At 39.9% G+C, this 144179-nt stretch overlaps 1 protein-coding gene and 1 long non-coding RNA gene across 9 annotated transcripts in view; one reads left to right on the top strand and one right to left on the bottom strand.

Moving 5' to 3' along the window:
• Positions 1 to 2736, bottom strand: part of LOC140690564 (uncharacterized) — a 3901-nt gene extending 1165 nt beyond the window's left edge. For both annotated transcript variants that reach the window (XR_012065867.1, XR_012065866.1), the window contains exon 1: positions 2466 to 2736. This is a non-coding gene — a long non-coding RNA (uncharacterized lncRNA). The remainder of the gene's footprint in view (positions 1 to 2465) is intronic.
• A 38000-nt stretch (positions 2737 to 40736) lies between these two features.
• LOC140685440 (junction-mediating and -regulatory protein-like) lies at positions 40737 to 110061 on the top strand. Of its 7 annotated transcripts, none has more exons than XR_012066034.1 (6): positions 40737 to 41505; positions 42858 to 42992; positions 45607 to 45850; positions 65956 to 66031; positions 78558 to 78639; positions 78725 to 79011. XR_012066034.1 is itself a non-coding variant. In XM_072952653.1 (6 exons), the coding sequence occupies exons 1-3, from the start codon at positions 41470 to 41472 to the stop codon at positions 45706 to 45708; spliced, it is 273 nt and encodes a 90-aa protein (XP_072808754.1). In that variant the 5' UTR covers positions 40738 to 41469; the 3' UTR covers positions 45709 to 45850; positions 65956 to 66031; positions 107306 to 107600; positions 107695 to 110061. The 7 variants fall into 7 exon arrangements, 5 of the variants coding, with proteins under 5 accessions (XP_072808756.1, XP_072808754.1, XP_072808755.1 ...); XM_072952653.1 differs by lacking the exons at positions 78558 to 78639; positions 78725 to 79011 and adding exons at positions 107306 to 107600; positions 107695 to 110061 and having other exon boundaries at positions 40738 to 41505; XR_012066033.1 differs by having other exon boundaries at positions 78558 to 79011.
• The last annotated feature ends 34118 nt before the right edge of the window (positions 110062 to 144179 follow it).

Genomic DNA, 144179 nt, shown 5'->3' on the forward strand with positions numbered 1-144179 from the left:
AGTGTTAGAGTGTCTCCGGTTTTCTTTAGTGCATTATCCAGGAAGGAGGTTAGGTCCCTCAAGGTTGTTTCATGGTAGGCAAATCCTCCCCAAGGGGCAGCATCACCTACCGTCCCTATAATTTCCGCTAGTACCAGACCAAAGGCCCTTTTTTGTCTCACATGGGTCACATTGAGGACAGTTATTTGGGCTGGAGCCAGGGTTCCCAAGCTGCAGTCCCCATAGTGAAGTGTATTGTCTAGATGTGAGAGAGCAATGGCTTTGGTCACTGTGAGGTAGTTATCTGAGGTTCCACATAGCCATAATAATCCAGGTGGTGCTGGTCAAACTGTGAGATTGGTTTGGTTATATAGCTGGAGAAAAGTTTCGGGAGGTGGGAGACAGTTATGGAGGGGTCCATCTGTATTTTGAATTTTGTTTTTGGTTTGGAGTATCCAGGAGGGGGTTCATAGACAGGGAGTCTCATAGTAAGGGGATAGCTGATATAACTAGAGCAAGAAATTTTGTTGGCATTAGTTTGTGAATTGTAATAGCATAAATGTGTGTGGTTAGGAGTGCAGGATGATGTGTAAAGAGGCTGGCCCACTATATCACTCCAATTTATAGGCTTAAAGATATTTAGGGGTAGGCTTATGTTTTGTTAGAGAGAGCCTCACGGGCTGAAAAGGGGTCTATGTTTCCTCTGTGAGTATCATTGTAACAAGGGGTACATCCTAGAACTTGATTACAGATAAGGGAGGTTTTGGTGATATTTATAGCCTTTGAGTAGGGAGGTGTGATGTGGTAACACAGAGGAGGGGGCCTCTCCCATGTAACGATTAAAGAGAAATCTTGTCTAGAGTAATCAAAAGTAGACTGATTAAAAGCAGAGAATACAGTGTGGTTGTTGACTGGGTAGTCCTTGAGAATAGTGCTTATGTCTCCTGGGGTGATGGGTTGTGTATGGCAAATCCAGCAGAGATTTTCTCCCTTAGCGATAATCCGAGAGTTATTGACTATTGTGTTATCTTTCCATGTTAACTCTTGAGACCAAAGAGATTGGATAAATGAGACAAGAACAAGTAAGGGTAGAGTTAGGGTTCCTAGCACTTGGGGGGTGAGGGGGGAAGAGAAAAAGAAAAAAAGGCAGAGAAAAAAAGAAACTGTGGGGTGTCTTTTAGAATTGGAGCGGGTTTTACTAAACCCAGTACTGACAGAGCATTTTTTTTCAAGTGTGGGTGTGGTGTTAAAGCGGCACTCATAAGATTGTGAGAGCTAGCAGGAGAAAGAGGACAATAAGTATGCAAATCCACCAAAGCATATTTGTCAGTGTGGGCGGATGAGGGTAACAGCAGGCACAAGGGGAGATAATGGTACTTAGCCTGGAATCTGTGTCCTGTGAAGACTCATGGGGAGGGGTAGGTTTAATTCTAGAAAGATGTACCGAATTAGTGGTCCCCTGTAACTTTACTGCAGTAGGAGTGCTGAGAAGGACCTGTATAGTGTTTTGGTCTGAAGCTTCCTTTGAGGGGCTGCAGATAAGGAGGTCATCTATGTATTGTAATAATGCCCCGTCTCTAATTTGAGTTCCCTTAGTTCCTTTGCTAAGGCATTGCCAAACAGGTGTGGGCTATCCTGGAATCCCTGAGGAAGGACAGTCCAGGTATATTGTAGCGTTTCATTAGTGTTTGGATCAGTCCACTCAAAAGCAAAAAGGTATTGGGAATCAGGGTGAATGGGTATGCAAAAGAAGGCATCTTTAAGATCTAGGACTGTAAACCAGGCGGTGTCCTCAGGGATCTGAGTGAGGATTGTGTATGGGTAGGGAACAATAGGATGGAGAGGAATTACAGCTTCATTTATGATTCGAAGTTCTTGGACCATTCTGTATTCCCCATTTGGTTTGAGGACAGGTAGGATTGGAGTATTACAGGGGATTGGCATGCCACCAAAAGCCCATATTTAATGAATTTTGGGATTAGGGGTTGGAGGCCTCATCGAGGCTCTGGTTTTATATGATATTGGCACTGGAAGTGAAGTTACTAGTTTCCTTTGAAGTTATTTTTACAGGAGTGACAAACTTTGCCTTTCCTGGGATTCTCTGATCCCAGACCTGTGGATCTACAAGTTTTTTTTTTTTTTATTTCTGGGGGAATATTTTTGGCTGGACTGTTTGTATCTTTTATAATATATATTCCAGACAAAAATAAGCCCTGTTTTTGGTTTTCAGGGAGCATAAGAGTTACCTCCAAGGCCGAGAGAAAAATCTTTTCCGAATAATGGGCTGGGGCATTTAGGCATGACAAGAAATTTATGAGTTATAAGGGTATTTCCCCAGGCGCAAGTTAGAGGGGTGGTGAAATGTTTTAGCTTTGCCCTTCCTTCTACCCCAACAATAGAGCAGGTTTCAGGGGAAAGTGGCCCAGCGTGAGAAGTCAGGACAGATTTAGTGGCTCCTGTTTCCACTAGAAATTGGACAAGCTTACCTGCCACGTCAATGGTCACCAGTTGTTCCTCTTGAGTGATGATGACTGTCTTCTCAGGAGCATTGGGAGGTCCCGGGTCCCATCAATCAACCACTGCCTTGACTGGTGTGGGGGAATTTCCTCCCTCCCTTCGGAGCTGAGGGCATTCCCTCTTCCAGTGGCCCATCTTTTTACAGAGTGGGCATGGCATCTTGGGTGGAGGCTGAGACCGGCTTCCTGGGCATTCCTTGCTCCAGTGTTCAGGGCTCCCACAGCCAAAACAGACTCCTCTTTCTGGTGGGGGTCTTCTGGGAGTACTTTTGGGGTGGCCAGGAGGTGGGTTAGGTTTTATCATGACAGCTGTCAGAAGCTTGGCTTGCCGTCGCTCCCGTCTTACGTCACGCTGGTCCTAACTTTCCTCCTCAGCCAGGTCTCTATAATTAAAGACACTGCAGGCCGTGCCAATAAGATGGTTAAGAGGGGTTTGGGGCCCCATGGCAAGCTTTTGAAGCTTTCTACGTATATCAGGGGCTGATTGGCTAATAAAGTGGGTTGCAAATACAGTATGTCCCTCAAAAGTGTTTGGGTCTACATTAGTATACTTTTTGAGGGTATCTACCAACCGAGCCTGAAATAGGGCTGGATTTTCATCTCGGCCCTGGGTGATCTCTTTAACCTTATCATAGTTAACAGGTTTAATTATGCACCATTTCATTCCCTCAATATGGCAAAGGAACATGCGGTCCCTTCTAGTGATGCCAGGCTGGCCTGGATGATAATCCCAATTGGGATCAATTAGAGGCACTGCTGTCAAGCCCACAGGGTATTGCTGAGGCTGGGTAATGTGTAATCCATCAGCATATGTTTGAGCCTATGCCCAGATACGGGTCTTTTCCTCAGTGGTGCAGCAGTGGGAAAGGACAATATTTAGGTCTTTCCATGTAAGATCAAAGCAGAGAGTCAGTGTCTGGAATCTTCAGTGAACCGACTGGGGTCTTCTGAGAATCGGCCCAACAGTGTGCGACACTGGTTGAGGTTAAAGAAAATGGAGTGTGGACTCTGGTAATTCCCTGAGGCCCACCTGCTACTTCCTGGAGGGGGCAAAGAAAGTTTGGCTGCACTTTCGGTACGGAAGGGTAAAGAGGCTTATAGCGTGGGGGAGGGGTTGAAGATGGTGAAAGAGCATCTGGGCTTGGGTCTTCTGTCTGGGGCGTGTGTTCCTCCAGAGTTGCTATTATAGGGGCTTCTGTGTAGCTTGAATGGGTCCCAGCCGACAAGGTTCCCTTACATAGGACTTGCAAAGCTCTGGGTTTTCTCTTAAGGCCATAAAGGCCTGAACATAAGGAACTTCTGTCCATTTTCCCTGTCTTTTACAAAAAAGTCTAACTGTAGGATAGTATTATAGTTGAGGCTTCCATTTTCTGGCCAGGCCTCATTGTCCCTGAGTTTATATTGGGGTCAGGCTGTGTTACAAAAGAAAATGAATTTTTTCTGTTTTAAAGAATCTAGAGAAAATTGGTTCCAGTGACTCAGAACGCACCCAAGAGGTGAGTCCTTGGGGATGGAGGAAGTGTTTCCCATGGATCCTTCAGGGAGAGAATGCTCCTGTAACAGAGAAGGAACATTAACGTTAGGAGGTTCCCTGGGGACTTCGTAAGACAGGACTGGTTCCAGGCGTCCCTGTCCACCTAGTCCTGCCGAACCTGGCCGATGTAGGGGTAGCGACCCCCCACATGGCAAACTGCCTTGATGGTCTCAGTGTCCTGGGAGCTCACCTTGTCCCATCCTGGGTCTGCAGAACCCGAGATGGCGACCTTCCTGAAGGCCCAGTGGGATAACCTCTTTCTTTTGTGGGTGATGCCCCAGATCTTAGCGTTCCATCCCCCTTCTCCCTCCCACATGCACTCCATCCAGCGGGCTGCGCACGGGGAAAGGTGTATGGTGACGCGAGGTGGAGGCATCATGCCTGTACTGAGGGGGAACTGAGGGCCTGGGTGGAAAACGCCAAGTGCAGTATCAGCGGGGCGCAGCCAAGAGCATGGCCCTATTGCCCAGATCCTGTCCCACCTTAAGAGAGGCGGGGTTGGAGTAGGTGTAGACCCCGTATACATAGTGTACCATGAGGGCGTCTTTTAGACGCCAGGACCTTGTGCCGTGGTAGGAAGCAAATGATAGCCTGAACCCTATCGCGCGGTGAGGGATTGTCCCCCCACCATCATCAGGGACATGGTCCCCCAGTAAGCACCTGTGGCTGGAGGGAGCTCCCATAGGGACTGCAGCCTCAGCCGCTGTCTATGCTCTCTTGTAGTTTATTTAAAGCTGTATTTATTTTTGAAACCCAGAGGGCAAATATCCTATAAGTTGTTTGGGTCCTTAGCTTCCTGTGAAAGTTGTTGGGAACTTTCCCTAACAAGCCCTGTGCATATGTAACAATGAGAAATAGAAAACAAACCTGGCAGCAAGGTTTGGGAAGTGCTCGGTAAATTCCTCCTTCCCCCCTTCCATTTGCAGAGAAAGACCAGAAAGTAGCGAGGTGGAGGCAGGGAGAGGAGACAAGGATAGCCTCGGGGAGGGGGTAGTATTAAGCTCTTAACTGTGTGCCTATAGAATGCAGCATAGAAAATTGTTTTGCGGTAGGCAAAGAACTGAACTATCAGAACAGAACTATCGTCTCTTTCGTCCATGATCCCCTCACTGGTTTTAGTGGCGAGCGCCCTAGAAGTGACAGATGATAAGAGAGTAATTGAGTCTCTCAAGCGCAAGGGAGGCGAGAGGCCTTGGCTTACCAGATCTGCAATCTCCTGGCTGCAGCTTGCCAAACATGTCGCCGATAGGTGCAACTGGTGTACCAGATTCTTGTCCCGTCCCAGAAAACATTCAGACAAGACTTAGAGGTTAAAAAGTTAAAGTGAGGATTTATTAAAGGATGGATAGTACACTCTCAGGGGAGAGCGGGCAGGCTCAGGTGAGCAGCTGCCCTTAGTTTCTTTGGCAAGTTAGTTACATAGGGTGTAAAAATGAATGGGCGGAATATTCATTGGGGAGGGAAGGGTTTGGGTCGTATTCCCTGATTATCATCCCAACTCCACCTTCCCAAAGGGAGGAGGGATTTTTGTCCTTATTCAGTCTGGATGGGAAGCCTCATGGCGTCGGTGCATGATGGGTACTTCTGATCTGCAAGGCTAATTTTATTGAAATGAGGGCATAATGAGTAAAAGGTTACATTCGGGCACTGGAAATTCCTGCCTTTTCTGACCTTTCTTTGTTGGTCTCCAAGCCAAAAGTTGTGGTCCCTTATCAACCCAAAGATTCCAGCTTTTCTTTCTCTGCCCAAGGATCCCTGCTGCTCACATGACGTGTGGTTTCCTGCATTTGTCCTGTGCCCCTCTTTTCTGCCTAATTCCTGCCATTTGGTCTGTGTCCCCCTTTCTCTGCTCATATCTAGCTATCTGCCTGCTCTAACAATTTGAGTAGATATTTCTGAAATAATCATTCCTAAAGAGTTTACCGAAAAGCTCTTTCTCATCTGTATTTAAGTTACTTACAAGAATATTATACCGAGTTGTTTTTCTTGCTAACAAATTTTAACAAATATGACAAGATCTTATGTATTTCTATTAAACCTAAGTACAGTAGAGGTTTTATTCTTAACATTAATGAATCTCGAGACATGTCTATATTTATCAAACCAATTTGCTTAAGCTAACTTCAATGACCAGGTATTAATTCAGTACTGAATATTTTTTAGATCACATAAACCCAATTTTCATTCTGGCCAGTTTCTTTTATATTCCTGAGTATTTATATAAGCATTTAATTTCCTTTAAGCCAATTGGATAGAGCTCTTTAATGAATTAATTTTGGCCATGCCACATATATACAGCACACATATAGGTACGTACAATCACAAACACAGAGACCTCATAATTCCCATTTTAAATCTTTAGCCATAAATTAGGTACAACGATGTAAGACTCAGAAGAGGTTGGATAGAAATTGAATTTTTGGCAGGTGGAACAAATCAAAGCTGCCTGACTAGATAGCTAAACATTTTTACTGACTTCTATAGAAGACATTTAAGATTTCTTTTTGTTTCCAAATTACTTGCTCCCTTTCTCAAAATTTGCATTCCACAGGTCGTAACAGCAGTTGAGTCATTGGTACTGGGACAGAAGTTTCTGCCATTATCCACTAGAAAGTCCGCTAGTTGAGACCCCACTGTCAGCTGTACCCAAGGCTCTTGGGTGGCAATTGTTACAGGGGACCTTTAACATAGCTAAGAGCCCCGGGCCCCGTCAGTCCTTAACTTCCTCGTCTATGATACCTTGGGCGACCATGACATTGGAAGTTGCTTGTTCTTGCTGTTTTCTTTCTTCCCTCACTTGTCTGGTAACCTTTCTCTGTTCATTTTTATATTCCTTCTCTGCTTGTATTTGAACCAGCAATCTAGTACCTGGCTTCCTTCCTTCCTCATTATAGACTTTCATAAAGACTTGTATATATGGTACTTCTTCCCATTTACCTTTTCTCTGGCAAAACAGTTCTAACTGGAGAATGATATAGTAATTTAATAACCCATTTTCAGACCAGTGTTCCCCAGAACCTAAGACATACATTACTCAAGCAGTATTACAGTAAAATACCATCTTTTTCTTAGTCATAGGTGGCTAACTATAATTAGACCATCCATTCAAAACCTTGCCCAATGGGCTATTGGGTGGAACAGACGGCGCGGCCCCATAGCAACTTACAGTCGCTGCAGAAGCTGCAGCAGTAGTGACGGCGGCAGAGATGATGAATGTTATGGGCCATCCAATAAAGCATTTAGGTCTCCATTTAGAGATAGTTTGTGCTAGTTTATTAAAGCCGCTAGCCCCTTCCCAGGGACGTGTGAGACTGACTGGAAACAGACCTATGGCTGTCCCTTCAGGACAATCACATGTGAGAGACCTAAATATGTAATATTCGTTGTGCTAATATGGAGGTATACCAGACAGACGTATGAACTTGAAGTAAATAAAATCTCTTTTGAAGAGTAATATTGATTTTTTGGTAAGACATAGTAAAAATACAAGGATGTGGAGTACAAGAAAGAATGTGATCAGAAACATGAGAAGTAAGGTTAACTTTAAATAGGCCATCTTTTAGTGTGTAATTCCCATGAGATATGTTATGAGGCACAAAGTGCAGAGCCACATGGCGTAGATTACTGTGCTGGGGCTGTGTCTGTGAGCACTGGGAATGCTTAGAATAGGGCCAGAAAAGCCTCATAACTCCAGGAGATGCTAGAATTACTGGTTTCATTAAAAGACAGTGGACAAATGTTCAGATGATAAATAACTTTGTGGCCCCAAACAAAAAGGGAGAAATTAGCAAAAAGAGTTTTCATGGTAGCTTAATGAGAGGGACATGGGTTCCAGAAACAGTTTTGACTTTCTGGGGTCCATGCTTCTGTCATATGACAGCATTCCAACCGTGGAGGGCAATTTTGATCAGGGAGACTTCCAGCATCAATGGTTGCAGTAAATATGAAAGTCAAATTCATCTTATGAAATCCGTCTTTAGGAGTGCAATGTAAGTAAGCATGAGGCTTGATATAAGACAATCAGGTGTGGTTATGTTAGCAAAACAGGCTGGTGGAAAGGGGAGACAAAGGAGATGGATTCATTTAAGTTGAGCCAGTCTCATTGATCTAGTAGAGGTCCTTGAGTTGGGAGCCAGGTTCTTCCAGTCCACGGGGTGTCACCACTGCTGAGAGGAGGATTGGCACCCAACCAGGAGATAGGTCCTAAAAGAGGGGGATCTACAATATGAGCCCAGTATAGGAGCGCTTCTGTGACAGAGAGGCAGAGAAGCAAAAGCAGGAGAGGTATTACCTTAGCTGAGTTTTGAGAAACAACAACCAGTCTTGATAAAAACCTGTTTTCTGGATTGGAGGGACTCCAACACATTGCATAAATTCATTGGTCTGTTGACTGAGTTTCTTAAATTGTCCCAAGGTCACACCTGGTGCCTTAAGGATGTTTGGGCAGGTCTCTGGTTGGGGGTCTAATAGGGAGAGGCTGGCCATCTGAGGGACAGGATTGTCCTCCTGAAGGTTGGGGTCATAAGGTATGTTCTTCCAGTCTGCGGTGAAGTTTGACATGAGGGAGGTAGACAAACTGGTCCTGGGGGTAAAAGAACACAAGCATATCCTCGCCCCCAGGTGACTAATTTAAAGGGCCCTTCCCATGAATCATTTTCCTGTGTAATATTTTTTCTAGAATTTCTGCTCTAACAGAGCTGTTTTAGTAAAATGGTGAGCTGCTGCTGTGAGACCTTGAGCAACACAGTTTAAAAAATTTAGTTTATACAGCTCTGTGTAACCTATCTGTGAAGATCATACTGCGTGTATCCTCCCCCCACCTTTTTGTTTTTAAATCATAGAGTTTAATGTGGAATGTGTACCTTCTATAATGGCTTGTCCAGAGGGATTAAGAGGAATTCCTGTAACTTGTTGTAATTCGCAGTTTTGACAAGAGTTTAAATTTAGCAGAGGTATAGCTGCGTCCATTGCCAGTTTTTATTTGTTATGGCTTGCCCAGGTGTGCAAAGGCATGAAGAAGGTGACTAATAACGTGTTTTGTTTTTTCACCAATGTGTGTGGAAGCAGAGATAGATTTAGAAAAGGCATTGATGGAAACGTGGACATACTTTTAGGGACCAAATGAAGGATAGTGAGTCATGTCTGTTTCCCATATTTGATTGGGCTCTAAGCCCCAAGGATTGGCACCCCAAGATTTCTGTCCTCCAGCCAATAACTGTCGAACAGGACAAGCTGAAATAATGTTTTGCTTGACGGTTTGTTGGGTGAAACTGTTTAACCAGAGACTTACAGTTTTGATGAAAGAATTTATGCGATTGTTGTGCTGTTTTGAAAGCCAAGCTGCAACCAACAAAGTGATCTGCCATAGCATTGCTGGCTGTCAAGGGTAGATTGGTATGGGACCCTACGTGTATGTCAAAAAGGGGATGTTTACATTTATCTATTAGAGATTGCAAAGTAAGAAACAGCGAAAAGAGAGAGGAGTCTGTTAATTTCTTAATTGATGACTGTTTTATATTTTGTATAAATAAACCATGTATTGTGAAACATCAAATTAACAGGGTGTTGCAATGCCATAATGGCAGCTTTAAGTTCTGCTCTTTGTGTTGAGGTTGCCCTGCAGAAAACAATCTATGCCCTTGCTTGTCCAGGAAATGCAGACTTAGTTGTTTTTCCAGAGCCATCAATAAAGACAATGACAGCTTTGTGAATAGGAGTGGTCACAATCTTGTGAGGCAAAATGACATTGATAAGGGCTAGCTGTTGCAACAACTTCTCAGAGGGTAGAGAATAAACAAATTGCCCCGTAAAGTCAGCTATGGCAGATTAGAAATCAAGAGACTAATTGTTGGAAACCTTAAGGATATTTTTGGGTAAATCATGTCTGGATCATAGCCAGTCAATTGCTGACAGCGATATCGGCCCATATATAACAAATTTATAAGCTGTTGTGCATAGGAGAGAAGTTTTTTGTTTGTTTGTATTAAGAAATGAGAAAGTAGTATCTCTTTTATACATTGAATTTTGCTAATAAGCTGTCTCAATAATCCTGTAAGGTTCCAAAAGGTGGGGAATAAGAACAAATCAATTGGGTGGTCCAATTGTCTCCTACCTAATTGTCTGTTTTGGATGCCCTTTTAATGAGTGCTATTTCCTCTTTAGCTTCTGGAGTTCATTTTCAGGGGGGCTCTAAGGGTGAATCTCCCTTAAGGTTGTTGAATAAACTAGAAAGTTGTCCCACAGTGATGCCTAAAATGGGTCAAATATAATTTATATCTCCCCCAAATTTCTGAAAATCATTTAAAGTAGGAAGGCGAGTAGTATCTAGATTCCTGATTGAGATGGATTAGTTCATCTAAAAAAGATGTAACCTTGATAATCCCAAGGTCTTTGAAGCTGAAGTTTTTCATGTGCTATTTGGAGTGCGTATTTGGAAAGGGGATCCATCATAAATCGATAGTTAGTTAGAAGCTGGGATTGTGTAGGGGCTGCAGGTAAAACATCATCCACATAATGATAAACCAGGCAGGAGGGAAAAGCAGAGCGCTCAGGCAGCAGGGCCTGGTGAACACAGAGCTGGCAAGTAGCGGGGCTGTTAGTCATTCCCTGAGGCAGAACTCGCCACTGACAGTGAGACAAAGGGGCCTGATTGTCAGGTGAAGGTAAAGAGAAAGCAAAACGCTCTCGGTCTGATTTTACCAACTTACTAGTGAAAGAGCAATCTTTAAGATCAACAACCACGACAGGCCAATCTGCAGGAGTAATAGCAGGGCTGGGGGGCCTGGCTGCCGGGCTCCCAGGGGTGGGATTATAGCACTTACAGCCCTGAGGTAATGCAACCCGCTTGCCTGGCCTTTTTGGGATAGTAAAGATAGAAGTGTTCCAGGGACGAGCAGGTGGCTCAGTGTGTCCAGCCCCTGCTGGACTAAATGCTTAGCTTGATTAAGTTTCCCCCCTTTAAAGGGCTACTGTTTGACCCAAAAAGGAGTGGAAGATTTCCAGACTAATGGACGGGGAGGTATGTTAACAGTGGCTTGGTCCCAAAAGTTTGAATTGTGACTTTCCACTGTTGTAACAGGTCTCCGCCCCACAGAGAGACTGGAATAGGGAGAATAAATGGCTGAATACGCCCAGCTTGTCCTTCTGGGCCAATACATTTTAGAGTTTTTTTTACTTTGCATCAGCGTGTGAGTGCATCCTTCTCCTGTCACAGCCATATGACTAGTCACTTGTACCCATTGTTCAGGCCACTGATGTAGGGCTATTACAGAAATATCTGCTCCTGTGTCTACAAGGCCATGCAATAATTTTTTTTAATGGAAACAGTCAATAAGGGTTTTTGTGAATTTATAATTTGTGTCCAGTAAAGGGCAGCCTTGTGTCACCTTAAAGAAGTTTTGTCAGCATCATCCTTGGAATAACTTTCTGAGTTAGTGCTATTTGGATTCCAGATGGAATCATGTATAATCCTGAGGCCTTTAGCAAGACATACATTTATCCATTATGATCACAATTGAGAATTTGTGGGAATACATTTCCCTTCCTCGTGGAATTAAATTTTCCTATGCTGACTGAAATAAATGTGCAGCCTAAACATTGAGTTACGTTTTATTTGGTGGGAGGACTGGAGCCCAGATGACAGCCTCTCACTCTGAGGGGCTGTTCTGAAGAGGTAGGGGATGAGCTAGAATACATAGGAGGTTTACAACAAAGATCAGTTATTTGGAACAATAAAAGATTACTTTTTATCTAAAGAGAATCAGGAATCTCAAGTTAAAGAATTTAGTGCTTTTCTATGTACGGGAGGAAGCAAATATTTGGGTTCATTGAATTCATTCCTTTGACAAGCATCTAGCTATGTAGGGCCAGTATCCTGTCCTTTATTATTCTGAGTCCCCTCAGAGTACCCCATTGTGAGTGGCTGCAGAGGCTGGGCTGCAGGCTTTTCTTCAGTGGAGGGTGGCGGCAGCCACTGATGACTTGTTGGCTTCAGCATTCTTTGTTTACTGATATGGTTTGCAGTATTTTCATTCACAGTGCTCAACCTGGGTCCTAAATTCAACCAATATTTTGGGAGACATTTCATGACCAATTTTGTCCCATGGTGTTAGGAAGGCTTATTCCTAGGTCATGTGGAAGATAGTGTTGACATGTAACTCAGGTGTTAATTTTTGGATCTGGCCCTGTTTATACTCAAAAATTCTCTGTATCATCTGACTTACTAGTCTATTATGGTCCAGAAAATTGTTACCCCTCATTGTAAGAGCAATTATCAAAGAAATTGATAAACATACCTAGAATTACACTATTAAAATTATTCTATGCAGAGTTATAAATTTTATCTATTTATTCAAGATGTTTAGCCATCATCAGTCTTGTTGGAGGCCTAGTTAACATTTGGTAATGCAGAAACAATTTTGTAAAACAGACAAAATACAAATAATGTATTTAGCAGTGTTACTAAAGTCATAAGTAAGAATTTAATTGAAAAACTTCCATTAGATGCAGCTCAGTATATCCTCAGGTCATCTGACTTAGTCTGTTTTGTGCCAATCCTTATCTTTAGGGAAGATGTTATACAGGCACTGTTCATAAGTCTCTCAGCCAAATTCCATAGTGTTATTAGGTTGATTATCTTTAGTACAGTTTAATTTTTCCAACATAAGAGAGCCTTTAAACTTTAATGTCCATATCCTGGTGTTAACTATATAAGTTCTTTTCATAATTGAAGAAGGTTATATTCTTTGGTGGAAATCTTGCTTGTTGTCTTGATTGAGCTTGAGTGATCTTATAAGAAATTTCATATTTATGGTCAGGCTCAGAGCAGGTATTATTATTTGCCCAGGTGAGGTCTCCCAAATTGTAATGTCAATAGTGGCCTAAATAGAATTACAATTTCTCTTTTAAAATAAACTTCTGAGGGCTATCTAGTTAGAACCTTGGAGTAGGGAAACCCACCAAGATAACACAGAAGTACAAGATATAGTTAATTGACCATAAACCTAACAATTGGATTAGTTCATAATCAAAGGTAAGAGCAATTATCAAAGTAATTGATAAACAGGCCTGGTCCAGGTTCTCGGATCAGGTGTCTACCTCAGATGTCTCTTCTTCTCATCCTGGCCTGGTAGCTTCTTTTCCATTTGAGCATTGATTTAAGGTGAGCACTAATCTATAGGCCAGTCCAATGCAAGGGATATTTCTGATTGAAAATTTATCCAAAAGTCAATTTCCTTTAGCTTCAACTGTGCATGGTCTAGTTAAGAGTACCTGATAAAGTGTCCTTCCATTCAGGTTGGAGACAGTTCTATAAGTTATGTCTGTTCCTGTATGTGTAATCCCCTGGTTGCAGGTCATGTGACATCGGATATTCAGCGAAGGATAGATTACTGAGCTTCAGAAACAAACCTAGAGTGCCCTTTTAATAATTCAATTAAACATTGCAGCATTGTAACATAACAACAAAGAATGATCTGGGAAGTGAGCCTTAGTAAAATATAGACCTCAGTCAACAAAACTAGAATTTAATACTCACTAAAATATAGTCTTTTTCTCTCTAAAGTTACCCTCATTTTGTAAAATATAGCCAAATCAAGATTAATTTGTTTATAAGTTAAGTCTGATTATTTGATCATGTAGGCTCTTTTAAATTGGCTGTGTTGGAAATTTTAATAAGGACTTTCAGGTTAGAATTTTAATAAGGTTTTCTAAGGCCAGGAAAGCCACATCAAGGGCTTGTCATATATTTTTGCCTTACAGATTTAAGTGAATTCTCTTCTCTTTAAGGTCCTCAAAATGCCTTGAGGTTCCTTTACCTGTTAGGAGGTGATTTTCTTGATTTATCTTATAGAGCCACTGGGGATCTAAGAGTTTCTAGTCTCTGGAGGGATCAGATAGAGGGAAAAGATAACTGTTCCAAGTCTGCTTACATAGGTATAATTTACCAAATTGCTGAGTCATAATTAGCTTAAGGAGAAAGTTTGTTTATATCTGGGGAACACAGATTAAAAGCCAGTAATATTTCAGACAAAACCAAAAATTATAACCATATTCATCAATTTACTTAGTCCCATGTAACTAATCATTTTTTATTAACATTTTTATGAAATCAGAGTTTTCATCAGATCTTTAAAATTTCTTATCCAGTTTAGATCAGTGCTATAGTTTGAAATTTATTAGAAACCAGTAAATATCCTTGAAGAGAAAGCATTTTGCAAAAGCATCAGAATAAAACCATAACTGTGTATAAACGACATGGTTAAACACCTAGTTACTCTGCAGTCAATAAAGAGATCGGGTCACAATGACCAGAATTATGACTAGTAACATTTCAGGCATACCAGATTTTTAGGGATTCCATATAATTTCTAGACTATCTATATTAATCATATTTGCTCATACAGTATAACCTAGGAAGGTTTATTATTCATTGGGCAATATTTCCCACGTTATTTAACATACCATATGAAACTTACCAGTTTAAAATCTCTCTTTGGGATGTTTCAGGGGCCCTCTGAAGCATTCCAGATTTAGTTGGAAGTCAAAAGAATTCTGATTAAAATTTGATATTTGGGAAGCTTGTTAAGTTTCAAAACACTTGGTCAGATGAAATTATAGGTCACTATGAAAATCTCTCTTTGGGATGTTTTGGGGCCCTATGTAGCATACTAGATTTAGCTGGAGGTCAAAAGAATTCTGCACCAACCATTTGTTAATATATCTAAACACCTTTAGTTTCTCTGTAAGAGGAAGTGAGTGTTAAGTAATTAATATTTCAATCTTATTTTACCTCAAAATGGCATAGCTATTTAATAAACTCCCATTATTTAACTTAATTTAGCACAACTCTAGAATTTTAAGATAGCAAATATTTACAGAGATTATCTTAAGCATACATTTCTAAAAATATATTTAAAAGTACTTACCCGAAAGCGCTTATCTCATCTGCATTTAATTTACTTGGAATTTTATCACACCAAATTTCTATTTTTTTTTTTTTTGACAAATGTGCAACAGATACAGCAAGATCGTATTTGAGTTTCATTAAGCCTAGGTACAGTAAAGGTATTATACTTAATATTGGTGACTCTAAAGACAACTATACTAAATAAAACAAACTTAAACTGAACTTAATACCAGGTTTTAACTTAATATTGAGTATTTTCCAGTTCATGTAAACCTGAAAGTCAGTTTGTTCAGTTTTTATTTTAGAAACATTTAATTTGTAAGCACATTAGGTTACACTGCTGGAATTAAACAGACCTCTTTTATAAATTTAATTTTGGAAATTTTTTAGCAGTAGAGATCTCATATCTATAATGTGTACACAGACTTATGAACAGACAAATCTAGATATCTTATAGCTTCACTTTAAAACTTAGTTATGAGTTAGGTATTTATAAATTTATTGCTTATAAATAACAGTTGGGATAAATTGAATTTGCTCAAATCAGTAAAGCTTACTATTTATGAAAAAGACTTTTAAGATTCCTATTCGTCTTTGACAAAGTCTGAAGGACCCATCAGAGTTCTGAGTTCAAAAATGCCAAAAATTTCTTTCGCCATAAATTCTACCTTATTGAGCTAATTAGGCTCAGTCTCAGGTCATTGTCTGCTGTATTTATATTTCTGATCTGCAAGACAAAGACAGTTGCTTCCAGTTCCCCAAAGAACTGGTCTGTCACCTGGGTCCAGTTGTATGTTTCTCCTTAATTTGCTTTTCTGCATCAGTGAGAAGACCTCCAAACAAAGTGTTCCATGTTAAAACAAATGCCTAAGGCATATTTAGTAAGATCTCTTTTCCTTGAGATATAAGTTTAACCCAGGGTAAATCTCTTATTTATTTGTTTGTTTATTTATTTATTTACTTATTTATTTACTTTTATTATCCCCTGAATATCAGTTTTTAGTTTTACTTTATATTGGATGGCTCAGGTTAACTATTGGTTTCTTTTAGTTTGTTAAATTAATATTTTCTGAGGCACAGATATGTGCCAAGCCTTATAATACCAAGAAGAGAAGCGTTTTTCCATTGAAACATATCTATCCCACAATGTAATTAAGCAAAAGAGGTTTATATAAAGCCAATTTAAATATACCAATTTTACAAATTTTATCTTAATTTTGTTAACTCTTATAACTTGAATTTTAATATTCATTAGGTTTAATCAATAATTTTAATTTTAGAAGGAGTGCCAGAAGACTTTTTCTTTTATTTTTTGTCCACTTTATCTAATTTTATATAAAAGTCTCAGGGAACCCCATGTTTGAGCCAAAAGATTTAGGCCTTTATCAATTTTTAATTTGATTAATATGTCTGTTTCCCCAATCATTAATCTAATATCTCAGTCTATATATAGTTTCCCACCCCTATAAGTGTATATATTTTACACTGGGGTAAATAAAGCATTCTTGTTTGAACTTTAATGCTGGGGACCAGTAGGTGATCCCCTTGGCCTTATATTAACTTTACATAGCATAGTATCAAAACCTTGTATCTAAATCCAAAAATGTCCATTTTATTTATCCCTTTCAAAATGACCATTTCAAAACATTTATTCATTTGGGATAAGTCCCTTATTTATTTTTTTTCTTTTCTTGTTAAGAAAAAAATTTCGACATTTTTACATTCCTTTTTTCAGTTACTCAACCTAATTAACATGAATTATTCTAATATTTTTATTAGCATCTCTAAAACCCATTGAAGGGAAAGGGAAAACACAAATGTAGCTTTATAAACCTTTTTTTTTTTTAAACTATGTTCTTAGTTTAACCATTAGATATATTTTTCCACCTTTAAACTTGATTGATTTTAATAGATACCAATAAAACAGATGTTTATAATGAGAACTCCCTTAACTTTCACCAATTTAGAAGTTTTTATAAATTAAAGGATCCATCATATAGCCATCAATTAATATAGTGATTTTAACCCAATAAGATGAAGAGGCTTTTCGACATAAGGGTGGGGGTGTTGCCTAAATAAAATTCAGAAGTTTACTCCCCAAAAGGTAAAAGCCTTTGTGGTCCAGGCCGATGCAACAAAGGTTAAGTTGGCAAAATGCCTGAGAATTGGTAAAAAGGATTGTTGACGAACCCAATTTATTTGCTTGGCCGCCATGTGTACACAATACTTGAACCTTTGCATGGCAGAGTACAAGTTTTCCTTAAAAAAAAAAAGGAAACATATATACATACATACACACCCATAAAACACCCAGAGAAAGATAAAACATTTACGTTTCAAGGACACAGGAAGAGAAATCCAAGTTCCCTCTAAAGGGGATTTTATTTTCATAAGGTCAGAATTTCAAAATAAAATGTTTTTATCAGGCCTGGCTAGTTATTTTCAGAGTGAGTTTTTTTTTTTTTTAATTCTCAATTAATGTTGTAAGTTTTGTACCTACATAAACCTGGCTGGGGTATTAGTTGGAGGCTGGCAATCTGTCATTTCTTTTTCTTTTGTTTTGAAAGTTTTATTTCCCATTCTAAGGTCGGGTTGTCAGAATAAAATCGCTAGTAGGTTTTCCTGCAGGGACAACTGCACGGCATGAGGTCTTTGCCTCTACCACTCCTGCAAGTTTCTCAGTCACCTGAGAAAGCTGTTGCCAGCAAGAAGGAGGGTCCCATTTATGGAGTTGAAATGTTCCTCATAAGATTTTACTTTTATCCTGACAAATTCAATGGAGGTAGCCAAATTGAGGAAAGCGTTAGACCAGCCTCTTACCTAACCACTCAGTCCAGACCCCAGGATCTTTCAACCGGGCCCCACCCAGGACATCTCCACTGGGTGGGTATATCCCCCAGTATCTTTCAACTGGAGGGCCAGGTACCTGGATACCCTGCCAAATAAAACTCAGGATCAACAAATATGGGAGATCTGAAAACCAGGAGAGACTCAACCAAATTCGTCTGGACTCCCCGAGGAGGCGGGTGGGCACAAAGTGCCACTGCTGGTACCAAGGCTCCAGCTCCTCATAGAGCTCAGGCAAAGGAGAAGTCTGCTCTGCGTCCCTTTGTGGTCACCAAAACTGTCGACTGAAATAAATGCACAGCCTAAAAGTTAAGAGTTATATTTTATTTGGCGGGAGGACTCGAGCCGGGATGACAGCCTCTCAGATCGCTCTGAGGGACTGCTCCGAAGAGGTTGGGGAGGAGCTAGGATATATAGGAGCTTTACAAGAAAGACCAGGTAGTAGGAACAATAGAAAATTACTTGTTATCTAAAGAAAGCCAGGCATCTCAAGTTAAAGAATTTAGTGTCTTTCTATGTATGGGAAGAAGCAAATATTTGGGCTCACTGAATTCATTCCTTTGACAAGCACCTAGCTATCCAGGGCCAGTGTCCCGTCCTTTGTTATTCTGAGTCCGCTCAGAGGGCAACATTGTGAGTGGCTGCAGAGGCTGGGCTGCAGGCCCGCTCCCACTAGGGGGTGGCGGCAGCCACTGATGACCTGGTTTCAGCATTCTTTGTTTACTGATATGGTTGTAGTATTTTCACTCACATGGCAGTATTTTCATTCACACCCTATTACCCCAGTGATGCCCTTAGTACAGGGCACTGTAGCCCGTTCCCTTCGATGCTGTGCTGCAGTTCTTTGAAAACATGAAAAAGGAGAGCATCGTGTCTTGGGGGGTTGGCCCTTGCACAGGGGTGACAGGGACAGCATGTGGCTCTCCAAGGGCTAAGCCTTCTCTAAGACACTGCTGTATGACAGAGGGCTTTTTTGGGCCCACACAATTCTGGACGTTCTCAGGCGCCGGCGGAAAGGCAGGCTCGCCGTCTGTAAAAGGCAGGCCGAGGGGGCAGACGCGGCAGGGGGCATCGTCTTGTTCCCTAAAGTTGTTTGGCGAGGGCGCCACATACAAAGGGCACAATGCGGCTCGGACTGAGCTCCAGGTGACCAGAACAAATGCCGGCACCCTTTCTCCTTGTTCATATCTTCTTTTTAAGTTTTTCCCTACTTGCTCCCATAATTCTAAATCGATTGTTCCCTGGGCAGGAAACAAGGACAGAAATCCCGTATGACTTGCAGTAGCTTAACTAATTGTTCCTCAGGAACGGAACACTGGGCCGCTTTTAAGAGTTGCTGTAATGTCCCGAGGTAAAGAAGTTGTTCTTTAGTCATTTGTTGGTCCATCTTAAAAGAGGAAGTGAGAAAAGAAAGAGAAAGACAGCTCGCACTGAATGCTGGCCAAGGTGGTAGCTGCTCCAGGCGGGGGCTGCTGTCCCTTACCGGGAGGCAGTTTTCAGCCCCAAGTGCTTTCCCCTCCCTCAGTGTGTCGGTTCTGCTGCTCAAGACTGTCACATCGGTGTCACCGCTTGTGGGCTTTGTCCGGGAAAGACTCACTGCAGAAGAATGAATTACTCAACACTTCAGCAAGTCAAGAGTGAGAGGGAGCCAGATATCAACTCCAACTCCCAGGGCCCCTCTGCAGCTCTCTATTTATTGAGAATAGTCTAACAAAGAATTAAGACAAAACATGGCACAGGGATGGGCAAGAGGCAGGGCGCGTGCAGAAATGCAGGTCAGCAGTTTTGTGAAAAATAGAAACACTAGTGTTAATCTGTATTTCTAGGGAGAAGTTTACAAGGTTCAGGGAGTATACAATTGATAACGGAAACCAGGCAGGCACAAAGACCCCATAAATTTCAAGATCTAACTAGATAAGTGAAGAATGCCCTGCTGTTTTCAGCAAGGGAAAGATGCGATGGTTTCCCAAGAAGCAGAAGCAGCCCTATAGCTAACAAGCTACACCGAAGATAAGCAAGGCTGGTCTCGCTGTTTTCAGCAAGACACAGAGCAGCAGTTTTTTGCATCGCAGCCCTACGATCTATTAACCCCTGAGTGTGCCCCCACATACTATCATAATACTCTGCCATGAGGAGCTGAAAGCCTTTTTGCTAAAATCTGGAACAAGACAAGGATACCAACTCTCATCACTTCTATTCAATATAGTATTAGCATCCAATATAGTATATAGCAATCAGACAACAAAAAGAAATAAAGGGGATCCAAATTAGAAGAGAAGAGGTAAAATTGTCATTATATGTAGATGACATGATACTACATATAGAGAACCCTAAAGGCGCCACACAAAAACTACTAGAGCTAATAAAAGAATTCAGCAAAGTAGCAGGATACATCAACATACAGAAATCAGTGGCATTTCTTTACATGAAACTAATAATCCCTTTTAAAATTGCATCCAAACAATAAAATAATTAGGAATAAATCTGACCAAGAAAGCAAAAGACTTATATGGAGAACTACAAAACACTGACTAAGGAAATTAGAGAGGACTTAAAGAAATGGAAAGATATCCCAAGTTCTTGGACTGGAAGAATTAATATTATTAAAATGGCCATACTACCCAAAGCAATCAACAGATTTAATGCAAAACCTGTCAAATCACCGAGGATTTTTTTTTCACAAAACTACAAAAAACAATCCTAAAATTTATATGGAATCACAAAAGACCCAGAATTACCAAAGGATTACTGAAGAAAAAGTACAAAGCTGGAGGAGTAACCCTCCCAGATTTCAGACAATACTACAGAGCTACAGTCATCCAAGGTATTGGTACAAAACCAGACATATGGATCAGTGGAACAGAATAGGGAGCTCAGAAATAAACTCACAAATTTTTGGTCAGTTAATCTTTGACAAAGGAGGCAAGAACATACAATGGAGAAAAGACAGTCTCTTCAGCAAATGATATAGCAAAGACTGGACAGCTGCATGTAAATCAATGAAGTTAGACTTCTTCCTCACATCATACACAAAAATAAATTCAAAATGACTTAAAGACTTAAATATAAGACAAAACACTATAAACCTCTTAGAAGAAAACATAGACAAAATGTTATCTGACATATACCTCATAAATATTCTCCTAGGGCAGTCTACCCAAGCAATAGAAATAAAAGCAAAAATAAACAAATGGGACCCAAATGAACTTATAAGCTTTTGCACAGCAAAGGAAACCATAAGCAAAACAAAAAGACAACCTATGAAATGAGAAAAATATTTGCAAAAGATGAGACTGAAAAGGGCTTCATTTCCAGAATAAACAGCTCATAAAACTGAATTAAAAAAAAATCAATCCAATCCAAAAATGGGTAGAACTAAACAAGCAATTCTCTAATGAAGTCATGCAAATGGCCAATAGCCATATGAAAAAATGCTCAATATCATTAATTATCTAAGAAATGCAAATCAAACTACAATGAGGTCTCATCTCACACCAATCAGAATGGCCATCATGCAAAAGTCCACAAATGACAAATGCTGGAGTGGCTGTGGAGAAAAGGAACCCTCCTACAGTGCAGGTGGGAAAGTAGTTGGGTGCAGCCAGTGTGGAAAACAGTATGGAGATTCCTCAAAAGACTAAAACTAGACTTGTCAAAGGCTTTTGATCTCAGAACAGGCTGACAAGCTCCCAAAGACCTGGGCCTCGCCCATTATTCCGCCCCAGGTGGCCTGTGCCTTGAAGGGTTGGGGGCAGCCACCACTCATCAGGCAGGCCCACCTGCGCCGGGGGACCCTAGCCTGAGGGTCAGTCGGAGGTGCTCTGGGCCCGGCCGGCGCCCTCCCACCTCCTGGGGCTGCGCCCGCTTTCCCAAACCAGCGTATGAGTGGCGGTGAAGGTGCGGGGTTCAGTGGCTACTAATTTGGGGGGGCACAACGAAACATGGCGGCGGCCCCGGACCGGCCTCGGGGTCCTAACGAGCCACGCGGCCCCGGCCTCACCTCCGCACTCCCACATGTGTGCCTCTCCCGCCGGCTCCCCGACCTGCGTGCCCCCACCAGCATCCCTTCACCTACCCAGAGGGGCCAGCGAAGGGGACAGCAGGCGGCTGCCCAGATCCAAGGCCGTTTTCCTCCTCGGGGGGGCTGGTCCAGGAGCGCCTGGCTCCCGCACAACTTCCGCGAGCTCTGGGCGGGCACTGGCGTCCGGGCGGCCTGCGCGCAACCTCCCCTGCCCGCCCGCAGCGCCGGTGCTTGGGCAGCGGCTCCTGCAGCACAGCGAGTGGCGAGCTGGGCTGGACGAGGCCCATTCCCAACGCCCCACCCCGCCACAGACCGGGTCCTGGCGCCCAAACAAACCACCAACACCTGCCCTGGGCCAGGCCACACCCCCAGCCACACTCCTGCTTGTCCAAACCCCTGTCACTGGCCCCTCACCCCAGGCTAGGCCAGGTCCCTGACAGGACCCCCAAGATGAAACACCTTCTTATACTGAGGTCCCCGCCGCCACATTCTGCCCCACTATGTCCTAATCTAAGGGGCCTGCACCCCAAGATGACCCCTCATACCTCACCCCAGGCCCCTCATTCCAAGATTTTCCCCTCATCCCAAGATTGCAGCCTTAACCCTCAGCCAGGTCATTTCCATTCTGAGGGGCCCAACCCTCAGCATGTTTCCGCCACTGCAGGATACCCCCCTCACTCTGAGTGCACCCCTGAGGCAGGAAAACAGATGTGGGGCGTGAGGAAGGCAAAGTCCAGGTCTCAGTTGAGCCCCTGGGACATGCCCCGCCAAGTGTGGGTCCTTGGCTTCATGCAGGAAAGCATTCAAGAGAGAGTCACAGTTGAGTGAAGGTAGTTTATTCAGAGAGATACACTGAAATGCAAGAGAAAGGCCAGAGAATGTTCACGAGGTGTGGGGGTTGGGTGCTCAGATTAAAAGTAGGGACACGTTCCATAGACAGAATGTAGGCTGTCCCCAAAGAGAGAGAGAGGGGCGACCGTGAGATGCCATGTTGTTGATTTTTATGAGCTTGGTGGCTTCATATGTTAATAAGTGGAAGGACTAGTCTAAGTAGCCAGGGGAAGGTGCTGTGATACCCAGGAATTTGGCCATTTCCCACTCTTTGACCTTTTGTGGCCAGCCTTTGGACTTCCATGGTGCCTGTGGGCGTGTTATTTACCATGTTAATTTATTCCACTGAGAGTATAATGAAGCTCAAGATCTACTTGAAGTTAAATCTCTCATTATCCTGAGCCTCATGGCCTACTGGGGGTTGACTCTTTCACCATCTTAATGTTAATTGCTGTAGCATTCCTTGAATGACTGCGCCTGCCCCTTTCCATCCTGTCTCACCCCTACCCCAAGCTGACCCCCTCACCCTTCACCCCATGTGTGCTGGGGCGGTTCACTCTCCAGTCACCATGGTGACAGCCACCAGTCAGAGATCTGGTGCAGTGTGTGGACAAACAGCCCTGTGTCCAGGCTCTGGGGGTTGGCAGGCAAGGCTGGAGGCAGGTCAAATTCCCGCCCAGGGGCACTTCCCCCTGTGCCCTGTACCTCCTCTGAGCCAGAGGCTTTGGTGTCCCAGGCTATGCCCCAGGGTGGTCCCAGGCTGATGGCATGTATTGTGATCCAGGCCCCAAGGGCAGAGGTGCTGGGTACATGGACCTGCCAAGGGGAGGATGTGGCCAAGCCTGGGGATGGGCAGCAGGCATTTGGCTGTGTGTATTGCCTGGGCTCAGCCCAGGTGGGTTCAGGGACTGTGTTCATTCATCTAGGGGCAGAGGGAAGGGGGAACGGGAGCTTTGAACATGTCCTTCTTAGGAGCTCAAGTCTCAAGAGGAAAGTTCTTGCATTCTTTCACACAATTGTCGGTGATTTTTTCTTTGATGCTACACGATAGATGTGAGAGCATTTGAGAGGGTCAATTGAGTTGGTCTCTGATTCCTTCTCACTCTATTGACTTTCCACAGAGTCTTGAGTTATACATTCCATCTCATTGGCACTACTGCTGGATAGAACCCACACTTTCTAGTATAAAAGGAGACTGAATTCTGACTGGGGAATATGGTTTCCCAGGATATTAGTATGCCATCTTGTCAATTGGCCGACTTTCCAAATAAAGTCACTATTCCTTGCTCCAACACCTTGTCTCCCCTTTTATTGGTCTGTCATGTGGTGAGCAGGACATATTTAGACTCAGTAACAGCACCTCACACCTTCCCAGTACTTTTATTTCCTGTCTCAGAAAAGAGCCAAACAATAACATAGTAAAAGATACTCAACTCTATTATAATCAGAGAAATATAATCAAATGTGAAAAGCTATTTTCCCACCTATCAAACTGTTAAACACTTGCAAACACGTTCCCATTGTTGGAAAACCTGTTGGGAAGCCTTCAAAGGCTGCCGGTGGTGGTGGCCTGTAAATGGTATGACATCTTTGGAAAGCATCCATTTGTTAGTATCTATCAAAATTTTTATGTGCAAACCCTCCAACCAGAAAACTAAGGTCTACAGAGAAAGTTTTACTCCATATATTTCAGTATTGCTTATGTTTTCACACAAAATACGTATTACCTGAAGAATTTAAAAATACATTTTATAAAAAGAATTCTGAAATTTAGGCTTCTGTAAACATTTTCTTGAGCTTTATAACTTTACTATTCTGAAAAAAATTAAATGTACTTTTTTTTTCCAGAAGTTATTAGCAGCAAAACTTGAATATGTAGAGACTCTGAGTTTGTCTTTGGGAGAGGCCTGCAAGAGCCCCAAGGAGAGACTCAGTGGCTGCAGGGTTAGGGTTAGGGCCTGGGAAGGGCCGAGGAGCTGAATGGGATAAGATAAATTTTAAATGTCGGGTGGAAAGCAAGAGTTTGGCAAGAAGATCTGAAGTCCCCACCTTCCATTCTCAATGAGTCATGATGAAGGGGGAATAATCAAATGGTCACACTTATGTTAACAGACTGCTTATTCTGATGCTTGCCCTTAGAATGGTTAATGAACCTGACCGACCAGTTGCTACCCACAGCTCCAGGCCCAGTGTTAAAACTAAAGCCATTGATCTTACTGTTCCTATTTTATTCCAGTAATCAAAAGTCATAATCATGCTTGGTCTCTGAGTTCTTCTCCAGGGAGAAAGTCACGGGACTGTAACCTTACAAAATAGCCCAAATTACCAAGAGCACATCTTAAGTGCTTACAATATAAAGAGATGTAACCACTAGCCTCTATAGAATTGGTCACCTGGAGGCATTATGACGCCATTCTAAGTCTTCTGATGAAAAAATGATCCTGTTGGTTGTTATCAATGCTTCATTGTTTAAGCTATGGCTAATCACCCTGCCCCATCCCCAAGATGGCTTCATAATTTTGAAGGCACTAGCCTGCTGTGGGTCCGCTTTGCCTGGCAAAATAATAAAGCTTGCTCTTTTCTTCTAAACTCTAAGAACTTGTCTCTGTTATTTGGCTTGTCAGGGACAGGGGCTACTCTTTCTGAAACAATAAGGCTTATGAGATAAACACACAGACAATCACCAGGACCTCTGGATCCACCAGACATCAATATTAAATCTGATGTAAAACCACAGAACACCAACTAAGGAGCAATCTAACGGTTGTACAGTGGGGCATGGGGTTGCATGAAGCAGCGTGGCAGGACACACTCACGTTGTGCAGGCACGCAGGGCCACTGCAAAAGAAAAAAATATGAAGAAAAAAGAACATTCTACCTAGTAGAAATTAAAGTCCTCCTTCTTAACGGGGATACTGAAGAATGTTAAAAATGTATATATGCACACCTTTTCAAAGCAGGTCAAATAAGCTCAGACTTCTGGACTGGGGAGGCTTCAGGAATGGAAATCCTGAGTGTCCACATGGCAATGGCTGGGGCAGGTACTGCCAACACAGGATGAGCCTGTACCCCAGGGACCAGAATAATAATAATAAACCCACTGCAAGTACAAACATTGATGAGTCAAAAACCATAAAGTTGAGGTTACAAAACAAAGCCAGGATCTAAACACAGCCCCTTCAATATCACTACAAACAAAACGAGGGAAACCAACTCAGAACACTTCAACAAATAATGTGGATCCCTTGATTCTCCCAAACACGGCACAGGGGGCCTGTGCCCAGACCACTGGCTTCCTTTAGGTCTGCATATCCACATTCCTGTGCTTTGAACATCTCCCTTGTAAATTAAACTGTAACCCTTTGCATATCCAGGCCATCTTATCTGGAACAAGGCCAGGCTGACTAAATCAAAAAGCTAAATTCCAGAATACTTAAACAACATGTTGCATTATTTCTAGAACACAGCAGGGAAGGCCACCCACCCAAAGCACAATTCCTGATGCAAGGGGTGGGGGCAGGTGACTGTCCCAGAGCTTCAGGCATTCTGAAATTCTGAGCAGTTGTCAGGAGTTCTAGGAATGTGACCTTAGTCACTCACTCATTTATGAGTTTTATAAAATTAACTCATGCTTTTATTAAAGTCCATAAGAGGTGCACCTTTCACAACACAGTGTCACAGAATTACAACCCTTACACCTAAGAGCCCATCTCTGCATCTAGAAGCACATGGTTAAAGAAACTTCCGTGTACAGAGCCCTCTTTGGAGGAAGCCACTAACATTAGCCTGAATGGCCTTTATTGGATGAGAATCCTGAAAATTTGCTGGCGTAAATTCTGTGTTATCAAAGATCAAGTGTGCCATCCCTGTCTGAAGGCTCAGCTTAGTGAGATTTTACTCTGGCCAAGTTAAATTTAAAGGCCACCACATGGAAATTTCTAGCAATCAGAGCTGTCTGAGCTGCCTCAGGAGACAGTTCTTCATCCTCAGTGGGCTGGTGTAGAGTTTGATATGAACAGGGAGGGCAGCCAGACTTGAAATCATATATTTCTGGAAAGGTGGGCCACAAAGCTCGGTGTATCTGTGTGCTGCTGATTACACACACTACAGCAAAGACCCACACATAAATTGCCACACTCCTACAACCTGTCTTTATCAAAATCAAGGGAGGGGCAATGGTAATATTTGGAGAATGAAGGCAATCTGTAAACTTTAAGATCAATATGGCCTTGAAGATCTAATTTATAACCTGATATATTACAATGGTCTCTGTGCCACACTTAACTGTAGGTATATATTAAAATGAAAATGACATTGCATAGCCTTTGTCACTCAAACCCTCTCAGATACCTTCTGTACTTACTGTGGTGCTGAGAACAACGTGTGCACCAAGTATTCACTAACTGAGCAGCTAATTCCACTTAGCAGCATTGATAGAAATGAAACAGGATGACAGCTAATCCTGAGTCTTGCTACAAACCAGGCATTCCTTCTATTTTATGTGCATTATCTCATTTCATGGAAAGAACACGGAATTTGGAGCATATTGACCTGGAATATAATTTTAGCTCTACTTAAAAAAACAAAAACAAAAACATAAAACAAACCCAATAGGATTTGCAGCAAACTTCAAAACTGGTTACATGTAGGAATTAAGCCCAAGGAACAGCGTGAGAAATCTCCACGTCGGTCTATGCAGTTATGTACATGAATATTGACACATAGACATTGCAGTATGTATAAATCATACATAGTATATACCTTGTGTGTATGCAGGTGTTCAAAAAGTATTTGCTGTTTTGAATTTTTAGGAAATTTGCTACTCTATAAAATATAAACAATTTACACATTGCAACAGAGAGGGAATTTGCAACACTTTCACAATGTGATTTAATTTACATTTAAATTAAATGATTTCTTCTAATTTATTTATGTTATTTTTCATGTTAAAATCCTACAATGACCTCAGTGAGTATATCATAATGTATGCATAATGATGGCGAATATACACAAGCTCACGTTCCGGCAGTTAAACATAAGGAACAACACAAACATTACTAAGAGTGACATGCCTATTTATGGGAAACTTGTTTTCCGTTTTTGTACTTTTCTGTATTGTTCAAATTAACAAGGTCCTTGGCAAACATTAAGAGTTCTGCTCTTTGACCTGCTGACCGTGGGGAGTCTTTTGAGTGTGTTGGGCTAGGACTCTCGAGGCAGCAGTAGAGGGAACACCTCACAGGGGAGATGAGGATGGGGGACTTGTCTTCAGTATAAAGAAGAAATACACATTCACTGTGAAGCCTTGGAAGAGTTACTTGCCCTCTCTGAGCCTTGGATTTCCAGGTCTCTAACCTTAGTTTGATTTCTTATCCACTTGCAAAGGCCCCACCAGTGCAGCCTCTAACTCACAGTCTCAGGGCACCTCTGGATACATGCAGTGTGTGAAGCACCTGCTTCCAGGGTCTGAGTCTGAGAGCACTACCCCCTGGACATACAAATCCTCCATGAGGCACATGACCCTTCCTTGACCAAATCTTGGCTTCTCCAGACTAGACCTCCATCATCTGACCTTCAGCATCATCCTGCTGGGCCCATGTCACCCAGGCAAGTCCCCTGCCGAGTCAGCTTAGCCAGGGGTGGGATTTGACCACCCAAGGGAATCTGACCACCTGGACTGCCTGCAGCAGGAACCACTTAAGGGCCAGCCAGAGCCCAGACCAGGGATGTTTCCTCTCAGTGAGTCTTCATCCATGACCCCACCCTGTTCCTGGGCCGTAACCCCCACTGGACTAGGCCGAAGGTGGACTTGGGCCTGGTTCCGCCTAGTCATGTCATCCCTTGGAGAGTCCCTCCTGAATATAGTGTTCCATCTTTAGCACCTGTCGAGTAACTTTCCCTAGTAGTGCTGTGGCTGCCCATGGATCAGGGCACTGTCTTCATTGCGCCCAATTTCTGAAATGATGGACACACAAAAATGGAAACCATCCCATTTGCCACCCAGGCTCCCCTTCCAGGAGGGCCCCCCTCAGACATCTCCACCCAAGATGCTCAATTTCCCAGGGCTTGAGGTCACCTCAGTCTCCAGTCACCAGCCACCCTCTGTGTCACCAGACAAAAGACCTGTGGCTTTCCACTAATCCCATTTCCTCCAATGAAAGAATTAGGTAAATACAATAAAATACTAAGAGAAGCAATGAATACACCCCCCACGTCTCCACTGCCACAGCACCTTTGTTTTAAAGCACTTTACCTTCTGCTGTCTCATTTGAAACATTCCTTATATCTTAATTAACAAGGTAGTATGTATTCTTTTTATTCTATTGTTATTGAAGTATAGCTGATTTACAATATTGTGTTAGTTTCAGGTGTACAGCATAATGACTTGGTGCTTTTGCAGATTATACTCCGTTATACATTATTACAAGATATTGGGTCTAATTCTCCATGATGCACAGTAAATCCTGGTTGTTTATCTATTTTATATACAATAGTTTGTATATCCCCTTTTAAATTTATAATCATGTTGAATTTATACTGTATTTAATAATTATTTTAGATGTAAAAATGTGGAAACTGAAACTCACAAACACATGTACATTTAAATACTAGACGCTGTGATCACAGAGGAAATAGAAAAGTTAAAACCCTGATGTTTGGAATGCAGGCTCCTCCAGCTGCCAGCTCTGTGACTCTGGGTAAATAGGGTCACCTCTCCCAGTGATTTCCCGACTGCAGGGCTGGAGTAAGGAGCCGTCTCCCTCCTGGGGCACGGACTGTTGCTGGGCGGCGCTCCGTGAGCTGGAGCCCACGGGGTTGGGACTAGAGGCTGGCCAGGATGCCCAGGAAAGGGGGGTGATGCACTGAGGGGCAGGACTGATGGGGCAGAGCAGATGAAGCTGCAGGGGGTGGCCCTATGGCCTCCTTTCCCTCCAGCCCAACCCAGACAGACCCCCTTTACCCCGGTCCACATGAACTGGGCTAGAATCTTTGGCTCAGCCTCTCTGAGTATCCTCATGACTGTCCCACAGGCCTTCACTTGGGGTGGCCGCTTCTTTCCAGGAGCCTGGAAATGATGGGAGCTCCCTCATAGGGAGGTGTCTTGGGTACCAAAGCTGGGATCCAAACATCAGGTGCCACCCTGGGTCTGTCTGTGTCCAATCCTCAAGTGACACAGGCCAAGGGCCACCTGACCCATGGGGGTCCAAGGCTCTGTGCCAGGGGTCTCCACATATGGGGGCATGTGTTTTACCTGTGCTCCTCCAGAGGAAGCAGGGACTTGGCCCTTCACTTCTGCAAGGGTCACCCTGCAGTCTCAGGCTGCTGGGTGCTACACAAACACACACACAGCACACACCACATACACACCCTACATAAACACACATACCACATACACACACACAACACATACACCCCCCACACAAACATACACATGCAGACACACATCACACACACATAGGGCACATGCCCGTGTCTCCCCCTTCCCTGGGGCCATGCGGGGAGCCCAGCAGACTGACCAGCGGCAACCACAAGGCTTCACTGACACACAGTAAATTCCATCTCATCATTAAATTTGTCATATATTTTAAGGTGTCAAGTGGGAAAAACTTTTAAGAAGAAACTCAGCAGGACAATTACCTCACGGCCTCACAGAAGCAGAGCCTGAGGAGAAGACCCGGACCTGGGAGATGTGGGTGAGCCAGCAGCGGGGCTTCTGCTCAGGTCAGGATGCAGCCCTCGTCCTGCCCTCCTTCCCCTCCTCCTTTCTTTCTTCCTTTCTAATAACTGTATTTGGAAAAGTTTCTTCTGCTACAGTTTGCCTGTTCCTTTTCGTTCCATTTAATAGCAACAGATTTCTTATATTGGTGTGAACACCATCAGTATCTTTTGAAGTGCACCGTGCTTTTCCCGCTTAGGAGGGTGGGGCACATTCACACAAAGGAACCAGAGATTATCCAATCTGCAGCAACTCTGTAATCAAACCGAGATGCTTGGCCCTCATCGAAGGCAGGGGAACATCAGCCCTCCTCAGGGCTCTGCGGGGAAGACAGTTTTGTGGCTCTGGGCTGCCCCTCCAGTGACACAATCACCACCGGATGGGGCAGCCGAGGCCTGAGCTGACAAAACCTGCCTCGGTCTTCAGGAACTTTCTCACTTACCAAACATCAGCCTCTTCCCCTGCTTTCTTGTCCTTCCATGGACCAGAGAGGACCGGTGGCAGGGCTGGGCCATCAAAATACCATGAGGGGCGCCCATTCTTTCTCCCAGAAATGACCTCCTGGAGCCTGCCCAGCTCTTATCTAGCTGCTTTCTAGTGTTTCTGGTCCATCTGACCCCTGTAAATTCCATGCGGACGCCCTCCAGGCCTTGAGAAACCCCCAACCCCCGCCTGTGTCCACCGCTGACCAAAGGGTGCACCTGAGACCGCAGACTGTTTTTTTGGGAATATATATATATATATCCCAGAGATTTCAAACTTTAAAGACTAGAGGGCTTTTCAAAATACAAAAGAAACCAAAAATAAAATAGCCTTTTGTTCTTGAAGAGTTGCCAGAACTCAAAATGTAAAATCCAGTTTCGCAGTATATTCTAGTTATATGATCCAGACTTTAGAAGACTGTTGGAACAGCCCGCAGAGCTGCAGTCCAGTGGGCAGCCCGTGCCCCGAGCTATCCGCCTCCCCCCGCCCGCCAGCCCGAGGCCTCCCGAGCCCCGCCCGAGGCCCCAGCAGCAGCGCCTGGGAACACCTATATCCATAACCTGCTCGTGGACGGGACCTTTCAGGATGCGGCCATGGTAGGCTCAAAGGACTCGCCCCACATCTGGGCCACCACCCCAGGAAAACCTTTGCTAGCATCACACCAGCTGAGGTTGGTGTCCTGATTGGCAAAGACTGGTCAAGATTTTTCATGAGTGGGCTAAGGCTTGGGGGCCAGAAATGTACTGTGATCCAGGACTCGTTGCTGCAGGATGGGGAATTTCCCATGGATCTTTGTACCAAGATGACAGGTGGATCACTCACCTTCAATATCATGGTCACCGTGACTGCCAAGACGCTAGTCCTGCTGATGGGCAAAGAAGGTGTCCATGGTGGTATGATCAACAGGAAATGTTATAAAATGGCCTCCCTCCTGTGGTGTTCCCAGGACTGACCTCATCTGTCCCTTCCCCTACTGTTCCCCACTGATTTTGCACCCCTCTCCTTCCCCCCACATACACCACTTTTATTTTTGGGGCCATTATGCCACATCCCTTTTTGCTGCCCAAACCACATGGTCAGAGGCCAGGGCTGGATGTACACCTCCCTCTTCTCATAACCTTCGTGTGTGTGGTTGGATAATTTTTTTTTTTTGTGTATTTTTCCTGAATAAAAAGATTCTACAAAAAAAAAAAAAAAAGAAGACTGCTGATCTGAGCCAAAAAAATATAATTCTCTTTTAATGTCAGATGCTACCATTTAAGTAGCCTTCCCCCAAGTTGTTTTCCATTCAATTGCCTGCTGGCCCTGCCAGCCCTGGCTCCCCACTCATGTGATTCACTTACCTGTGGCTCTGCTGCACATGACTGGGAGATCTCAGACCACGCAACTTTATCCTCCAGGATGGCAGACATCTCTGGCCATTCGACTGCCATATTACTTGGTGTTTGGGTTCAAAGTATATTTGTGATGGTGGCGTTTCCAAGCTCTGTGTAGGGTCTACCTCCACGCTTAACGTCATAGCTGGGTCTGCCATGAAATTCCCCCTAATAAGCCTAAGGTTTCTTCTTAGATTTACACATAATGTACATTTTTGTTAATCTATGACTTTACTTCTTTATTTCTTGCAGTGTCCATGTTACATATTTTTAGATAAAAGACTCAATTTCAATTAAAATTAACTCAAATGTATCTCCTTTATAATAGGATCAAGAAATCGGAAACAACCTTGAAATATGGCGGTCATAATCTCATGGGTTTTATTCTCTTTTTTTAAGCAAAATAAATCATTATATCCTCTCTTCCCAGTGGGGACATGGGGAGGGGAGCATTAATCCTGAATGTTTACTTATGTATAAAAAATAGCTTTTCAGAGTGGGTGAACAGCCTAACTGTGTTTATTTTTTGTAAGAGGTAGGAAATTAGACTCCTGAAGTCAGTTACTTTACCTTGTTAATTTAATTTATGAAAAAAAATGTGGTGAAAATTGCAAATCTTCTTCAGACTTCTCAAAGATATTGAGACAGGTACCTTATTTATTCTGAACCTTTGAGAATTAAGGCATAAAATGAGAACAATTTCCCTTTGGTGCGATATTTATCCATAATGAGAAGAAACTCATTCATCCATTTACTAGACCCCAGGAGGGTGGAGACATGTGGGTTGACTCTGAGCAGCTGCTGAGCTGATGGAAATGATGCTACAGTTCCCACATGTCTCCTGGTGCTCCCCCTAGACATTTGGTTTTCATGGCTCTCTCTGAAGTTAGAGAAAGTCATAATGGATCATCATTGCATTTAGATTGTGATTGTGATTCCTCCAACCTAGAAATAATTTGGCTTCCCAGGCTCAGGCCGAAGAACTCTCTCTCTCCCAATACACAGGTGTAGGTTAGTGGGGGAGCGGGACACCATTACCCCATGCATAGAACAATCATTTTAGAAATGTTTTAACTTATAGCTTAAACCATGAAATAATAAAGTGTAACAGAAACATTAAAGCCAATGGTTTCAACAGCTAGCTAAACAACACTGACTAGTGCAAAACACCTGTCTGATACAGAAAACTGATAACACCACACCCACCCTGAAAGAATTTATGACCTAGTAGGAGAAAGAGAAAGAGAAAGAGCAGGTATTCAACAAAGAAGTAAGCATATAAGTAAATACATAAATACTGAAAAAATGAATTTTCTACTGGAAATAGAAGCAAAGAAGAGCTGGCATTTCCAACTTAAAGCATAAGAAGGCACTGAAGGCTTGGGGATATGAGCATGAAATAAAGTTGAATTGGATGTTCTTTTGTCCCTTTTGTAGTCTTCCCAAATGTAAATGGATTCCTTCCATAAGGCAGTGGTGTTTCAGAACTAACACTACTCTTAATATCCCTAATTATCGAATGTGGAACAATGCAGATGGCAGGCTATTCAGGATTTTTCTTCCTTTGTCTTTCACCAGGAGAACCAGCTCACTGCTCATTAAAACCACCTGCAGTGGGCAAACAAGTGAGGGGAGGGAACTGAAACTCCTTTTGGAATTTTTTGGGGAGCATTGGTGAAAGTTTTGATGGAATTGTAGAAACAGTCTCTTTATACTGTCTTCTTTCAAAAAACCTTGTTTCCCATCAGTGAGATTTATATGGAGACTAGAAAATGGCATGTGTGCTTTGACTTTCTGGATAAAGGAGTCTTCAAAGAAGGACTTCAAGAAAATAAAGTTTTCTCCCATTTCATATCAAATATTAATTTATATTTTCCTCTTGAAATTGATTTTATAACCTAAAACAAACCAAGATAAAATATTTCTCAACTAACAGAACACATCAGTATTCACAGAACTAGCAGAATCTGTTTTTATGTTAAAATTGATGGACCTTAAATTTAGTAAAGAAATAAACAAGTGAGAGCAACAAAAAATCTAAAAGTAAAATTAAAACAACAACGACAACAACAAAGAATGACTTTAGAATAGTGATTCTTATCAAGAAAGGAACATGAATTAAAATGATGAAATCTGTGGTGAAAGTTTCTGAAGCCCCAGATGCTAATCAGCCTCCTCATCTACTGCACACCCATGGTCATTGCCTGTAACACGGAGAACAAGTTCAGACAGAAGCAGGCTGCACATGTAAGCAGTATGGGGGCTGCCAGAACTTTATTTAAACCCAATAAGATAGAACTGATTCAATAAAAGAGGACAAACAAGGGAAGGGACATCTGTATGGACATTAGTGAAGACTAAGTTTTGGCTGTTTAAACAAATAGTCACAAAAATGAATTCTTCTGTGAGATAAAGACTTCTGTTTTTATTACTTTTAAGGCTTTTTGATGGTTGTGACGTTCCTGGGCTTCCAAGATACATATGAAAACTGTCTTTTTATACACTAGATTGGAAAACAGAACAACTAATAATGATGATAATAATAGGTATTAAATCTGGGTACTACACGCAGCATACGAGGACGTGCTTCACAACAACAACACGAGAGCTAACGGGCATTGAGCATTGTGATGTACAGTCACCGATGAGCAGTTTTACATGTTTTAATTCATTTATTCCTCACGACAATATGGTGCGGATTCTTTTGTTACACTTCTTGGATCAATTAGGAATTTTGGGTGGATGGTGTCACATTTTAATCTAAATTTCTTGTGTAAGTCAAATACAATTTCCTTCTACCAGGATTTTGATTATCTGATGTCAAATTATATGCACAGTATTTTTTATCTCCCATTTAAAAACAGTGGTAAAATACTCATAACATGAATTTCACTATCTTCACTATTTTAGGTGTACAGATCAGTAATGTTAATAACAAGTACATTATTGTAGAATCTTCAGAACTCTTTTCAAATCTTGCAAAACTGAAATCCCATACCCAGTAAATAATGCACAGACCCACCACTTTCCTTTCTGTCTCTATTACTCTGTCTACTCCAGACACCTCATACAAGTAAATTCACACAGCAGTTGTCTTCTTGTGGCTTCCTTATTTCATGTGTCACAGAATTTTTGAAAACGTATGAAACTATGATAATGCAAACATATTATTTTCATGTTATAAGAAACATATCTTCATTTTATAAGAAGGTTTTTAAAAATTATTACTATCTCCCAAAAAGGGTCATGACAAATGATGACTTCTGTGCTTTTTTTAACTCAAATAATGATTTTAACTTACTGTTACTTTTTTATTTCTAATCATTTACTTAGAGCAAGAAAGGTTTTAAATCAACACATGCTACCAATAACAAAATATATATCAATAGTATACACTTAAATTAAAATTTATTATCAATAAGATATTTGATACACTTTGCATTGTCAGTTTCTCAAATGAAAACTTTGAGACACACTTTACTATTCTTTATGAAGTAGATATTATTTTCACAAAGACGTGTATTCCTAAATATTTCTAAGTGTTAATTTTACTTATTTCCTTTCTTTTTTAATAAGTGGGAAAATTTTCATCAATTACAGATACCACAAACCCAGCTGAAATAAATATTATATATTCCCAAGACAAGCAGTCATCACCATTTTGCATTTACAATTTTATTCTTAAACTAAAATTTGTAAGCACCAAAGTCAAATAAGAACCTCATGTTTTTGTAATCTATCAGTTAATTTTACTGTTAAAAATTATTTTTCTTCCTTTACAAATAAAATTCAGTAGACTGTGGCTCTTCCTTTGCAAAAACAAACAAACAAAAAAACCCCCAAAAAACTAATAATGTTACAGTTCAGATTTCAAACTTCAGCTTTTTCAACAAAGCTCAAATTTTCTTTTCACCATTTTTCTTTCATGACCTCTGATGGTGGAAATGTAAATTGACATTATAAATATCAACAGAAATAATGCTACAAATTCCATTTACCTTGTTACTGAAGATCATTTCCCTTCTTTTCATATTTATTTACCTTGAGAATGTAACGTTATCAATTATTCAACAATATAGAAAGAGTGTTGGACAATTTCATACTACTTCAAAGCATAAGAAATCCCTCTTATTCACAGTGTATAAATCTCAAAGTGTATGTGTGCACATTATATACAGTAAAATGAACATTTCATTGATATAAAAACTTACTCCTCCGACTACTAGCTTTCAAATGGAAATTGAATAAAGTTTGGCTAAGTTGAAAGAATTATTTTAATTTACAAAACCATCATTTTTCCTTAATCCTGTACATATGAATAAGGCAGCAATATTTTATACTAAGATTTGAATTCATTACTTAAACTTAGTTAATAAGACTACTGTCTTGACACGAATTCCTCCCAAAAAGGCCTTCTCCCAAGGAATTTATCTGGGAATGTGACCCCAAAGAGTAGGAATAATGAACAAGGTGGTGAAAACAGGGAAGAATTAAATGCTGAAGTAAGGTTATGTTATCACAATGACCATGGCCGACCTGTGCTGGAGTCCACAGGCTTTCCGGGAGGCCTCATCAAAGCCAGGAAATGAAGAGAAGGCTTTTCCCACAGGCTTCCACCTGCCATGGATTTAGTGGCCCTTGGACTTTGTCTATCACATAAGCACTTGTAGGCTGCACATTCCGCATCCTGCACTTCTTGTCAGAAAGCTTCCAGGAAAGGAAAGGAGAGGCTCACACCTTAGCCAGAGTAAGGGACTTCCCAATTGCACCTGCAGGAAGCTGGTCAAAGTCTCCAAGAATTGGTAGTAGGACAGGTGCCTGCAGTAGGACACGGGGCCAGGAGGGTGCTAAGTGATGCTCAGAGTGCGTGCTGGTGCACTAGAACCTTAGCACTCCTCAGACCCCTTTTCTCTCCCTTAGCTCTAATCTGCCCGTAAGTCTCCTTCCAGGTGCTGGCCAACTGCAATCTCCATAAGAGGGTTTGTGGAACATCCCGGTGGCCACAGCTGCTCCCAAAGCCTTGCTGAGAGTCAGCATCTCTCCTCCCCACCACTAATTCTAAATTTCTCTCATCTTTGGCCAGTGTCTCAGCTGATCTAAGGTTGCCTGCCTGGTAGAGTGAGCCAGACCTTCTTTATCTAGATTTGATTTGCTTTACCTCCATGAGGACATAGTTGCTGTAAATGCCAAGATACCATTGTCACCTGATACAAAACACCAGGCGGTGCATCAGTGAAGTTTGTGACTATTCCTTCCTGCCTCCACTATACAGAAGTGACCCAGGTTCTTCACGTTAATAAGGGCAAGTTAATCTTGAAAATATATTAACATATTAATTCTCTTTTGCTTGCTGATCCAGGAATGAGAAGGCCAATCACTGGAATCAGGAGCCCAAAGTGGCTAGATGATAGTCAGATCCTGTGGAATGTTTATGTTGTCCTCTGGTGGAAGTGTTTTCCTTCTTGGGAACCAAGACCTCCAACCCAGCAGAGCCTAAAACTTCAGACACAGGAAGCATAAACTTTGAAGGTGAGTCACTAGGAGTAATGGTAAATGGGGCCATTTGTACTCCCACCTCCTGGTTCCTGACAGGACAGCACCATATGTCAGCCATCGATACAGCACACATAGCACACACTTTCCCCAACCTGAAACTTGAGCTGAGCCATCAACAGCTCATCCAACCACTATATCAGATCAACTCCTTCTAGGTGATGAGACAGATGGTAATCCCAGTGGAATCTGTGCTCATGCACCCCTAGTTTCACAAGTTTTGTCATAAATTAATCCCTCAAACACAGTGTTGTAGAGGATGTTGTGCCAATAAATAAGGCATTTTGTAAGCCCCAAATTCATGGTGCTGGTGGAGGCTTTGCTGGCAGAGAATTAAATGCATTACCATTGTAGGTTTAAATTCTAGCAAGGATGAACTGTTGCCATCTCTAGAGTGGAAGGGATCCAATAAAGTTAATCTGACAGCAAATGGCTGGCTGGCCTCCTTGAGAGATAATATATCACAGACTCAGGACCAGGCTCTACTGTTGACAAGCTGGGCACTCAGAAAGGAGCAGTGTCTAGATCTGCATTAGGGAGAGGGAGCCTGGTCTGCTGTGCCCACGGCTCTTCCCAGCCATGTTGTCATATCTGTTCATGCTCCAATAGTCCAAACAGGGGACCTCTAAAGGTTAAGGATGCAGTATAGTTCACATTCACAGAGCAAACTAAGCTGTCCAGTTGATTGCTGAGAGTCTTCTATTCAGAGAGTGCTCTTTGGTGGGCACTAACACGAGATAATGGTCTGAATGCTATATATCTGCCCCTAGATATCCATCCACTTGCCTCTTTCCCCAGATTTCCTTGTCTCTGTTTTCTTTTTTTTTCTTGCTTTACCAAAGCCCCTGACAAAAAGTCATTTGTTACTTCCCAGTAGTCTATACGTATCCATAGTTCAGGCCACTTCTGCCTCCATATAATGTAATATATGAGTTGTTCTGTTTGGAGCTCTTCCCACTGGAAGGATCTCCCTTTAGGGATGCGTTCTTTAGGGCGAGCTCTGAGTGCAGCTGTAGTGTGACAACAGTTCATTTATGGCTGCCATCAATATGCCACCCTAACCCACATGTGAACCAGGCCAGCATTTTTTTTCCTCTTTAATCAGCACAGCTCTTTCTAGCTACCATCAGATCTGCTGGTTCACATGGCCTGATATTCCAAGAAACTTGCACAACTGCCTGGGCCTCCTGAAGACCTTTTTATTTATCTGGGCATCATTTAAGTCCAACAAGCATTTGGTAGTTTTCTCATAAGGCCCTTTGTAGAAGGGTAGGTAGAATGTTTATAATTATTCTTATGTCATTACAGAGTCCTTCCTCACGGGCACTCACCCTCCATTTTAGCCAATGGTACCCGGGTCTGTTCAAATTAAATAAATCCAGAAATTGGGTGCAGGCCCTGGGTTTTGCATTGTGACAGTTGATGTTAGGAATCTGCTCACCATGTATTTACTGGGGAAAAATCTGTGTATAAATAGACCTTCACAGTTCAACCCCTGTTGTTCAAGGGTTCAGAGTATTGACAAAAGACCACTGGAAGGATGAGAGAATGGAAGTTGGATAAGCAAGGGAGTGAAAACAAGCTTTGAATTCTGGTTCAGCCATGACTTCAAGCAAGTTACTTAATTTCTGTGCTTCACTTTATCTGTCTGTAAAATTGGGGGATAACAGAGACTTTATGCAGCTATTCACATGGATTTTTCTCACTGAAAGTGGCTGGTTTCTCTTCATCAACCTTTGCTGCCTCATCCTTTAGGTGCTTTAGGTCAAATTTAGCCTTTATTTCCTATAGGAAGCTTTCTCCATCCTCCCAGGGGTTGAAGTGGCCTCCAATGTCTTTCAGCCACATGTACCTCTCCTACAGTAGCTGTTGTCATACAGAATTGCAATTGTCAGATCACTTATCTATCTGCTCCACTAAGACCAAACACTCTACTGGGGCAGGGATTATGACTGTCCTAGCCCATTTAGCACATATTGGAACAAGTATATAAATTTCATTGAACTCTCTTGTAGATTGTAAGTGTTAAGTGAAGTAATGTGTGTACAGCTCCTCGCAACTTAAGTGCTCAGTGAATAGTAGCTTTAAAACAGCTCCATTATTTTTCACATCTTTATCATAGGGCACAGTTCCTGGCTTGTACACATTTGTATCTCAATAAACACTTGCTGAATGAGAAGTTCAGGACAGACATGATGAGATCCTTAAGTATGTCTGCCAACAATGATTTCAACTGCTGTCAATTTTCCTTTCAGTATCCTAAATGCTGTCCTCTGAAACTCCAGCGTGCATTAAGTTTTTATTTTTTTAGAGGAAGCAATGGCAAAAATAAAGTAAAAATCCAAGAAAATAATCGTAAAATGCCACTGTAGGATGGAGAAAAAGGAGAGGTAGCGGGAAACCACAGAGGTGCTGTGAGGTGAGTAGGGCTTGCGGTGTCTCTCTGTATTTTCTTTCTTCCTTCCTCTGTTTCTTTTTTTTTAACTTTCACTTAATTTTATTTTGTTTCGGAGTTCTACTCAGTTGTCTTCAGACACCTTCCTTTCATATCTTAAAAACTGTATCACAAAGATGTTAGGAGAGTATTCAACAGCCTAGGGGGTCTCAATAAAATAAAGCACATAGTTCATATGATACGGAGTACTTTCTGAACTTAGAAGTTATCCCTCCCGGTGAATGGAGGAAAACTTACACTTGAGGGTCCCTTTGAATAAATGGAGTTCAAAACTTCCCAGTCCCTCCGCCTTTGTTCCTCTTTTCCTGGATTCGGAGGCCGCCTCTACCGCGGGGCGCACCTGCCACTCTCACCGCCGGCCAATCGGCGGCTCCAGCCCGCAGGCGGCTCTGCGGAAGGAAGAAGGGAGGGGCTCGCAGCAGCCAGAGGGCGGGGCGGGGGGTGCTGGGGGCGGGGCCAACGGGCGCGGGCGGCTGCGCGCGCTGCCGCCGCTACCGCGTCACTGGAGTGCGCCAAGTGTCTGTGTTTACGTCCCAGTGGAGCCTAAGTCAGCAGCCGACTGGCGACATTGTGACAATACTGAGGCACAAAGTTTAGGAGACATGACCCTCCTTCAAGCCAGCTCCTGGCTGCCGGGAAGAGGAGGAGGTGGGGCGGGGAGATCGGCCTTGGTACCAGCGTTGGAGACACACACATGGTTCCCGACCACCTGCCTGGTCCCACGGAACCGCGCCTCACCTCCAGAGCCCCGCAGATGCAGCACCGCGGCCTCGCCCCAGGGGGTGGCTAGCGCGGGCGCCAGGCGCTGCGGCAGCTCGGGGCTTGTAAACAGATACCCTCGCACGTGACCGTGTGAACTACGAGCTCCTGGGGGCGTGTTCTCTTTCCCGCGAGCTGTGCCACAAAGGGTTGGGGGCGGTCGGAGGGCAGAGAGGCGGGCGAGCAAGCAGGCAGAGACCCCCAGCGTTTTAGGATGGCTGAAGGCGCCTGGCGAGGGTGAGCGGTGGGGGGCGGGGGTGCTGTTGGCACGGCATAGACAGCGGCTGAGTCCGTTGGCGGGCAGGGCTGGTGACCCCTTCCCCGGGGCCTGGCTCTGGAGCCACCATGTTTTTGGCGCTCAAGGAGAGACTCCAGTTGGACTGAGTGGCCTGGCGGCTGCATGTGTTCTACAAGCGGAAGAAGCACAAGTTCATCTTCATCATCTCCTGGAATGAGATTGAGGGCAGTTTTGCCATAACCTGCTACAACCGGATGGCCCAGAGGCAGAGGAGCGGCACCAGCGGTCAGGTGGGTGCGGGATGGGGCGCCAAGCCTGGCACACCCATGTCCAACAGGACCTGCAGGCTGTATAGCCCAGCAGGCAGGGGTTGGCCTGAGGCCACTGCCTCAGTGACTCAGGGCAGAAGCCCTGGGCCCAGAGCCTCCCGTCCTGGACGGAGGGTAGCTCTCCATGGAGCATGTGCAGCCTTTGAGGGGACCTGCTGCCCTGAAGTTTGTCTGGAAAAGAGGTGGGAAGTCCTCACTGGATCCTGGTGTGGGCCAAGTCCAGCCCGATCCTGAGCACATCTGCAGGTAGTGATGTGCCGCTGTGGAAGCCCTCTTGGCGCCTATGGAAGCCCAGGTGTCCTCAGTGCGGGTAGTGAGCGCCTGCAGGATGGTCACCTAGATTGAGGTGCTAGAAATGGTGAGGGAGGATGAGGCGGATACGGCATACCTGGGACTCTCGGTCACGAAGCAGTGGACGCCCGCCGTGGAGCTGGAGTCCCCGCCAAGGCGTGAAGCTGGGCTGGGCACTTCTTCCAGGATCTGCGCTCAGTGCACCAGCAGCCAAGCCCCGTGAACTCGCAGCTGGAGCCGTGCTTGCTGGTATTCCTCGAGGAGATCTTGGGCATGTGGACAGTGCTCTTTGGGGGCGTCCCGGAGGTGACTGAGCAGGAGATCGCCACTGTTACTGTTACTGGGAAAAGGGAAATAAGAATTACCTAGTTTCTTAGTCACCCCTCAAAGAAAGAATTTTTAACGAGAGAAAGAAAGTGTGATATAAGTCAGATTTTTATTAGTAAAATAAAAAGGTAGTAAAAAATAGTACATTCCCAAGAATTGGGAGCTGGCCAATCCAAGAGGGGAAAAATGGCGCTGCTCCTTTGATTTTCTGTCTTGTATCCTGGCCTAGGGGCATTGTGTGTGTGTGTGTGTGTGTGTGTGTGTGATTGATTGATTGATTGATTGATTAATGGCTCAGGTTCTTTGAGTGAACAAGCTGATTGACAACTCAAGTTCCTTATGCTCTGGTTGACAGCTCAGGTTCCTTGTGCTCTGGCATGCCCATCCCCTTTTGGGCAGGTTTTTACCCATGAAGCACATAGAGAAACCAATGGGAGGGGGCTCAGACTGTAATGTTAATTACATTACAATGAGCATTGATTGAAGTTATGCCGGGTCCTTGTCTTATATGCAGCCGCAGCATTTTGATTTTAACTGGCTTCTTTTGCTGGCCCTCATTTAGAGAAAGTAAAAATTTCTGGAAACCCTAATCCTGAATGCATACATACTGTTATTTCCTGGATTGTTCCTTCCCCCTTCCTCTCCCCCTGCCCAATGCTCATTTCTATCTAACTACCTACCATCACCGAATTCAGGTCTACTTGGGCCACGACCTGGACACCTGTGGCTGGAAGATCCTCTCCCAAGAATTCTTCACGGAAACCCACGACCGGGAGTATTATGAACCCTTAGCGAGCTGCAGCAGAAGGGCCAGGAAGCGCATCCAGGAGGTAAGGACCTAGTCTGGGCTCCAGTCATAGCTTTTGGTTACTCACTGCCAAAGGCTGGAGCCTAGGTCTAGGCTGTGCGCTTCTGGGACACTTGTTTTTCTAGACAAGGGAAAAGGAAAACCTGCTTGTGTATTTTCAAATTTTTGTCCACTAGATGGTGGATCACAGTCCCTTATCATAACAACAGAGTTCTTTCTCACAGGTTTGCTTTTCTCTCACAAAGCCCACACTGGGCTTTACACATGGAAAGTGCAAATTGGAAACCATCCAATAAGTTATTTTTTTTCCCCAGGCTTCCCCTTGTAAAGCAGAAAGCTGAAAGTACATTAGAGGAGAAGGTTAGAGAGAGGAGATGAGTAGTGAGGAAATACAAGGTTTAAGGGAGCTAACCTGCACTTCCCAGGAAGCCATGGGTGGGCCCACCACACCTGTCACTCCTGCTTAGGCTCTGGTGACCTTGTTGTCACTGCGCTGCTCCCAGGAGCACAGAGAAGGCCACGGAGCCTCCACCAGGGCAGTGGTGACTGCTCCTACCCAACAGGTCATCCTGGGAAACAACAGCCACTCCAACCTGTGCTCAGAGAGGTGAAAAGACACTAACCACTGTCCCCGGTGTCCGTGAATCACGTGACCATAGTGGGTCATGTGACAGCCTGGGGGCTGAAGTCCACCCCTTAGACCTTCTGGGAAAGCACGAAATTCAGAGGCAAAGGTAGGTGAGTCCTGGGTTCTCGTTTCATGTTTGGGACAGCAGGGCTGAGACTGTCCTCAGACCCGCTCCTCAGGGCTTTAAATTTGGGGTCACTCCCCTCTGCTGCCCCTGCTCTGCTGCGGGTGTGCCTTTTTCCTCCCACCGCCTTGAGAAACTACACTTCCTGGGGCAGGGGACAGTTTGCATGAGTTCTGCCTTTGGCCCAGAATTTGGGGCCAAGACCTTAACTGCCCCCACCCAGAACAACAGAAATGCAGATGATGGGGGTTGTGGGGTGGGGGAGGAGTTATTGTGCAGATCAGGCCAGGTATAGTCCAAGTCTCCACACCTTCCACCTCTGAGAAAGGGAGCTAGGGTTGGAGCTGCCTCAGGGAACTATAGTCAGGTTGGTAACTTAATCCCAAATGGGAGTTCAAGATTAAAAAAAAGTTCTTTACACTCTAGTTGCAGTTTTCTGTAAGTTTCAGATTGTTTTAAACTAAATAAAAAATAATTTGTGGTTTTAAAAGGGAAATTAATCATTCTTACACATGGGTCTAAAAAAAGAGCTTAAAATGTCACTAATATGATGTGTTTTGCGATGATAATGTAACAAATTAAAACCCAGTCATCTAGAGATCACAAATTCATTTATTAAAAATGATCCTGGAATTACATAGCTAGAAGTTTTAAACTTTAAGAAGCCAAAAGGAAAATTCTACATGTTACCAATAATTGCATACCAAATTTGTTTTAAATTGCTATTTAAAACAAAAACTATGGTAGAAATTTCTGTGGTTTATGACACTGGCATTTCATCTCTAGGGTAGATGGGCTTCTTAAGAAAAACATCTTTAAGAGCATTATGGATTAAATGTTCACACGTTGAAATTCGATTCTGCCCCTCCACCCCCTTCCTTTTCCTCCTTATGAGATGCTCAGAGGTACTAAGAGGTAAGGCCTTCGGAAGGTGATTAGGATTAGATGAGGTCGTGAAGGTGGAGCCCTCCTGAATGGGATTAGTGTCCTTATAAGTGTCATCAGTCTGCACCGCTTTCCTTCCGCCCTTCTTTCTGGAATGAGGCCAGACCCAGGCACTGAGTGAGCAAGACTGCGAGTTGAGATTCTGGAGCTGCTGCCACCATCGCAGCATGAGAGCAAGGGAGCACCCGAGGGACCCAGCCCCTGTGCACTGGCCCAGCCGAGACCCGTGCCCTACCTGGGGCCAGCGGGAGCCACGGTATCCCGTCTCCCCATCCCCTCCCCGCCGGCAGCGACAGCTGCACACGTCGGAGCCCGAGCCGGCGTCCGGGGGCGTCCGGGGGCCGGGAGGCGGCTACCTACCTCGGGCGGGGCTCGTCAGCGGCTCCGCAGTGAGAGGGCGCTGAGAAGGGGCCAGAGCCTCTGTCTCATCCTGGGGCGTGGGGCAAGGGACCCCCAAGGTGGAGGGAGGGGGTCCCAGCCTCAGCGACACCTATGGGAGCCAGAAGCCGGGTCGGCGCCGAGCGGAGCTGGCTGGATCCCCCACCTCGGTGCCATCTCCGCCACCCTCCTGCGTCTATAGCATCTCGACACTGAGTATATGAGCTGGGACCCCAAGTTCGGCCACCACCCCCCAGCCAGGGGTGTGGGCGGGGACACCAATATGAAGTAGTGGCCTGGGAAACGGGATCAGCAGGACCGGTGCCGCCATTCTTTCCTTCTCTCCCCCTCCCCTCTGCCCCCTTGGGGGTTTTATCCCTTAACCAGTCACTGGACCCTGGCTCCTCGGCAGGACTCCGGGAGGAGGTCTTAGGGCCCCACCCCCCACCCCAGCCCCGAGGGCGGCGGGTTTTGGGGGACCTGGAGGGCCGACTGCAGCCTTCGCCCAGAGGGAACTTTATTAAAATCAAAGTACAGAGCATCCCAAACCTGACTGTCCAGGGACAAGTGGACCAGGACCGGCAGAAGACCCAGCCTGAAGAGGCCCAGAAAGAGAAGAGGAGGGAATTGGGGCCGCTGCCTCCTTTGCTCTGTCGGTGTTGAAAAGACCTGAGTGGCTGCCCAGCTTAGCGGCACCAGCCCCGCTTATTCCTCAGTAAGGCGCAGGCCCTGCCGCAGCTGCCGCCTCCATCCCGAGGAGGAAGGGAACCAGCCCACTTTCAGCGCTCTGGCTCTTCTGTAAAGTGTGAGTGGCTCTGGGAAGGGGAGTTGGGGGAAGGGGGAGGGTGCCCGTGCGTTCTGCGGTGTTTTGCCGATGTTTTCCTGGAGTGTTGGGAGCATACAGATGAGAGGGGTGTCTGAGTCCTCACTGCGGGCAGAAGGCATCAGGCAGTCCTGTGTCTTGTAACCTTTTAGTTCTCTGTGCGTGTGATACGCAAGCCTGCAGGTTTCTTTTTGAGGAGTTCTGTCTTTCTGCAGAGTGGACCCTTGCATGTTTCTGGCCATTAATTGGTAAAAGGAAACTGAGGAAGCCAGAGCATATGTGCGCACAGAGGACATCTCTGTGTATGTAGCTTTTCCTGGTACATCGGGTGGGAAACAGCGCTGTAGGTTTTGTTTCTGGGCAACTCCTATTTGGGTTCCCAAATGGAAGCCTCTGACTCTGTGAGGCCCTGAATGTAAAATTTATTTTCTATTCTGCAGTCTTCCTTGAGAGTTTTCATTTCAGTACAGGAGCTTTTTACCTTCTCATTTCCTGGGTGCAGTTCCTGCGTATCAGCAGGACGTGGTAACCGAGATCAGTTACTCAGGAAACTTGGGGTTCTTAGGAATCATAACTGATTTGGGGGAGAGCATTTTGTACTTTAACCAGTTTATTAAAAACGTATTTCATTTTTCCTTAGCCAAAATTTGTTTTTTCCCTGAGTTGTATATGTCCTAATCGACAGCATTTTTTAATTGGTGGAATGACTTGTGACTTATTTCAGTTGTCTTCTCTATTAAATAAGGATGATTTTTTTATCCCTTTTTGTTACTTTAAAGGAGAAGCCTACAGAATCTTTGATTTGTATATTAAGTATCCTCTCAGAGTGCAAAATTAAAGAGGAGGAAGATAATGAATATTTTGTATATTTACGTAGACTTTAAGTGTTAGGCATAGGTGGAATTTTACATAACAAAGCAGACAGTACCAAACTGAGGCTCGCAGGCCCCCGGAGAGCTGTGTGGGCTTCGTTCTGAAGCCACTGCTGAGAGAGGCTCTGTGGAGTGAATGTAAGCCTGAGTCATCTGTGTCAACTTTTCCATTCAGGACCTTGATCAAACTTATTTAAAACTTCCTCAAACACTTTTTAGCCTGTACTTTTTTCTTCTAAAGTGACAAATTCTACAAGTTTTTTAGCCCTCGTTTTTATTAGTAATTCATTTATTTATCCAAAACCTGTCTCTTTAAAGTTCCAGGACAAGTCCTGAGCGTGTGTTTTGAGAAATGCTAAAATGAGCTGGAGTTCATCTTTTCCTGGTTTTGTAGATTTTCAGTATTCCTCTTTACCATCATTGTTCCTGACTGTTTTTGTCTGTTTTGCAATCACTTTGCCCTCCCCTGGAACTTCTCCAGCTGTTTTATTCTTCTTTATATGCCTTGTTCTTGTTATGCCTTTGTTATGAACCTTAAATTCTGTCTATTTTAAATAGATGCTGACATTAAATTATTGTGTAATGGATGTAATGTTAGATGTGAGATCAAAGACAACTGTTGCTGGACCTGTTATTTTGTGACCATGAGAAAGTCATGTATCCCATGTTTCACAAAGATAGGAAGAGACATCTAGTCCTGCATAGGCTGCTTTTCGGGGGTAGGAAGGGAGGACAAACCAACAAAATAGTTTCAGTGTAAATTATACTCCATCAGAGTTTCTTAGTAAATTTAAGACTTTTATTGCTTTTACTATAGATTGGTTAAAACTCATGTCAGTGCTTTATTGTGTATTTATTTAGGAGCAAAGAAACAACAAATTAATTGGGGGCCCCGCTTTTGAGATGCTTTTACTTATGAATGGCAGAGACAATGATACACAGATTGCACAAAACTGTAGGGAAAGGGAAATGAACCAGTTTTTAATCTATGACCACTATATGCCAGAAAGTTTTTGGTATATTATAGATGTAAGTGTGTTTGTACATTTTTCATTGGGGAAATGTTGATATTGGACTACACAGAACATATTGGAGTGTCTGAGCCAGTGGAAGAAAAGAGCAGCTGGAGATAGTGTTGAAGACTTTTGGAACTGGAGGATGTGGGGAGCAGAGGTAATTAGGAAGATGGTTGATGGGAAATCACAGGGAAGTTGTTGAGTAGCTTAGGGTCAGTTTGTGCTTGTGTGGGTATGTGTTTACAGCCCAAAGAATCAGTTGAGAACAATGTTCCTGAAAGGGTAGCTTTAAACCATAGAGAAATTGTATTTTAAACCAAGGCATTATACTTGGATTAGGATTTTGTTTTTCTAGGGAGCCAACATTTTTATACCATGGTCACTGAAGAGCAATACAGATGGAGGAGTGAAAAAGGTGTTTCCAATATATTAGCATGGTGCTAGTGGTTTCTGATACAAAGTAATTCAGAAATGGGGCAGTGGACTTTGTTTTAGACAATAAATTTTCGAGTTGAAGTTGGATACTGATGAAATCTCAAGACAGTAAAATAATGAGCAATATGCTGAAAATGTAGAATTGGAAGTCATTATCAAAGTATTAAAGTTTCTCAAGAGTGCTGATGGAGAGCAAAGAGCTGACAAATGGGTATTTTTACTTGGGAGAGGAGAATCTGTTAAAGTTAGCAAAGGTACAGTAAGAACAGAGATGGATGAGACTCTCCCTAAAATAGATATTTCTAAAGTGAGTAAAACTTGAAGTGGAAAAGGGGGAACAGCCAGTCTCAGGACACATGATTTTTTTGAAACTCCTGGCAAGCTTTTTGTAGGGTATGTATGTCTCTTGAGGTTAAGTTCAAAAGAATATGTAGGGTTTCACTGTTAAGGAACTTATACATAAAGGACAGATCTGTTTCACCAAATTCATGTTTTTAAAATTTGCCTTTCATTATCATACTGAGTTTTGTCCCCAACATAATGAAGTGGGGCTAAAATAGCTGGCAAAGAAGGCTGCTTCTCCTGCTGGCAGGTGGTGTGTGTATTTGTGTCCCATACAGTGGACGGGACAGCCCTTTGCTGGCATAGCATTGCTGAAAATGCCTTTAAAAAATCTTTTTATTAAAAAACTAACAAATAAAACCAACTTGACACTTAAAAACTCCTTACATTTTTGAAGCATAAGATGCTGGAAGACTGATTTTTTAAAAATTTAAAACAATTTAAAAATTTTCATTGTGAAGCATGGAATTTACTGTTGATGCCAACAAGGATTGAGGATTGTGAGGTAGGGAATCTCTATAGCCACACTATCTTGTGTTCCTTAGTTTGAATTCACCACCTCCTTTGTAGTCTTGTGTTTCTTAGTTTGAATTCACCACCTCCTTTGTAGCTTCTTTGGCCTTTTCTTAGGAGTGACTGTTCCAATGGCAGAACTTCCAGGTAAGATCTATTTAGATGGGGAGCTAGATGTAAGGTGGTTCTGGAACAGATGCCATATGGGCACCTTCCCTCCTCATCCTCTATCTTCCACAACATTTTTATGCAAGTGAAATCATGGTTTGATGAACTTTAAAGGGCAGTCTTTTTGGGTTAACATAATTTACTAGTAAAGGCAGTGGGAAGGGTGGGACTCTGGTAGTTGGAAATGGTAACGTCATGTGCTTTGCCCTGGCAACTTTGGGATTGATATGAGATGATTAAAAAGACTTAGGAGTGTGCATTTGTGTTTGTGTGCTTGACACCAGATGAGCTAGCAGCCCACGCCTAGGCTAGCAGCAGCCCAGTGCGTGTACATTGGAGATGGTACTTGGAGAATTCTTGTGCTGCCTCTGACATCTCGTTGTGTAGGGGAGGGATTGGCAAACTTTTTTTGTTTGTTTGTTTCTTTTTTTTTGGTGATGGACCAGTTAGTAAATATTTAAATTTTGTGGACCACATGGTCCTGTCACGATGATTCAGTTCTGCTCTTGTAGTGCAAATACAGCCACAGACATTCTGTAGGTGAATGAAGGTGACTGTGTTCTAATAAAACCTTATGCATAAAAACTGGAGGCAGGATGGGTTTGGCTTATAGTTTAAGGACCCCTGATGTAGACAACTGCCAAGTCCACCTGCATGCAGTCTGAGAATCCCTCTACTGCAAAGCTGAGATTGGATATTTCAGGTGGCCTCTGTTTTCTAAGTGAGATGTGTTCCTTGGGGGCTTTCTTAAAATGATTCTGCAGAGTCTACTGTTCAAGTTACTTTTGCCTCCATAGTAATGAAAACAATGGACTGAGGAACAGGGGCAATGACATCTATGAAGGGATGCAGCCAAAAAGTAGGGACACTTGCATTTCTTGTTCAAAGATACCATAATATATAAGGTACTACATAGTGATATAATGGCTGTGCATCATGGCCAGAAGTGTCTTTGGAGGATCTGAAGAAACTTCTGGGTATAATTATGAAAGATTCTGAAAATAAGTTGTAAAGCACTTACTTTAGATGTGAAATTAGAAGTGCTTATGGTCTGTTTGAACCAGATGGAAGTATTCGTCTAACTGTAAGAACACTGAGGTTTGATACTTAAGCGTCTTAGAGCCTTGACCTCCTGCAGCGCTCAGCGCAGTGTGCAGAGTCCCGCTCTGCCGTCTGGTCCTGCTACTGGCGGCTGTTGTTTCCTAGGCGCCCCGCACAGCGTGTGTGCGTGCGCGTGCGCGTTAGAGCGCTTCCGCAGCCTGGGGTGACGGTAGCACGTGGCCAATTATTTCCTAAGTGACTCTATCTCACAAGTGTTGTTTAGAAAGAATAATTCACTTTGGTCAATTTTACATCATAGCTAGCACCACAGCACTTGTTTCATATGTCAACAAATAGCTACGTTGGATGATGGTATATTTTTGCCTGGTTTCATAAATCTTATTTATCTTTGAGTTCCCCAGTTTCCCTTAGGGGAAAGGATTACTCTTCCAATAGTGACACTTTTTAGTTCGTGTCAAGCCTGCTTTTACTTTACATAGTATTTCTACACATGTAATAGATACTTCAATTCCTCTTCCTTTAAGAAAGGTGCCTGACAGTTTTATATAAACCGACATTTTTAGTATACCTTTTAGAAAGAAGGTCACTGTAAAGTTACTTTCCCATTCATTAGGAGATGATTCTTTCCTTGCTGTCTTTGAATACTTTCTTTTATTTATTTATTAATTTTTTTGTCTTTTTACGTAATTTGTCATTCTCAGGCTTAAGGATGGGTGGCAATTTAAAAGACACAAGGTGTTCCTCTCATATCTGCAAATATCCCAAATAGAAATGTTCCGTATTGTTGACACATTCAGTGGACCAGGGAAAAGAGTGGAGCATTGGTTTATTTTTCCTTTTTAGTGTAGTTGAATTTTCATTACAAACAGATGAGTAAAGTTGTTTTCAAATAATGAACTCTTGCTGTTCAACCTTTCTCCTTTGAGACTTTTTCCCACTAAGCAGAAAACCAGCCTGTCTTATTCCTTCATGTAGTTGTAGGTTTTCCTTGCTTTCTCCTGACCCCTCCTGGGCACATTCTCATGCTCCCTTTCATATGTGTTTAGAGTGTATTTCCTTAATCAACATGACATTTCCTGAACACTATGGGATATATATTTTCTAATAATTATACTTTTACCCACAAGTATATTTAAAATTTCCTCCTATTCTACCTTCAGAATTTATGAATTATTTGAGGGAACATCTGTCCTTGATCTGGATACTGAGAGACAGACCAATGTATGACAGTTTTTCTAAAATATTCCCTTAAAAAGTTTTGAGTAACAATTGATTTCTCTAAAATTGTAAGTTGATACAAATAAATACAAGATCCTATGTTTGTGTTGTGCTATCCTGCAATGCAGACTTTTGAAAAATAATACAAATGCACAAGAGTCCTTACTGCTTGAGTATCTTATATTTTGCTTTTCCCCCATCACCTTAGGGACAGCTGGCAGATCAGTCAGATAGCATGAAGTGTCTGTTGCTTTGCTGTGTGGCCTCTGCCCCCTCTTTTTCCAGCTGAAGGTTGGCTAATGGAGACCTGGGTGGCTTCAGGCAGGAGGCAGCACGTGCTGAGATTGTGTCTGTGGGAGCCTGAGTCATGCTGGATGCTTCTTTCTGCATGATGGCTATGAACTTAGGGAGTATTAATGGTGCAGAATATTTTTCTGTCACTTAGCCTTTCCTCTGAGATGATCACCCTAGGATAATACATTGAATGCATCAATATTTTGGACCAAATATGAAGTAGCAAGACACATTGCTGGTTTGTTTTTGGAAGAATGTATGTATCTTATGAGGCTTTTAAAATGTCATGCTTTTTAGGTTGGTTAAGGGTCTAATAATAGACCTTTGCATGACATCCTCTATGTCTGAGAAGGACTTGCCTCACTAGTAGTAGTGGGTAATTTGCAACAATCTCATGTTTGGAAGCACTATGCGTATCTGGAGCCAGCACCGTGTTGCTAGTTCACTTCTCATTTCCCTCATAAAATATATTCACACTGTGGAGGCAGAAGATTCATTAGTAAGGCAGTGTCATTCTTAGCTATGTGGCCTGGAATGAGTTACTTACCCTTTTTCGCTATGGGCCTCATCACATGTGGATGGAAAACCATGTCCTTCCCAGGGCTGTTAGGACTAAATGAGATAATATAAAGCACATGCAGAACTCTCCCAGCGCCACATAGGACAGTGTGGCCCCGCACTATTAACGTGAGTTAAAGGTCTTTTACAGTGCGAAGCAGACAGAAGGCTAAAGTCAGGCTTTATGTTGCCCAACACTTAAACTCAGCCCTGGAGTTTGACAAATAAAACTGAAATAATTCTACAGTGTTTTCAAAAGCATCTGTACTAGTGTGTGATTCATTAACATATTATTTAAAAATCTTAAAAAGTAGAGAAATGACAGAACTACTGTGCTTATTATTTACAGAAAAGAAAGACTAATTTGAACATAATTAGAGTTTGAATTCATCTCCAAAGACCTCCGTAGTGCTTAGATCAGAAAGAATGTTTTTGATGAATTCATTGATTAGCTCTGAAAGTGACTTTGGTTTAAATTGTCCGTTTGGAAATATCTATTTTTTTAAACATCCTTTGGTTTAATGCTTCGAAATGAAAAGCTTAAAAAAATACAGGAAGAAGTTTAATAAGTTTAATTTGTATCATTACATCTCAAACTATGATTGATGGAATTTTATTCAGGTGGTTTTGTTGTAACTGAAGTTTGATTTTCTCCTTTTCCTAAAATGATGTGAAGGTGGGGTGGACATTCCCTTTTCATGCTTAATATTTATTAAATACAGGATCCGTTTTCAGAAATAATTTTCCTTTCCTTCCTTAGATTTGGCAAAATCAGTGTTCAGCTGTCAAATTCAAGAAATAAATGCTTCTTCTTTTTTTTTTTTTTGTATTTGGGAAGTATTTCTACTTTGAGAGCAATATGAATTTGCTTTCATAGTCTGTTTATTTAATAGAGTTCTATATTTAAGACAAGTGTATGAAAAAAATCCAAAGGCAGAAAGAAAAGATTGAGATATGTTTCTTAGTACTTTTTATCTTGCCAACTCTTGTCCTCATTCCCTGACTGCTTTTTTTTTAAACATTTTTCATTTTTTATTGATTTATAATCATTTTACAATGTTGTGTCAAATTCCAGTGTAGGGCACACTTTTTCAGTTATACATGGACATATATACGTTCATTGTCACATTTTTTTCTCTGTGAGTTACCATAAGATATTGTATATATTTCCCTGTGCTACACAGTATAATCTTGTTTATCTATTCTACAATTTTGAAATCCCATCTATCCCTTCCCACCCCCCACCCCTTTGACCACCACAAGTTTGTATTCTATGTCTATGAGTCTATTTCTGTTCTGTATTTATACTTTGTTTGTTTTTTAAGATTCCACATATGAGAGATCTCATATGGTATTTTTCTTTCTCTTTCTGGCTTACTCTCGGACTGCTTTTAAGGCACATTTGCTTTAGATTTTGGTGTAAATGCAGAAGTTAAATTAGCTTATGTATTAGTGCATCTCTAAGTAGTTAATTTAATGAATATTCTAATTTTTTAAGCAAATTCAATATTTTAAATATTTTTGCTTGTTGGTAACGATTGCAATCATGCTTCTGGAGTTACACTTCTTTCCATTGTAGAGATTTTCAGAACTTTGCAGTCATAGATGTGTTACTGGACTGAAGGGAGAAGAGCAGAGTCTGTCTAGTGGGTTTAATTTCCTCCTGTGTAGTTACCATGTGTGTAACACCAGAAGGCTACATAAATATATATGTGGGATGTCAGTTTTAATTTGTTTGATTGGTGGTCTCTTTAGTGACTACTGTGTGAATTTGATAATGTGCCCTTTGGACTGATGCTGCAACATGCAGAGAACATTTTTCTACCTGTCTACAAGTAGACTTCTTTTCATTAGAGAAATATTACAAATTTAACTTACTAGATGAGAAATTTAGAGCAGGAAACAAAAATTTTCAGAGTGTTTGTGAAGGCCATTTAGTGGGAGAGGGGACGTGCAGAGGTGGGGAGAGACACGCAGGGCACAGTAGGGAGGGAAGAGGCAGACACGGAGAGAAGGGCTTGGGAAGGTCTGAGGTCAGCCTTAGTCTGAGTTCACAGCTGTCATTTCTTCGGGCTGTGGCCCTGGGGCATTACCACTTGTTATCTACCGCTCTTTGAAATGTTGATTAGATGCTTGATTCTAGTTCCTGCTTTTCAGCATCTGGATTGTTTAAACCACTGAAGTTGTGCTGGGCATGGGTTAGTCAGGGTACCCAGGCAGGGAGATTCTACAGCAGCTGCTATAGGAGAGGGGTGGACCAATGGTTTTTGACTACATTGGAGTTTCTATTTTGCTTTGTTTTGCTGTTTTCTTTCCTCATTGGCCACTTTTCCCTAGCCTTGCCTAAGAAGGATACTTGTAGTTCTGTGCATGTGACATAGTATTTGAGAGGCAAGCCTTGGAGTTGACAGACCCAGCTTTCTCCAGCTGTGCTGCTTTGTGACCTTGGGCAGGTTATTTATTCTCTGTGTTAACCTGTAAACCTGGGATCATAAGAATACTACCTACCTCTGTCACAGGGCAGCTAAGAGGATTGAGATAATATATCACAGTGTCTGCTCAGAGTTAGTGCCCAGTAAATGTTAGCTGTTGCAATAACGTTGAATAGTACAATAGTCTTCTTATTTCTGTGTGTGTGTTTGCTGGGTGTTTTGTTGTTGTTGTTTGTTTGTTTTTTGAATGCTGAATACATTTGTGGCCTTAGTTTCTGAATAGGTGAACTGTTTTGAAAACTGCCTTTATTCAGCAGCAGACATTTACTGAGCACCTACTGTGACAGGGATTGACATAAGTGAACAGGACATAAAGCCCCCTGCCCTCTGGAAACTTACATTCTGCTTGGGGGAGACAAAATACATAAAGCAAAGTAGATGACCCATCACCCATCTTATGAATTTTGGTGTTTGACTCCATATGTCTAAGCTTCCACTAACAACCATTAGTCTTCACCTTCAGCTCTTTTGATTTCATTCCTGTAGTTGTGCCTGAGTGTTTGTGACAGGAACGCCCTAAAAGCACAGAGCTAGTCTCATCTCCAGCTACTGTTCCGTCTGAATTCTAAGGCACATATCACTCCTCATCATTTCCCTGAGTTGCTGCTTGCATTGGCTATCACAAAGTTTACATTTCAGTCCCCAAACTTCTGTTTCTTGTTGTTTTCAGATGTGTTGCTCCTCCTCAGTTTATTACAATTGGCTCATGCATTTTCTTTCCTAAGAGAGGATACTAGAAACCCTTTTTAAGAAGTATTCCCTGACTAATCTAACTGTATACTTGTTGCCAAAAGATTGGCCCCCGGTCCCTGACAAGCCAAAGAATTCAGAGACTGGATCTTGGAGCTTAGAAGAAAAGAGGCAGCTTTATAGCTTTGTCAGGCAAAGGGGATTCACAGCATGCTAGTGCCTTCCAAACTGTGTACCCACCTTGGGGATGGAGTGGGTGGGGGTGGTTCTAGAGCCATAGCTCAAACAATAAAGCATTGATAACCATCAACACAATCATTTTCTCATCAGAAAACTCAGAATGGTGTTATGATGCTTCCGGTGATCAGTTCTATGGAGGGTAGTGGGTAGATCGCTTTATTTAAAGGTGTGGTCTTCTTGGTAATTCAGGGTATTTTATAAGGTGACAGTCCTGTGACCAGACCTTCTTCTTGGAGAAGTACTCAGAGACCCAGCATGATGATGACTTTCAATGACTGGAATAAAGTAGAAACAGTAGGATCAATAGCTTCGGTTTCAACAACAGGCCTGGAACCGTGAGTAGCAACCGGTCAGTCAGGTCAGTTGACCGTTTTAAGGGTGAGCATAAGAATAAGCAATCTGTTAGCCTAAGTGCGGCCATTTTTTAATCCTCCTTCATACTTCTGCTCATTTGTGTTTCTCACCCTCTGTGTGTTGTTAACTGAGATACTTAACTTATTCTGTGTCTTTAAAAAAACCTTTTTTTTGTGTGTGTGTGTCTCTTCAATTGAGTTGTAAGCCTTCTTAGGTCAGGGACTACCTTTCTATTCTGAGCCTTAGCTTCCCCATTTGAAACAAGGTAATGTTAGAGCAGGCAGATAGCTAGATATAAGCAGAGAAAGGGGAACACAGACCAAATGGCAGCAATTGGGCAGAAAGGAGGGGCACAAGCCAAATGCAGGAAACCACATATCATGTAAGCACCAGAGGTCCATTGGCAGAGAAAGATAAGCAGGAATCTTTGAGCTCATTTGGGGGTGATCAGTGGCCTGGAGACAAATAAAGAAAGGTGAGAAAAGGCAGGAATTTCCAGTGTCTGAATGAAACTTTTTCTCATTATGTCCTCATTTCATTAATATTACCCTTGCAGATTAGAAGTATCCATCATGCACTGATGCCACACTTCTGATCCAGTCTAAATAAGGACAGAAATCCCTTTTCTCTTTGGGAATGTGGATTTGGGATGATAATCAGGGAATCTGACCCCAAACCATTCCTTCCCGAATGAATAATCCACCCATTCTCTTTTACACCCTATGTAATCAACTTGCCAGAGAAACACAGGGCAGCTGCTCATCTGAGCCTGCTAACTCTCCCCTTGAGAGTGTACAATCCATCCCTTAATAAGTTCTCACTTAACCTTTATTAACCACTACATCTTATCTCAGAATTCTTTCTGCAATGGGACAAGAACCTGGTACACTGGTTACATCCACCGACGATATTAATACCTACCTCACAGGGATGTTGTGAGACTTCAGAGAGGTAATGTGTGGAAAAGGTCTTGAGCCAAATCCTTAATAAATGTGGTTTTTTTTTTTCTTTGAATCACTCTAGTTCCTTAAGTTGGTACTGGGCATACATACAGTCAGTGCTTAAAAAATACTTGTTAGTTTATCCTGAATTGAGGTTGGGAGTCTTTTAATTTAAATTCCTCTTGTGTGGATAATTTTATTTTTTTATTTTCAGATAAAAATCAGAATATTACATTTCAAGTGTCAGATGAAAAAGGCTGAGGCATTAATAAGTGACAACAGAACAGTGACTAGAGCAGGGACTGAAGCCCCTTTGTGTGGGTTAAGTATGGGCTGCCACACTTGTTGGTTATGTGACTCTTGGCAAATTGTTTAATTTTCTTGGCCTTAGTTTCTTTATTTGTTGAGCTGGGGAAATGACAACTATTTCATGGACACTATGTTGTTAGGTGAAGTGAGATAACCACTGAGCAGCGTAGCACGCTGCCTGCATGCAGCAGTGGCCACAGAGGGGCATTTGGCAACATCTGCAGATGTTTCTGATGGTCGCAAGTAGGGGAGAGTTGTGTGTGAGGGTGCTGCTGGTTTCTAGTTGGTAGGGGTCAGGTGTAAACCTTGTACAGGACAGCACCCCATGATGAAGTATGATCTGGTCCAAAAGGTCAATGATACCAAGTTTGGGAAACCTTGCTCCATCATTAAATTCTCTGTTTCTCATTTGATTACTTCCTTTGTAGTATAAGGTACTTTACCAGTTAGATTTTGTATAAATACTGATTATTGTTAAAGATAAAGCTTAGACATGGATAAGCCTCTAACCCACATTTTAAAACATAGACATAAAGGAAAATTAACAAATTTCATGATTTTTATTTTTTAAGATGATAAGGCAATTACTCAAAAGGTAAAAGTATTTATACTATTATTCAGAAGCTAGGAAGGGTTTCCGGGTAGATTTTACTAATTTTTATACAATTTAAAAAAATTTATTCACCCCATCTGCCTGAATTTAATGTTTTTATATGGCAAACTATTCACGTGAAAGTATAGCAAGAGTTAGGGGGCTTACAAAATGTGAGTGCCATGATATGTAAATATTTGTAAAGTCAAGTACACGCTAATGGAAAAAGCAAGTATCAATGTTAATAGAATGCTCATTGGGAGAAACCTTGCATCATGTCTGATTTCCCTTTCTTCCTTCAAGTTTTATTACTCACTAAGGAATTAATTTTTTTCCTACTGTTTAAAATTGAACCCTGTCCATTTAAGGAGCTTCTAATTTGATCCTGTTGCTCTTTTCCTTTATTTTCCTACCTGAATTGATACTTTGCTTAAGGGAGAGCCTTTTTTAGTCCAGATTTAATCTAGCATTCAAACCTCCCTTTATTTCAGGGAGAGATTTAAGTGCTAATGCTCTAAGGCTGGAATTGGAAGGAAATAACTTTTCCCTTATAAATATATTATTAGCTGTGTACCATCTTTGGGAGAATTGGAAAAGTAGTCAATTGCATCATTTTCTGTGTTGTAATTCAAATGACTGCTTCCATCTAAAAACTGTATATCCATTTGTATGTAACATGTATATATGTAATGCAGTTTGTGTGTGTGTATGTGTGTGTGCATGTATATGGTTTCATGTATGTGTCTGCACCTGGCTATTTCCTCTGTCTGAAGTACTGTTTTCCTTTCATCTGTGAAACATTTATCCCTTAAGACTCTATTTAAATACCATCTCCTTTAGAAAGCCTGTCCTGTTTAATGTGAGTAGAGTTAGTTGTTTTTCCTACTGATTATGCACAGTATCTATGTGGCTTTCATAGCACTTAACATAGGTATTTGTATTTTTCTCTTCTACTAGCCTGTCAATTCTTTGACTACAAGGGTTCTATCTTATTTATCTTTTTAGTAAATCTCTCCTCCCCAAAATGCCTAATATTTGCTGCCACATAGTGGCATATAGTAAGTCAACCAATGAATGAGAGAGAAAAAAAGGGAATGATTTTCTAATAGGCTCTGCAAGAGGAAAATATTATTATCTTGTCACTTTTGTATCCATGTGCTTAGTGTAGTGTCAATCCAAAGGTGTTCAACAAATATTTATTAAATGAATTAGAAGGCAGTCACAAAAGTTGATAGAGATTTCATGTGAACTTTTCCCTTCATTTCTAGGAAGTATAAAACAGCCTATACTTTTGGCACATGTGATGCATTAAGTTGACCTTCTTCTTCTTGACTCAGCAATGAGACTTTTGATCCAACAGGCACTTCCTGAAAGATGCTTTTGGTTGATTTCTTTTCCACCTAAGTGCCCATTCTTATGTTGAGTGTGTTGGAAAAATGAATGTACGATATTAGTCTTACACCGTGGGTGAGCTATCATTAAGTACAGGTGTTAAATATGGCCTCTGGTCTCCTCTGCCCAGTGTGAGCAGGTATTTATTCTCAAGTTTGGATAATGACTAAGGCTGTTGAAACATGGGAGAGAACAAGGGTGAGGAAGGTGCCTGCTAGGTCTCTTTCTTTTGATGATTGATTTTATACCTCTGAGCTGCCCCTAGTTATTTATAAAGAATCAACTAGGAGAGGGCTGAGAATCTACAGGATAAAAATGCAGATTTGATTATTTGATAAATTAATAATTTGATCATTATTTGTTTTGATTATCATTGTTACCACTTACTGAATGTTTGCAATGTATCAGACCCTCTACTAAGGATATTTACATGCATTACTTATTTCTCACAGCAGTCCCTATGAAATAGATACTAACAAGCCTGTTTTATGGCAGAAGAACTGATTCAGAGAATTGTCTAAGAATGCATAGCTAGGAATTTGAATTCACAGAAATAGAACTCAAATCCAGATCCGACTGTGATCTATGCTTTTAGTCACTGTGCTGCTGCCTCTTAAGTTTCAGTGGAGGAGGTTTTTTTCTTTTAATTTGTGTTTTTATTTATTTATTTATTTTGGGAGAGATAATTAAATTTATTTATTTATTCATTTATTCATTTATTTAAGGTGGTACTGGTGATTGAACCCAGGAACATGTGCATGCTAAGCACAAACTCTATCACTGAGCTATGCCCTATCCCTTCAGTGAAAAGTTTTATATTGAAAATTGTAGTACTGAAATAGGAGGGGAAAATAATCAGATTTCATCCTATACAGATGTTAGAAGATTAACAGACTCTTGAAGAAGCAGTTTCCACTTTTACTTTCTTATACAAAATAATTATGTAATTTAAACCTGTAATTTAACCAACTTGCAGTAATTTGCATTTTTAAAATTAAATTCAGTCTTGCCCTTGGTATCACCATCAGGACAGGTGTCCCAGATACATCTTTAGCAGTAGAAGAAGCCTGTCTAGGGCAAATCTAAAGGCTTAGGGAGCAAAGTGATGTTTATAAATAATTATATTCTATCTGTAAAATGTGATTTGTCATTAGAGTTAAATCTCTTGAAAGAGATTCTTATTTAGGAGACAAGCCTCAGAAATATATTATTTAGATTTGGAAACGTGTGGTTTGTCATGCTGGGAAGGGGTAGCAGAAAATTTGGGAAGCAGCACTTGTTAGTCTCTAAGATATACAGTTAAGTCAGTGGGTACAAGCAGAGTGTTTTTCTTATGTGGTTTTTTAAAACTATTTTTGTTTGCTGAGATAGTGTTTGTCATTATGATAACATTAATTTTTCCTTCCTCCCCATACTTTGTATGGGACTATTCTTAATTAGTTTATTTATAGTTGTTTTACATTTAATAAATATAATGAGAACATAGTTTTGACGTCTGTGCCCTGTTATTTTATTTGTTCATTAGGAGATTTAAATAGTTTTGAATTTTATTTTGTTACCTTAAAAAGAGCTAACCCTGAATATTGTTCTTTAAAAAGTCTCATAGAAGATTTTCTCTTTCTTCTTGGTTGTGTTTTAAATACTGTATTTCTAACTGTAGTTATATACATTTGAACTTTGCTCCTTCCAGAATTATAATTCAAAGCCTTTGAAAATTTTATCAAAAGTTACATGCAGACACTAAAAGCAGTGTGCTGAATGATGGTCTATTAAAGATTAAAAGTGTCTGAATAGCTCACAGTGAAAAAGAAAGCGACAATGAATATATGTATGTTCATGTATAACTGAAAAATTGTGCTCTACATTGGAAATTGACACAACATTGTAAACTAACTATAACTCAATTAAAAAAAAGAAGAAAATGCCTGAATGAAATAAATTGTGGTAAATAGGAATTTATGGCTGGTGTACAGGGAGTCAGAGAATCCTGTCAAGACCTAAGGATCCTGTCTTAGGCAACTTACTGTTTTTTCACATTACCTATCTTTATTTCCCCCCACCCACATCAACCAGGCAAACAGGTTTTATTTCTACCTTGTAAGCTTGCATACTTACCGTTTTGCAAAAAGTTTAAGGTTATAGAAAATTTATAAATAATTCTTCAAACATACATTGTAGACAATCAAGTAAATGTGCAGTAACTTTGAATTATATCAGCTTTAAATCACATAATTCTTTATAATTTGTCATAGATGCACTTATTTGCAGGCATACATTTTGGGTTTCCTTATTTCAGTGTCCTATTTCCAATATTCATACATTTTCATACTTGACCAGGCAGAATTGTATTCAAACTAGTGATGAAAAACTCAGCAGAAATGTACTGTGCCTGAACCACTATTCCAGTAGTTCCCACAATTTAGCAAGCATCAGGATCATCTGGGGGCTTGTAGGACCATAGATGCTGGTCCCCAATCCTGGTATTTGATTCAGCAGGTCTGGGGAGAGACCCAGGAGTATAATTCTTATGTGTTTACAAGTGATATTGATGATTGGGGGCCCAGAATTTGAGAACCAATGTACTGTACTAATGAGGTGATGCAAACCACTTACTTCAGAAGTTCAAGTACTTGTGTATAAAGATTAAGACTTTGAACTTGTAACCTTAATTAGCAATACCCAATCTTAGATATCAGTTTTTCATGTTGCATTGGTTACCTACTCCTGCTTCTTGGCTTTCACTGTTTTGGGCTATAAAGCATCAACATGATCTTTAAAGCAACATTTATTTGGATTTGAATATTGCCTCCTAGTATCTGATTTCCATAAAAGTACTTTTGTCAAAGTCTTCTATGGCCTAGATAATGTTGTTTGATTTTTAAAATATTTTGAAAAATAGTGTTGCACCTGCTATAAAAAGACTGAACAGCATCCAGGAGCCTTACAGGCACAGAAAAGGAAGTACTGAGTATTAAAAGAAGAAGAGAAAAGCCTGAGAGACTATCCCTCCCATGGAAAAGAAACAAAGTATATTGGCCAAATGTACTGTGTCTTCTGGGATTGTTCATTTTTAACAGGCAGCTGGGGGATGCTGAATTGGTGGTCCTCAAAACTATTTTGTATAACAAAGCCCTAGAATGTCAGTGTCTAATGTTTCCATATAAGTTTCAATTAGATTTTTAACACAGAAATAGATACAGTACTTGAACCCATAAACATTTCACTAAGGTAAAAAACACAGTAACAAATTTGAACAGTGCCCTGGCAAATTCATACAATAAAAGTAAAAGCCATCCCAGGAGGACAGTCCGGTAGTATCCTCCATAGATGCACAGTTTGCCTTTCTTAGAAGTGAATATTAATATGGCATTATTATGAAAACAATATTGATGTCAGCGTTTGAATGCTTAATATGTGCCCAGCATTCTTCTGTGTGCTTTGTATGTATTAACTCATTCAATCCTCACTGCAGCCCGCAGAGATAAACATTGCCCATGTCCCTGTCTTACAGCTGAAGGTTTGGCAAAGGGGGACTAGACATGCCCAAGACCTCGCCTTCAGTCAGTGGTGGGCCCGGGGCTGTGGCCAGGCGGTCTGGGGCTGTGGCTGGAATCCCTAACCACTATTCTATATGATAGTCCTTGTCTGTACACTTCATATATCACTTACAGACCAGTGCCTGGCACACAAGAGATATTGAAGTTCAGGCCATTTGCAATGGCATTTAATTATACACTGTATAATTTTGGCAGAGCATGTCATTATCCATTTATGTCTGTATATATGTCTGTATATTTTTCTGCTATTAATTAGCCTCCAGACTTGATTTAAATTTCCACTAGTCCTTTTTTTATTAGCTGAGTTCCCTGAAGTTCTTAGAAACTAGATGATTGCCTGAAATTATATGGCCTTGCTAGATCTCAAAATTAGCTTTTCTCACCACAGATTCAACTTTATTTTCATTCCTTTTGAAATGGATAAGGACTAAGATGGTTACTTATTTATTTATTTTTGGAATGATATTGGTTTAGACAGAGAGAGGCAAATATGCTAAATCGTATGCCCAGTTGCTGGAGGAAACAAATTATTATATGTTCTAAAGTTTTTTACCTGTAAAATTTTGAGAGTAGTATTACCTCCTGCTGCTTTGTGAAATTGAATCACATCACTCATAATAATATGAAGTGTGAGAAATTGTATTGATGATGGAGCATATCAGCAGCCTTTAAGAGAAATAATATAAACCATATTTCCTCAAATCTAAGAAGCCTTCTGCGTTAGTTTTCCATTGCTGCTTTAGCAGCTCACCTCACAGTCACTGTCCATCAGGAGTCTGGGCGTGGTTATTAGGGTCCTGTCCTCTGAGCCTTACCAGACAGAAATCAAAGTGTCAGTCAGTGCTGCGAGCTCATCTGAGGCTCAAAGTCCTCTCCCAGGCTCACTTGGTAGTTCACAGAATTCATTTCCTTGCATTTGTAGGAATGGCATTCCTGTTTGCTTGCTGGCTGGGAGTCACAGACACTCCCCTAGAGGCTCCTGGAGGCCACACTTAGGTTCCCACATGGCCTTCTGTATGCACAGTTCACAGCATGGCTGTTTGCTATTTAAGGTTACTGTTCTCATAAGTACCGATTTTTTAGGTCAGGCCAGCCTACAGTAATCTCAGTAATTTAAAGTCAGCTTATTAGGGATTTTAATTACATTGATAATATCCCTTCACAGCAGCATTTAGATTACTATTTGGTTGAATAACTTTGAGAAGGTGTGTAAACCAGGGTGTTAAAATCTTGGGGGCCATCTTAGAATTCTGCCCTCTATATAATCAATTATAAGACAAATTGTTATTTTATTAGTCACTAAGGAAGAAAAATGCTGGCTTAAAGTATGATAGAGTGCATTATTAGCACTTGGATATTGCCTTGTCTGAAAAAACAAACAAACAAACAAACAAAAAAATAGAATTGTGGTCATTCATCTAACCACAAATATTTGCTTCATGAATATCAAACTTAGTCCCCACTGCTGCCTTTCTGTGCTTTTTTGCAAGCATCAATTTTTGTTTTAATGCTGAATCATAGTGTAATCTTTTAAAGGATATTAAAAATTGGGTCATAAATGTGACATATGTGTACACAAAGTACACACAATTCAGCAAAGCTTACGATGATACAAACTGTCAGTGACCAAATTTTCACATGCCCAGGGAATGACAGCTATATTCTGACTGCCACAGGGCAAATGGTGATTGATTTTATTTATTTCCTACTTATTTTCAATCAGCTTTATTGAGATATAGTAAATACAGTAAACTGCACCCATGTAGGGTTTCATTTGATAACTTTTGACAACTGTATTCATGGAACCACTACCACAATGAAGACATTTCCATCAGCCTCAAAAGAGTCAGTTCCTTCACCCCCGGCAATTATAGATTTGGTTGTTGTTGTTGTTATAGTAGATTAGTTAGCATTTTCTGGTATTTAAGTGAGAAAAAATGGTTATGGAGACAGTATTGTTAATTTTGGGGTTTTCTCCAGACCCCCTCATTCTTAGAGGAATAATTTTCTTTTTAGGTCTTAGGCTTATTCCTTCAGTGTGGGGGTAAAATGATTCTCCATGAAGCTTTCTGGACACTACCGTGGGCTACCCCTGACTTCTTCTTTGCCTGGGCATTGTTCACCACCTCTCGGAGTTGGCTCTCCTGCCCCACACGTGTGCGTGCGTGGCTTCCTGGCACACTGCTCTGTTTGCTGTCTGTGTGAGGCCCAGCAACAGCAGCGGCTTTCAGCTGGGAGTTCCAAGCTCCTAAAAAATTTCACATCATTGCTGTCTGAGGCTGTTCTCCTGTTACTTAAGGCAGTCTTACCCCCCAAGAGAATCTCCATTTTCCTTGTTCAGATTCATAGTACAGTGTGGATCTTAGGAACTGTAAGAGATTTCCCTCCCAGTCACATCTTAGGGTTATTGCTTGTTTCATGTTGCTTGCTGTGTGCAGTGGTTTCCAGTGCAGGAAACACTCTGGGAAAAGTCTTACTCCTGGAGCACAAAAAAAAGTAACCAAGGGAGGACTCATGAAGCTCTCAGAAAGCTTTTTTGCTGCCACTTAACACAACATTGTCCAATAGAAGTATAATGCAAGCCAGATATATAGTAGCCATATAAACACAAGCTAAAGAGAAACAGGTGACATTAATTTTAATACATTTTATTTAATATATCACAATATTATTATTTCAACATGTAATCAATATGAAACTATGGAAACTTATAAATGAGATATTTTAGATTATTTTTCTAGTACTAACTCTGAGATCTGGAGTATATTTTATACTTACACCATGTCTCAGTGTAGACTTAGCTACATGTCAAGTGCTCACTAGCTTTTGGCTGGCATATTGGACAGTGAAGATGCAGATTATGAACTTTATTTTTCCCATTAAGACAATAGTATATAGATTCCACCAGAAATTGGCTTTAACTATGCTTGACTCTCTAGTAGGTTAGGGCTTGAGTATTTCAGAATGGTTTCTATGGTTGAGATATAAAATATTTTGTTAATAAAGACAAACACATTTTTATACATTTTCCTCCTTATACAGGTAATCTTATTGTTGAAAATTTGACAAAGTCTGGGTAAGAGACTACAGATTGCCTTTATTTCTCAATCCAAAGATGGTAAGTATTGAATTCTGTTGAACTTCCTCTTTGTGAATGTTTCATTTTCAATTAAAGAGAAAAGATATTTACTTTTGTCATATTTCCTTTCTCCTCATATTCATATATTTATTGTTATTGACAGTCCTTTTGCCCCTTTGCTTACACTTACTCATTCAGAGTCCCAGGCTGTATTCCCCATGGGGACCCTGTGAGTGGTCCTCTGTGGAGTCTGGTTATCTGAGTGATGCTCCCTAGATGGGCTTAACAATAGAAGCCCTGATGACCTTTACGCACTCATTGCTAAACCAATATGGTTGCTTTCTATTTTCCTTGCCTGTAGTATTTTACACACACACACACACACACACACACACACACCCCTTTTTTGTGTTGTTGAGATCTAATTTACATACCAGAAAATTTACCATTTTGGAGTATACATTTTAGTAGGGTTTAGTATATCCATGAAGTTTTGCACCCATCACTACTATTGAATGCTTTATCATTCTCATCACTTCAGGAAGAAACCCCAATCCTATTAACAATTCCTTCCCATCTCCCCTCTTCCCAGTTCCCTGGCAACCACAAATCTACTTCCTATTTCTATGGATTTTCCTATTTTGGACATTTCATATAAGTGGAATCATATGATATGTGGCCTTTTATATTTGGCATTTTTCACTTAGCATAATGTTCAATGTTCTGCTACGTTGTACCATGTATCAGTACTTCATTCTTTTAGGTTTGAATAATATTCCATTGTATAGTGATACCACATTTTGTTTATTCATTCTTCAGTTGATGGTCATTTTGGTTTTCTCCAATTTTTGGCTATTATGAATAATCTCCTAGTTTTTGTGATTACATTCATTCTTCAAAAACATTACTTTCTTCATATTATCTCCCATTCTTGTCAAAACTTTCAGTGGCTCCCTATTGCTTGTACAACAAAATAGAAGATGCCTAGTTTGCATTAAAAGCCTTCACTACTTTCGTTTCCACCCTTCTTTTCCATTGTGTTATAATTTATTATTTCTAAAATGTGTGCTACATATGAATATAGAGTATGTAAACAATATATATAATTTTATCAATTTAATTCACTTAAAAATGATCTAACTTTTTAAGAATAAAGACTTTATTTATAAACCAAAGAGTAGATTGAAGGTAGATAGATAGTCTGGAGAATTAGAACAGAGTAAAGTGAAACATTATAGAAAAACAAAAAACTTTTCTGGATTTGACCATAATGTCAAACAGAGATATTTCATATCATACAATGTGAAAAAGCACCTTATTTGAGTCAGCCTTTGATAGGTGGAACTCATTCAAATCATTCATTTTCTGGTTAGCACGGTTATTTTTTTTCTGGGGCCTCAGTTTTTCTGTTTTTTTAAAAATCCAGATAGAGTCAATCTTTTTCTCCTTTTGACATGTCTGAAATTGTTAAAAAGGAAATATTTTTACATAAACTTAAAAATTATTTCCCGAGTATTTTCTGCATATACACATACAGATATAAATGTATAGTGGCATTTTTCTCCCATTATATGGAAAAATAGAGCATAGTATGTAGACAAAAAAATCACAGTATATCTTAGAAATATTTTCATAATAGTAGATTGAGGACATTCTCATTTTTTTCTTGCAGGATAATTTCTTTAAAATGTGTATCCACTTGAAATGTGATTACCTATATTAGAAAAAGAGACAAGGGAATATAAATGGGAAAAAGGAAACAATATGCAGATGTTTGGACTTTGTTTATAGGTGAAAACAATGGAAGATCAGAAAATTTAAGTAATTGCCCAGGATCATGCAACCAGCGCAGGGTCCCGATGCTAATCTAGGTGTTCCAATTTCATGGCCTCCCTGCTGTATCTATGTTGCATTTGATGAAAAAAAGGGGAGAGAAGTCATGCCAAATTCTTTTTCAACAGAAATAATAGAATTCCAGACTTTATTTTCTGGATTAGTCCTTTAAGAAGCTTTGCATTCTGAAGCCTCTAGGTGTGCTTTTCAATCTTCAAAAGGACTATTTCTGATATAAAAAAAGTATCATGAAATGATAGTAAATAAAACACTTTAGCTCTTTCCCTTCTGCGTGCTACTGAATATCCTGGTGTCACCATGGGCCGCCACCCCCCCTGGTGTTACCAGTACTGTAAGAACAATCCACACCCAAAGCCATGCTTCTGCTGAGGTATCTCTGATACTAAGACCCGCATCTTTGACCTGGGGCGGAAGAAGGCAAAAGTGGATCAGTTTCCACTCTGTGGCCAAATGGTGTCAGATAAATATGAGCAGCTTTCCTCTGAAGGCTCCAGACAGGTATGCGGTGTGCCTTTGGAAAGCCCCAGGGCACGTTGGCCAGGATCCACATTGGCCAAGTCATCACGTCCATTCGCACCAAGCTGCAGAACAAGAAGCATGTGATTGAGGCCGTGCACAGGGCCAAGTTGAAGTTCCCTGGTCACCAGAAGATCCATACCTCAAAGAAGTAGGGATTTACCAAGTTTAACACAAATGAATTTGAAAACATGGTGGCAGAAAGGTGGCTCATCCCGGATGGCTGTGGGGTCAACTACATCCCAAATTGTGGCCCCCCTGGACAAATGGCAGGCCCTGCACTCATGAGAGCCTTGGTGCTGTCCCCTCCTTCCACACAACCACCAATAAATCCTACTTTCCTGTCAAAACAACAACACTACTTTAGGATGAATTGAGTGAAGTACAGAAAAAGAGACCCCAATATACATAGGTATATATCGCAGGCAGCATTTCAGATTGGTGAGGGAGAAGATGGATGAGCTGATGATTTTTTAAAAATTTATTTATTTAATATTGGTTTACATAAGTATTTTTTATTTTGGTGGGAAAGGTAACTAGGTTTCTTCATTTTTAGAGGCGGTACTGGGGGTTGCACTCTACTACTTGAGCTGTACCCTCCCCCGTGATTTGGTGACTTATGTTGCAACAAATTTCTAATCATTTGACAAAACAACAAGAACAACAACACCTGTTCATTGCTTCAGTCTTTAAATAAAAAATAATTTACAAATTAAGCAAAAGATAATATAAAAGGACTTTGTGAGGTTAGCCTTCTTACTAAATAGACTGAACTGAGTGAGTACAGCCATGAAAATTTCATTTTTTTCTTGATCACTATATTTTTGTGTGAGTTCTGTTTGTCATGGTTTTTGTCCAGCAAAAGTTCCACCATGGAAGAATGAATTTTCTCAAGACTTTATCAGTTCAAGACAGTGAGAGAGAGCCAGAGACTGACTCCCAAGCTGCTCCAAAGCTCTTATATTTATTGCGAATATTCAAAAAAAATCAAAGAGAAATACATCATAGGAATGAGTAAGGGGTATGTGGTATGTGGAGGGATGCGGGTCAGCAGTTTCAGATCATGAAAAACAAAAACATTATAATCTTAATTTATACTTAGAAGGTTACGATATTGATAATACAAATGGTTATTTTACGCCTCAAAAAATCATGGGCAAGGTTACAGTTTTCTGAATAATTGATAATGAAACACCAGGCCACCACAGAGTCTCCATACTATGATCAGAAATCATCTAAGCACGTGAAGCAGCCCAGCTGTCCCCAGCTGAGGACTAGGTCAGTTTTCTGTGAGCAGGAGTGACCTACACTATCCACCTGCGCCTGGTAAGCCAAGCACGTCCTGCCGGTTAGGGCAAGGGATGAGCTATGGCTTTCCATAAGCAGAAGCAGCCCTGAGTCTATGACCTTGAACTAAGCAAAGTGAGCAAAGCATGTCTATGTCTCTGCTTTTCACGGCGAGGAGACAGTTCGTAGCAGGTCCCTGCTAGCACAGCAGCTTCAAGGCAGCTGAGCGAAGTCCCGCAGTTAAGGCGGTGAGTGGTACTGAGAGTTCAGTCTTTCATGCTTTTGGACATTTTGCTTTGAAGGAGCAGTATAATGACAAATATAGAAAGCAGGTGTTTTGATTATACATTTCTTATATGTTTACACAAAGATGAGAATATGATTTGGTTAAACAATCATTACAATATCAAAGTTTGTTAACCCAAGTTTGTGCTCCCACAGTTTTGTGTTTTCTGTAATTGCTCCTTAACACCATCTTGGGGCAGGCTCACAGCTTTCCTCATGTGCTTTAGTTACAAAAGCTGTAGTTCTGCTCTCGACCCTTATTGGGCATGACCTGTGACAGGATGGACCTGTCCTACTCTGTGCTTTTTCACTCCTCTCTCCCCATTGCTGGGAGTTGTACATTTATGCAGCCTTTTTTGGATTATCTGTTGAAATAAGGTGTAGATACCCTGTGACTCAGGAGCTGTACCTCCAGGAACTGAGCGCTAAAGTGTGCTCATACAACCTTATCTGAAAGGCGAGTCTTTTAGAGATGAAAATTCTTTGTTCTGATGGAAATTCAGCACAGCTGCAGCCTGTGACTTAGTGTTTACTAACAAGAGAGCTGTTAAACCTACCCCAGCTCTCCTGGCACAGTGGAGGTATGTTATAGCTTACCTACTGGATGTTTAACTTGTTCCCAGTGCTTTTCAGTATAAAAAATGCTGCAGTGAGTATCTTGATGTACATGCTACACACTTATGTGTGCTGAAAGTGTCTTACCTGCTGTAGCTAAGTCTTCTGCTTTACATTTTCCCTCTTCGTACTTCAAGGAGCCCAGGAGAGCTCAGTTTAAAGTCACAACTGATTGCCTGCAGGGGTGTGTGACTAATGGCAAACCCTTGGCCCTTCCTGATCAGGAGTTACTGCAGATCTGGGCCTCTCAGACTGACCTGGGACAGTGGTTAACAAATGCGCTCTTAACTGTTGACCACGATCAACTTCTCCACCTTCCTCTAGGGGTGTGTGCCAGTCAGGGTGCCATTAGTATTTGTTTTGAACAAGACAACCCATTGGTGAGGGAGCCCCATGCTTTTCTGGTCCCCTACTCCACTGTGATGCCATTGTGCTACAATTGTGTATAGTTACTGACTCACAAAGCATCTTCAACTGTCATTAAGGGGGTAATACTGCAGCCAGTTTAAAACTATTATAAAAATGGCAGAAATTATATAAGATTATTTCTGATTTTCTTGGCTTCTCTTTATCTTCTCATTCCTTTAGCAAGAAGCAAAGGTAGTTTAAGTTACTTAACTTGAATATCTGCCCTAGCACATGTCATTTTTTTTTTATTATCCCAATGAAAGTCTGGGTCAACAGTAATCGTTTCTTCACAGGTACAGAAATAACTTGATATGATATGAAAGAAAGACTTTATTCTGATCTATTAGCTTTTTTTTTGGTGATTTTACTTTTTTTGGTTCAAACTCAGGAAAAAACTACCAAAATATTACAAAGATTTCCCATGTCGTCTTCATCGAGGTTCCCCAAATGTTAACAGCTTACACAGTGACAGTGTAGTTATCAAATCAGGAAACTTAACACTGACATTGTACTGTTACCTCGTCTCCAGTCTGTATTCAGTTTTCACCGATTGTCTCAGTAGTGTCCTCCCTCTGTCTAGGAACTGATGCAGTTGCATTTTAGTTGTCATGTCCCCTCTTAGTTTTCTTTAATCTGAAACAATTCCAAAATCTTTCTTTGTCTCTCATGACTGTTATACTTTGAAGAGTACTGGTCAGTAATTTTGTAGAATACCCCACAATTTGGATTTGTGTGGTTTCCCCATGAGTCAATGAATGTTAAACATTTTTGGTTAAGAGAACTATGCAAGTGACGTTATTAAGCTTACTAGGAGGCACGTGCTACTGATTTGTACAATTACAAGTGATGCTAATTTGTTCACTTGGTTTAGGTGATACAATCGGGCTTGTCTGCTGTAGTTGTGCTTTTCCTTTGTAATTAAAAAGTGTTCTGTAGGAAAACACTTTGTGACCAGGTAATTATCTTATTTTTCATCATACTCTCTAATTTTTATTTTCATTGATGATTCTTACCTGAAATGATATTACTGTGGTGTTTGCCAAATGGTGACTTTCTGTTTCCATCATTCCTTCTGCATTTATTGGTTGGATCTCCTATAAAGAAAAGCCTTCACCACCAAGCCCATAAAAACCAGCAACACAGTGCCTTCACAGCCACCCCTCTCTCCCTCTTTGGAGACAGCCCGTATACTATCTATGGAGTGTGTACCTACTTTTAATCTGAGCACCCAACCCCCACACCTCATGGCCTTTCTCTTGCCTTTCAATGTATCTCTCTGAATAAATCTGCATTCAATCAAAAAAAAAAAAAAGAAAAACTTTCCTTTCTTAGGTATGTGTTCAATTTTTAAATCTATATCAGAATAGCCTTGAGGATTTTTATTTTACTTATATCAAATGTACTTACAGATTCTTATTCTATGAATTCAATCCATTACCATCATTATTTTTGTGCTATAATTATAGTTTGGCCCTAGGGAACTCTTTCAAGAAGGCTTCTGGCCCATCACTTTTTGAGGATTGACTGGCTTTCTAGTACCAGAAGATGTCCCAGGCTCATGTTGTGCATTCTCTGCTCTAGCCCTGGAATTAGCCATTTCACCAAGGAAGATTAGCTCTCTTTATTGAAGATTGGAATTCTTCCATGCTCTTTCCCTTATACTTGTATCTCACCATCTTTTAAAAATCTTTCCAATATACAGCCACTTTGGAGGATGCGGGCACTTAACTCTGCTGTACAGAAGTTAGTTTATATCCAGTAATTCCCTTTGTAATATATTCTGTCCCCAGCAGATTCATCTTCCACTAATTAAAGTGGGAGGATTTCTGCACAGGTTCCACTGTGCCAAATATGTTATTTCATGGAAACATGGTTGAAGATTTTCTTTGGCTTCATTGAGTATTTGATAACAGTTTTGAAAACTTTTCCAAGAGCTTTCTTCCAGTGCTTATAGTATAGAAATATTTATATTCTCCATATTTTTAGTATAGCGGTCTCTTTTATTTTTTCTTAAGAAAAATCTTGACTTTGCTTTAAGTACTTTCTTGGTTCACTTCCAAGAAGGTGGGTTGGCCATCTATCCAGAGTACAATTTTGATTAGTCTTTACAATATCTACAAAAGATTTCAGCCTTTTCTCCTTATTTATCATCTAAAACACAAATTTGCTCTTAATATACAGTATAAATTAGATCCCTGTCACAAACTGTAACTTCTAATTTGCAGTCTGTAGAATGGTGGAAAAGACAAATTACTAAGCATTATTTCCAAGCCATTAGTTCCTAGACACTTGAACTTAAAACTAAGGGAGGCATTAGAACCCCATGTTCTTAGGCTGAGTTGTTTTGGCACCACAGATTTCATTCATACTCTTCATTAATTTATCTTGTATTTATCTGTAAATTATCTTTACTAGTGGTTCTCAAAGTGTGGTCCCCTACCTCTAGTAGTGCCAGCCTCCTGTGGAACTAGTTAGAAGTGTAGCCTTCTCGGGTAACACCCAGAGGAGGTAGTGTGGGTTAACAAACCCTCAGGTGATCCTGATGCAGGAGAAACATTGCTGTGTCCATTTCCTGTAAATTGTTTCTAATTACTGGTGGAGGTACAGAGTGCCAGTTTATCCGTTTGCTGTTTTATATTATCTGTTTAACCTAGCTTGTAGTGGTAGTGAATTATTTTGAAGATTAACTCTCTGTTCTCTCCTCCCTTTGAATCTGGTAGCCTCAAATTTACTTTCTGTCTCTATGAATTTGTTCATTTTAGATATTTCACACAAGTGGAGACTCATACAATATTTGTCCCTTTTGCCTTGTTTATTTCACTTAACATCATGTTTTCTAGGTCCATCCATGTTGTAGAATGTGTGTCAGAACTTCATTCCTTTTCATAGTTGAATAATAGTCCATTGTATGTATATATCATATTTTGTTTATCCATTCATTTGTTAATGAACACGGGTTATTTTCACTTTTTAGCTGTTGTGAATAAGGCTTGCAATGAATGTTGATATATAAATATTTTTTAGAGACTTTTTCAAATCTTGTGTATATATCTAGGAATGGAATTTGAGGGTCATATGGTAATTCTGTTTTTATCTTTTTTAGAAAACACCAAACTATTTTCCACAGTGTATGTATTGTTTTTATTACCACCAATAAGCTACAGTTTCTTCATATCCTTGCCAGTGCTTATATTTTGTTTTCAAAAAAGTATTAAAATTTTAAAATAATTATGGCTATCCCAGTAGGCGCAAAGTAGTGTCTCAGTGTTTTTCATTTGCATTACTCTAATGGCTGATGATGTTAAGCATTTTTTCATGTGCTTCCTGGTCATTTATATATCTCCTTTGAAGAAATGTCTATTCCAGACCTTTGCCCATTTTAAAATTAACTTGTTTGTCTTTTTGTTGTTGTGTTATGGAAATTCTTTATATATTTTAGATATAAAAAGTTATATATCTTATATATCTTTATGAGATATATGGCTTACAAATATTTTCATCCATTAGGTAGGTTATCTTTTTACTTTATTGATAATATCTTGATGTACAAAAGTTTTACTTATTTATTTATTTTAAAGTTTTACATTTGATGAAGTCCAATTTATCTATTTTTTCTTTTGTTGCTTGTACTTTGGTGTCATATATAAGAGCCTACTGCCATGATCATGGCAATCCACGATCATGAATATTTACCACTGTGTTTTTGCATAACAGTTATGTGATTTTAGATTTTATATGTAGATTGTTGATCCATGTTGAGTTAGCTTTTGTATATGGTGTGAGGCAGGGGTCAACTTCATTCTTTTATGTGTGGAAATCCAGTTGCTCCAGCACAATTGGTTGAGGAGACCTTTCTTTCTCCATTGAATGAACTTGGCACCCTAATCAAAATCAATTGGAAATAGATTTATGGCTTAATGTCTGGACTTTCAGTTCTGTTCCATTGGTGTATATGTCTATTCTTATGTACTATGTTGTTTTGAATATACATTTCTCATGCTGTTTTATATACTTTTAAAAAACTTCTTTAGGCACTTTAAGTGCTATTTTAACTTTCTGTTCTTGATAAGACTAAAATTATGAATAACTTTAAACATTTAAAATATTGCACTTAATAAATTATAAAGAAGTAACTTTAGTATTATGTGATATGTACACTCCTGGGCTTCTGAGGGAAGCATGAAAATGCACAAGTCTTGTTTCTGTTCTCTAACAACTTGCAACTGCATTCATTTACTTAAAAATTTCTTTACTTTTGCTTTGCCATTCTATTTTTTCATGTGAGTCCACCCTTATGATGTCGTTAGTATAGTATATGAGATGCTTATCCCTGTTGCAGCAAAGTTGTAAAATTTAGATATTATAGTTTTTTTTTGCTGTTGTATAGTTTGTATCTTTACTTTAAGCACCTAATTTTATTACTCTTGTTATGTTTTTATAATTAATTTCTGTTATATTCTGCAACTAGTTTCTTAGAGTATGGGTCTTTCATGTTTTAGTTTTTTATGAAAGACACTTTAAGCCATTATACTACTGAAGTTTGCCTCCTTCTGTATGGTTTTACCCATCCATCTGCAAATACGGAATCTTTCTGGGGCAAATTTACATTCTGGTGCTGAGACTTTTTCACTGTGTGTTGTGCAGATAGTGAGATGGGCTATTGTAATGTGAACTTCCAGGGTAAATTTTTAGTAGTTGATAGCAATGTTCTAAAGCATGTGCTCCTCTTGCAAGAACTTAATTATGTTTATCTTTAGTTACTCTTGCCTAGAATAGCACTGTGTGATAGAAATATAATTTGGGCCACATATGTTATTTAAACATTTCTAGTAGCCTTATTTAAAAGAGTTAAAAAGGGCTAGATATAGTTTTAATGTATTTCATTTAATCTGACATATCCAGGATATTATCATTCTAACATTTAAACAATATAACAGGATTGAGATATTTTACATTGTTTTAATACTTTTTCAAGTTTTTGGGAACTATGTGTTCACTTTATATTTATTGAATAATTTTTGTAATCCTTTTTTTAAATTGAGGTATAGTCAGTTTACAATCTTATGTCAATCTCTGGTGTATGGCACAATTCTTCAGTCATACATGAATATATATATATATTCATTTTCTTATTCTTTTTTACCATGAGCTACTATAAGTTATTGAGTATATTTCCCTGTGCTATACAGTATAAACTTCTTTATCTGCTTTACTTTTTTAAACCAATTCCTTGAAACCTAGTAGATGTTTTACATCTTGATTGGATCACCAAATTTTCATCAAAAATGCTTGATCTCAGTTGAGACTTCAATTTATGGTTGAAAATGTAGATTCACATGACTAAGTTGTTCCAAAGAAACTTATACTTTTCAATATCTGAATTAAGTGCCAAAAATTTTTCTTTTGAGTATTTTTATTTATTATGATAAAACTTGTTCATGCTTTTTTAGAATTTGAAGCAAAAATTTAACAGTTTCAAATCTGTGCTTCTTAAATTAAGCAAATTCACTAATTCTTGTGTCAACAGTGTTATTAACATCATTTCCTAAGAATATTGCATAAGTTGAACAACAAATTTAAACTCGATAAAAACAACTAAGTGTTCAACTATTTCTGATTATTTTTGCAGCCAATTTTTACAACACTCTGCATTGTAAATAAAATATTCTGCATATTGATTCATGTTAGGGAAAAGTGTAAAATCTTTATTATCAAATCATATTATTGTAGGTTCGCCACCAGTTGTGGGTTCTGGCCAGCAGACGTCCCACCGAAACGGAATAAATTACTCAAGACTCTATGGAAAAGTCAAGAGAGCGAGAGAGAGTTGGGAGCCTTGAGCCTCTCAAATCTCCCACATTTATTGAGTACAGTCAAAGGAGGAATGCAGGAATTTAGTGAAGGATAGAGTGGGATCACAATGAGTACAAAGGCTTTGTTTATTGTTGGTGTTGGGCTCAATGTCAGAAGACCATTTTTGGTGAATCATGTTCGTGGGTCTTGAGCCTTTCAGCTTATCAGGGTGGAACATCTGAGAATCAGCTGCCTAACAACTTGGACTCAGGTGGCTGTGCCTGTCTTAAGTTGCCCCCCTCAGGGGATCTTTCCTGTCTTTGGCTACCCAGCCTCCTCACCTCTGAGTCTGCAGCTTTTTATCATTCCAGCCCAAGGCTGTTTTGGGGATAGAAGACTAACAGCAGGCACGCCCAACGTTTATAGCCAGGGACCTTGGTCATTGCTAAAACCTCAAGGCAGTTACTAAGCACGTCTTTTTTAAGGACATAAGCGACTGGGATCTGTTACAATTTGTTACCCCAATCATGGGCTCCCACAATTATGAAAGCTTTCAATCTCAACATAAATGTCTGTACCTGTGTAACTAGGTCATAGGTACAATTTCTCTTTCTTTGGTACTTCAGGCCATGCTTGTCTACCTGTACTGAGATACCAGTGATAAAACATGAGCACTGCCATTTTTGTCTTTGATTATTGAATATTGAAAAAAATACTTTCTTGATCAGCGTTAATAATACAGTAAATCTTTGTGAAATTCTTCCTCTACTCAACCATTGAGCAAGGAACACAAGATTCTTAAATGTATTGTTTTCCATTTTTTCAATAGTTTTGTAAGCTGGCTAGGATTCTGATTATTTTCAGGTACACACATCAGTTTTAACAACTTAATACATGCTACTTTTCATAGCTTTAGAATGCTGAGCACAAATATTTTTCATTCTTTTTTTTTGAGGGGGAGATAATTAGGTTTGTTTGTATGTTTGTTTTGATGATGGCACTGGGGATTGAACCCAGGACCTTGTACATGCCAGGCACACACTCTATCATTGAGCTATACTCATCCCCTCTCAAATCTACTCTATGTATATCATACAGTGGAGCAGAGCAATAAGAGGAATATCAGTTTCTTCTTTTAAAAGTCCAATAAGTGTAGGTTTTTAACCTAACATGGCTGGAGCTGTCTATTGAGATGGAGACTATTATTTTAATATATAGCTGAAATTCTTTGGCCGTTTTAAAGGTGAAAAATAATCCATGCTACAATTTTAATTTTTTTAAGGGTACATATTTGACATTTCTTCTTAAGTTTGGAAGTTCTTTCAAACAAAATGTGTCTAAATTTGTACTTTGGTAGTGTCTCTTGTATCACATGATTTATCTAAAGCTAAAAGAAAAGTAATTTCTCATATTTTGAATCTACTGATTTTTGATACTGTTAGACAGGTCTTCCATATGATGGACAGTAAATTGGTGGCTTAATTGAAGGCCTTCTACTTTTTCTATAATATCTGTTTTAGTATTCCTCATAATTTTATAATAAAATATCTATAATTGAAATAATTTATTTACCATCTCTCTACTTAAATATGGTTTCTTCCCTATTTCCTTCCTTCCTTCCATCCTTCCTTTCTTTCTTTCATCTCTCTCTCCCTCCCTCCCTCCCTTTCTTTTTGCAAGAATCCATGCCATTCTATAGCTCACGAGAGTAATAAGCTCAGATCCTTTAAAAATCTTTTAAAAATGTTTGTTGGACATTTAATTTTGATCTCAGATGAATAACTTTGTTGCTTCTATTTTGACTTAGGAAACTTCTTATGAAAATGTACTATGTATTTCCTGAAAAATGTCTCCTAATATTGTCTACATGCTGTTTAAAATATTTTTATGTAAGTCATAGTTTTTAAATTTTGCTCTACCAAAGCTAATTGTGATTATTATTCATGTTAAAGTTGGTGCATTGTTTTCTTCTAGTCTCACAACACTGTGCCGGTGGCAGCGCTATCTTCACTGCATCTCCACTTGATTCTGCTTGGGTAGAATGCCTATGTTTTAATTTAGAAATTTTGTTATACCCTATCCCCTTTTGCCCAGACCAAAAAGTTAAAGAAAACAACTTAATTCAAAATATGTTAAAATTAAAAATTTCAATAATTAAAATTAAAATAGTATCTCTGGTTATCAGTTATGATTTACATAGGGATCACTGTAACTTGTGTACTTTGCAAAAAATTCAATAAATGATTTACTCTATTATTACATTGATGTGTAGAGAAAATTCATTTTAGTTGATTAGTTAGTTGATGCTGACTAGATAAAAACAATAAATGTTTCTTTTGTAGATAGATATTTTACATTGCCTCAGCTTTTAAATTTAGATAAAATTAATTATAATTAAATAAAAATTCAATTCCTCAGTAATGGTAGTCTCATTTCAAGTGTTCACTAGTCACATGCAGCCAATAGTTAATGTATTGGAAATTAAACTTTGAGAGTTGGTTATATATTTGGTTAAAATGTTTTGATGACTTGAGATCAAAGATTATAGCCTTTTTAGCATTTTTTTCTTTTTTTGATAATATTAATGTCACAGGAGCAGTACAAAGAGGGCTTATGTATGACTCAAGAAACCTGGAATGAGCTGCTTAAAGCTACAGGGACACCTTGTTTTAGTTTTGCACTTTTCTTTGTTGTGCTTTGCAGATATTGCATTTTTTTAAACAAATTAAAGGCTTGTGGCAACTATGTTAAGTATGTCTGTTGGTGCCACTTTTCCAACAACTTTTGCTCACTTCATGTCTCTGTGTGACATTTTAGTAATTCTTGCGATATTTCAAAAATTTTCATTATTATTATACTTGTTGTGGTAAGCTGTGATCAGTAATCTTTGATGTTACTATTGCAATTGTTTCAGGGTGCCAAAAACCACACCCATTTAAGATGGCAAACAATTGGTAAATGCTGTGTGTTCTCACTGCTCCACCAACTGGTCATTCCCCCCCTCTCTCCCTCTCTTCAGGCCTGCCTATTCCTTAATACAGAACAATATTGTAATCAGCGTAATTAATAACCCTACAGTGGTCCCAGTGTTCAAGTGAAAGTAAGAGTTGCATGTCTCTCACTTTAAATCAAAAACTAGAGACAATTAAGTGCAGTGAGGAAGACATGCTAAAGCTGAGATAGGCTGAAAACTAGGCCTCTTGTACAAATGAGCCAAATTGTGAGCAAAGGAAAGTTCTTGAAGGAAATTAACAGTGCTACTCCAGTGAATACACAAATAATAAGAAACTGAAACAGTCTAATTGCTGATACGGAGAAAGCTTTATTGTTCTAGATAAAAAATCTAATCAGCCACAGCATTCCCTTACTCCAAAACCTAATCTAGAGCAAGGCCCTAATTCTCTTTAATTCCCTGACAGCAGAGAGAAGTAAGAAAGCTGCAGAAGAGAAATCTGAAGCTAGCAGAGTTTGGTTGATGAGGTTTAAGGAAAGACACAATCTCCATAACACAGAAGTACAAGGGGAAACAATCAAGGCTGGTGGAGAAAGTGCAGCAAGTCCGCCTCAAGATCTCAATAAGAGAATTCATTTTGGTGTCTGCACTAAACGACAGATTTTCAGTGTTGATGAAACAGCCTTATATTGGAAGATGCCATCTAGCACTTTCATTCAGGTCTAACATTTCTGGTGACTTTAAGTTGAAACCAGTACTTATTTACCATTGTGAAAACCATCAGGCCCTGAAGAATTATGTTCTGTCTGCTCTCCTGGGCTCTGTGAATGGAACAACAAAGCCCAGATGAGAGCACATCTATTGACAACATGGCTTATTGAATATTTTAAGCTCACAGTTGAGACCTCAGGGAAAAAAAAAAGATTACTTTCAAAATATTTTTGCTCTTTGGCAATGCAACTAATCACCCAAGAGCTCTGATGGAGATTAATGTTATGGGCCTGCTAACAAAACATGTTCTTCAGCCCATGGAAAGAGTGACTACAACTCTCAAGTCTTATTATTTAAGATATATTTTGCAAGGCTACAGCTGCCATAGGTAGAGATTCCTCTGATGAATCTGTGCTAAGTAAATTGAAAACCTTCTGGAAAGCGTTCCCCATTCTAGATGCCATTAAGAACATTTGTGACTTGTTGGAAGAGGTCAAAGTATCAAAATTAACAAGAGTTTGAAAGACATTGATTCCAATCCTCTTGGATGACTTTTTGAGGAGTTTAAACCTCCAGTGGAGGAATGAACTACAGATGTGGTGGAAATAGCAAAAGAATGAGAATCAGAAGTGGAGCAAGAAGATGAGACAGAATTAGCTGCAATCTCAGGATAAAATGTGAATGGGTGAAGAGTTGCTCCTTATGGATGAACAAAGAAAGTGATTCTTGAGATGAAATCTACTCCTGGTGAAGATGTTATGAAGATTGCTGAAATGACCAAAATAATTTAGAATATTACATAAACTTGATAAAATGGCAGTAGGGTTTGAGAGAATTGAGTCCAGATTTGAAAAGTTTTACTGTGGAAAGAGTGCTACCAAACAGCATTACACATTAGAGGGAAATCATTTGTAAAAGCAAGAGCCAATTGATGCAGCAAACTTCACTGCTTAATTTTTAGAAATTACCACCGCCACCCCAGCTTCCAGCAACCACAGCCCTGGTCTGTCAGCAGCCACCAATATGGAGGCAAGACCCTCCACCACCAGAAAGATTACAGCTCACTGTCAGCTCAGTGGATGATTAGCATTTTTTAACAATAAAGTATTTTTTGATAAAGGTATGTATAGTTTTTAGACATAATGCTATTGTGCACTTAACAGGCTAGAGTATATTGTAACTATACCTTTATATGCACTAGGAAACCACAAAACTCCTGTGACTTGCTTTGTTGTGACATTGGTTTCATTGCGGTAGTCTGGAATTGAGCCTGCAGTGTTTCCAAGGTATGCCTGTACTTGCATTGTCTTTGTGGCATGCCTCATAGTCATGCAAAATTAAAAAGAAAAAAGAACATTTCAAACATTTCTTATGGATAAAGGCTATTTAGGAATCAAACAGTTGGACACATGTATTACATTTGAAGTCATGGCTCATCCCCCAATATTCTCCGAGTATTCTGCAGGAGTACTTGTGGAGTGGGGGCATGTCTATATTCTAAAACAGCTTTCATCATTTCAGTGAAAGACCAAATGACAACAAAAGAGGGGAGTATTTTGTTTAAGCGCTCTCTCACAAGTTAAAATTAAAGAGCATCTCATCTATAGAGATCTATAGAGATCTCATCAGGCTTACAACAGATCTTTAAATTAGGAAATTTAATTTCAGCTGATATGGACTGTGGAAGGATGTTAATGGAGTTCAAGTATTTAATATTCTGAGTTTGGGTAAATATGGAAATGTTTTATTATGCACACCTCAACTGCTCTGTGGTTTTTAAATCTGGGGTCTCTCAACTAGTTATAGAACCAGCCTTTCCCTCTCTCTCTCTCTTTCTTTCCTGCTTTTTCTTTTGTCTTCTTTTCTTTCTTTCACTGTTGTCCTTTGAGCAAGCCAAGCAGTAAGTTCTCCATGTTTCTAATTTCCCCAAAATAAATGAAGGTAAATTCTTATTCCATTCTCAGTCATGATCTGTGAATAGAGGGGGATGTCTAAAGACCTGTTTTAAAAATCAGAGGAGCAAGTCTATGAATAAAAAAAGGAATTGAAACTTGTCAACTAGAGAATTTGTCTACTAGACTGTTTCCAAATGTATTCTGTAGGAGTAGTCACTAGAGATGGTCCTTGAAGAAAGGTCTCTGTGATTAAGTTTGAAGAAACACTGTGTACCATAATAGTGGCCTATTGATGATTCATAAGGCACAATAATATGTTAAAGTTCTGAGACATCTTACAAGAAAGAAACTTGTAAAAGCTTGTTTATCTTTTGTTTCTTTAACTTCTTGGACAGTGGAATTCTTTTTTGATTTCTCATATCTGTTGTATGAGGAATGCTGCCCTCTAGAGGCATATATATATATATATATATATATTTGGTTGGGGGAGAAAACTTTCTTAAATATTATCTGTCTAACATGAGAAAAAGGACAAATCTCATAGACTAAATTCCAGAAATTTAATGTAATTGTATATTTTTCATTTTTAAAATTTTCTTTTAAAAAATCTGATACAAGAAAAATATATAAAGCAACGGCGAGAAAAGGAACCAGTAAGACCTACTGGTACCATCTAAGTAAGAGCTGGTTAACATTTTCAAATCAGGAGTTCTTAGAAAAAATAAATAGAGCTTTATCTGTAATGTCCAAATGCCTTTAGTTGGTTCTCCCAATTTTGAAGGAATACATTATTTTTCTACATATATTTTCCTTTTCTACAAATTTACCTAAATGATTTTAATAAAGCTAATACTACACAGAAGCCAAAATTGGAGAGACGGTACTCACACAAACTTCACACATTTGTTTTATTTTACGAACACTTACATAGAGCTTACATACTACAGTGTGATACTGGTACAGAACAGAGGTAGAAATTAACAAAACAAAACAGTGTCTAGGAAAGGATCCATATAAAATGGAGTTTTACATGCAACACATTTGGCAATTGAAATAGTGAGGAATGGCAGATTATGCAAAATATTTTGGTATAAATGATTAGGAAAAGCCCATAATGAAAATATTAATTTAAAACAAGTACAATTTCTAAAATAAAGAAAATATAAGACAAAAGAGAGCAAGAAGATGAGCACATGACTGTAAAGAAATGGAAATGGTGCAAGCATAAAAATATGCTCAGCTGCAGTCACCAGACACTGCAAATTAACCCAACAAGATACCAGCATCCTATCAAATTAGCAAAAAAAAAAAAAAAAGAAAAAAGTGATAATCAATGCTCAGAAAGTTCAAAAGAAACAGGTAATTTTATCTCCCCTGGAGGGACTACTGGTACAGTTTTACAGGAGGACAATCTATTAATATAAAAAAAAAATATACTACAAACTCGTGGTTCCATTTCTCAGTGTCTACCCTAGAGAAATAGTTTTTTCTTTTACAAATTGCACTGCAGCAATTTGTGAGAGAAAAATGGAAATATCTAAATATATATCATCAAGAAATACATATATATATAATCTTGGAAATATATCCCTCTACTGTGGAATATTTTGCAATGATTCAAAGGAGATATACATGTATAATATATATATAGAGAGACAAAGAAACACAATCAAGACATTAAGTGGGAAAAAATAAGTTCGAGAACATACATTCTTCCTATTACTCATGTAAAATTGGAAAAGAAAATGATTCCTACATATTCCACATAGACCCATATATACACACACACATACAGACATATACAGACAGACGTACATAAATATGTTGGAAAAGCACTGGTAGGAAAACTGACAAGCAATCATTATCTGCAGGAAAGAATCCTTAACTGGTAGAAGGCAGACAAGGGAAATATCAATATATTCATATATTATTTTTTCTGCAACATTTAATTAGGAATATTTGCAAATACATAGAAAGGTTCGAAGAAATGTAAGTGAACATCCATAAACCCACCTAGATTCTACAGTAGCCTACTATATTTATCTTATATCTATTTACCATTTGTTTTTAATGCATTTCATGTTGCAGATGTCCATACACTTTACCCCTAAACACTCCATGCATATTAACTAAAATTGAGAAAGCAAATTATATTCAGTGAAATACACAAACCTCCAGTGTACCATTACTTGAGTTCAACCTATATGATCCAAGCCACTATCAAGATAGAGAACATTACCATCACCCTTTAAATCTCTCTTATGTCCCTAAACCAGTCAATCCCCACACCCACCATCCTGAAGGCAGACATAATTTTGAGCTTTTTTCAAGCACAGATAAGTATTGCTTGTTTTATAATTTCATAAAAATGAAACTATATAGTAATGTTCTCATAAATAAAATAGTGAAATGCTAGTTTACATATTGTTTATGGCCACTTTCAAGCTACTAATAGCAGAGTCGAGGAGCTGCAACACTCTATTGCTAACAAAGCCTAAAATACTAACTGGTCCTTTAAAGAAAAAAGTTTGCAGCCTCCTGTTCAAAAGCATTTATATAGGCTTTTTCATTCCAAACTGACAGCTGAAACTATCTTATGCAACTTTTCCCTTATAGAGGAAACTAAGACCAAGAGATTTTAAATGACTTATCTAAGCTTAGGTGGAAATGTAGAAATCAAATTTAGGTCTGTATTCTGAGTCCTAGTCGGATCATCTTCTCAATATACCAGTAAATTTCTACAACTTATCAAGTAAAAATATATATGTCCACAGGCTCACTTTGACTCTCATGCCCTATCTGTAAACTTGAAAATGAGTTAGAAGTTTAGAGGAACAGAATCATGGTAAGCTAAGGGAAATTTCGCCTTTATGAACAAGTTTTTCCACAAAGAAGACTTTCATAGTGTGGAGCTAAACCAATGAATCCACAGTACTCTCAACTTACAAACAGGTGGATCACAGGTGGAAATTGATTAAGTGACAATTTCTTCATCAATAGAATAGCAAGTGCTTATTATGTGCTGGGTGCTGTAGAGATATAAATTCCTGCTGTGAGAACATCCAGTGAGTAGGAGCAGTGCATAGAAAAAAACTATCATCCAATGTAAAAAGTTTTAGGTGTTAGAGGTGATAAGTGTGGTATTATTTTCATCTAGGCATGCCAGAGAATGCTTATGATGGAGCTGGAACTGAAGAGTTTATGATGTAGAGGATGAAGGGTTTGGGAGAGGGAATGAACAGGGCACCCCAGACCAGAGTGCCTCAGATACACCTATATGGCTGTGACAGGAGTTATACCAGGAATATGGTGTAAAATGGCAGGTTATGAGGTTGGAAACATAGTTCTAAGCCAATATGTAATGCACCCAGAATGCCAGGCTATCTGGAACTTACGTAAACATTCTGAAAGCAGCGGGAATACAAATAGTTTTGGGGTACAGGGAAGTAGCATGAGCAAAACTACAGCCTTAGAAATAATCTGAGAAATACTGGTTTAGGTCTGTCAGCCGCAGGAGTCTGGAGAGGGATGCGAGGAGGTGAGCTGCCCAAGTGGAAAAATACACAAGGAGCTGACATGATGCGTGAGGAGCTGACATGGAGCAAAACCGCAGTTTATTGCAGTACAAGCGGGTGAAGCGCGTACTCGGGCGTATGCAATTGTCTTTTTATTATGCCCGCGCATGCGTATTGTTCAGAATACTTTCTCATGCTATTGGCACATGCATACATATACTTCCCACCTGACACACATGCAAGTTATTGTGAACTTTGACCTTGGTCCCATGGCCTACTCACTTAAGACTGTCGACAAGGTCACAACAATTCCAAATGATTCTTGTATCTTTCTAGAGGTGCACCAGTATTTAAGAGCCCACGGTCTCCAGCCAAAAAAAACCGCACTGTTTTTAAACAGCAGATAATTGCTGAAAGCCAAGGGTCTATTTAAACTTGGAACAATTTTGAAAGAAAGTTACAAAAGATCTTCATCTGGTGCTTAAGTTTTACAATCAGAGAATTCACATGAAAAGGCACTACCAGGTCCTGCTAAAGAGGGGCAGAACTGGTAGGACTATGCAATTTGCAACAGGTGGTTAGCATTGCAGAGTTAGGAGAGACAAGCACCCGAGGCTCCCTGTGAATGTGCACCTTCACAAGGCATTGGAGGATGGGGTCAGATGGAAGAGTAGTGAGCAGGTCAGAGAAAATTCATTTCTGAACTGACCGTGGTAGGCTGTGCATCATAGAGAGATTCAGGATATGTTATGGGAAATAGAACTGGCATGATCTGTCCATGTTCAGAGCCCAGATGACAGCAGTGATAGTGACAGTCTTCAAAAACTACAAATACAGGAGCAACTCAGAACTTCAGTGAAGGAAGGGGAAAGAGCCCTGCTTAATCAATTGACGTATAAGGTACCTGAGTTATCTAAGCCTCACTCTCAGGTTTATGGGATATGCAAGAAGCAACTGCAATCTGAGATGATAACCAAGAAGTAAAATTTGTCAATAATCTTTGCAATTGTTTTAAGATGAAGATGATGAGAAGACAAGGCCCAAAAGAGCACCTGGGAAATACATATTCAGGAAACAAGAGAACCAGGAAAGGAATGGCTAGAGAAGTGTGGAGTGGGGGTAAGGGCCGCTTTTTATGGGCCAGATACTGCCAGCTGGTCAGAAACCACCAAAAGAAAAGTACCTCCTTCCGTACACAAGGGCCAATTCCTTACCATGGTATTAGCAAAATACTAAGAGCAAATCATAAATAAGAGCCAGCTCCACAAATGTCTCAATAACAAAGTTTAAACAGATGTGGGGATGTTGTTAGGTTAGAGAATTCTTTTCAAACATATTATTAGCTAACAACATCCTGTAGGGAGAGGATGAGACTGTTAAATTAACCTCCATTGAGTCTGAGGGTAGGTAAAAATAATCTGAAGCCTGTATGAAGTTCTCATAAGAGCCATATAAGCAGCTGAATAGGGCAATAAAGCAGGACACAGGAGAGCTGGGTAACAGCTCCGGTTCTGTTATCCTAATCAGATGCACCACCCAGGCATGTTAAGCTCAGCTGAGTCTCCCATGAGAAAGCAAAGGGGAGGCTTCTTCTGAACACTGAGCTATGAAAACCCATTCGTGCTGTACTCAAAAAAAGAAAGGAAAATGCCCAAACACTGGGTGAACCTTTATGCTATTAAATGCCAATACCATCAAAGACATTAAAAATAACTTTGTAGAATACTAATTACAGCTAATTAGACTGCGGACATTTCATAATACTGCTCAGTTATCCAACCAATTTTTATTACATCCCTACTAAGTGCCAGGCCCCAGACTAGGTGTTAGGAAGTTGTGAATAAGAAGCTTATGTCTAGTAAACAGACAACAATAATACTATATGAAGTGACAAATGCTATGCTGGAAAAAGGTATCACAGGGTACATTAAAGCACTTGACCCAGTCTTAAGGAGGTCAAAGAGGAGTTCAAAAACATTTCCCAGAGATCAGGCTCTGAATGTATGAGTAGCCAGGCCAAGGCGAAGGAAGGAGTTGCTCAGAAGCTAGGAAACCAGCCTAGAAGGGGTGGGAGAGAACAATGTAGGACAGTAAGGTGACAAGAGAGAAATACATCAACATGATTGCAAAAAGTTTGTAGGGCACGCTAAAAGCCCCAGGAGAGAGTAAAGATTTTCATGAAGAGGTGCCTATAAAACATCCAGTTGAAAATTTCTGACAGGCAGTTAGAAGAATATAAAAAAGCCTTAGGGACTAGAGATGCAGATATGGATCCCAACATAGAGGCAGTAACTAAAGCCATAAGAACACCAAAGTTCTAGCAGGAAGTGCGGACAGTCTCCACACTGAGAGGTGATGGAGAGGCCCAGGGAGACTCCCAACGCATCAACCTGCCAGAAGGTGGCTGAGGGAAAAACATCATTCCCCTTACACATTAAGTGATAAGACTAGGAATCTAGCTGAATATACATACATATATATATATATATATATATATATATATATATATATATATATATATTTTCTCTTCTCCTTGACTTTCTTTTTTTTTTTAGTCAATTAAACTTTTCTAAAATTATACTGTTATAATTTTTCAATTTCTAGTGATCAGCATAACGTTTCAGTCATACATATACACAAATATATTCATTTCACACTTTTTTCATTATAGATTACTACAAGATATTGACTATATTTCCCTGTGCTATAGAGAAGAAATTTGTTTTTTTAATCTGTTTTTATATATAGTAGTTAATGTTTGCATATCTCAAACTCTCAATTCGTCCCTCCCCATCCCCTTTCCCCCAGTAACCATAAGATTGTTTACTATGTCTGCAAGTCTCTTTCTCTCTTGTAGATGAGTCCATCAGTGTCTTTTATTCTTTATTTAGATTCCACATATGAGTGATATTATATGGTATTTTTCTTTCTCATTCTGACTTCCTTTGCTTAGGCTGATGATCTCCAAGTCCATCCATGTTGCTGCAAATGACATTATTTTATTCTTTTATATGGCTGAGTAGTATTTCATTATGTAAATATACCACAGCTTGTTTATCCAGTAATCTTTTGATGGACATTTTAGGTTGGTTATAGTAAATAGTGCTGCTATTGTGGTGCATGTGTCTTTTTGAATTAGAGTTCCCTCCAGATGTATGCCCAGCAGTGGGATTGCTGGGTCATAGGTTAGGTCTGTTTTTAGTTTTTTAAGGAATCTCCATACTGCTTTTCATAATAGCTGCAACAAACTACATTCCCACCAGCACTGTAGGAGGGTTCCCTTTTTTCCACACTTTCTCCAGCATTTATCATTTGTGGAATTTTGAATGATGACCATTCTGATTGGTGTGAGGTGATACCTCATTGTAGTTTTAATTTGCATTTCTCTGATAATTAGCGATACTGAGCATTTCTTCATGTGCCTATTGGCCATTTGTTCGTCTTAATGGGAGAATTACTTGTTTAGGTCTTCTGTCCATTTTTGGATAGGACTGTTTGGTTTTTTGTTATTAAGTTGTATCAGCTGTTTTTTTTTTAACATTCTGGGAATTAAGCCCTTGTCAGTTTCATTATTCGCAAATATTTTCTCCCATTCTATAGGTTGTCATTTTGTTTTGTGTATTGTTTTATTTGCTGTGAAAAGATTATAAGTTCAATTAGGTCTCATTTGTTTATTTTTGCTTTTATTTCTATTGTCTGGGTTTACTGCCCTAGGAGAACATTGCTAAGATATATTTCAGAGAATGTTTTGCCTATGTTTTCTTCTAGATTTTTTTTAATTGAAATACAGTTAGTTTACAATGCTGTGTCAATTTCTGGTATACAGCATATTGCTTCAGTCTAGCTGTATATTTAAAAAATTTATTTATACATTAAAAAATTGCACATAGAAAAATGTTAACAGTGATTTTTCTAAGTGATTAATGATTACAGGTTTTACTTCAAAATAAATGTAATAAATGCGTAATTAGAAAATAATAAATATATTTTTGAAAGTTAAAATGTTTTTTCTTCTATTAAAAAAACAATGTTAAATGGTCCTTAAACAAACATGATGATAAATCATGGTAAAATTGTTATTAAAGATGGGAGGGTTTTTAAACTTTGAATACAGCTAATTTAATTCTGTAGATCTTTATACAAAAATCAAATTCAAAGAAATCAAATTATTTCAAGAGTGAAGGGAGGAGCTCTTTAACATAGTAAAGCACATACTACAGTTATTGTAAATTACCCCCCCACACGCACACTCTCTCCCTCCCTTCCACTAGCAGTAAAGTAAGTGCTGCCCCCTGCTGGAGGACGGCTCAGTAAGCCTATGCGGCTGCCACTGCCAAGCCCACCACTGACCTTCATTTCCAGCCTACACACAGGGTAAGGCAAGTCCTGTTACTTTCCGAACAGCACACATTTTTGTAAAGTGTCTCCAATATGTCACCCCACAAGACAAAGAGCATCCTAGAAAACTGGGAAAATACACACATTTGCCTTCTCTACAGTCAGACACACAAGATAGGATGGAGTCTGAGCTCCAAGGTAGATAGCATTATCTGAGGTATGACCTAGAAAGGGAGAAGGTGACAGAAAAAAATGGCACTTCATGGACCTATAATAAAAGAGATGCACATGAACAAAATGAAGATGTTAATAGTTTTGGTCCAGAATTCTGACCTTGCTTAGAACCAGTAACTTGAGTTTTCATTTAATATTAACATAAAGCGTCTATTGACAGACAACCTTAAGATAATGACAAATGGTCGTCACTAAATGACACCATGTCATGACATAGTTTGAAAAGTAAAGAAAAGCTCTGTCCATAGAGAGAATTGAAAGGCCAAGGATTCTATTACTGAGTGAGTGAATTTTGATAGATCCGATCTGTGGGTTCAATGTTCACATCTATGAAATGAAGGCACAAGATTAGTTTAGTAACTTTCAAGCTTTTTTTTTTTTTTTTTTTTTACTGTGAGTCATAGTAAGAGATACATTTTACAGCAGGGTATCTGAATACACAAAACACAGGTAAGTTTCATGGAACAACATTATCTTTTAAACTTAGGAAGAATAATGTTCACGGAAAGAGAGACAAATGAGATTAAAGCAACTGAACTTTTAAGCAGAAGGGAGATGATTAAAAGGGCAAGATTCTGGAAGAGACATGGGGTAGACAAAATCAAAAGGACTGATATTAGTCTTGGGAATGATAGGGATCACTTTTTTCTTCACAGACAGGAAGGACGGAAGGAGGAATCAAGAAACAAAAGCCTTTTGAGATTGAGAGTTAGAAAATTGACAGAAGCCTAGTTCTGAAATCTTCAGTCATCTCAATGAGGAGAGTAAAACACTTACTAAGCAGTGTAAGCTCTAGTTGTTAAATAAACATTTTATTATATGCAGGACTGTTTAATTTTGATTCCTATTTTGTTTTATCACAGTGGAAATTTAATAACTTTCAATATTGATAACTTTTAGTAACTTAATTTACCAGAGTTAAAATTTGATTAGGATTTGACATTTTTAAAATATTAGTGATGTCTTAGACACATTACAGAAAAAGATTTAAATGAAGAAGCCAACTTAGTAAAGTCTATTCTCTGTGGCCAATATTGGTAAATATTGTTTACTCCTTAATAATTTGATATTTTCATAAGGAAAATAATCTCAAATATGCTACCTATAGACTACTTCTAAGGGAAAAACCTGTATTATTATTGTAATGAATGTCATCTTCCTTGTGGAATTAAAAAAAATTTAAACTGACTCAAAATATTTGTTTTTTTAATATATAGTATGTACTAGAATTTACATTTAATTTAGCATAATTTTGAGAATTTTGAGATCATGTATTCTACTTCTATTAATATAATCTGTATTTTAAAATGTTATTTTCTATTTTTTGTTTATTTCAAATATTTCACTCCAACTCTTTCTTATTTCTTAAAGTAAAAATAAAAATGGGCAATGATTTGCTTTGACAAAGTAATTTTTTAGTGTTTAGTAGAAATAAAGTTTATTTAACCTCTCAGTGTAGATTGGTTTTACTCTGTAACTGCAAATACTGAAGAATTTAGACTAGGTCTGAATAAAGCTCATGGTGAAACTGAGTTTTCTACAATACCATAATGCAGGCAGTTCTCTTGTAAAACAACATATGTGTCTCTGGAAAAAACCTAAAGTTCTGCAAAATCATACCCTAAAAATACAGACAAGCCACTCAGAACTATGCAGCTTTGTAATCTCTGTACTAGCAAAACTGGTAAGAGTTCTCATAAAATTCTAGTATAGCTGAACATTTGCACCCAATATCAGTTAGTCTTCTACTTTGAAATGTAGGTCCACGAGGGCATTCAATTCTGTTAAAGATAAATTTTCAAAATTAAAAATTCTGATCCAGGTTGTAGCCTTTGTTTTTTAGATACTACTCTCTCTCTCTCTCTTTTTTTTTTTTTTTTGAGTAAACATGGGGAAACATTTTCATGGTTTATTTGTGTTCACAGCTCAGCCAGGTAGTCTAACATTGTAGAAATCCTAGTAGTTCTTGAATCCATTAACTGGCCTCTATTTGCCCTCTTCCACAGGATTGTCAGGTGTTTTCCTTAAGGTCATCATATATTGCTAAGACTCTGTGAGAAAGCTCATCCCTCATGGCTTTAGAACATTGCTATGCAGGAGACAATTATTTCTGGACCAATGTGACTTTCACATTATACTGACCTTATCACTTAATGATGAATGATTGAACTAATTCTCACTACAGAAGTGTGTTATGTAGAAAAAAATTAGACAGTAGTCTCTAGCTGTCCCATTGCTATGTCATGATTTATGTAGTGGACAGTATTTGTGCACATTCATGTTATATATACATAGTACCATGTAGTAAAGGAAAAGAGCTTTGGAATTCGGCTGACTTGGCCAGTGGAATCAAATTTAGGTGACTGAGTTTTGCTTATGTGTAGTAAATACTAATTATCTGGTAGGATTCTTTTGGAGATTGAGATAATTTACATAAAACAGCTAACACAGTGATGGGCATATTGCAGATACTCAACAAGTGTTATTTCATTTTCTAGTGATGAGTCTTAAGACTAAAAAGATTAAGTGACTAGTTACCCCTGTACATAGCAAAAGTCAGATTCACTATGTAATTCTTATGAGAAATTCCTATACACACATACATATCTGTAGGTGCATAGATATATGCAGATTCTCCTACTGATTTTATGTTTATTCTTCCCTTAATTGATTAATGTTTCACTAGTTCATATCCTTTTCTATTCAGATATTGAGGCTGATAATGATAAAAAAAAATTGGTAAGGAAGCTCTTTCCTTGATGTATCTTCCTATACTAATTAGACTAGGATGCTGTACTAAGGTTGTGTCAGCAGTTTTATTCATGCCTGTTTGCACTTTTCCAGTAGACTGCAAAATGTTTCCCTAGCTACCTGATAATAGTCAGACATTGGCAAATTCATTGCTTCCTTTTTTTTTTTTTAAATGACATCTCCCCTGGTCAAAATAAAATATAACAGGTTGCTTGTATTATGTTACTGCATTATGTTGATTGTATGAGTTTTAATTAGAGTAATTTATAAATGAATATTAAATTCATTAATACGAAGTTAACACCTTTTGTTTTTCAGTAAAATTTCTACATGTTAAGATGGTTAGTATTTTATTCTTTATTTATAAAGTTACAGCAACAAAAACTATTTTCTTTTCCCCAGGTTTCCACCATTTAGTGTAAAAAGGAAAGAATATCTTCAGTGTTTCTATAACTGAGGTTTGTCTACAATATCGACAGTTGTTTACCTCACAGCACCGTTTGCAGTAATATTGTAGATTCTGCATGCTCTAGATTTTAAGTTGTGCTGTATGAGTTTGTAGTGGTTGTAATTTTGTTGTTTTATGTTTTGAAACTTTAAGAATTAGAATTCACAGGATTTGACATCACAAGATTTCATTAAGTTTTTGAGCTGTTATGAATATTAAAAGTTATAATTAGGGATCTAAATTTGCATGTATTAAGTGATTAATTTTGAAATCATATTACATACAATAACATTTGTTTAGGTCAATCGATATGTTTGATCAAATTTAAGAAGCTTGAGATACACATTTATTTTAACTATTAGAAAGAAAAAATGCTACTCTTTAAATTATGCCATCTCATCAATTTCTGAGAAGCTGAGACATGAAAACAAATAAGTGCCTTTAGACTCAATGAAATATTTCAGGTGTGTGTTTAGACTTGAGGGCTCTTTTTGGCGAGGAGCAGATTTTGTGTTGCTGGTTGTTGAAAACCCTGCTCAATCCTATGTATCTGCACAGCTATGCTGGTTCTTCTTGTTCATTCATTTGTTCCCTCCTTTAGTATTTACTGAGTGTCCTTCAGGTGCAAAGCTATGTCATATTTCTAGTCACACAAGATTTCTTGAAAATTCTTTTATATATCTGGAATGAACACAAAACCAAGTAATTGATGGCACAACATAGTACTTATATCTCCAGCTAGATTCCAAACTATCATAAAGATTGCTCTTTTTCACATGTTATGTATCTGCTTCATTTCCTAGCACATAATTTGTAATTCATTGTAACTTCTTGATTAATTGAACTTTGTTTATAATGATAAGAAAAAAGTGTAGTGTGTACACCTGAAAAGGGTGTCTGTATGATTATGCTTTAATATAATCAGAAGTTTTGAATTTTAGAAAAATGAAATAAAAAATTTTAACTGTAAAATGAGATACCAAAGATTTCTTCAAATAGCTAATGACTGTTCTGGATTTCTTTGACATTACAAGAAATCTAGAAAAGCCCAGTGGTCTGGCATCTGTGGCTTATTACCCAGCTGCACAAGTGAATTACTGTTTTGAACACTGTGGAATCGTGGTATGAAGAGGTGTCTAGGGGTTCTATTGTAGGTAGACTGCCCGAGGAGGATATTGCTAAGATTTATGTCAGAGAATGTTTTGCCTATGTTTTCTTCTAGGAGATTTAGAGTGTCTTGTCTTATATTTAATTCTTTAAGCCATTTTCAGTTTATTTTTGTGTATAGTGTGTGGGAGTTGTTCTAACGTTATTGATTTACCTGCTGCTGTCCAGTGTTCCCAACACCATTTGCTGAAGAGACTGTCTTTACTCACTGTATTTTCTTGCCTATCTTTGTCAAAGACTAATTGACTGTAGGTCTGTGGGTTTATTTCTGGGCTTTCTAGTCTGTTCCATTGATCCATGTGCCTGTGTGTATGTCAATACCATTCTGTTCTGATGACTGTAGCTCTGTAGTGTTGTCTGAAGTTTGGGAGGGTTATTCCTCCAGCTTCATTCTTTTTCTTCAATATTGCTTTGGCAAATCTGGGTCTTTTGTGATTCCATATAAATTTAAGATTATTGGTTCAAATTCTATAAAAAATGTCCTGTGTAATCTGATAGAGATCACATTAAATCTGTAGATTGCTTTGGACAGTATGACTATTTTAACAATATTGATTCTTCCAATCCAGGACCATGGGGTAATTTTCCATTTCTTAGAAACTTCTTTAATTTCCTTCGTCAATGTTTTATAGATCTCCATTGAATTTTATTAAGTGCATTTTTCTGCATCTATTGAGATTATCATGTGGTTTTAGTCCTTTCTCCTGTTGTTGTGAAGTATTACATTGATTTGCATGTGTTGAACCACACTTGTGTCCCTGGGATGAACCCCATTTGATCATGATGCATGATCTTTTTTATGTGCTGTTGCATTCTATTTGCTAGTATTTTCTTGAGGATTTTTTGCATCTATGTTCTTCTGTGATATTGGTCTTTAATTCTCTTTTTTGGTGGTGTCTTTGCTTGTTTTTGGTATCAGACTGATGGTGGCCTCATAGAATGAGTTTGGGAGTATTCCCTCCTACTTGTTTTCTTTCTATCAGCTTTACAATGTTCTCGAAAGCACAAGAAGAAAATATGGTTAAGTGGCATAAGGCTGTGACTATGGTAAGTCCACCTAACGAGTAGTTTTCCCAACAACATAAATTCTTTTGTAACAAAAAGGGAGGGAAAGTGATTGCTTTAAGAAGTAAGATGTGAAAGGCTACTCTATCACACACATTTCTTGTCAGTCACAGAGAAGTTGTCAAATAATTATCCCCTGCCACTCAGAAAAAGATAATATTGTGAGAACACACTGTCCACAGAACCCCCCGTCCACTTCAGAATAGGCATCAATTTTTCTGCCCTGCTCACTGAGGACACCCAGTGGTGGCTACAGGAAAGAGCCCTGATGCCCAAGCACCATCACATCCCATGACAGGAGCCATTGCCTTCACCTGGAGGGGCAGACAAACTCAGAAAGCCCCCAAAGCCTGGGCGGATGGCCTTAGTAGTGTTCGTTTTTCAAGGCTCCGAGCCCCAACCTATGTTGTTTGCATCCAAAAAGAGGCTGTATTAACAGATACATATATATTTTATATATACCATTATATATTAAATAGATAAGCACAAGGACCTACTGTATATCACAAGGAACTATATTCAATTTCTTGTAATAACCTACAGTGGAAAAGAATCTGAAAAAGAAAAAAATATATATATACTGAATCACCCTGCTGTACACCTGAAATTAACACAACATTGTAAATCAAATATATGTCAATAAAATGTTCTGAAATTGCAGCTCTAAAGAGCAATAGAGTCATGGTGTGAGCTGCCAGGCCCAGTGAAGGAATTTTGAGAGGTGAATGTTTTAAAAAATAATTCCTAATACCCTGAGATAACTATTTCCAGGATGGTGCAATTTTACATTTAAAAAGGGAAAGAGAAAAAAAACAAAAACAAAAAAACTCAGACATCACTATCCTGGAATTAACCAGCACACAATTAAATTTTGGAAAAGAAAACACAAAACAGTAATGCAATCATTCATCAAATTCACAAAGGAAAACCAAAAACGCCAGCTCCTTACTGAGCTTGATTTCAGACAGAAGGCTGGTAAAGGTTACAGCATGAAAACGTAATTCTAATAATTAAACAAAACTTCATAAAATGAACAGGACTTTCAAAAGTACGTTTCTGGTGAATCAACTCAGGGGATGTCCAATATAATGCAAACAACTCATGTAATTTTAAATTTTCCAGAAGCCTCCCCAACTTTTTTAAAGAAGTAAAAAATAAAAAGGAATTGATTTTAGCAATATATTTATATTTAATCCAATAGAGCCAAAATATTATCATTGCTGCATATAATCAACAGAAAAAAATATGAGATATTTCATATGCTTTTATTCATACTAGACCTTCAAAATCTGAGTCTATTTTACACGTACCGCGATCTCAACTTCAGCTGGCTATGTATCAAGTAAGCAATAGTTACACATGGCTAGCGGCTGCCACTTTATTTTTCTGTGCGTTTTTTGGTTTTTGTTTTGTTTGGGAGGGTAATTAGGTTTTTATTGATTTATATTTAATGGAGGTACTGGGGAATGAACCCAGGACCTCGTGTATGCTGAGCACATGTTCTATCACATAGCTATACCCTTCCCTGTAGCAGCTGCCACTTTGGACAGGGCAGATCTCAATGGATATATTGCACTTATTTGTAAGTCCAAGTCTTCTCAAAAAAGAACCCCAATGGCAACCTCTTAAATGGATGCCTTCAGAAAATATAATTTCAAATATAATTTTTAAGTTTTTCCACTTCACCAAGGATGCTCTCTACTGTGATAATCAAGCAGGTGGTTTCCCTATCCCTCATGGAGCCCCTGAAAGCAACAGGTAATGGGAGAAGAATGGGGTACTTCTGAACTCTCTGTGCCTTTGAGGATCCCTTTGGAGAAAAGAGACATTTTACTTCTGTTCCAGTCTCCTCACCTCCCAAGAAGAGTGTCTTCACTACATCACCATGTCCTTTCTTTCCTCCAATCCACCTCTCATTCCACTGCTGTCGGTTTTAGTCTCCCCAAACAAAAAACCAGGGGTACTCCCCTATTTTTAACACATCACCAAGCCTCAGTGTGTCCTTCTACAAAAATACCCCACTACTTTACCTCACCCTGACTTTGGCCTCTCCACACCCAGTCTCTTGTAGTCTTCATGTGAACTAAGATTTAAGAATTACCCCACCTCCCAGCCCCGACACATACACCCTCACTGCTGTTCATGGCCTGTTCCCACTTTCTCAGACAGTGGCCTTCATCTCCCCCACACCTGTGGTCCTGGTTGTTCATGGACCTGGGAAACTACCTTTGTGGGACTGTGGAATTCTGTGCATGCTAGTTCCATTCCAGGCCATCCGGTTCTAGACACATGTCCCAGGAAACCATTTCCAGTGATTCTGGACTCCCTGACCCCACCTTTCCTCGGAGCACATGCTCATCAACAGCACCCCGCCAACCCTCCCCTCAGCAGGTCCACGGTGGAACCTGCACTCGGTTCCTCTCTGCTCCCCAGAAGCACGACTCACTCTGCTCTTCTACACGTTCAGGGAAGAGGTAAGGTCCTTCCTATAGTTACAGTGTGTCTCCTACCACCGTTCGTCCCTAACTTCCTTCAGGGTGTTTCCAAATTTGGAATAAATGACACTTGTAAAATTTATCTGAAATTTGGAGAAGGTAGTGTGTGAATCAACCTATCTATCTTGCTATGGTGGCTTCAGAGATCTTTTAAAAGAAATAGATTAAACTGCATCCTGATTTTTCTTTATTGCACGTGAAAGTGTAAATAAGAAGACAATGGAAGACCTTCCTAATGTCTAATATAAACCAGGCTATAGCAAGTTGCCCATTTTTAAAAGGTTTTGAAGATTTTTATTTTTTAAGTGAGAGGTCTTTATTTTCGAAAACAAATCAATAAGATTAAATTTGTTTGACAGAATCTACTGTTAATGACAAATTAATAGGAAGTAATTCATGCCAAGAACTTGAGCTACACATTTCCATCTTGTGTCTGCCAGGGACCAGTGATCAGTACAGAGACCGAGCTTGGTTTGATATTTATATTTGTAGCTGTGCTTCTTTAAATTTTTCTCAATGGAGGCAGCTAGCCCACCAAAATAATATTTTCAATTTCTTTAAATTTTAAAGACAGAAGAAAAACTCATTGTTATTTGTCAGATCTTGTAAACTCTTGTAATTCTAGTACCCTCAGAGACCATAGTGATGGCTTCATAAGCAGTACATACAAGTGAATAATTTGATGATGCTGATTGATAGACATATATCTCAAAATGTTTTGAGAAACTGTTTCTTTATGCTGTGGATGTATTTGAGGTCCCTCACTGCCTTGGTGCTGTGTTCTTCCACTTGGAGTGAGACACTCGCTCCCCTGTGGCAGCTAAGATGACTGATCAGAGAACATGGAGTGAGCGTCAGCTAGCCTGAAGTCCCTAACACTTCCCTTCCATGTCAGATTTCCATGAGAATGAAGCCCCAAGTGAAAAACGGAGTGGAAGATATTAACTTTGGTTTGGGCTCATTGCCTGTTTTTTTCGAAATCAGTGCAAGTTTCCTCCTAACCCACTGTGATTTCATTTTGACAGAGGCAGTGGGTTCATCTGTATGCGCTCTCTGAGCATTTTTGCTAGTTTAATGACAACTTTTTATTTTACTTTTTAAAATTGAGTTATACTTAGTTTACAATGCCTTAATTTATGGTGAACAGCACTAGTCTTCAGTGATACATAAATATACATATATTAATTTTCATATTCTTTTTAAAAAATTGACTACCACAAGATATTGAATATAATTCCCTGTGCTATCAGTAAAACTTATTTATCTATTTTATATATGTCACTCAGTATCTGCAAATCTCAAATTCCCAGTTTATCCTTTCCAAATTCCCTCTCCCCTGGCAACCACAAGTTTGTATTATATGTCTATGAGTCTGTTTCTGTTTTACATATAAGTTCATTGGTCTTATATTTTAGAGTCCACATATAAGTGATATGTGGTATATTTCTTTCTCTTTCTGGCTTAATTCACTTAGAATGACATTCTCCAGGGACATCCACGTGGCTACAAATGGCAATATGTTCTCAATTTTCATGGCCGAGTAGTATTCTATTGTATAAATATACCATAACTTCTTTATCCAGTCATCTGTCAATGAACATTTAGGTTACTTCCGTGTCTTGGCTATTGTAACTAGTGCTGCTATGAACATTAGGGAGCAGGTGTCTTTCTGAATTAAGGATTCTTCTGTATATATGCCCAGGAGTGGGAACACTGCATCATATGGTAAGTATACTTTTGGTCTTTTGAGGAATCTCCATACTGTTTTCCACAATGGCTACACCAAACTACATTCCCACCAACAGTGTAGGAGGGTCCCTTTTGAACCACACCCTTTCCATCATTTGTCATTTATAGACTTTTGAATGATGGTCATTCTGACTGGTGTGAGGTGAAACCTCATTGTAGTTTTAATTTGCATTTCTCTGATAATTAGTGGCATTGAGCATTTTCTCTTGTGCCTTTGGCCATTTGTATGTCTTCATGGGAGAATTGCTTGTTTAGGTGTTTTGCCCATTTTTGGATCAGGTTGTTTGTCTTTTTCTTATTAAGTCATATGAGATGTTTATATATTCTGGAGATCAAGCATTGTCAGTTTCATCTTTTGCACATATTTTCTCCTATTCCATAGGTTGCTATTTTGTTTTGCCTATGGTTTCCTTTGCTGTGCAAAAGCTTGTAAGTTTAATTAGGTCCCACTTGTTAATTTCTACTTTTATATCTATTTCTTTGGTAGACTGCCCTGGGGAACATTGCTGAGATGTATGTGAGATAATGTTCTGCTTATGTTTTCTTTTAAGAGGTTTATTGTGACGTCTTTTGTTTAAGTCTTTAATCCATTTTGAGTTTATTTTTGTGTATGGCGAGAGGGAGTATTTTAACTTCATTGATTTACACGCTGCTGTCCAGTTTTCCCAACACCATTTGTTGAAGAGACTGTCTTTATTCCATTGTATGTTCTTGCCTCCTTTGTTGAAGATTAATTGACCAAAAGATTGTGGGTTCATTGCTGGGCTATTTTGTTCCATTGATATGTCTGTTTTTGTATAAATACCATGCTGTTTTGATTAATGTAGCTCTGTAGTATGTTCTGAAGTCTGGGAGGGTTGTTCCTCCAGCCTCATTCTTTTCCTTCAGTTATGTTTTGGCAATTCTGGGTCTTTTGTGATTCCATATAAGTTTTATAATGATTTGTTCCAGTTCTGTGAAATATGTCCTTAGTAATTTGATAGAGATTGCATTAAATCTGTAGATTGCCTTGGGAAATGTGGCCATTTTAACAATACTGATTTGTCCGATCCAGGAGCATGGGATATCTTTCCATTTTTTAAAATTTCCTTTAATTTCCTTGTAGTTCTCCATGTATAAGTCTTCCACTTCCTTGGTTAGATTTACTTCTAGATATTTTATTACTTTAGGTGTAATTTTAAAAGGGATTGTATCTTTACTTCCTTTTCCTGTTGATTCATCATTAGTGTAAAGAAATGCAACTGATTTTTGTACATTAATCTTGTATCCTTTTGTACATTAATCTTGTATCCTTTTGTACATTAATCTTGTGATCTTGTATCCTTGTACCTTGCCAAATTCTTTCATTAGTTCGTGTAGTTTTTGCATGGACCTTTTAGGGTTTTCTATATATAGTATCATGTCCTCTGCATATAGTGAGGATTTTTTAGCTTCTTTTCCAATTTGGATCTCTTTTATTTCTTTTTCTTGCCTGATTGCAGTGGCTTGGACTTCCAAGATTATGTTGAATAGAAATGGTGAGAGTGGAGAACCTTGCCTTTTGCCAGATTTTAGTAGGAAGGTTTTCAGCTTTTCACCATGAAGTTCTATGCTAGCTGTAGATTTGTCATAAGCAGCTTTTCTTATGTTAAGATATGTCCCCTCAATACCTACTTTGGTGAGGATTTTTATCATAATGGGTGGTGAAACTTATCAAATGCTTTTTCTGCATCTATTAACATGATCATGTGGTTTTTGTCCTTTCTCTTGTTGTTAGGGTGTATTACATTGATTGATTTGCATATGTTGATCCATCCTGTGTTCCTAGGATGAACCCAACTTGATCATGGTGTATGATCTTTTCTATGTGCTGTTGGATTCTGTTTGCTAATATTATGTTGAGAATATTTGTATCTATGTTTCCTCATTGATATTGATCTGTGTGTTTCTTTTTTGGTAGTGTCTTTGTCTGGTTTTGTATCAGGGTGATGGTGACTTCATAGAATTAGTTTGGGAGTACCCCTTCCTTTTCAAACTTCTGAAAGATTTTGAGAAAGACCAGTATGAGTTCTTCTTTGTATGTATGATAGAATTCTCCAGTGAAGCCATGCAGTCCTGGACATTTGTTCATTGGGAGTTTTTTTTTTTTTTTTTGCTTATCCAATTTCATTTCTAGTGATCAGTTTGTTCTAGTGGTCAATTTATTCTTGATTCAGTCATGTGGACTGTGTGTTTCCAGAAACTTGTCTGTTTCTTCAAGGTTATTAATTTATTTTCCATAAAGTTGTTCACAGTATTCTCATATGATATTTTGAATTTCTGTGGTATTGGTTGTAATTTCTCCATTTTCCTTTCTTGTTTTGATTGCGCTCTGTCTTTTCTCTGTGAGCTAGGCTTGAGGTTTTTCAATTTTATTTACTCTTTCAAAAAAACAGCTCTTTGATTGACTTTTTCTATTGTTTTTTAAATCTCTATTTTATTTATTTCCTCCCTGATATTTATTGTTTTCTTCCTTCTGCTGACTTTAGGTTTTGTTTGCTCTTCTTTTTCTAATTCTTTTAGTTGGTTAGTTGTTTATTTCAGATTGTTCATCTTTTTTGAAGAAGACCTTTATTGCAATGAACTTTCTTCTTAGGAATGCTTATCTGCATCCCAAAGATTTTGTGTGGTTGTAATTTTTGTCACTTGTCTCAAAGTTGTTTTTAATTTCTTCTTTGATTTTATCATTGACCCATTGGTTTCTTAGAATCATGTTGTTTAATTATCATGCTGTCATTTCTTTCTCCTTTGTTTTTCTGTATTTGATTTCTAGTTTCATGCATTGTGTTCAGAAAAAATGCTTAAAATAACTACTATCATCTTAAAATTGTTGAGTCTTTTTTTGTACCAAGTACATAATCCATCCTAGAAAATGTCCCATGTGCACTTATGAAGAATGTATATTGTATTTTTTTAGGGTATAATGTTCTGAAATATCAACCACGTCTAATTTGTGTATGGTATTATTTAGTTTCAGTTGCGTTATTAAATTTGCATCTGGAAGGTCTTCCAGTGAGGATAATGGGATGTTTTAATTTCCTACCATTATTTTATTCCCAGCAATTTCTCCTTTTATATCTGTTAGTATTTGCTTTATGTATTTAGTTGTTCCTACATTGGGTATAGTTATGTTAATGGATGTAATATCTTCATCTTGTATTGCTTCTTAAATCGTAAAACATTCTTCACCTTTCTTTATGGTCTTTGTTTTAAATTTCATGTTGTGTGAAATCAGTATTGCTACTCCTGCTTTCTTTTCATTTCTGTTTGTGTGTAATATCTTGTTCACAGTCTATTTGTGTCCTTTCCTAAAGATGGGTCTCTTGTATGTGTCATATTGTAGGTTCTTGTTTTATTTTCCAGTCTGTCACTCTATGTCTTTTCATTAGAGCATTTAATTTATTGAAATTTAAAGTAATTTCTGATCAACTTTGGTTTATTGTCATTTTAAACTTAATTTTGCAGTTGATTTGGCATTTTTTCCCTTGTTCCTTTCTTTTTCTTGTTGTGTGTGTGTTTATTTTTTAAAAATTTCCTTTCTATTATCTTCATTAATTTTTAGTTTTTGTGACTCTCTTGTAAGTTTTTGTCTTATGGTTACCCAATTTTGTACATATATTAACCCATTACTGTATCTGTTTGTTTTAAACTTATAGTAATATAAGCTCAAACCCATCCTACAGAGAATGAACAAATTAAAGAATGAAGAAAACTCTATATTTTCTTACTCCCCTCTCCCACTCTTAATGATTTAGATGTCTTCTTTTACAATTCCATGTTTATTCTGTTGTAATTCATGGTAGTTATCACCTTTCCAATTATGGTTTTCTCCTTTCAAAAGCAACCTGCTTCTTTTCGATTTAGAGTATACCATTCAATATTTCTTTTAGTATAGATTTAGTGTTGCTAAATACTTTTATTTTTGCTTGTCTGTGAAGATATTTATTTCTCCTGCTATTCTAAAGAATAGACTTGCTGGATAAATTATCCTAGGCTGAATCTTTTTGTTTTTCATTCAGGACTTTGAATATATCTTGACACTCCCTTCTGGCTTGTAGTGTTTGTGTAGAGAAATCAGCTGAAAGCCTTATGAGTTTTCCTTTGTAACTAACTCTGTTTTTCTCCTTATGACTTTAGAATCATTTCTTTATCTTTAACCCTGGCCATGCTGATTATAATATATCTTAGTGTGTGTCTCTTTGGTTTCTTCTTGTTTGGGTCCCTTCGTACTTCCTGTATTGGTATATCTGATTGCTTCTTTATGTTTCAGAACTTCTTAATTATGATTTCTTCAAATACTTTTTCAATCCCTTTTGCTTTTTTTTCCCCTTCTGAGACCCCTGCTATGTGTAGGTTTTGGCAAACTTTATAGTATCCCACAGGATAATTGTTTTCATTGAATTTTGTTCTTTCATTGGTTTTTGTTTGTTTTCCTCTCTTCTGTTCTGATTAGTTGATTTCTGTTGTCCTGTATTCTAAACCACTTATTAATTCTTCTGCATTAAGTAGTCTACTTTTTTTTACAACTTTTAACTCAGCTCTTATCTCAGCAAATTAGTTTTCCTATTTTAATTCACTTCTCTTTATAAAGTTTCAATTTCCTATTTGCCATATTCTTTGCCTCTATATACAATCTCTTTTTGTATCTTTAGTACTTTTATCTCTCCTTTTTTGAAAACATGATTTAATAGATTATCAAGGTCTATTTCATTGATCATTCTTTCAGGGGATTTTACCTGTTCTTTTAAATGGGAGTTGTTCCTCTACTTCTTTATTTTACTTATATCTCTCCTGCACTATTGATTATGGAGCATCAGTTATCTCTTCTGTTTCTAAAGGTTTTCTTTCTACTTATTTACCTAAAACAGATGCAGAAATAAAGCTAAAAAAATTTAAAAGAAGAGAATAAGATTTGAAAACAGATTATGAACAATAACAGAACAAGTCAAAGAGAAATAAAAATTGAGACAAATTTTAAAAGTCTTAAAATTAGAGAATAATATCTGAAAGCTGATTATAATAAGAGAACAAAACAAAGAGATAAAAAGCAAATTGTGAGAAATTTAAAAAGCTTAAAAGAAGAAAAAAATTGAGAACATAGTCTAATCGATAATAGAAGAATAAAGCAAAGAGAAATAAAAATGAAATTGAGACAAACTAAAAACAATTTAAAATATTTTAAAGTCCAATTTTAAAAGGGGTTAAACAGAAACATAAAAATATTTTAAAAGTAAAAATTTAAAAAGTAAAAGAAAAAGTGAAAAAATGTGGATGTGTTTTTGTGGGCACTATGTGCTCTTAATAATTTTGTTGATAGCTCTGTCTGAAGTATGGGTGGTTGCTATGTCTTCCTGTCTTTTGCTTGTTATTCTTTTTGTTGGGGATTTTGCCTGTGATCTGGTAGCAAGAGTCTTCCCTGGCTATTAAGTGAGATCTCCTTTTTATTTTGTGGTTGTCGCTGCTCCTGTTCTCACCCTGCTGCATGAACTCCACTCACTGGTTCCAGAGGCCCTCCAGTTGTGCACCTGATTTGTGCTTCTCCTAGTGCCATGTCTCATGTCTCCTCCAAATGCTGTATTGTGGTGGTGCACTTGTGCATGTTAGGTGGTTGGTCTCTCTGCCTTTCAGTGCCCCTCCTAACTTCACTTCAGTTCCATGCTCTTTAGGTGAACTTGGATAAAATGACCATACCTGGCATCACTCCTGCTCTGTGCCAGAACCCTTCTTGTTTGTCTTAGAAGCATGAGTTCACAGAGGTACTGAAGCAGAACTTTCCTATTTGCCTGCGGCTGTAAACAAATCTGAGTCCCACCTATGAGGTTTCAAAGCCCCTAGGTAGGGACTGAGATTTCAACCCTGCCTCCACCTGGGTGCACATTAGAGTATATGGTGGGTGTGGTTGAGTCCCACCTCTCTTCTCCAGAAAAGGCACCAGAAATGATGCCACAAGTATTCAAAGACAAAAGCTATGGCACCCCTCCCCCCCAGGACACACCAGCAGTGTTGCTTTTCCTTTTTTTTTTTATATTTTATAGGGGACTTATGTTGTTCTGCTCTGTATACCTTTCCAGCGATGGCACACAGCACATTGAAATCTCCTGAGGTTACCTCAGTACAGTTGGCCCGAGTCCTCCATCAGGCTCAGGCAGTCTGTTTCATCCCACACCTGCTGGTTGGTGTCTAAGCCTGGGGATCATGAGGACACTTTTTGCCCATTTAACTTTGTTCTGTCAATCAAGGGCTATTCTACACTATTTCAAGCCTCAGAGGTTCCCCCTCCATCCAGCTGACCTCTTCATTGGAATGGGAGAGACCCAGCAAATGAGCTGCTCCCTCCCCATGGGACTGGACTGCACTATTTCCCTTTTTCTTCCTTTTATTTTCCTTTTCTCCTACCAGATTAATGACGTGTTTTGTCTTTTGATGAAAGTAAGGTTCTGTCAAAGTTCAGCAGACTTCCTGATCGGATAAGTGGGTCAGTGGATGTCAGTCTTGGTGCATTTGTGGGAGAGGGTGAGCTAAGAGTGTTGTTCTAATCCACCACATTGGCCCTTCTTGATTTTTTCTCTTTTTAAATGTACAGTAGTCTAGTGTCTGTATAAGTGTCAATTATAGTGGGATTTTTTTCCAGTAAACCTAAAATTTCTACTTTGAAATAAACTACTGGGTTTATAAAAAAGAACTAAGTTAACAGCTACAAGCCAGCATCATCTATTCAATGGTGTGTTAGAGAAGGATGGAGGGGAGAAAGGGGAGAGGGGGAAGAGACTCTAAGGGTGAGAGAGTTGGGAAGGGGGAAGCCCTACCTGCTAAAAAGTGGATGCTTGCTGCCATTCAACACAGCTCAATGCAGGGGCACCCCACTTTATGCAGGAAGAGCTAGCTCTCTGGACTCTGATCTACAGACACTGCTCTCAGCTTCTGCTCTGGAGTTGAGCTGGTGCTGCTGGAGGAGAGGGTCGAGTCAGGGCCACAGTGGTTGGATGGCAGCCTCTGATGTGAACAAGGAGCTGTGAGTTCAGACTTGCTCCTTAAGCCCCTAAAGGACAATGAGCAAGTGAGTCCATCTAGAGAGACAAGGAGGGAGAGGTTCCTGTGGTGCTCCCACTGACTCTCCAAGCATCCAACTTGGAATTTTGCTTCAGGCTAACATCTTTGACAACACAGGTTGCTTTTATTTCCTAATTTAATAAAAGCCTTTTGCTCACTTCCACAGGAAGCATAATAACAAATCTGAGCTACTTTAAGAAGAAGGAAAATCCTCACTGAGCACCTACCCTGCACCAGACATAGTATAAGGAAGTTCATCGCTGTGATATCAGAGACATCTGACAAGTCACTAAGAACTGGGATGAAGGGACATGAGCAGAAACCAGAAGACAAAGACAGGCTGAAGGCAGATGTCATACAGAAAATTCCACAAGAATGAATAGCAGAAGCAGAAAGTGGAGCTGGTGTGGGACCACATGGGCAAATTCCTAGGTTTGAATTCCAATGAACTAGGCAGGGAGGTAATCCTGGACTTAAAGCATAAAGATCATTGGTTTCACAGTTTCTCTGCATGGCCAATTATTTTTGTTTATTAATTTCTTTTTGCTGTCCTAGATTTTCCTACATGGCAATTTTTATACTTCTTCATCAACCATTCACTTGACTGCTTCTCTTTCAACTCATATGCATAAAAGATGTCACCCCAGGACCAGATAAGAAATCAGTTAATAACAGGAAGGATAAGCCTTCAGAACTTGCCAAGCAAAAGGAGAGATTGATATGCACTAAGGTAAATATGTAAGATGATGTATAATTGAAATTTAAGTGAGTGGCTCACAGTAGTGCTCAAAAAGTTCAAAGAGGAAAGGAAGGCAGGTGGAAGTGGTCATGTTTGTGTGTGTGAGCATGCATGCTGGGAGAGGAATTGGGTAATGGATGAAGACATCATGCAAGATGGCTGAATTGTCAGTAACAGTCTTTGGATATGAGTTGAGAAAGGGAAATAAAAAGGGGAATTTGGAAATGATGCTTGAGGCCAGAATGTAAAAGGCTTGAAGGTCAAATTAAGATGTGCTCTCATATTTTATAAGTCTTGTATTTCACACCAATTTAAGTGTTGTCCCTCTTAGAAATGGTGACTTAGAGAGGAGATGAAGGGTTCCTTTAAAGAAGAAATCTAGACAAACTACAGCACACTGAGGCAATGGTACTCAGCAATTACATTCCACAAGATTAAGTACATTAACATTTCTACAGAAAAATAATAATTTATAGCACTGTATGTTTCCTACTACCTACAGAGTTAGAAAATAGCTCAGTAACATTGAATTTGAAATATTCAAAGGGTGAGCTAGACAGACAACAAGTAATCTTTAGTGTGGTTGAGTGTGTGTTTCAAAATATTTCAGTTTGTCCTGACAGTGGCCACTTTTATTAGGTATTTACCTAGAAGCAGATTTGCTGGAATAGGTTTATCTGTATGTTCAGGTTAAAGTAGATACTGACAGATATTTGCTTCTCAGGTGATTGTACCAATTTACATGCTCATCAGCAATGTAACATTCTTTATGTGCTCCTGAAAGTTAGGAAGTTCTGAGCCTTAATTCAGTTCTACAAAGGGTAAAATTTTAAACAATCTCCTTTGTAGTTCTCATGCATACCAAATTTTTAGAGTTATTACCAGTGGTATAATAAATAAAATATCTGTCCTTTATTTCTTGTACCAGACACAGAACTTCAAAACTCTTGGAATTTCTTGAGTGAGAAGAGTGTCTATTATGCTAATGAGGTGACTCATGGTAGTAGGCCCCAAGTTAACTTCAGCATGAGGGCTAATCCCAGAAAGACCAACCACATAATTAGAGGGTTGAAAATTAGGGCCACGCTGGACTCTGTGAAGATGGGAGGAGATGGTGCTGGAGATGGAGATTAATCATGTGTCCAATGATTTAATAAATTATAAAGCCCAAGTAAAAACTCTGGACATAAACTCAGTGATGCTTTCTGGTTTGTGAATACCCTGACTCCACTTGCAGCCAGTGTCTGAGGTTGGCATATACTAAGTCTGTGTAATTTATTTGTTGAACAACTTAATGCACTGATTCTAACCTGAGTCTTACATCCAAATCTTGAATCATTCTGGAAGTATAAAGTCTATGAGCTTGTGTCTCTCACGGTGAAGCTTGACATTTCTGTCCATGTAGGGAGATTCAGGAAAGGTATGACTGAACAGTGGGAACATTACTGTGCGGAAAAAGGCATCATCATAGGAAATGATATCCTCTAACACAACAATTTTCAGTTCAAAGCAAGCCAAAACAAATTGACTATTCCACTTCTGACCTAGAAAGTGAGCATTGGTCTCTCCAGTAAGATTTGGCTTCCCCAGTAAGATTAACAAGAGGACAGATGACTGGATAAGGAAGTTGTATATTTATACAATGGAATAATGCACATCCATAAAAAAATAATAAAATGATGCCATTTAAAGCAACATGAGTGGACCTGGGAAATATCATTCTAAGTGAGGTCAGAAAGAGAAAGAAAAATGCCATATGATATCACTTATATGTAGCATTTAAAAAATAGATGAAATTATTAAAAAAAGAAAGAGACTCACAGACATAGCAAACAAACTTATGGTTTCCAGAGGGAGAAGAGAGTGGGAAGGCTAAATTGAGAGCTTGAGATTTGCAGATACTAATATATATATAAAATATAAACAACAATTACATACTGTATAGGACAGAGAACTATATTCAATATCTTGTAGTAACTTATGGTGAAAAAGAATATAAAAAATAATATATGTATGTTAATGTATGACTGAAGCATTATGCTGTACACCAGAAATTGGCATAACATTGTAAATTGACTATACTTCAATAAATAAATATAAACAATTATATATAGATATATTTTAATTATGAATTAAAATTCAATGATAAACTTTTATTCTCTAAAAGAAAGAGGAGAGTGAGTGGAGAAGCAATTTGAAATGTGTTTGTATTTCATTATCTCATAATATAAGGATGATTATAGTCTATAATTAATAATAAATAACTTGTAACGCTTAAACCCAGCAGAGAAAATACTTAAATATTTACTTTTGGGGAATTAGGTTTAGCCCAAGAGGAAAAAAAATCTAAAACTGATATTAGATATCCATCAATAAACATTAAAAAAAAGTGAAGTGTCTTCCAGTATTAGACTGACATGTTCATCTTTATTTCCTAGAATTAAATGAATTGTGGGGGAGTGGAACTAAGATAAAACTATGTTGGACTTTGGATGTCTGGCTAAGACATTTTAGTTTTATGTTTTATTCACAGTGGAGAGTGGAGAAGTTGTGGAAGGCATCTATGCTCACCACTATATGCCTTCAAGTGGAGAAGTTTTGATCAGTAGAGGGAAGAGAAGAAATTAGTACCACAGAAAATGTCATTATCAAGGAAGGTAGAACAAAGATAACTGATGTTCAGTGTACATGGCTACCAGACTTTTCATCGGTTCATCCTTTTATTGAAAATTCATAGGATTACACTTATATTTACTTCTTCCCTGCAGAATGTGCTGTCAATTTTTTTGAAAATAAGAAATGTCATGTTAATTTTCAGACAGGTATACAATATCTATCTGAATAGATCATGGAAATATTGAGAATTCTGGGCAATTATTAGTAATTTCAGTATCAAATTTAAGAAAGAGGAGTCAGGAGCAGCCAAGATGGTGGAGTAGAAAGACACTAGGAGCTCACCCTTTCCCACAAATACACCAAGAGAGACACCCCTGGACCTACCCATTCACTCAGAACACCTACTGAACATTAACAGAACATCACCTTCTTCAAAAGACAGAATTCACCACAAATCTGGTAGGAAAAAGTAAAAGGAAAATAGCATGGGAAAAATCCCACAGTGTGGGAGTGACAAAGGAGGATTTGCACTCTTAAACTGGGGGGAAGGGGGTACTCCAAGTCTTCTATCTGTGCAAAGTAGCCCTTGGCCCACAAAGCAATAAGTAAAATGAGCACTAAATTTCCCTGTGACCTCAGCCTTAGACACAAACCAGCAGGGGGTGGGCTGGGAATGGCTGCCAGAGCCAAGTGGTGGACTGGGGCCAACTGCACAGAAGCAATCTCAGGGGGCTGAAGTATGCTATGAACTATGCCTGGGAGGGTATAGAGAACAGAACAGCCTGAGTTCCCCATAAAATTAAAAAAAAGAAAGCAATACTGCTGGTGTGCATTGCAGGGAGGAGCACAATGAGGCAGGGCCATAGCCTTTGTCTACACAGGCTTGTGGCACCATTGCTGGTGTGTTCTTAGGAGAAGAGATGCAGGGCTCCACCACAACCACCATATCCCTTAGTGTTCAGCTCCCAGGTAGAGGTGGATTTGAAACACAAATTCATACCCAGAGGCTCCACAACTTCACAGGCAGGACTGAAATTTGTTTACAACACCAAGCAAAGGGGACCATTTTGCTATGCAGGTGCCTTTGTGGACCCACACCTCTAAGACAAATGGGCAAGGACTAGAATTCTGGCACAGAATGAGGGTTAGTGCTGGTGTGGCCATTTTCTGTGAGCCCACATACCCTGAGTGGATGCAGCACAGAGAGAAGTTCTGACCAAGTTGCATGACCTGTGGGCCTCTGGGAAAAATGAGCAGAGTTTGCAAAGTGGGGTGATTGAAGGGGCAGCATTTCGCACTTGGCATGGTGCTGATCTGGTAGCATGAATGCAGTCACTGAGTGCTGGAAGCCCTACTGGTGTAGGCATCTAAGACAGGTGAACAGAGTTTGTGTATCAGGGCAAGTGCAGGTGCAGTGTTTGCTGCTGGGGATGTCACTGACCTGATAGTACATCACCAACCAAGTGTGTAACCCAGAATTCAGTGGAATTGCACTGGTATTTCTGAAGGCAGAGAACCTGGGGAAACCAGAGCAGCATACTGATATTCCTGTGACTGAAGCTAGGACAAGTGCAGAATCAAGAAAAAGTACTTAAAGTGATCCAACCCCACCTAATATGCACCAGAGCTCAGAACCAGGTCTGGAAGCCTCACTCCCAACAAAAAGGAAACAGACCCAGTCCCTGACAGAGCTGTGACAACCACAGAACAAACAGGAGACCACACTAAAAAACCAGAGAAGGCTCTGGTCACCACAACACCAGCCACATCCCTAATCAAATGGATAACAGATAACACACATGGAAGAAAGACGTTGCTACCATCCATACTAAAAACAGACCTAGCAACAAAATTATTAGGGGTGTGCAGTCTACACAGGAACACATCATCTTCAAAAAAAAGAAATCCCTTGAAGACCAGAGAAGATAACTGATACTTCATAATCCATAGTGCCAGAGAGATATAAGTAAAATAATGAAGGAGGGGAATGATTCTCAATTAAAAGAACAATAGAAATCCCCAGAAAGAACAGTCAATGAAATACATTTGAATAGTCTACTAGATCATGACTTCAAAACTGGAGTGATGAAAGCACTGAAAGAAATAAAAGAGACTATAAATATAGAGAGAGAACATTATGAAAAGGAAATTGAAACTATAAAGGGGAGATAATAAAAAACATAATACTCAATGGCTATGAAAAGAGCCACTATAGGCAATCAAAAGCAGACTAGACAATGCAGAAGAATGAAGAAGTAACTAAGAAGACATGATAAGAGAACTCACCCAATCAGAACAGCAGACAGAAAAGCAAGAAAAAAAAAAAAGAACAATGAAACCAATATAAGGGATCTATGGGATAATATATAACATTCCAACCTATGCATAATAGGGGTCACAGAAGGAGAAAAAAAAGCAAAAGAGATTGAAAAGGTATTTGAAGAAATCATGACTGAGAATATCCCAAACCTAAAGAAGCAATCAAATATCCAAGTACAGGAAGCACAGAGAGTACTCAAGAAGAAGAACCCAAATAAACTTACACCAAGACATATTAGGATTAAGATGGTGAAAGTTAAACATAAAGAAATGATACTAAAGGCAACAAGAGAAAAATGAATTGTTAGTTATAAGGAAAACCCCATAAGGCTATCTGTTGGTTTCCCTTCACCAACACTGCTGGCCAGAGGGAGTGGCAATATATATTAAAAGTTCTGAATGAGAGAAAGCTGCAACCTAGGATAATTTATGCAGTAAGGCTGTACTTTAGAATAGAAAGAGAAAGAATTTCACAGACAAGCAAAGACTAAAAGAATTCAGCAATACTAAATCTATGCTAAAGTAAATAATGAAAGGTTTACTCTAAATAGAAAATAAGCAGAGGAGAAGGGCAAAGATGGTGGAGTAGAAGGACACTTGTAGCTCACCCTCTCCCACAAATACACCAAGACTGATATCCATGAACCCACCCATCCAATCAGAACAATTGCTGAACTTTGACAGAACATTGCCTTCTTCAAAAGACAAAATACATTGCCAATCGAGTAGGAGAAAAGAAGAAAAAAAAAAGGAAGAGAAAGGAAAATAGTGGGGAACCAGTCCTGCAGGGAGAGAGTGACGAAAGAGAAATAGCATTCATTTGCTGGGTCTCCTTCACTCCAAAGGAGAGGTCAGTGGGATGGAGGGGGAACTTCCAAGGCTTGGGTCTGGATGGAATGACCTTTGATGACAGAACTAAGTTAAGTGGGCACAAAGGATCCTTGTAATCCCCAGGCATAGATATCAACCAGCAGGTTTGGGACAGGACAGGCTGCCCGAGCCAGGAAAAATACATGGGCCAAGTGTACAGAGGCAAGCTTGGGGGACTTCAGTGAGCTGTGCGCCATAACTAGCAGGATATACAGATCAGAAAAGCCTGGATCCCTCATAAAATACACACACATGCACACACACACACACACACACACAAAGCAACACTGCAGGTGCGCCCTAGGGAGAGGGGCACTGTAGCATTTGTCTCTGCAGACCCATGGCACCATTACTGGTGTATCCTTGGGAGAAGAGAGGCAGGGCTTAATGACAACAACCATATTCTCCAGTGTGCAGCTCCCACATGAAAGTGGGGTTGAAACCTGAAGCTATACCTAGGGTTCGGCAACCTCATAGGTGAGACTGAGATTTGTTTGCAGACCCATGCAGAGGGAAACTTTCTGCAAAGGTGCCTCTGTGGACTCGTGCTTCTAAGACAAATGAATAAGAAGCAGAGATTTGGCACAGAGCAGGGGCAAGGGCTAGTGAGGCCATTTTCCCTGATCCAGGGACATGACTGGTGGGCCTCTAGAACCAGTGAGTGGAATTCCAGCAGCAGGGTGAGGATAGGGTTGGTGACAACAACAGAACAAAAAGGAGGCCCCACTAAATAGCCAGGGCATGCTCTTGCCACCAGAACACTGGCCACATCCCCAACCAAAGTAATAACAGGCAAAAGGGAAGGAAGGAAAACTTGGCAACTACCTGTAAGTTAGAAAGAACTCTCAACAAAATTATAAGGGCATAGTGTATAGAGAAATTTATCCATATTTTCTTTAATTTTTACTTTTTAAAAATATTTTATTCATTAATTAACTTAAAATTTTTCTTTAAGACATTTTTATTAATTTTTAAATTGATTTCTATTTGATTTTTATTTGTTTTGTTCTTCTGTTATTGATTATACACTGTTTTCAATTTTTTTATTTTACATTTCTCTTTCATAGTTTTATTTCTGCATCCACTTCAGATAAATAAATGAATAAATAAAACCTTTCAGGACCAGTGTAGATAACTGATACTTTATAATCCATAGTGCCAGAGAAAGATAAGCAAGGTAAAGAGGCAAAGAATCACTCCCAATTAAAAGAACAAGAGAAATTCCCTGAAAGAATAATCAATGAAACAGACTTTGATAGTCTACTACATCATTATTTCATAAAATGACTGATCACAGTACAGAAGGAAATGAAACAAATTGTGCATAGAGACAGAGAATATGTCAAAAAAAGAAATTAACACTATAAAGAGGAGCCACATAAAATTGGAAAACCCATTTATTGAAATGAGAGCTAGTGGGCTAGATAATGCAGAGGAATGAATAAGTGACTTAGAAGACAGGAAAACAAAATCACCCAATCAGAAAAGCAGAGAGAGAGAGAGAAAAAAACCAAAACAATGAAAACAATATAAGTGACATATGGTATAATATAAAGTGTGTCAATGTATGCATAATTGGGGTCCCAGAAGGAGAAGAAAGATCAAAAGGGACTGAAAAGGCATTTAAAGAAAAAATAACTGAAAACTCCCCAAACCTTAAGAAGCAATCAGATATCCAAGTACAGGAAGCACAGAGGGTCCAAAACAAGAAGAAACCAAACATAACCACACCAAGACATATTATAATCAGGATGGCCAGGTTTCTACTGAAAGGGAAAAGAACATAATTGGAAAGATGATAACTTCAATGAATAACAACAGAATAAACACGAAACTGTAAGAGAGACATCTAAATCATGAAGAGTGGGAGAAGGGAGCAAGAAAATTAAGAGTATTTTTCTTTTCTTTTTGTTTTTGGCAGGATGGTTTTAACTTATATCACTATCTGTTTAAAACAAACAGATATAGTAATGGGTTAGTATATGCAAAAAACAGAGTAACCATATGACAAAAACTAACAATGGAGACACACACAAAATAAAACAGAGATAATACAAGGAAAATTATCAAACCACAAAAAGAAAAAGAAACAAAGAGGAAATACCAAATCAACTGCAAAACTAAGTTCCAAATGGCAATAAATACAAGTCTATCAATGATTACTGTAAATGTCAATGGACTAAATGCTCCAATCAAAAGGCAGAGTGGTATGTTGGAAAATAAAACAAGAACATACATTATGCTGTTTACAAGAGACACTCTTTAGGGAGAAGAAGAGACATAGAGTGAGAATGAGAGGATTGAAAATGATATTCCATACAAATGGAAGAAAACCAAAGTAGGAGTAGCAATACTGATTACAGACAAAGTAACTTAAAAACTAAAGCCATAAATAATGATAAGCAGGGCACTATATAATGATTGAAGGCAAAATGCAAGATGAGGATAGTACACATGTTAACATATAAGAACAAAACATAGGAGAACCTAAATACATAAAGTGAATACTAACAAATATAAAGAGAGAAATCTATGGGAACACAATCATAGTAGGAGATTTTAACACCCCATTCACATCACTTGACAGGTTTTCCTGACAGAAAGATAAAGGCAAAACAGCAACTAAATGTTACAATAGAACAATTAGACTTGGTTGATATTTTCAGAATATTACATCCCCCAAAATTAAAATAAACATTCTTTCCAGTGTACATGGAACACTTTCTAGGATGGATCATGCACTTGGGCACAAAAGAAGACTCAACAACTTTAAGAAGATAGTAATTATTTTAAGCAATTTTTTTCCTGAACACAATGCCATGAAACTAGAAATCAACTACAGCAAAACAGCAGAAAAAATTGACAGCATGATGATTAAACAACATGATACTAAGAAACCAATGGGTCAATGTTAAATTCAAAGAAGAAATAAAAAAATACTTTGAGGCAAATGACAAAAATCACAACCACACAAAATCTATGGGATGCAGCAAGAGCAGTCCTAAGAAGAAAGTTCATTGCAATAAAGGCCTTCCTCAAAAAAGATAAACAATCTGAAATAAGCAACCTAATCAACCAACTAAAAGAATTAGAAAAAGAAGAGCAAACAAAACCTAAAGCCAGCAGAAGGAAGAAAACAATAAATATGAGGGAGAAAATAAATAAAATAGATATTTAAAAAAAAACAGAAAAAGTCAATCAAACGAAGAGATGGTATTTTGAAAGAGTAAATAAAACTGACAAACCTCAGGCCTAGTTCACAAAGAAGAGAAAAGACAGAGCACAAATAATCAAAATAAGAAAGGAAAATGGAGAAATTACAACCAATAATACCGAAATTCAAAATATCATATGAGAATACTGTAAACAACTTTATGGAAAATAAATGAATAACCTTGAAGAAATGGACAAGTTTCTGTAAATATACAGTCCACAAAGACTGAATCAAGAAGAAATTGACCACTAGAACAAACCGATCACTAGAAATGAAATTGAGTAATTATTAAAAAAAGAATAGAGTATTTACATAATCTCAGAATATGTACATAATCTCAAATTAATAGATGCTAAAAACAGTGGGTGAAATTTTGATGAAGAACAGAATATTTACATAACCTCAAGTTACTGGTTAGTCACAAAGGATAAAAGAACTTTATAAGGGAGAAACCTAATAGACATCACCTAGTGAAGTGATGAACTTAGCATCACCCATAAATGGAAAAATTGATATCTTGTGCCATTTAAAATAACACCTTGGGAAGAACATAGCATCACTGATGCTTGTTGTGCTCCTGCTAAGCATACATGACATGGAACTAGTCATGAGGCAATATCAGAAAAATATAAAATGGACACATTTTATATTTTAAAATTACTATAAAATTAATGACATATGTTCTTCAAAAGTCATAAGATCATGAAAGAAAAGAAATGCTGAAAATTGTTCCATTCTAAAGGAGAATAAAAGTACAAATCAAATGAATACTATTTTTCAATATCTGAGCACAGATATTAGATATTATAGATATAATATTAGACATTATAACTCTTATAAGAACAAAAAATCATTGTTAAAATTTTAAAGGAAGATATGCAAATGTCTCATATAATAGAAAATAATAAGAGAGAACTTACTAAAAAAAAAAGAATGGGAAACATGAAGTTGAAAAGTATAACTGAATTTAAAAACTTGTTAGAGAAATGATAATACCAAAAGAATGACAGAGAAGACACTTACTTGGAGAAAATATTTTGAAAAGGCACATCTGATAAAGGACTATTACCTTCAATATACACAAAACACTTAAATCTCAACAGTGAAACAAAAATACCTGACTAAATGTAGCCAAAAGTCATTAACAGACATCTCACCAAAGAAAATACACAGAGAGCAAATTAGCATATCAAAAAATGCTCCACATTATATGTCATTAGGCAAATGGAAACAAACATATTAGAACACCCCAAATTCAGGACACTGACATCACCAAACCCTGGTGAGGTTGTGGATCTGTAGCACATCTTATTCACTGCTGATGGGAATGCAAGATGGTAGGGAATCTGTGGAAGACAGTTTGTCATCTTAAAAAGCTAAACACTCATGCACAATATAACCCAGCAGTTGCACTCCTTGGTATTTACCCGAAGGAGTTGAAAACTTATGTCCACACAAAAAACAATATATAGATGTTTAGAGCAGCTTTATCCATCATATCCAAATCTTGGAAGCAACCAAGATGTTCTTCATTAGGTAATGGGTAAATAAACTGTGGTACAGCTGGACAATAGAATAATATTCTATCCTAAAAACAAATGAGCCATCAGGGTATGAAAAGACATGGAAGAAATTTGAATGCCTGTATTTTTTTTTTGAATGCCTATTACTAAGTGAAAGAAGCCAATTGGAAAAGGCTACATATTGTATGATTTCAACTATGTGACTTCCTAGAAATGGAAAAACCATATGGACAGTAAAAAGATTGGTGGATGCCAGGGATTGTGGGTGGGAGAGCTGAATAGGCAAGCAATGAAGATTTTGAAGCTGGTGAAAATACTCCATTTGATACTATAATAATGGATGTATGTCATTACACATTTGTCCAAAACCACAGAATGAACACCAAGAGTGAAATAATAGAAACCATGAGCTTCAGGTGATAAAGATGTGTCATTATTGGTTCATCAACAGAAACAGATAGAAACGTCCCCCACCAAAGTGGCCTAATAGGGAAGGCTGTGCAAGTATGGGGACAGGGCATATGGGCAATCTCTGTACTTTCCTCTCAGTTTTGTTGTGAACATAAAACTGCTCTTGTAAAACATCTATTTAAAGTTTTACTAGTCATAACAACAGAGAATCTATGCTTTGCAGGAAAAGCAGTCCTAGGAGGGAAGCTAATATTAATACAGGACTTCCTCAAAAAAGAAGAACAATCTCAAATAAACATTCTAACCTATTAGCTAAAAGAATTAGAAAAACCAAGAGCAAACAAAAGCAAGTCAGCAGAAGAAAGAAAATAAGAAAGATCATGGAGGAAATAAAGATTAAAAAACAATGGAAAAAATCAATCAAACCAAGAGTCAGTTTTCTGAAAGAGTAAACAAAATTGGCACATCTCTGGCCAAGCTCATGAAGAAGAGAAAAGAGAGAGCAGAAATGAAGAAAATAAGAAAGGAAAATGGAGAAATTACAAACAATACCACAAAATACACAATGTAATATGAAAATACTATGAACAACTACTAGGACACATAATGGATAACCTAGAAGAAATGGACAAGTTTCTGGAAACATAGAGTCCACCAAGACTGAATGAAGAAAAATTGACCAGTTGAACAAACCAATCAGGAGAAATCAAACTGAATTGGAAATAAAGGCTTACCTCGAAACAAAAGTCCAGGACCAGAAGGCTTCACTGAGGAATTCAACCAAACATACAAAGAACTCATAACGGTCCTTCTCGAACACTTCCAGTAGACTGAAAAAGAGAGAGTACCCCCAAACTCATTCGATGAAGCCACCGTTAGCCTGATACCAAAAACAAAGGTACTACCAAAAATCAACATTACTTACTAATATCACTGGTGATCATAGATGCAAAACTCCCCAACAAAATATTAGCAGAGTCCAACAGCACTTAAAAGAGATCATACACCATGATCAATTTGGATTCATCCCAGGAACACAAGGATGCTGCACCATACATGAATCAATCAATGTAATGCATCACAAGAGAAAACACACACACACACACACACACAATCATCTCAATAGGTGCAGAAAAATCATTTGATAAAATTCAACACTAATTTATGATAAAACACATTACCAAAATGGTTATAGAGGGAACATATCTCAATATAATAAAAGCTTTTCTTAACTTTTAAAAATTGAGTTATAGTCATTTTACAATGTTGTGTCACATTCCAGTGTAGAGCACAACTTTTCAGTTATACATGAACATACATATATTCATTGTCACATTGTTTTTTTGCTTTGAGCTTCCACAAGATCTTGTATATATTTCCCTGTGCTATACAGTATAATCTTCAAAAGGACAAGGTTGTCATTCTCACCACTTGTATTCAATATAGTCTTGGAAGCCCTAGCCACAGCAATCAGGTAAGAAAAAAGAAATAAAAAGGATCCAAAATGGAAAAGGAAGAGGTAAAATTGTGACTATTATGCAGATGACATGATACTCAATACAGAAAAATTTGAAAGTTTCACACAAAACTAAAACAAATAAAAGAATTTGGCAAGGTAGCAGATACAAGTTTAATGGACAAGAATCGGTTGCATTTCTTTATACTAATAATGAATCATCAGGAAAAGAATGTAAAGAAACACTCCCTTTTAAAATAGCACTCAAAGTAATAAAATATCTAATAATAAATTTAATCAAGGAGGTGAAAGTGTTATACATGAAGAACAATGAAACTTTGATTAAGGAGATTAAAGTAAACCTGAAAAAATGGAAAGATATCCCATGCACCTGCCCAAGGCAATTTACAAATTTAATGCAACCTGTATTAAATTACCTAGGACATACTGCAGAGAAATAGAACAAATCATATTTAATTTTTTATGGAATCACAAAAGACACAAAATTGCCGGGGCATTGCTGAAGAAAAATAATAAAGTTGAGGAAATATCCCTCCCAGATTTCAGAAAATACTACAAGCTACAGTAATCTAAACAGCATAGTATTAGTACAAAAACAGAAATATGGATCAATAGAACAGGATAGAAAGCCCAGAAATAAACCCAGAAAATTTTGGTCAATTAAACTTCAACAAAGGTGTCAAGAACATACAATGGAATAAACAGAATCTCTTCAGCAAATGGTGTTGGAGAAACTGGAGAGCATCATGTAAATCAATGAAGTTAGAATACTCCCTTACACCATACAGAAAAATAAATGCGAAATGGATTAAAGACTAAAACATAAGACAAGACACAGTAAACTTCCTAGAAGAAATCATAGGCAAAACATTATCTTACATACATTTCAACAATGTTCTACTAGGGCAGTCTAGTCAAACAATAGAAATAAAAGCAAAACTAAGCAAGCGGGATATGATTAAACTTACAAGCTTTTGTACAGCAAAGGAAACCATAAACAAAACAAATTGGCAACCTATGGAATGGGAGAAAATATTTGCAAAACATGAAACTGACAATAGTGTGGTCTCCAGAATATATAAACAGCTCATATGACTTAATAAGAAAAACAAACAACCCAACCCCAAAATGAGCAGAAGACCTAAACAAACAATTCTCCAATGAAGACACATAAATGCCCAATAGGCTCATGAAAAAATGCTTAATATCACTAATTATCAGAGAAATGTAAATCAAAACTACAATGAAATATTAACTCACACTAGTCAGAATGGCCATCATTCAAAAGTCCACCAATGAAAAATGCTGGAGGGGGTGTGGAGAAAAGAGCACCCTAATACTCTGTTGGTGTCAATGCAGTTTGGTGCAGCCATTGTGGAAAACAGTATAGAGATTCCTAAAAAGACTAAAAATGCAAATAACTTATGATGCAGCAATCCCACTCTTGGGCAATTATCCAAAGGGAATGCTAAATCAAAAATATGTCTACACATCCTACAGCCAGCATAGTACTAAATGGTGAAAAACTCAAAATCTTCCCACTAAAACCTGGAACAAGACACGGTTACCCACTATCACCAGTCCTATTCAACATAGTCTTGAAAGTCCTAGCCACAGCAATCAGGCAAGAGAAAGAAATAAAAGAAATCCAAATTGGAAAAGAAGAGGTAAAAGTGTCACTATATGCAGATGATATGATGTTATATATAGAAAACCCAAAAACTACTAGAAATAATCACAGAATTCAGCAAGGTAGCAGGTTACAAGATTAGCATTCAAAAATAAATTTCATTTCTTTACACTAATGATGAATCAACAGAAAAAGAATGTAAAAAATAAATAGCCCCCAAAGTAATAAAATACCTAGGAGTAAATCTAACCAAGGAAGTGAAAGACTTCTACACAGAAAACTATAAAACACTGATGAGGGAAATTAAATAAGACTTTAAAAAATGGAAATATATCCAGTGCTCCTGGATTGGAAGAATCAATATTGTTGAAATGGTCATATGCCCAAGGCAATCTACAGATTTAAGGTGATCCCTATCAATTTACCCAGGACATATTTCACAGAAGTAGAATAAATCATAATAAAATTTACATAATCTTGTTTAATAAAAGCTATTTTTGACAAACCTACAATCAGCGCAATGCTCAATGGTGAAAAACTGAAAACCTTCCCACAAATATCTGGATTGCACTTGGACCAAGAAAAATATTATTTAGAAGGACATGATTAGAACAGCTGGTACAATTTGAATATGAACTGTGGCATACATACTAATACTGAATCAGTATTAAGTATCCTGATTTTGATAAATATATTGTGATTGCATAAGAGAAAATCTTAAAAAATAGTCACTGAATTTGAGACATGATTTCTATAAATTATAATCAGATCATTCAGAAATAGATATGCCCAGGGGGTGGATCATGCAATAAGTCTATTTTTAGTTTTTTGAGACATCTCTATACAGTTTTCAATAATGGCTGCACCAAGCATATGATCTAGTAATCCCACTCCTGGGCATATATCCAGAAGGAACTCTAAATTGAAAAGATACATGCACCCCAATGTCCATAGCAGTACAATATACAATAGCCAAGACATGGAAACAACCTAAATGTACATTGACATATGACACTATAAAGAAGCGGTGTTATATTTATACAATGGAATACCGTTCAGCCATAAAAAAGAATAAAATCATAACATGGATGGATCTAGAGGTCATCATTCTAAGTGAAGTAAGTCAGAAAGAGAAAGAAAATATGTGGTATCACTTATACGTGAAATCTAAAAAATGAAAGAAAAGGAAGACAGTAATGAACTCATCAACAAAGTAGAAACAGACTTGCAAGCATAGTAAATATTTTTATGGTTACTGGGGGAAAGCGAGTGGGAAGGGATAAATTTGGGAGTTTGTGATTTGCAAATGTGGGCTACAATATATAAAAACTGTATTAAAAAAACAAATTTCTTCTGTATATCACAGGGATCTTTATCTCCTGCTTCTTTTCCAATTTGGATCTCTTTTATTTCTTTTTCTTGCCTGAGTGCAGTGGCTAGGACTTCCAAGATTATGTTGAACAGAAGTGGTGAGAGTGGACAACCTTTCCTTTTCCCAGATTTAAGTAGGAAGGTTTTCAGCATTTCACCATTGTATTTTATGCTGGCTATTGGTTTGTCATAAACAGCTTTTATTATGTTAAGATATGTTCCCTATAAGTCCACATTGGTGAGAATTTTTATCATAAATTGGCATTGAGTTTTATCAAATGCTCTTTTTGCATCTATTAAATTCAAAGAAGAAATTATATGGAACTACAAAATACCTAGAATTGCTAAAGCATTACTGAAGAAAAAGAAAAGAGGCTGGAGGAATAACTCTCCCAGGTTTCAGACAATACTACAGAGCTACATTAATCAAGATAGCATGGCATTGGTACAAAAACAGATATATGGAGCATTGGAACAGATAGAGAGCCCTGAAATTAACCCAGAAACTTTTGGTCTACTAATCTTCAACAAACGAGGCAAGAATATTCAATGGAATCAAGAGAGTCTCTTCAGCAAATGGTATTGGTAAAACTGGACAGCAGTACATAAAGCAATAAAGCTAGAACAGTCCCTTACACCATATACAAAAATAAACTCAAAATGAATCAAAGACTTAAACATAAGACATAATACAATAAACCTCCTAGAGGAAAATATAGGCAAAACATTATCTTACATACATCTCAAAAATATTCTCCTAGAACAGTCAACCCAAGCAATAGAAATAAATGAAAGAATAAACAAATGGGACCTAATAAAATTTACAAGCTTCTGCACAGCAAAAGAAATGATAAGTAAAACAAAACGACAACCTAGGGAATGGGAAAAAATTTTTTGCAAACGAAATTGACAAATGCTTGATCTCCAGAATATATAAGCAGCTCACACAATTTAATAATAATAAAAACAAACAACCCAATCCAAAATGGGCAGAAGACCCAAATAAACAATCCTCCAAAGAAGACATGCAAATGATCAACAGGCACATGAAAAAATGCTCAATATTACTAATTATTGGAGAAATGCAAATGAAAACTAAAATGAGGTATCACCTCAAACAAGTCAGAATGGCCATCATTCAAAAGTCCAAAAATGACAAATGCTGGAGAGGCTGTGGAAAAAAGGGAACCCTCCTACACTGCTGGAGGGAATGCAGTTTGGTGCAGCCACTGTGGAAAACAGCATGGAGATTCCTAAAAAGATTAGGAATAGACCTAACATATAACCCAGGATACCACACCTGGGCATATATACAGAAGGAACCCTACTTCAAAATGACACTTGCACCACAATGTTCATAGCAGAGCTATTTACAATAGCCAAGACATGGAAAGAGCCTAAACGCCCATCAACAGATAACTGGATAAAGCAGATGTGGTATATTTATAAAATGAGATACTATTCAGACATAAAATATGACAACATAATGCCATGTGAAACAGCATGTATGTTACTGGAGAATATCGTTCAAAGCAGATTAAGCCAGAAAGAAAAAGAAAAATACCATATGCGATCACTCATGTGTGAAAAAATATATATATATGTATATATATATATAACAGAGACAGAATCAAAGACATAGAATACAAACTTCTGGTCCAAGGGATTGAGGGTGGGAATGGACTGGGATAGCAAAATGTAGAAAATATATCCAAGACTGTACTGTGTATCACAGGGAAATATTTACAAGATTTTGTGCTGGCTGACAATGAAGATAAGTGACAATGAATGTATATAAGCTCATGCATAACAGAAAAACTGTGCTGTACACTGGAATATGAAACAAAATTGTAAAATGATTATGAATCAATGAAAACTTAAAAAAAAGAAATTTGATGGGTGACATAATAGCACGGCTAAAGACAGTAATTGGCAGACTAGATAATGAAGAGGGACTTGAAAGTGTTTGAAAACACACGAGAACCGAAAAACGTCAGTAAAAAGATGACATAGAAAATCAAGGGAAAACCAATGCAAACATTGCTGTTGAAATCTGGGAAAAGACAAAGGATGCTGGGCTAGGAAATATAGGATTCCCAGATGAAAAAGCAAGATAATAAAAGAAAAAAGAAAAAAGAAAAAAAGGTCTGAAAAGCTAATTCGAAAAAAATCAGACTGAAACTTGCTGAAAGCTAAGCAACAATCATCAATACGAAACCAGGAAGCACAGAGCGTCCAACGAAGGCGGAATCCCAATAGACGTACAAGCAGCTGTATTATATTTCAAATCATCAAACCTCATGACCTACACAATGATGATAAATGGACCTAGAGAATAGCAACTTAGTCACAACAGAACCTCCAGAGGGGATTCAGTTGATATCTCGACAGATTCATTGCAGGAGAGGAAGCAGGACCAAGACATAGACCAAAATCTGAATGAGAAAATGCTGCAGTCTAGTGTACCCTATGCCAAAAGACCGCAATTTACAATAACGGCAGAGGTAGAGAAATTCACAGACTGGCAAAACATAAAAGAATTCAGCAGTTCAAAACTTATCCTAAAAGAAAAACTGAGAATTCTACCTTGAATACAAAACAAGCAACATTATCTGGAAATAAGAAAATCATCACTGGAAATGCAAGAAGTGCAATGAGTTGCAAAGAATAAACAAGAAGAAGGCAAAGAGGACTTCAAAATAATAAAGAAGGGAGAGGGAAGCAGGAAAAGATAGGTGATTTTCAGCACTTCACTATGTGAATCAGCTTATATGACTCTCTGAAGCAAACGGAGAGATGTATGGCATAATGTGTTTGCAAAACAAACAAAAAGCAAAAAACAAACAACAGAAGTATACAGTTGACTGAAATATATCCGAGGGAACCAAGAAAATTCAAAAGAAAATACTTAAAGTGATGTCAAGGATCATTCAGCACACATCGACTAAGTACGGCTGCTTGCATGTACACAACACACTTGTATTTAGAAAACAGATGCGTGCATTAATATTCATAAATATTGATACAAAAGAGCACATAGTGACCTAACCCAAATGACTATTTTCAATAAAATGGTTTCACAGTCCGTGATATAGACTTACAAGCCTTCCTTCAGGAAGAATGAATGGCATATTCAGGCCTATGAAGAGAATAAATGGCATTTGCCTAGAACAAAGACAAATAGCTCTGCAAAACTGTACTAAGAGCAAAAAAGACAGACAGTAAAGTGTATATTGAGATTGGTTTGGTTTCTAGGAAATTCAGCCCCCATGAAACAAACGGATCCATGATCTGAGAGTGGGGGGTTTCAGCAGAAATGTAACAGACGAATATGCATTCTGGGTGAATGAATATTACACAAACATAAGATTCCTGTAGTGTGACTTTTGATACTGTTAACTGTAAGAAAGCTTAAAGACGTGTGAATCCATAAATTTATCATGGACACACTACTCTCTGTACTGTGTATAGAGATCTGCACAAAAGGAAAGACGGAAGGAAAAAAGGACCATGGGACGCTAATGCAGAGAATCACACTTACCTTAGGAAACTCTTGTCTGATGCCGCCCCTCCTCCAACACTGACAAGATGCAGCAACCATTGGGGATGGCAGTTACCGGTTGAATTCCAGGTGGAATGTTGGTCTGTTCCGAGTGGCTTGTTGTGGCTGGTGGATCCAAGGTAACTGGGCATAACCCTGTGGGTGGATCAGTGTCAAAAACGGGCTGCCACCCTCTGTGAAGCATGGGTTAGGTCTCATTTTTGGGAAGTTGTGTAAGTTCGAGATATTGCTGCTGCCCAATGGCCTGATATCACGGGTCAGTTTCCAGAACCTGAAAGGGCAGAGAGTGGAAATTCTGTCAGTCTTCAGCATACTGGTGAGGCTCCGAGGTACTTTCAGAATTGCCCAGTCCTGTAGAAGACGACTTTATGGGAGACATGAAGAGAAGTTGGCAGAAAAGATTTCTGCACGGATTGAGGAGAGAAGCGAACACATTGATGAGAGTTGTTACGACACAATGGAGAATACTGGTATGGAGACTTCTGTACACAGTACTAGGCTCAAAAGACACTCTTGAGACATATTGAGCCTCACTGATACTGGTAGAAATCTGTGGAGGGTCAACGTGCAATTGAGGAATGTACTCAATTCACTTCTCCAAGAACGGGTCCAAGATTCCTGCCGTCTAAAGTAGAAGAGATGGTAGAGATAATAAAATGCTCATGTTCTTGGAGGAGGATGTGAGTATCCACACGTCACAAGGGGTAATTACAAACAGCACAGACCACCAAGCACCATGCCCTGGTAAGCCTATTCCCAGGTTTGGGTCTAGTTATCAAAAACTTGCTCTTCCCTCCCATCCACTCAGGAATCGATTTCAAAGGATCAACATGTGAGCTGCAATGAAGCCAGTAGGAGCAGAGCAAGCCCCTCCTAGTATCAGAGTCATTCTAAATTCACATTCTGTGCACAACAGTCAAACCCTCCATGGTCAACTACTCCTGACTAAAATAAATTGGAATTGAATTCTTAGCTCACACCACGAAATGATGACCATCCCATAGATTCAGCAAATGCTGCAGTATTGTCTTCTTTGGGCTGAAGGGAGTGTAGTAAGTGAGGGGAATCTTTGACTGAACTTGAATATGAATTAGGCCTCAGTTTTTCAAGACAGCATAGGTAACTCTTATAAGTCAGTTATTGAAATGAACTGTAAAAGTCGCCATAGACATGTAGGGACACATGTGTTGTGGATTGTCTTTTCCCTTCAGTCAAGTCCCGGGTGCAGGATATCATGGGGGTGCTGTTTTGGATGGGTCAAATTGCTTTACCAAAGATGATCGAATGATTAAACATTCTCATTTTTGATAGAAGAGCACCTGGTTCTCCATAGACTAGCAAAGCTGCAGCAGTCTTCTCAAAGCTATAATGCCTCTAGCTGCTATTGGAAACAAGCCTATATTTAAATATGTTGTTTGGGTTTCCTTGTGTTTTCCTAGAGAGAAAAGTTGCCCCTTGAATCGCCAACATTGTCCAGTATGTGTCATTGAGGAGAAAGGGCACCACATGCACAAGGGAAATCCAGGATGGGGGTTATATCATGATTCCAATATTTATTTCACTGTTCCTGTTGTGTTGGAGGCATCAACAGTAAAGATTTCACCTGTCCCCTTCATCACTTTGGACTGCAATATTACATTCTTTCTGTCTATTTTTCTCTTAGAGCTGACAAACTGGTACCGGAAAATGACAAGTCAGGTTTGGAGCTAGATTCAGTATGTTCTGAAAATTAACTTCATTTTCATAAAATCCCAAAATATGTAAATCAATTCCATTAACCATTTGAAAGACTGCAACTGAAGTATCAACAAAATGTCAATACTGGAGTCTTCGGACAAACCCTCCCAATATGGCTGTAGAGATAAAAGAGCTAATCACGGATCACATGTCTGTGAGTTATGTCTGGAAAGTTTTGATTTATCAATGTCAATTTGTCAGAGTACAAATGCAAGTTTTACTCACTCGCTGGCACATACACAGCAAAAGAAATATCGACTCAAACAGCCCTTGGCTCAGAACACTTGCAGAAGAGTGGTCTCTTAATTCCAAAGACAGAAAGAGGCCTCACAAAACCTGGAAGGAGCAGAGGAAAACTAGAGAATGGAAATTAGTGCAGGACCTGACCTCTGGTGAAGGAGCAGCAAAGGTGAAATTCTGCTTTATTTGGCGCACACTCTCAAGCGGACAGGACACAAGTGATTGAAAGCGCTGCACTGAATTTTAGAAGAGGGCACAGCAGATGCTTGTCTGACAGAATTCAAAGAAATCAACACAAAATATCCCCACAGTTGATACCCAGACGAAGATCGGGGCTGCCAAAATTGAGCTAGCAGAAGCTGCGCAAGATGACTGAGAAGGCTATGGATGATGGCACACACGGAGTCTCAGTGATCTGGAGGGTGTTGTGGATTGTGGATGGTCCTATCAAGGGAGGAAACCGGTTTGGGATCAAAATGAGAATGCAACCACACTGGCATGTGAGCTTGAGATTATCAAAATATCCCATGACAACAACCACAGCTTCTGGAGTCCCAGGGACCAATTTCGCATTTCAGCAATCAAGCACGTGTGGGGCTCAATCAGAGCCATCATGCACCTTGTCTGAAGAATCCAGGGGCCCTTGGGTTTGAAATCAGAATCCAGTGCCATAGTATCTGCCACTTTCATAGGCAGGACTGGGATTAGAGTTTGGTACGAGGCAGAGGATGCGGTTCAGCACTGTGGTAGCCTTTATGGTCCCATGCCGGCAGAATGAGAGAACAAAGAAGAGTGGTCGAGGTCCGCAGCGTGAGAAGATGAAGCATTTCCTTCAGCATTATCACTCAAGTGCAGATGATCCATTTGGGATGGCACTGAAATGTTACGGCAACGAGGACCTCAAGGTGGCGATGTGGGATCATTGTAGCAGTCTCTGATGCATGACATCCTTGGATATGTTTACACAGATGTTTCTGTAGACAAAGAAGCTCTGGGAAGACCTTGTACTATTGGGAAATTCCCTTTGCAATAAAAAGGACACGTGCACTGTCAGGATGGGGTTTTGGAAGCATTCCAAATTGACATACAGCCACCTGCTGAGCAGTACTTATTGGAAGCTTCATTTCCACAAGGGGTAGGGTTCTGTGCAGTTTCAGAGCTGTGACATAATCGTAATAAAAATGAAGTTCTACTAAACGACAAGAGTAGATTTTGTTCACGACAACAACGGCAAACCCAAGCAATTAGAGATATGCCACACTACATACAGAGAAAAATGACATGGCATCAGTGTCTAGGAAAAATTGTCCTCACAGAAATATCATGGAATTGCGTACAACCAAGAGACTAAAGTTTTCACTTAATCAAGCCCTGAAAGTCTACATTATATACCTGATAATACTTGACCAGTAGAGATACATAAGTATACTCAAAGAGAAAGAAAATACCATTTTCACTTCAAAAGAGTTTGAGGTTCCAGAAAATGCTTTAAAGAACTAGACTCCAAAACAATTCCAGAGCAAGCCTTGAAACGGACCTGAGAGAAGCAATGAAGTACAATATTGTCTCAGAATCTCAAAAGATAGAATACTAGAAAAGGGGAAGAGAAAATTTAGCATGAGCCAAATAAATCAGAAAACTTGATGGATGAGATAATAGCAGGGGTAAAGTCAGTCCTAAGCTGACTAGATAATGCGGTCGAACACGTGAGTGACTGCAAAACAGGAGAACAGAAATGTCTTGATCTGAAGATGACATAAAAAAGCAACTTAAAACCAATGCAAACACTGCTGTTGAATCCTGGATAAGACAAAGCATACAAAGCTAGGATTAATAGGATTCCCAGAAGGAAAAGTATGGTATGTATAGAAAAAAAATCTGAAAATGTATTTGGAAAAAAATCAGACTGAAACATGATGAAAGGCAAGAAATAAAAATCTATAAGCAAACATGAAGCACACAGCGTCCAAAGAAGGTGGAATCTCAAAAGATTTAAAGCAGCTGTATAATCCTTCATATCATCAAACTTCATAATCAAACCACTGGTTTAAAATGCACATAGGTAAAAGCAACTTAGTCACAACAGAACCTCCAGAGGGGTTTCAGCTGATATCTCGACAGATTCATTGCACGACAGGAAGCAGGGACAAGACACAGACCAAATTCTGAATGAGAAAAAGCTGTAGTCTAGTGTGGCCTATGCCACAAGACTGCCATTTAAAATACTGGCCAATGTAGGGAAATTCACAGACTGGCCAATCGTAAAAGAATACAGCAGTTCAAAATTTATCCTAAAAGAAAGATTGAGAATACTACCCTGAATAGAAAACAAGGAAGATGATCTGGAAATAAGAGAACCATCATTGGAAATGCAAGAGGTGCAATGAGTTGCAAAGAATAATCGTAAAGTAATCAAAGAGGACGTCAAAATCCTAAGAATGGGAGAAGGAAGCAGGAAAACATAGGTGATTTTCAGCACTTTATATTCTGAATCAGCTTATGTGACTCTCTTAAACAAAAGGAGTGCTAGTTGGTGTAATGTGTTTGCAAAACAAGCAAACAACAAACAAATAAACAAACAAACAAACAAACAAAAGTTCACACACCAAAAGCATACGGTTGACTGACATATATCCGAAGGAACGAAGAAAATTCAAAAGAAAATACTCAAAATGATGTCAAGGACCATTCAGCATGCTCTGACACAGTTTCGCTGCATGCATGTACACAACACACTTGTATTTAGAAAACAGATGTGTGCATTAATATTCGTAAATATTGATCCATAAGAGCACATCGTGACCTAAACTAAATGACTATTTTCAATAAAATGGATCCATAGTCCATGATATAGGGTTACAAGCCGTCCATCAGGAGGAATGAATGGCATATTCAGGCCTACGAAGAGAATAAATGGCATATGCCTACAACAAAGACAAGCTGCTCTGCCAAACCACACTAAGAGCAAAAGAGACAGACAGTAAAGTGTATATTGGGATTGGTTTCGTTTCTAGGAAATTCAGCTCCCATGAAACAAATGGATCTATGTTCTGAGAGTGTGGGAGTTTCAGCAGAAAAGCAAGAGACAGATATGCATTCTGGGTGAATGGATATGACGCAAACATAAGATTCCTATTGTGGGTCTTTGGGTACTGTTAACTGTTAGAAAGTTTAAAGACACGTGAATCCATAAAATTAACATGGACATCCTTCCTCCATTTGTACTGTGTATAGAGAACTGCACACAAGGAAAGAGGAATGGAATATAAGAACCATGGGGCACTAATGGAGAGAAACACACTTACCTTAGGAAACTCTAGTCTGATGCGGCCCCTCCCCCAACACTGACAAGATGCAGCGACCATTGGGGATGGCAGTTACCGGTTGAATTCCAGGTGGAATGTTGGTGTGTTCCGAGTGGCTTGTTGTGGCTGGTGGATCCAAGGTAACTGGGCAGAACCCTGTGGGTGGATCAGTGTCATGGAGGGGCTGCCGCCCTCTGTGAATCTTGGGTTATGTCTCCTGTTCGGGAAGCTGTGTAAGTTCGAGATACTGCTGCTGCCCAATGGCCTGAGTTCACGGGTCTGTTCCCAGGACCTGAAAGGTCAGACAGTGGAATTTCTGCCTGTCTTCAGCTTACTGGTGTACTCCGAGTTACTTTGAGGCATTCCCAGTCCTGTAGAAGTCAACTTTATGGGAGACTGAAAGAGAAGTTTACGGAAAAGCTGGATGCGTTGTTTGAGGGGTGATGCGAAAACATTCATGTGTGTGGTTCTGCTACAATTGAGAATACTGGCATGGAGACTTCTGTACAGAATGCTAGGCTCAAAATTCTTTCATCAGACATACTGATCCTCACTAATATTGGCCTAAACCTGTGGAGGGTCAACGTGCACTTGAGGAAAGTACTCAATTCAATGTTACAAGAACAGTTCCAAGATTCTGGACTTCTAAACAGAGGAAATGGCAGAGATCATAAAAGCGCTCATGTTCTTGGAACAGGTCATGAGAATCCACATATCACAAGGAGCAATTACAAACCTCTAAGACCTCCAAGCACCAAGCCCTGGTAAGCCTTCTCCCAGGGTTGTGCCTTGCTATGAAGCACTTTCTCTTCCCTCCCCACCACTGAGGCATCCATTTCAAAGGATCAGCTCTGAGCTGAATGAATCCATTAGGAGCAGAGTAAGCCCCTCCTAGAATCAGAGTTCAACCACATTCACATTCTGTGCATGAAAGTGAACTCCTCCATGGTCAACTACACTCAACTAAAATAGAATGGAATTGAATTCTGAGATCACAGCCTGAAATGGTAACCTTCCCGTAGATTCAGCAAATGCTAGGGTTATGTCTTCTTTAGAGTGAAGGGAGTGTGGTAAGTGAGGGGAATCTTTGACTGTATTAGGCTTTCAGTTTTTCAAGACAGTATAGGTAGCTATTATAAGTCAGTTATTGAAATGACCTGTAAAAGTCACCATAGACATTTAGGGACACATGTTTTGTGGATTGTCTTTTCCCTTCAGTCAAGCCCCAGGTGCAGGATATCATGGTGGTACAGTCTTGGATGGGTTAAATCGCTTTACCAAACATGATCAGATGATTAAATATTCTCATGGTTGATAGAAGAGCACCTGGTTCTACATAGACTAGCAAAGCTGCAGCAGTCTTCTCATAGCTATAATGCCTCTAAGTGCTTTTGGAACCAAGCCTACATATAAATATGTTGTTTGGGTTTCCTTCTTTTTTCCTAGAGAGAAAAGTTGCCCCTTGAATTACCAACATTGGCCAGTACATGTTATTTTTAGGAAATTGCACCACATGCAGAAGGAAAATACAGAGTGGTGGTTATTTCATGGTTCCAATATTCATATCATGGTTCCTCTTGTTGTTGAAAGCGTCAACATTAAAAGTTTCACCTGTCCCCTTCATCACTTTGGACTGCTATTTTACATTGTTTCTGTCTATTTTTCTCTTAGAGTTGACAAACTGGTATCTGAAAATGACAAGTCTGGTTTGTAGCTTGATTCAGTATGTTTCAAAGATTAACTTCATTTTCATACAAATTCCAAAATATGTAGATCAATTCCATTAACCATTTGAAAGACTGCATCTGAGGTATCAACACAATGTCGAAACTGGAGTCTTCAGACAATCCCTCCCACCATGGCTGTACAGATAAAAGAGCTAAATAAGAATCACATATCTGTGAGTTATGTCTGGAAAGTGTTGATTTATCGATGTCCAGTTGGAAGAGAACAAGTGCAAGCTTCGCTTACTCGCTGCCATGTACACAGCAAGATAAACTTCGACTCACCCAGGCCTTGGCTCAGGACACTTGACGAAGAGTGGTCTCTTATTTCCGAAGACAGAAAGAGACCTCCCAAAACCTGAAAGGAGGAGAAGGCAAAGTAGAAAATGGAAACCAGTGCAGGACCTGACCTCTGGTGAAGGAGCAGCAAAGGTGAAACTCTGCATTACTTGGACACACACTCTCAAGCGGACAGGACACATGGGATTGAAAGCACTGCACTGAGTGTTAGGAGAGTGCACAGCAGATGCTTGGCTGACAGAACTTAAAAATTCAGCACAGAATATCCCCACCATTGATTCCCAGACCAAGAACTGAGCTGCCAAATTTGAGCTAGCAGAGGCTGTGCATGATGTGGGACAGGGGTATGGATGATGGCACACACTGAGTCTCAGTGATCTGGAGAGTGTTGTGGATTGTTGTTGCTCCTATCAAGAGAGCAAACCGGCCTGGGACCCCATGAGAAAGCAACAACATTGGGGTGCGTGGTTGAGTTTATCGAAATCTCCCTTGGCCACCTCCACTGCATCTGCACGCCCAGATACCAATTTGGCATTTTGCCAATCGAGCACATGTGGGGCTCAATCAGAGCCATCATGAATCAGGTCTGAGGGATCCAGGGGGCCTTGGGATTGAAATCAGTATCCAAAGCCATAGGATCTGCCACTTTCATAGGCAGGACTGGGATTTGGGTTCTGGGGTGGAGGGGCTCCCCCAAGTGTCTGGACTTGACTCTGGGTGAGTTGGGCAGGTGGACAGTGGCTCAGTGTGAGTCCAAGTCCAGTAGAGGAGGTAGTGGGTTAGATCTAGAAGGACTCCTTCTGTGGTGGGAGGGCACACAAGGGAGGCAGGAGGCCAAGTCCAGGTGGCTGAGAACAGGGCATATCCTGCATAGGCCTGCAGGGCATATGAAAGCATCCAGTCTACAGAAGGTGGAAACACATTCCATACAAGGGCTTAGCTCAGATGTCACCTTCTCACAGAAGCCTTCCCTGCCTACACAGTCTACAGGGACAGCCTTCTCCATGCATATCTCCCCAGCAGACACCTGCTTCATTTCCTGCATAGCAGTCCGGACCAGGGCCCCTGCTCCGCACCCAGCCGTAGTTCCGCTGCCCTGAGGGAAAGCCCTCACAGGAGCCATTAAGCCCTGCACGACCTGGGCCCCACCTCTCTGTCTCCCCTGCCATCACTGTCTCCACCTGGCCCTCTCCTCCTCCACCCTGCACTCCTGACTTCCCCAGCCCTATGTACCTCCTAACATGTTGTGTGTGCTCACTGTGTCTCACCCACTGCATGCCTCCCACCCAGGTCAGTATCCAGCACACAGTAGGGCTCAGTAAGTAGAGAATGAATGACTCTTATCATCACTGCTGGGAAGACTTTTGCCTGTGGCCTACAGTGATCACACACCCGGCACACATTCGCTGAGGTCCTACTGTGTGCTGGGCGGGTTCCAGATACCGGGCACAGCAGGGAGTGAAGCAGGCCAGTCTCCATTCTCATGCAGCAGACAGCCTGGTGGGGGACACAGAGAAAATTAAGTAAAATATACACAATGTCTGGCGGTGATAAGTTCCATGGAGAAAAATAAGGTCAGGGAGGACATTTGAGCAGATTCCTGGAGGTGTTTAAGAAGCAGGTGGAGAGAGATCCTGGCTGAAAGAGCAGCCAGTGCAAAGGCCCTGAGGCCACAGTGGGATGCACGTGGAGTGTCTTAGTTATCCATGTGAGTTCTTAGTCCTGCCTTGAGTATGTATGTTGCTTTTATTTGTAAACCTTGATTTCACCTTTATAGAAATTAACCTGCGTCATCAATCTGCATAATTTAGCCAATTCTGTTTCAGGTGTTGTGGGCACAATGGCGGGCTAGTTACTTGGGTTGGTAAAGAAGTACCAGCTTCTGAGAAGGGTTTAGGAAAGTTTAATAGGGACACTGCTATAGGCCACATCGGGCCCCAAAGAAAAGAGGTGCCTGCATGAGCACCAAGGTTAGGTGTGTGGGGTCTGTTATGGGGGGGTGCTGTGCACACAAGGAGGAGGGGGCTGCATGATCAATTCATGCACAGGTACCTGGTTGGTAGTGAGATCTGTCAGGGGCTTCTCTGAACAACAGACGTTACCACTTTGATAAGGGCAGGATGTGAGGCCTCTCTTCCTGGAGCAATGAGTTTTCCTAGGGTAAACACACAGCAAGTGAAGATGTTTTATAGCTTGTGGAAATGCAGGTGTGCAAAGGGTCCTGCAGTGGGGAGTGGGAGGTAAGGTGCCACTGGGCTCTAGGCACACAGAGAGCCCAGGGGTGAGGATGTATGACTCTGAAGAGTGCCAGCTGGCTTCACACCAGGGACTTTATGTGGAAACAGGAGAATCTAGGTTGTCAGCACGTGTCTACTTAGTGACCTCCCTAAGCCCAGCTCTGTCAGGCACCAGGTGGCTGTGAAATGAACATGAAGGTCCCCACCCTGAGGACCCCAATGAATGAACATGTTCACATCCTCAAGCCCCTTCCCCTGCACCACCGCCCCACCTCATCTGGGTCTCAGGCTCTGACCCTGACATCAGTGGCACCTTCGTTCCCTACATCCAGCTCCTCTGGACGTCTCTGTGATGAGCTGTTCCAGGTCAGTGAGCCCCAAACTGAGCTCTGCATTTACACCATGATTGCTTCCTCCCTGTGAAACCCCTCATGAAGGAGCCACCACTAGCAGGATTCTTTGCCCTGAGGCTCTGCCTTCCCCACTCCTCCGATGTCTCCCAGCCCATGATCCCCTCTGGAGATCGTTATCATCCTCTCACTCCCACATCAGTCTTGGGCTGCACACCAAATCCCTCTTCACAATCTCCCACAAGACGGGTCCAGGTCCACTTGGGAAAACTGAGGTGACACAGGCGGGTGTTGCTGGGAATGAAGAGCCGGATCCTGGAGCAGAGAATAGACAAGGGCTCCCAATCCACCAGAGCACAGATTAAAGGGGTGGCAAGACACCCATAAAGGGTGAGGCAGGCATCACACTGCAGCCTCGCCCTCTGCTTCCCCAGGGTGCCCTGTGTTTCCTGCTTTGGCCTGGGGGTCTTCCCTCCTCACTCTCTGTTAGAGGGGGGCCCATTCATTCATTCACACCCTCATTCACCATGTAAATGGGTCCTGCTCAGTGCCAGGCCTCAGCTAGATGACAGCTCATCCTTGGGGACACAGCTCACATCTCACCTCCTCCATGAAGCACTTCTGGATTCCCACCCCTCCTGCAGCTCCTCTGGCCTCAGCTGTGACCACTAGGGCTGTGACCTCACTCTGATTACCTCCCAAGTCTGTGAGCTCTGTGAAAGCCCTGGGCCCAATGTGGAAAGAGACTCAGAAAAATGGGGCCAAAAGGGGCTAAGAAAAATGTTACTAGTTCTCTATTACAGAGAAGGGCACCGAGCAAAGAGAGGGCAGTGTCCAACCAAAGCCACAGAGGAGGGTCTCAGTGAGCCCTCCCATGGCCCTGTTACTAGTTCTCTGTTACAGATGAGGACACTGAGGCACAGAGAGGGAGCAGGGCCCTGCTATAGCCTTGGACCCACAGCCTGTGTCCTTTATGACTAGCTCCATGATGCCAGCATGGGTGTGGGCCTGGAATGGACATTGAAAGCAGCCTGACCCCCAGGCCCCCTTCATACACAAAGTCAGTCTCAGGAAACACCCCTCAAGACCTACTCTACACCCCTGGGATTGGGACCTGACTGCTGTTCCTGGAAGCTGGCTGGGCTTCTCTGTGAATTGGCCCAGGAGATGCTTGGGACAGCCACAGGGCCCTGAGGCTCCCTGTCCCCAGCTGAGCAGCTCCGGTCCCCTTGACTGTCCCTGGCAGAGGCCTGATGACACGAGGTGTTGGCCGGGTAGCCAGGTGTGCTGTGGAGATGAGGAAATGGGGGCACCATGCAGGTACATGCAGAGGTTCAGGTATTCACTCAACAATCATTGATTCACGCCTTGAAGGGTTGCTGGCCTGGGCCCAAGTCTGGGTGTCCAGTAGTGAATACAGTCAACCCCCTGAGCCTTCTGTAAAAGCAGTGCTCAGAGAAACGGGCCCTCAGTGCCCCCATCCTGCTCCCCATGAACAATCACACTGAGATGATGCTGCGGCCGTGGTTCCCAGTGGAGGGTGAAGGGAGGGGGGACACCCAAAGTGGGCACCGCCCATGAGCCTGGACACTGGAACCAGATGGCCTGGGCTCTGTAACCTGGGGTGGTCCCCTCACGTGTCCTCTCTGTGCCTCAGTTTCTTCTGCTGCAGAAATGGGTGACAAAGCCTGTCCCTGCCCCACAGATTTCCACGAGGAGTCAGTGAGCTTCTCTTTCTTAGGCGTGTAGGACAGTGTCTGGCCATGGGTCAGGATCCCGCTCACCTCACAATAGTCTGTCCCACTTTAAAGATGAGAAAGCCAAGGCTGAGGGGGTTATGAGACCAGCCTGGGCTCGCCCCCTCCTCATGCTCTACTGCCCAGCTCTCCTGCTTTCACATCATCCCTCTGCCCCAATATCCACCCAGCAAAGTAGGTGCTGAGAATCTCTGAGCAAATCAGATTATGAACGGAGGCACACCCTCTCTCCATCTTGGGCTCTTGGGGCGGTGGGCAGGATGGAGATATTGGGATCTCCCAGACTGTCCAGGAGGCCCAGCATGTCCGTCACTTCATTTCCACTCAACACGGAGTAGGTGTGTGGCCAAGGGCCAGAGGGCACTGGAATAACCCAGGGTGGGTGCATGCCAGGTAGGTGTGGGAGGCACAGAGTGGCCCCTGGGAGACAGTGTCCAGGCAGCCAAGGTGCACAGAATGAGGGTGCCCAGACGAGTCAGAGGACAGAGTCCAGCCTGGACACCACCCCCTGCTGGACCCTGAGCTGGGGTGAGAATTGGGACAAGCCAAGGCCCCGCTGGGGCTCCTCCTCATCCAGCAAAGAAGTGAGGAAAAGATAAGGAGACAATGGAAGCTGACCCCACCGTGCTCCCTGTGTGAGGGCTCTGCTTCCAGGATCCTGGAGGTTCCTTAGAACCTTGCGAAGTGGCTGCTGGTTCCAGCCCCATGTGGGCAGAAGAACTGAGACAGGGAGGACAGAGTGACTCAGGACAGAGCTAGGATTCGGCCCAGAGTGTGTGCTGGGCCTCTCGCTGAGAGCAGCCTCTGGGCATCATGGACACAGGAAGTGTCTTGTCCTCCCTCTTAAGGCTCCTGGCATGTTAGGCAGGAAAGGTCCCAGTGCCCATACCTGGGCCTCTCTGGGTGATGCTGACATGTGGGATCATGAAGGTCCTGGGAAAGGAGAGAGAATATGGGCTGGGTGTCAGGTCTGCATCAGACCCTAGTGATGCCCCTAATGTTGTGTGACCTGGAAACTTTCCCTGACCTCTCTGTGCCTGGCTTTCCAGCCCTGACTCAGATGAATGCTGTGCTTGGCACACAGTAGGACCTCAATCAGAGAGAAAAGCCAGCCCTTCCCCAGGAACCTCTTCTCTTACACGCCCAAAGCTAAGCCCATGTGGCACACGTCACCAGAGCTGAAACTTGACAAACAGGGCAAGTGAAATCTAGCAACTCCTCCCTCCTGCCTGAGGCCCTTCCCTCCTCAGTGATAGTGGCTCAGAGCAGGTCTCTGCATCCCAGAAGTCTGAACTGAGCCTTGTGACCTGGGGGAGTCCCTGTTCCACACAACTTGGTTTCCAGGTCCTTCCAACAAGACACAAGAGCACCTGCTCAGTGTCTTAGCTGCAAGGTCCTCCCTTTGCAAATTGCCCCATCATATCTGGGCTAGAAGATGTGAGTTCCAGGGCACATGACCATCCAAATGATGACTTCAGGGAAACTGCACTCTTCAGAGCCACCTCCTAGAAGAAGGGGTAGTGACCCACGGTTATGCACAGTTTTATCAGAACACAGCCCTCACCCACCCACCATTGGAAACACGTGAGAAGCAGAGATTCCCAAGTGCCTGGACCCCTGTCATCCAGAAAGCAGAGGTCAGGGTAACAGACAGAAGGGGAGAAAGTACTTTCAGACCATATATCTGATAAGGGGTTAACACCCAAAACATATAATAACCCTTACAACTCAACAGTAAAAAACAAGCAATCTGATTTAAAAAGTGGGCAGAGGAACTGAATAGACATTTTTCCAAAGAAGGCACACAGATGGCCAACAGGTACATGAAAAGGCGCTCAACATCACTCATCATCAAAGAAATGCAAATCAAAACCACAGTGAGATATTCCCTCCCACCTTTCAGGATGGCTGTCATCAAAATACAAGAGATAACAAGTGCTGGCGGGGGTGTGGAGAAAAGGGAAACTTGTGCAACGTTGGTGGGAATGTAAACTGATGATGTCACTCTGGAAAAGAGTAAGGAGGCTCCCCCAAAATTTAAAATTAAAACTCTCATATGATCCAGCAAGTCCACACCTGGGGATATATCCAAAGGAAATGTAATCACTATTTAAAGAGACAACAGTGCCCTCATGTTCACTGCATCATTATTTACAATAACCAAGATATGTAAACAACCTAAGTGTCCATCAACAGGTGAATGGATACAGAAAATGTGATGTGTGTGTGTGTGTGTGTGTGTGTGTATATGTATATGTATATATGGTTATATATGTGTATATATATGTATATATGCATCATATATATGCATCATATATATATGCATCACATACATATATATGTATATGTGTATATATATATATAATGGAATCTTATTCAGACATTAAAAAAATGAAATCCTGCCATTTGGGACAACTTGGATGGACCTTCAGGGTGTTATGCTAAGTGAAATAAATAAGACAGAGAAAGACTAATACCCATGATCTCATGTATATGTGGAACCTACAAAATAAACCGAAACCCATAGAAACAGAGATCAGGTTGGTGATTGCCAGAGGTGAGGGATGGGGTGGTTGAAATTGGTGAAGATAATCAAAAGGTGCAAACTTCCGGTTATAAGACAAACAAGTCCTGGGGTCATAACGTACTGCAGGGTGACTGTAGTTAACAACACTGCGTTGTGCATTTGATAGTTGTTAAGAGAGTACCTCTTAAAATTTCTCATCACAAGGAAAATAGTGTGTGACTATGGGTGGTGACAGATGTCAACCAAACTTAATGCGGTGATCATTTAACAATATGCACATGTAACAAGTCATTATGCTGCACACCTAAAGCCAACAAAGTTATGTGACAATTGTATCTCAGGAATACTTATCTCAGGAAGCGGGGGTGCGAGCCTGGACTACCTACTGCAGGAGCTGCCTTTGCCCTCCAACAGCAGAGGGTGGTATTTGTGACAGGGACTGTAGGTCCCACAAAGCCTAGAATGTTTACTGTCTGGACCTTCACAGGGAGAGAGTGCAGACCCTGCCCTGGAATCCGGTGGTCATGGCAGCAACAAAGTCCTGCCAGTGTGTAGGCTCAGCACAGACAGCTCCTGTGCTCTGCTGTCACCCCATTTACTCCCCTCCCCACCCTCAGAGGGAGAGGCTTCAACGTCCCCATTTTACACATGAGAAAACTGAGGCTCATTTGCTTTGAATTATTGACCAAGTGGTGAGGGAAGTTTTGAACCCCGGTGTTCTGATTTCAAAGCCACATCTCAATCCTGATTTTTAGAAGGTGGAGGTCCAGGCACTGGGGACCCTCTACCTTCCTCACCTGTAGTTGTAGTCTGGGGCCACCATTCCTGAGGCGTCTGGGTGAACACACTTAATCTGCTTACTCTGCACCAGCTGAGCCCCTGGCTGCCACTCTGCTGTCGCTGCCTGACACCAGCTGAGGTTTTACAAGTGAACCATCACTCCCCTGCCAGCCCACCTGCCCTGCCATGTGGGGCAGGTCCCTTTTAGCCTGGTCATTCTAAATCCTTAGCGCACACATTTGCACAACTGCATCAAAAGAGCCCCATTCCCTGTGTGGAGGTGTTGACAAGGGGAAAGGAGGAGAGTTTGGGGCGGTCCCTTACTCTGAAGGTGACACGTGAAAAGGACACATTCATGTCCATATTGGCACTCAGTTTGAAGCTAAGGACGTGGTCCCAGCGAGGGATAAACGCTGAGAGGCTACAAGGCTGCTGAGAAATGGGCTTGACTATTGGATTGCAAATGTGTAATTTAATTTAAAAATCAGCCCCCTGGATGATAAGAATTTGCCCCTAATGCCAGAATTGGCCACCTGACCCTTGGACACCCCTCAGTTCCAGGATGTAATTATCTGAGCATGGGGGGGCTTAACTTGTGGTACTGTCCTCTCAGTCATGGTGCACCTGCCCACGTGTGCACCCATGGACTGCAGTGCTCACACATCAAGGCGCCTCTCATGCCCGGCCAAGGAGGTCCAGGTCATAAGGAAGGAATGACAGACTGTGAGGTCACACGTGTGCCTTTGCAGGGGTGAATGCTGTATAGAGAGGAGTCCACCCCTCCCCTCCCCACCCTCACCTCCAGGAGGAGTGCTGGAGTGAGCAGCACTCCTGAGCCCCTAGGCTTAGCAAGCATCCTGGCTGAGGGTGGGGAGGCTTCCCACTCTGAAGTCATAGGTCAGATGGTAGATTGGGGTCCCACCCCCATAGCTCACCAGCGAGCCCCTCTAGTCTGTTTTCTCCTCTGTAAACTGGAACCCAGTCACCCTCACCCTCAGACGTGGGGGCACCCTGTGTAAATTACAACACAAAGCCCTGGGCTGTTCCAAGTGCCCTGGGGTGTCCAGCCCTGAGGCCGGGCAGGTGGGAGAAGAGAGGTGTGGGTTAGCAGGTGTGACAGCAGAGCTGAGACCCGGCTGAGTGTGTGCACTCTAATATCCAGGAACTGGGAGTTGCCACTAGCAAATCTGTTCCCTGAGGCCATGTTTACTCTCCCTTGTCAGTTACAACCCCCTGTTTGAACAGAGGGCTCTGGGGTCTATTAGCCACATCATTGCCTGTCACCACACTGTTGCAGTTCCAGGGTCTCCATTTAGCCAACTTGAAGGAATAGTCAAAAATTTTACTTAAGTGACAGAAAACCAAAGTGACTTAAGGAAACAAACAGGGCGGGAGAGAATGACTTACCTGAGATGCCCACAGGGAGATAGCTTCAGGCAGGGCTGTACCTGGTGCTCAGAGACATCAGCAGAAGTCATCCTTCCCCACCTCTGGGCTCTGCCACTGGTGCCATCTTCACATCGCCCTGCCTTTATGAGAGCAAGACAGCCACCAACTGCCACAGGCTGACATCACCACCCCTCAACTCCCAACTGAAATAGAACTTCTCTTCTCCCAGGATTCCAGCAACTAGGCCTGACCTCCGTGGAGCCTGATTGGGCTGGTGCCCAGCCCTGAGCCAATCATAGTGGCCAGGGAGGATGGAAAATGCTGATTGGCCAGATCAAGGCCATGTGACCATCCTCTCCAGGAAACCTGTGAGCTGTTCACCTGTTTCCAGGTAGGGAGAGTGTGACGTCTCCCAGAGGATCCTGCTATTAGCACAACCTGCAGGTGGCATAATGAGCTGGAATGAGCCTGTCTGCTTGGTGACAAGTGACAGGTCACTTAGTGGTTCCCTGCTCCAGGGAGGGAGGCATATCCACACAGTATTGGGGCTTCAGGGCCAGAATATAGCAGAAAAGCCTCCCAGTCTCCCAAAAGGTGGGAAACTAAGCAGTGACACTGGAAAGGCACTCCTCTCTGTGGCCCTTGGCTTTCTCCTTGTTACAGTGGAGAGTGCAGTGCTGCCCCTCACAGCTCACCTCCCTGCTGGGAGGCCTTTGCAACAGGTGGAGAGTGCTTGGAAAAGCCCACTTATTCTGAGGAACTGTTGTTGCTCCTGGTGGGATTATTATTTCATGTCATTTGTGATATACTGGACCCAGTATTGCTATTCATTAAAAAATGACTTACCGAGCACCTACTGTGTGCCAGAGTAGAGCAGTGATGTTGACAGCACAGACCTCTGCCTCTCCTTCTCTCTGCATCCCAGGTGGGGTCACCAATCAGAGTGGAAGTTCAGCAAGCAG

Source organism: Vicugna pacos, chromosome 31 (assembly GCF_048564905.1).
Source record: "Vicugna pacos chromosome 31, VicPac4, whole genome shotgun sequence".
Classification (NCBI taxonomy): Eukaryota; Metazoa; Chordata; class Mammalia; order Artiodactyla; family Camelidae; genus Vicugna; species Vicugna pacos.

Excerpts from the sequence above, each read along its gene's own strand:
- LOC140685440 (XM_072952655.1), top strand. The coding sequence starts at position 41,470 with ATGGCCCAGAGGCAGAGGAGCGGCACCAGCGGTCAG. Across the intron at positions 41,506-42,857 it reads GGAGCGGCACCAGCGGTCAG|GTCTACTTGGGCCACGACCT; the intron begins GTGGGTGCGGGA and ends CACCGAATTCAG. Across the intron at positions 42,993-45,606 it reads CCAGGAAGCGCATCCAGGAG|GGACAAGTGGACCAGGACCG; the intron begins GTAAGGACCTAG and ends CTGACTGTCCAG.